This window comes from Podarcis erhardii (assembly GCF_964252035.2).
Source record: "Podarcis erhardii genome assembly, chromosome: 17".
NCBI classification, from domain to species: domain Eukaryota; kingdom Metazoa; phylum Chordata; class Lepidosauria; order Squamata; family Lacertidae; genus Podarcis; species Podarcis erhardii.
In genome coordinates, this window is record NC_138515.1 from 4,799,374 (window position 1) to 4,911,338 (window position 111,965).

The 111,965-nt window shown below is 47.0% G+C and overlaps 1 protein-coding gene across 2 annotated transcripts; it reads right to left on the reverse strand.

Moving 5' to 3' along the window:
- Positions 1-6,919: 6,919 nt before the first annotated feature.
- Positions 6,920-78,422, reverse strand: KCND1 (potassium voltage-gated channel subfamily D member 1). Of its 2 annotated transcripts, none has more exons than XM_081845141.1 (7): positions 78,337-78,422; positions 74,551-76,351; positions 21,563-21,725; positions 21,354-21,437; positions 19,518-19,613; positions 17,984-18,231; positions 6,920-8,668 (listed from the first exon to the last, which is right to left on the reverse strand). In XM_081845141.1, the coding sequence occupies exons 2-7, from the start codon at positions 75,663-75,665 to the stop codon at positions 8,452-8,454; spliced, it is 1,923 nt and encodes a 640-aa protein (XP_081701267.1). In that variant the 5' UTR covers positions 75,666-76,351; positions 78,337-78,422; the 3' UTR covers positions 6,920-8,451. The 2 variants fall into 2 exon arrangements, with proteins under 2 accessions (XP_081701267.1, XP_081701266.1); XM_081845140.1 differs by lacking the exon at positions 78,337-78,422 and adding an exon at positions 77,417-77,628.
- Positions 78,423-111,965: the final 33,543 nt, after the last annotated feature.

Consider the following 111,965-nt stretch of genomic DNA (forward strand, 5'->3'; position numbering starts at 1 on the left):
GGCCTCGTCCCTAATTTCTCCTCAGAGGCTTTCCGGCCTTTCGCGGTCTCCGGAAAGAGGCGGCGGCGGCGGCGGCTACTACTACTACTACGGCCCGTCTGCGGGCCCGGCCTAGTGTCAACATCAACACAGCCGGCCTCTGACCCCGGCGAGCTCGACTTCCGTTTCCACGCCCCCTGGCAACAGGTGAGGCGGGCCCTGGGCAGGCCGTAGCAACCGCGGCTAGCCGCGCTCTCGTTGGCCGGGGGTGACGGATGTTCGTCACTGAGTGGCTGGCGCCGCTGCCGGTCGGGTTGATGTCCCGCCTCTTTCCACTTGCCCTCCTCCCCGTCCCTTTTTTGCGAGAGCGAAGGAGGGAGGCGGGAGTATAGTTCCCCTTGTCAGCATAGCTTGTTCCGATAGGCTAGAGAAAGTAGTTGCCGTTTCTTCATTCGCCGGCGGGCACAGACCTGAACCGTGATTGGCTGAAAGTGGCCGGTTACCTCCTATTGGCTTGGAGCATTCCCAGGGTCGGAAATTGATAGATTGGACACGAGTTCCTACAGCTGGTTGGCATATAGAATCTTATAAAGCTGATTGGTTGATTGGTCCCTAATGTGCCTTATCCCATACAGTTAGGCAGGAATCTGCGTGCTCCAGGAAAGACTTATTTATTATAGCGATTAGATTTTTCTATATAAATTATTAAATTACTGCAATACAATTGTTAATATATCTGGCCTCTTTGGGCTCTAAAAAGCCTTACTTATTGAGGCTGCGACCCCTTTGGGATCAGGAATTAATATACCTGTGGTCTTAGGGGGAATCTTCTGCAACATTTTCTGAGCTCATGCATAGGACTAGAAAACCCAATAAACAAGGTAGCACCAGGTAGCACCATTTGTGATGTTGCTTGTGGCCGGCGGCATTAAAGGGAGATTGACAATTTCGTGGAGAAAAGGGCTACAGCTCATGACAGCAAAATGGAACACCCACATTTAAGAAGCAGTGTCTCTGTACAACAGTTGCAGGGGGGGGCAGTGGTAGGGGAAAGCGACAGTATTTGCTTTGTGCCCTTCTTGTGTGCTTCTGGAAGGCATCTGGCCAGATGTTTTTTGCAATAGTAGTTGGAGGTTTGACCTTCTGATATAGCAAGGCGCTGTTTGTGTGTGTCTGTCACACTCACACACACACTCTTTCATTGATAACTAAAGGGCTGGGAGCCTTTTATTGGACAACCGGATGCAAACCTACAGACTTTTTGTGTCGTTTATTGAAAACAATCATAACTTTTCCATACTTTTATTTTAGCCCTCTATTCTAGCTCCGGATACCCCTGTTGCAAATTCCTTGGCGTGATGTGGCAGGCGGCCTTGACATACTTATTTAATTGGGTTTAATTTAATTATATTTCTAAGATTCCATGTCAACCAGGTTTACAGAAAACAACTAATTTGTGATGGGACTCAGAGCTCACTTCTTGAACACTGAGATATTGATACTTGGAATTCATAACCATCATTCTTCTTCATGTGCAGATTGCTTGTCAGAGAGAGTGCTCCTTTCTTTAAAAAAAATCAAAATCAAATGCTAATGTTCCCAAATTCTACACTCATTAATATCAGTCTACAAATTTTACACAGATACTTTTCTTCATATGAGTGTAATCCCCAACACAGATGATTTATTAATTGTCTTGGGCCCCATCTAAGCCTTGCCGTCATAGTTTTAATAAATAGGAATTATGGTCCACTAGTTTCCCCCCTCCAACTTGGTTAGAAAAATATTCATGTAATATTTCTTATAATAACATGAAAATGATTTTTAACAAACATGGAACTGGTAGGCCCCCAAAATTGCTACATCCATCTCCAAATCCTCATACGCCTCCAAATCTTAGAATAAGAATAGAGCACATGACTTTTGTTTGAGCTCTCATCCAATTTTCTTTATTGGCACAAAACTACAGTAGCATCCACCTTCTTCAAGCATCTCTTGTCTCCAGCACCTTCTCCCTCATTGCACCTCAGTGATGAACCCTCCAAGACCCCCAAACACCCCAGACTTTCTCCTCCTGCATTCGCACATTTTTAAGATAAATCTCTCTTCAGGTCAGTTTTATTCTCCCCATTTGTACACAAACAGGAACCTGAGTTGAAGTGACTTGACCAAGGTCACACACAGCACATTTACAGATAATAGAAGTCTTCATTTCCAGCCCTGACAACTCTGTCCATGGTAAGGGATCAAGTTCAGCCTAATTTCTACCACTAACAGAACTGAGTGGTAAAGCATTTATTGGACTGCAGCACTTTACACTGCAGATGACTTTGTTTCGTTTGCATATTTGAATGCTTCCTTATAACAACAAAATCTGGCTTCATGCAGAAAATTAGCATGTCAGGGTCAAAGAATGGTAGGGTTGGAAGGACCCCTGAGGGTCACCGAAACCCCTACAATGCAGGAATCTCAACTAAAGCATCTATGAGAGATGGCCACCCACCCTCTAGTGGAAAACCTCCAGTGAAGGAGAGATCACCGCCTTCCAAGGGAACCCATTCCACTGTCAAACAGCTTGTACAATCAGAAAGTTCTTCCTGATGTTTAGTTGGAATCTCCTTTCTTTTAACTTGAAGACAATGGTCTGGTTCTACCCTCTGGAGCAGAGGAAAACAAATTTGCTCCATATTCCATGTAACAGTATTTGAAAATGGCTATCACATCTCCTTTCAGTGTCCTCTTTTCCAGGCTAAACATACCAACTCCCTCAACGGTTCCTCATAAGGCTTGGTTTCCAGACGCTTGATCATCTTGCTTGCCCTCCTCTGACATGTTCCAGCTGGTCAACATCCTTCTTAAATTGTGGTGCCCAGAATTGGACACAGAGGTATTCCAGGTGTGGGTCTGACCAAGGCAGAATAGAATGGTACTATTACTTCCCTTGATCCAGAGACTATACTTCTGTTGATGCAGCCTAGAATAGCATGAGCTTTTTCTGATGCTGCATCAAAGGGTTCTGTCTAGTCTTCTCCCTCCCTAGACATTTTACTTCTTTAGATATAGGGAGGGCTTTTTTTTCATGGAGGAGCCTTCAGACACCATCCACTGTGCAGCATGAAGTTATACAGCTGGGATAATGCTTTACCACCTGGTTCTGCTGCAGTATTACCAGACATGCTAGAATTCTCATACAGACACGACACTCGAGGGCCTCCACTGGAGGGGATTTATTCTTTGCTCCCTTGTACATGACCATATGGAGTTGCTCAGTGCAGCACCAGCAGAAGAAAAGCAGTTCCTAGTATGGCCATCAAATCTCGAACAACAGCCAGTGATGGGTTCTAACCAGCTCCTTCCATTTCTCTCAAGCAGCACCCTTAAGATCAGAGCGGAGGGAAATGACATCCTTCCCATTTTGTTTAGTGGCTTGCAGGAGCTGCCTTTTTGATGGGAAAATCTGGATCCCTCCCACTCCTTTCTGCAAGAAGGTAGAGGAGGTGAAGGATTGCTCTTATGTTTAAGTCTCTAACTGCAGGAGGGGTAAAAGTGGAGTCTATGCTTGGAGTTTCTCCATCACCCTCTCCCCTTCACGAGAGGGTTTTCTTTACAAAAAAACAAAAAAACACACACAAAATGTTGAGGTTTTGAAATAAAGAAACACTATTTTGCTGGGCCTGTGTTAGTGAACAAATTGACATGTTGAGAAAGTCTACAGTGTGCGCAGAGCCATTAGTGATGCAACTGTTGCAATTGTAAATAATTTGTTTATTTAGCCTTATGCCCACCTCATAAGTCATGTCATGTTTCCTTTGCCACAGCAAAACTGTTGAAAGAAGGCAGCGGACTCAGTGGGGAATCAGCTTTGGTCAAGTCCACAAATATTAGTTATGGTTAACTGTTGGCAAAATATGGGCCTGAAAGGGCAGCCCAGGGGCAGGGGGCTCTCCTGCCTGATCCCTTGGAGAAGGATCTGGCTTGCCACAGGTGAGTAGGGGTTTACAAGCCAAAAAACAGGGGAAGTGTACTTTGTGTACATGTCTTTGAGCCATTCACAAAAGTGGTTCACCCCTTAATGAACTCTTGAGTGGATCCACTGGCCCGGCAAACTTTGGCAATCTGCTTGTGTGAATTGGCTTCTTGAGTCTGGAAAGGAACAAACGGCATTTCCCCAAGTGTAAATAAGTGACTACAACAGGTATGTATCTCTGTTTGTGGGACAGAGGTAAAGAGAGGGTAGAGTTGGGGACCCATCGGTCTACAGTAGCAGATCTGGTCTCAAATTTCAGCAGCACCCTGTGTGATGCCAAAATTCAGCAACCCCCCTGCCTCTTGTGCTCCTCTCCCAGATTATAGTTGCAGCATCCCCAGCGGCACCCCCAAGGCTCCATGCCCAGTGTGGCCGAACTGGTTGCTCTCCCTTAAATCCACCTGGGGTCTCTCCCAGTCCTGGCTGCAGATGCCATGGGGATTGAATTGGACCTTCTGCACCCAAAGCAAATACTCTACCACTGGCTCCCCATTGGCTTGTGCTCACAGGGGTTACAGATACTCTGTGAACAGGAACTGCTGGCAATAAATCCTAGATACACACCCACCCACACACCCCTTGTTTCTCAGGGAATATGTGGAAGATTGCAGTTACTTCTGTAACAAGCAGTCCTCTCAGAAGACCTGTTTATTGAGCAAGTGTCCAGATTAGACAGCTGTTTAATGAGCATCCATCCTGATTTGTCTGCTGAGAGGTTAGATGCCATTGCATCCAATCAAGTGTCTTTTGGAGAAGTAGGTTTGCTGTGCAGGATCTCCCATTCAACTCTCACTGCGCAGCCCAAATTTGCCAGCGTATGTTTGAATCCTGTTGGAAGTGGGCAGGGTGGATAATGCATCTTGTGATTCTGCTCCTAGTCACCAAAGTAGCCACTGCAGTGTTCCACATGTGACCCGCTTCAGAGGTTAGCAGTGCTCACGCAAGTATGACAGTAGCATGGAGTTAGCCAGCTGCAACAAAGCCTGCATTGCCTCTGAATGGCACTCAGAATACCCTGGGCAGCTTGCCTTGTGGTAGAACTCCATTTCATTACAACATCTCACACCTCCAGATGTTTGGACAACAACTCCCATCAGCCCCTGACTACAACTCCCACTGGCTGGGGCTGATGGGAGTCACAGTCCAGAACATCTGGAAGGCACGAGATTGGCAATGGTTGGTATGGCACAGTGCTGCCCATCCTACACTGGGAAACTTGGAAGCAAGAGAAGGCAAATGGACCTTCTTTTGGTGGGGGCATTGAATCTAGCAATGATTCAAGCCTCCACAAGGAGGCCTACACTTAGAGGAGCTTAGCCATGGGCATGGACACATGGACAGATACACACCTCCCCCCCCAAAACCTAGGGTTGCCACTTGCCCCCTGAAAGATGGTCTGAACCCTGAACAGGTTTTTTGGGGGGCAGGGTGAGGGAGGAAACATCAGGTGAAAGTTTCCCCCACATAAATATGTGGTGCAGCTGAAATGTCACCTATTTCTGCCTGTGAAAACTACAGAGCATTGGTCACGGATGCAACAACTCTACCTGTGCTAGAACCCAGAAAGTCTGGAGACCTAATCTAGTCCACTGAGTAATTTAGGCGTGTGACTGGGATGGAAGAACAACAGCTCCAAAGACACACCCCCACACACCCCCACACACACCGCTCTTGACTTGGGTTACCCTAAATGGAAGACGGCTGTTTGCCCTTTGCATATGTCAAACCCTGGGAATATTGCTATCTGTTTCAAGAGGTTGGAGTATTCTTGTTTGGTATTGAGAAAGTTAAACATTGGGAATTTGGGACATTGTCCTCTGTGCTATACCCAGCAGGGAAAATGGAGCAGCATTTATGTTCAAGAGAAATGAAATAGTTATGCTCTGCTCCAAATCTGTCCATGCTGTCTCTCTCAAGCACCCCAGTCTAAGCAGGGGGGGACAGGAACTGTAAACTACAGATTGATCATCCAATAATTATCTCATCTCACACTGTGGGGGGTCAAGAGTGACCCCTGCGGTGTTTTGGGACACATTCAATGTGGTTCCAGGTGTAAAAGAGTGACAAACAGCCAGAACAAATGCATCCTCATGTCTTTGCTTAAAAGGAAAGTGGCTGGAGTAGAGATTTCATTCACAGTTACATAACGGAAGCCAGCCTGATTCTATGCAAATTTGCTTGGAAAAAAGTTCCACTTTGTTCAGTGTATCTTGACCCCACCTAAGTGTGCATAGTAGTAATTTAACCTCTGTTAGGGTATAAGGATCCCTCCCCCACTTTTTTGCAGTAGAGAAATAGACACTGGAATGTTTGATTCAGCTCAAGGAACCTTCTTCTCACTTCCTCTCTACACTTCTGTGCCTTTGCGGCAGTCCTTAAATCCACTTATGAGACATTTCCACCTCTTCTCGTGTCATTCATTCATCGCTCCCACTAGCAGACACTATGATTCTGTTCAAAGTGCATTTGAGTTAATTGATCTGCATTAAAGTGCCCTGAAATAACTGTTATTTCTTTAACCATCCAACAGGGGGAGATGTTGATTTACAGGTACTTAATAATTGCTGCAAGGAAAACTCTGGTTAGAAAATGAATGTGGGGTCCGGGGCGAGAGACAGCCCAAGTACGCTCCATGTTTCACGTGGTCCTATAGAAGGATGCTAACTTCAACACATCCACTTGGATCCCCCTACTTTGCTAGAGCTGGAGACTAACCAGAGGAATTTTGTTCCCCAGGCATCCTCACGCTCCATTCTTCCTCGTTCATTTGCTGCTGCTTCCCCCGACAAGGCCTCCTCTCTGAACTTAACTCACAGGTGACTCCTGGCTACCTAAGGCCATGCTGACTCCCCACCGGTAGCCAGGAGAGAGAAAGCCAAGACGCTGAGCAAAATAAAGAGTGGCCAGCAGATCGAAACAAAAATTGCTGATCCTGTTGAGAGAGCAACCTTTGCTGGATGCTGAGAGCCAGCCAGCTTGATGCATGCGACGGGACTTGTGGCTCGCTCGATACCTAGAACGGTATCCGCCATCCCACCCAAGTTCCTTTTCTTTGCTTTTCTGCCAGGTTCGGTTACTTCTCCGGTGAGCACACAGAACAGTGCGAGGTTTTCAGGATCAAGAGCCAAGTCTCTCTTTCTCTCGCTTGATCATAACCTAAAAAATGTCCGGAGGAGGAGGACCACAGACCACAGCCCTGCTCTGCAGGTCTGCTTCAGTTCTTCACAGCGTATCTTCCGTCCGGGTAGGCGGGTGGGGTAGGAATGGGGGACACGGCTGCACATGCCATGTGGTGCTCTGTAGCTGTGGGCTTTGGATCCCACTCTTCGGAGGTATAATACACATGCACAGTCTCGATGCTACGCAGTGGGGTGCAGGGCTGTGTGGGGTGTCGGGAGAATGATACATGAGATTCCCATGAGGTGTCGTGTTTTGGTGCAATAGACATTTTTCTTTTCTTTTTTTAAAGTGCAGTTTCCAAGTTACAGAACAGGTATCGGGAGGAGGGCAGAGAGAGAAAAAAGGCAGAGAGATAGACAGGGAGACAGGGGCTTCTAAGGCTCCGTCCGTCCCAGAAATGGCTCAGCCAGGAGAGGCAGAAGATTGGTGGGGGGGGGGAGCGGGAACTGGTTGGAAGCTTAGCCGGTTCTATTTCCATCCCTTTCCCCCAAAGGTTTCCTCATCTTTAGCTGGAACAAACTCCAGAATCCCTTGCTCTAACCACTAGGTAATACCCCACTCTGATCATGCTTAGGACCAGAATCAAAGAGCCTCGATCCTCAGAGCTCGCCTTTCCATCTGCAGATGGGCATCAATGGCACACCTCCTGCTCTTGACCTCCCTCACCCAACAATCTTGCAGTCCCACTATTAAGACCCCTGCCCCCCACAGCCAAAGGTAGGACCCAGAAGCCCCCGCTCCCTCTTCCTGCTGCTTTAATGCCCCCAAACCCCCTCTCAGAGTCAAACCAGGGATTTTGACTCAGCCTGATCCCAACCTAAGGAGTAATAGGTTTGGTATAGTGTGAAAAAAGTCTTCCAGATATGTTCCCGCTGTTGGGATATGTTCCCTATTACCACTGAGGTCCACCTGTCGGAACCCAGTTCCCCCCGCATCGCTCCACCCCTTTGCGGTTGCATAGCATCGGGGACCCACCTCCCCTCCTATATGGCTTTGATTGTAGAGGGGGAGCTGGGCGGGCATCGGAACCCCCCCCCCAATGCGCCAGCTCCCCCTGTTGGTGGCCAACGATATTGCCTCTGAGGAAGGGACTGCGCGACACACGCCCCCTGCTGCCCTCCTCCAGCTTGCAGTTCGACGGGCGGGATGGGAGGCACGGGCAGAGGACCCCGTCCCCGGCTCGTAAGCAGGACCCAGGCAGCCAGCAGCCACTCTGGGCAGAGGAAGGAGTCGGGACAAGCACCCCGCCCTGCCCCAGTCTCCCCTTACAAGGAGGAGATCTTGACCGTCTCGTGCAGTATGTAGGGGGTGGACAGGCTGGAGTTGCGCAGGGGTCCGCCAGGGCCTCCAGGAGAGGGGGGCTGGCTCTCATCCGGCGTGTTGGCAGGAGGGGTGGGGATGCAGATGATGGCTGCTGTGAAGTCTGTGGTGTCACAGTTCAGCTTCAAGTTGTCGTGGGTCTTGGCGTTCAGGTTGGAGCGGCTGGAAGAAGGGGAGAAAGAAAGATTAGGAAGGGGCTTTGGGGGGGGTCTGTAGTTACCTGCACCTTCCCCAGGCTCCGTTCTGGCACATAGTCTGGAACAACAGGAGGTGGTTAACTTAAGAGTGCTTCTGATGATTCACAGCAGCAGGAGTGGGCAATGTTGCTGGTCTGCATCGCCCCATCAGCCCTGACCTTTGACCTTACCAGCCAGGGCTGATAGGAAATGCAATCCTACAGCATCTGGAGGGAACATGCAATTTTGCTGGGAGATCTGAAGCCCAGCTTTTATTTTAAAAGGAATCGTCCCATCCATTTCCTATGACAATTTCCACCGGGGCAGTTTCATCCATTTCCACTAAATACATTGAGCACATATTTGCTGATCTGCGAATACATATTTTGCATGCAAAAGTCAAGCTGTTCTTGGGCCAGCGTTTTCATAACCCATCATTGTTCTTGGAAACGATGCCTTGGAGAACAGGGTTTAGAGTAGGGGCCGGCAACTGCAGTCCCCAGCCAAGTTCAGCCCTAGAGTGTGGTTATAACCATTAGTACTACTACTACTATTACGACGACGACAATGACAACTAATACTAATTAAATGTATATACCACTCTTTATCTGAAGATCACAGGGCAGTTTACAGCAAAATATTTAAATAAACATAAGCAAACAAACAATCGAAGTTGCAAACAACAGAGCCAGAGGGGAATGAAATGCAAAGATATAACAAAATAAAAAAATTCCTTCCTGTAGCACCTTAGAGACCTACTAAGTTTTTTATTGGTATGAGCTTTTGTGTGCATGCACTCCTCTTCAGATACACAAAAGCTCATACTAATAACAAACTTAGTTGGTTTCTAAGGTGCTACTGGAAGGATTTTTTTTATTTTGTTTTGACTACAACAGACCAACACGGCTACCTACCTGTAAAGCAATAACAGATAGCAACAGTTTGGTTCCAGCTAGAAAGTATGCAAGGGATTACAACAGCGGCGAAGGGTGATAAAAAGCAATCAGTTTGGCAATGCTGAGTTAGCAGATAGCTGTGCTGGAAAAAAAAAAACTCTTTGTCTCTATTCACCCAAATGAGCATGTGCAGAGTGCTGGTCCATCATCAGTGATCATCCCGATATAGCCAGATGCCACACATCTGAGGTTAGGGGGAACAGTTTCAAAGATCAAAGAATGCAGCTCGCAGGTGGTTTTGAGCCCAAGCGGGGAGGGTGGGGGATACCAGTTGCTCCTTCACATGACCAGTGTCTGGCTGGAGTATAGGAGGCAGCAACCAAAGTTGATTCCCTCCACTTTGCCACTCATGAAGCCAGGCACTGACCACTGTTTGTGTGGCACTGCAGCTCTTCCGCCAGCAGGTGGCAGCAGATTCCACACTTCGGGGAAAAGGCCTCTAAACCATGCCACAGAAAAAGCAATACAGTTCTGCTCAGCAGTACAGTACTGGAGACTTGTAGCTGAAAAGCTGCTTAATCTCCCCTTTTCAACACTGGAACAGACTCCCTGGATGCTCCTTCCTTGCGGGTTTTTCAGCAGAGGCTGGTTGGTCACCTATCATGGATGCTTTAGTTAAGATTCCTGCATTTCAGGGGGTTGGACTAGATGATCGCCAGGGTCCCCATTGCTTCCTGGGTCTCAGACTCATTCCCTTTGCCTGCCTGCATCTCTTGCACAGCTACTAGATACTAAGTGGCTTTCCCCGCTCTTATCCTCTCCCTCTTTTCCTTGACTCTCTATCTCGTCTAACCATCTTTCTTCCAGTTTGCCAGTCCCCCTTCACCCAGCCATCCTGTCCTCTGTGCAGCCTTGCTCTGGTTCCTACCCCTCTCTCCTCAGCCTCCTCTTTCAGCCATGCACAGAGTCCTTCCACAGATTCCACACGAGGTGTTTGTCCGTCAGCCACTGAGTGCTCACTTCCTTTCCAGCAGCAGCAGTAGCTCAGCTGGTTACTCAGAGGGAGCAGAGGAGGTTTTTAACAGTCAAAGGTTGTCCATTGCAAATCACAAAGCTCCTCAGACTTAATCTACCCCAGTTCTGCAGCTTGCTCTGTCACCCATAGGTTCTCGCAACCAGGAAACATTTTCAGAGATCCAAGCCTTTGCTGCAACCAGTCCTTATCCTTTCCCGACGGGGCGCTGATAAGCAGTCAGTCATTTTCCCTCTTCATGACATCTCTCTTAGATATTTGAAGCCACTTTCATGAGTTTCCCCTTAATCTTCTTTTCCCTGAGCTATTCATGTCCAGCTCCTTTGGCAGTTCCTCATTCATCATTCATTCAAAACCCTACGCCGTCTCACTTCTCCTCTGAATCATTCTTGAAAGTGTGGGCACAAATTTAAACTTGCACGATAGCGGTGCCAGTGGCCCCTGCCCCGTATCGCCACAATCCTGCTTTTGTCAATCCAAAATCTGAAAAAGAAAAAAGCCTTTGCCTTCTGTCCACTCCAATGCAATAGCACCACATTGCTGACTCATTTAGATCGCAATCCAGTATAACCTTAGATCTGTGGTCCTTGAAATAGGAGGTGGGATTCCCCAAGGAGGTGAAAGCAGTGTTGTGATGAGGTCCTGCCCACCTCGTTCTTATCAGCAGACCGTATGTATGGAGTGGCACTCAGGCAGTGAATTTGGGGTGCCTCCAGACTGTTTTCGAGTGGGATTCAATCACATAATCAGCAAATTCAAGTTGCACCATTACACTTGATAGGGACTCTTACACGACAAGTCTGCTTTCCCAGAAGATCAGATGCTTTGTGATAAGGAAGAAGAAAGGAGAGAATGCACTGGAAAGTGTAGGACATGGGTAGGCAACCTAAGGCCCAGGGGCTGGATCCGGCCCAATCGCCTTCTCAATCCAGCCCGCAGACGGTCCGGGAATCAGTGTGCTTTTACATGAGTAGAACATGTCCTTTTATTTAAAATGCATCTCTGGGTTATTTGTGGGGCCTGCCTGGTGTTTTCACATGAGCAGAATGTGTCTTTTTATTTGAAATGCATCTCTGGGTTATTTGTGGGGCCTGCCTGGTGTTTTCACATTAGTAGAATGTGTGCTTTTATGTGAAATGCATCTTTGAGTTATTTGTGGGGCATAGGAATTAGTTCATTATTTTTGTTCAAAATATAGTCCGGCCCCCCACAAGGTCTGAGGGATAGTGGACCAGCCCTCTGCTGAAAAAGTTTACTGACCCCTGGTGTAACCAGTGGTACCTCTCGTTAAGAACTTAATTTGTTCCAGAGGTCCGTTCTTAACCTGAAACTGTTCTTAACCTGAGGTACCACTTTAGCTAATGGGGCTTCCGCCGTCTAATTTCTGTTCTCATCCTGAGGTAAAGTTCTTAACCCGAGGTACTACTTTCAGGTTAGTGGAGTCTGTAACCTGAAGTGTTTGTAACCCGAGGTACCACTGTACTTGCTTTGATATACTCAAATAAACAGGTCATCTGGAAGCGCCCTATACATGATGCTAGCAGTGTGATCCTATACATCTACTCAGAAATACCGTATTTTTTGCTCTATAAAACTCACTTTTTCCCTCCTAAAAAGTCAGGGGAAATGTGTGTGTGTCTTATGGAGTGAGTGCAGACTGCGCAGCTATCCCAGAAGCCAGAACAGCAAGAGGGATTGCTGCTTTCACTGCGCAGCGATCCCTCTTGCTGTTCTGGCTTCTGAGATTCAGAATATTTTTTTTCTTGTTTTCCTCCTCCAAAAACTAGGTGCGTTTTGTGGTCTGGTGCATCTTATAGAGCGAAAAATACGGTAAGTTCCCTTGTTAAATGGTTTCAGTCCTGGATACCCAGTGGGGCTTACTTCCCAGTAAACATGCCCAGAATTAGGCTGTGCAGATGCAAGCACCCAAACTATATATAAGGGTTCATAGAATCATAGAACTGTAAGGTTGTAAGGAACCTAAAGGGTCATCCAGTCAAACTCCCTGAAATGCAGGAATCACAGCTCAAGACTCCTTGACAGGTCTCTATGGGGAAACTTCCAGAGAAGGAGAGTCTGCCACCTTTGGGAGTCTGTTCCATTGTTGAGCAGCTCTTGCTGTCAAAAAGTTCTTCCTGATATTTGGTCAATCTCCTTTCTTGTAACTTGAATCCATTGGTTTGGATCCTAGCCTCCAGAGCAAAAAAAACCCACAAGCATGTTCTCTCTTCCTTGTGACAGTCCTGCAGATATTTGAAGATGCCTATCTCCTCTCAGGGACGCGGGTGGCGCTATGGTCTAAACCACTGAGCCTAGGGCTTGCTGATCAGAAGATCGGCGGTTCAAATCCCAGCGACAGGGTGAGCTCCTGTTGTTCGGTCCCAGTTCTTGCCCACCTAGCAGTTCAAAAGCACGTCAAAGTGCAAGTAGATAAATAGGTACTGCTCTGGTGGGAAGGTAAAGGGCATTTTCCGTGCGCTGCTCTGGTTCGCCAGAAGCAGCTTAGTCATGCTGGCCACATGACCCAGAAAAACTGTCTGCAGACAAACGCCAGCTCCCTCGGCCTATAGAGCGAGATGAGCACCACAACCCCAGAGTCGTCCGCAACTGGACCTAACAATCAGGGGGTACCTTTACCTTTACTTCCTCTCAGTCTCCTCTTTTCCTAGCTAAACATACCCAACTCTCTCAACTGTTCCTCATAAGGCTTGGTTTCTAAAACCCTTGATCATCTTGGTCACCCTCCTCTTTACATGCTTCTGTTTCTGGGCTTCCTTCATCCCTAATCACTGAAGGGAGTCCAATCAGTGCCGTAGCGTGGGGGGTGCAGGGGGGGCCGGCCGCACCGGGCGCAACATCTAGGGGGGGCGCGCTCGCCGCCTTCGGAGTCGCCGAAGAGCCTCGGGCGCAGGCTGTAGCAGAGCCCCATGGCAGCAGCCCAGGCAGCAGCAAGAAGAAGCTGGCAGCAGCGGCAGGTTAGGGGCGCAAATTACTTGCCTTGCCCTGGGTTAGGGGGCGCAAATTACTTGCCTTTCCCCGGGTGCTGACAACCCACGCTACGCCGCTGAGTCCAATAACATTTGGAGGCCTGCAGGCTCCCCCATCCCTGCTGAAGGGGAAGGGGGGAAAACCTCCTAGTTTACTAGGGAATCTGTCGGGATAGTCCTTCCAGGACTCCTCCATTTAGCAGAGAAAACCCACAAGTAGAGGATATGGTTCTCCAATGGTTTTCCTACCGTTGCTGGAGATGGCATGAGGAAGTCATATTTACCAACATTTCAGAGATGAAAGATGAAACACTTCTTCTTATGTAACACAACATCCCTTTGCTCGCACACCTGAGTCTTGCAGCACTACTATTACGTATTGCTGATGACTTTTCCTGGGCCACCGTATGTTATTTTCATTTACTCTGAAATCACCAGTCCTGTTGCTGCAGAGCTGCTGCAGGTTTTGTTAGTAAATTGGCCATAAAATTTCCATCAAAAGAAGAAGAAGAAGAAGAAAGCCTAGGAATACTCTCACCGCACAGTTGAGCTGGTTATAATTTCAGTGCCGTCGCCCTGTAAGTGCCACTAGTTCAGTTCTGCAGTTAAACAAATGCTGCAAGATCTTATTAGCTAGATAAGCAATTACCGAACTGCTTGCATATATTGTTTTCAAGCAATTTGTGGAGGGAGTGTGACAAAAGAAACATCCCCTCCAGAAACACAGCAGATATTTCATAAGAGGCTACATGTACCTTATGTTAGATGAAATGGACCAGGATATGTTTCTACTCCACCCCTTTTTAAACTTTAAAAAGAAGCCTTGCTGCTGCACAGGGCAATAACAAAGCTCTAGAACAAAGGAGGGACACGGGTGGTGCTGTGGGTTAAAGCACAGAGCCTAGGACTTGCCGATCAGAAGGTCGGCGGTTCGAATCCCCGTGACGGGGTGAGCTCCCATTGCTCGGTCCCTGCTCCTGCCAACCTAGCAGTTTGAAAGTACGTCAAAGTGCAAGTAGATGAATAGGTACTGCTCTGGCGGGAAGGTAAACGGCGTTTCTGTGCACTGCTCTGGTTTGCCAGAAGCGGCTTAGTCATGATGGCCACATGGCCCGGAAGCTGTACGCCGGCTCCCTCGGCCAATAAAGCGAGATGAGCGCCGCAACCCCAGAGCTGGTGTCACGACTGGACCTAATGGTCAGGGGTCCCTTTACCCTTTACAGAACAAAGGAACATCCCATGTTGTCTTCAACTGAGCCACACCATTGGTCCATCTAGCCCAGTATTGTCTACAACTGACTGGCAGCAGGTCTCTGGGGTTGAGGCAGGAGTCATTTCCAGCCCTGCCTGGAAATATCAGGGATTGAACCTTGGACCTTTGGAATGCAAAATGCATGTTGTTATCCTGAGCTATGGCCCTTTGCCTCTGCAGCCTCGGCCTCATGCGCATTCACAGCCACATTCCCAGGGACAATTTGCCTAAGGAAATGCAGTCAGTAGGCTGTGGAGTGCCTTGCCACTGCTAGGGCTGGCAATCAGCCTTCTTTTTTTAACTTATAAAACAGGGGGAAACAAACCTTTGAGCATCTCGTCTAAGGAAAGCCAACTGTCCCCCCCAATGTAAAAGAAACTTGAACCTCCCTTACCATCACTTTCGTGGGGGCACAAAATCTTGCAAAAACGGGGAGGGTGGTGGAAAGAGAATTTCAGCCTAGTGTTAGTTAGGACTTGCTGCTGGGTCCCATCACACAGATGATGGGGTTTTAAAGAAGAAATTAAGAGGGGCCCCAAACGCTGAGGCAACGAAGGCTCGGGAATCTGTTGGAAGCTGCAAAGGCAGGGCTTTTAGGGGACAGGGAATGCCAGAGCAGAGCAGGCCCAGTGCTCTCTCTCTCTGTGGAGGGGAATTATGAGGCAGGCTTCCCACAAAAGGAAATAAGAGTTGTAAGGTTGAGATCTTTGCCCTGAAAGCCACAAAAGCCAGTCAGTGAGTCGTGGGCATGAGGACCACCTGAAGTCACAGGACAGGTAACAAACACAATTTTTTTGTATTGCCACTTAGTCTGCTATGTGTTTTCAGCTGCTGCCTCATATTCTTGTTATTATTATGGGTTCACTGTATATTTCAGTGTTTTATGTTGTTCGCCGCCCTGGCGCCTACTGGATTCCTCCTGGGGCTGGCTACTGGGTGCTGTGGGTGGCAAGAGGATGGTAGGACAGTTGCATTGCTTCCTTCGCAGTTAATGGACCAACAAACATTATATCGACAGCTCCCTGGTCTCTGCCAGCCTCACTAGCAGCCTGGTCCTGGACGCAGCTAGTGCAGATGCTGTGGGAAATCCGCTCCACTTCCCTGTGGGGAGGAGTTGTGGTGGACCGCATGGCCACCCCTCCCCTCCAGGGGCGGGGGACTTAGTCCCCCATTGCCCGGGGGATCCAGGCCACGTCAGAGCCTGGCCAGCCAATCCGCTGGCCAGGGGTGTGTGGCCAGGACCATTTAAACAGAAGCGCACCCAGGAGGGCTTCCTCTTTGGCTCACTTCCTCAATCACCCTCCCTTCCTAATTTGCAGGTTTTAGGCAATAGCTTTGCTATGGACCTCGGTTGGTCACCGTTGAGGGGCCTGGTAGGAATTTTTCCACTTGGCAAATTGGCACTGGCCACTTGGTTTTCACCTACCTCATAACAATTGTCACAACTTTGTTAGAGTTGCGGTTAGGCATTGTTTGACCTTGTGTGGGGGAGGTGAGGTGTGGCCATCACCTGCCCCTCCAAGCTGAAGGGTACAGTGGTACCTCGCAAGACGAAAAACGCGCTAGACGAAAGAGTTTTCCATTTTTTGAGTCGTTCCGCAAGACGAATTTCCCTATGGGCTTGCTTCGCAAGACGAAATGTCTTGTGAGTTCTTGCGAGTTTGTTTCCTTTTTCTTAAAGCCGCTAAGCCGCTAATAGCTGTTAAGCCGCTAAGCCGTTAATAGCCGCTAAGCCGCTAATAGCCACCAAGCTGCTAATAGCAGTGCTTCGCAAGACGAAAAAACCGCAAGACGAAGAGACTCGCGGAACGGATTAATTTCATCTTGTGAGGCACCACTGTATTCTGTTATAGGCATCAGGGGTGTCGATCTTGTCCAAAGCCCGGGTCGGGGGCTAGGGCCACGACACGACCCCGACGTGAACACCAGGGGGAGCTCAAGTTGGTACGCATCGACAGGGCTCCCCCTTCCGGTGGTTTACCCTTACTGGACTTCCTGAGCATCGGGCAGGAGTCAGGTATAGTCGGGTCCATTCAATGCCTAAGCCAATGCCGCTCACATTCTGTAATCAATAAAGTTGTGGCCAAAATTTGCCCAGTAACATTAACCTAATATCTGTGTCCTTGTGTGTGTTATTTCCCAACGAGGGGGTGGCTTCGGGGTCTCGACACGCAACTGGTGGCTTCAAACTATGCAGGCTCATCAAGACAGCACCCTCTGTTCGTGCCAGTGAGAGCTCATGGCATGCTGTGTGGGGAAATAGGAATTGCATCTTCATCTCTTCCTCTTCCAGATTCCCTGGGTATGCTGACCTATCAGGCAGGGTGACCCACTAAAAAATAGCCAGCATTTGACAGATGGACCAGAGTCAGAGTTTTGCCCCCTCCACCCACCCCTGAACCAGTGGTCTCTCTGTTTCTGTTTTCATGCATTAATATTCTCCTGTTCCCAATCCTCAAGCCCAGGAGGACACTTCACTTGAACTGATGCAGCTCCCTCCTCTGAGGTCAGTGACCTGTTTGATGTAGGAAGTGAGGAATTGGTTCCTGACCAGCAAAACTTAAAAGTTTGTGTACTACTATGACATTTAATGGGGCAGGGGAAACCCTTCTGGACCCATATGCAAAAAGAAAAATAAGTGTCTTAAATTTATCCAACTGGCAATGTTCCTTGATCCAGCAATATTTCTAGGATATCTTAACTTACCTTTGCTAAAGACCAGATTGCAGTAGATATACAGCCTCGTTTTATGTGACTCCTTAATCTCCTATAAAATATCCCCCTGCAGCTAAACTACAGGGCCAAAGCTCAATCTCGCACGTGGGAAAGGAACTACTCAAATGTAACATAGAGCTTATTCACACTTATTGTCGTGCTGCTTCCCCCACACACCCCGTGAAAACTGCTCTTTAGTGCTCAATCAGAACAAATGGCAATTTGGGTTTTCTCCAGAGAGACAATTGCTCCAATTGAGCACTAAAGAGTGGATTTGCCCTGGGAAATGAGAGGTGCAAGGGGGAAACCGCCCAAACCCATGATATCTAGGCACAGCACAAGCAGAAGTGTGGATGAGCTCAGAGCCGATCTCTCGTTCCCACGGCGAGGTGTGACGGCATGCAAACATTACCCTTACCTCTGGGGGGCAGCACTTTTCTGGCTGTTTAGCGTATCGAGCTCCTGAGCGCTGGTGCGGCTCACTGACATGGTGGAGTTGGTTAGGCGGGTGGTGCGGCGCTTGGTCCGGCGGGGGCAGCACGAGGTGCTTAGGCCCCCTTTGCTGCCTTGCTGGGAGGAGAGGGAGGTGCTGCGGCTGGTTCGGTAGCCCAGGGGTTCCGTCAGGCAAAACTCGCTGTAGGAGTGCTCATCCGTAAACTCGTGACTCTGGGGAGGGGGGGAAGGGAGAGAGAAAACAATGTCAGGAGGTTGGTGTGGGGGCATTCACTCTTACAGCTGGGCCCCACAACATGTATGTTCCTGCTTGCGTCACTACATAGATAAGGGCGCCGTCGCGACTGTGCCTATTCTGTGGGTCTGCTACGTGGTATTATGCAAACAAGGAACTTCGAGTCAGAGGCAGAATTCATCGTCCCAAGAGTCTCAGCTGATTTTCTTATGGCTGCAGAGATGCACTTGAAGCCATGTAGGGAAATCCACTGTCTGAAGGGTGTTCGGTTAACTAGGATCGGGGTGTAATCCTTGTTCCGAGGAGAAAAGATGACTCAGAACAGCCATTCGTATAACTTATTCGGATTGCAGAATCTGGTTGGTTTTTGAATCGGTACAGAATTCGTGTGTAGAATGTTGGAGTTGTAAAGGATACTCAATAAGATGATCATTTTTAAAAAAAACAATAACAACCCCCCAAAAACCTTGACAGAGATGGAGAACTTGTGGTTCCCCAGACATGATTGAACCACAACTCCTGTCATCCATAACCCATCCATAACCCAGAATGCGGCAGCTAGACTGGTGACTGGGAGCAGCCGCTGAGACCATATAACACTGGTCTTGAAAGACCTACACTGGCTCCCAGTACGTTTCCGAGCACAATTCAAAGTGTTGGTGCTGACCTCTAAAGCCCTAAACGACCCAGTATACCTGAAGGAGCGTCTCCACCCCCATCGTTCTGCCCGGACACTGAGGTCCAGCGCCGAGGGCCTTCTGGTGGTTACCTCACTGCAAGAAGCCAAGTTACAGGGAACCAGGGAGAGGGCCTTCTCGGTAGTGGCACCCGTCCTGTGGAACGCCCTCCCACTAGATGTCAAAGAGAAAAATAACTACCAAACTTTTAGAAGACATCTGAAGGCAGCCCTGTTTAGGGAAGCTTTTAATGCTTAATAGGTTATTGTATTTTAGTGTTTTGTCAGAAGCCGCCCAGAGTGGCTGGGGAAACCCAGCCAGATGGGCGGGGTATAAATAATAAATTATTATTATTATTATTATTACTAAGGCATGCTGGACTGCGGGGGAGGGGGAGGTTGAGGGGGGTTGGAGTCCAACAACATTTGGAGGGTCACTGGTTCCTTTGCGTCAGATCTAGGCAATCCTGGATCGAAATCAGATTCCATTGGCCGTCCAAAAAGCTCCTCACAGTGACTAAGTCTAGCTTCTTCCACTTGTGTTGTCCAAACCCCTTTCCTTCCTTTGCACCCTCTCCTGCTACTCACGGTAGTTTTCTCCAGGCAGTGCAACAAATGATGGTGTTGCATTTCAAAGGCTGATCGGTTACGCACAGCCAAGACATGAGCATCAGGGTCTCTGTCCTGTAGAGGGAAAGAGAGGAGCACCAATTAATTGAAGCAGACTGTCTGAAGGCACACAAGGCCACCGCCACCTTGCTGAAGTGAAGCAGGTCTGGCTCAATGCCTGGATGGGTGTTTGCCCAGGAACATAAAGGCAGGAATATATAGGTATGCAAATAAATAGGATAAATACATACATACACATTTGATTTCAACAATTGGCAGCACTGGGTGCTATCCAACAAAGTAAAACACTGAGTAAAACATAGCGCATAGTTAAGCGATGAAATTCGCTCCTGCAAGAGGCAGGGAGGTTCCACCAGCCTTGCTGACTTTAAAAGAATTAGACAGATTCATGAAGGAGAGGGCTATCAGTGACTACTAGCCGTGTTGACTATATTCCGCCTCCAATGTCAGAGGAAGGATGCTTCCGAATACGACATCCTGGGTATCGTAAATGAGGGGGGCGCTGGCGTACTCAGGTCCTACTGGTGTGCTTCCCATTGGCATCTGATTCCCCACTGTGATGGTGGACCAGGTGGGCCTTGGGCATGATCCAGGAGGGCTCTGCTTAGAGCAGACCTATTGAAATCAAAGTCAAGTCCATACATTTCAATGGATCTGTTCTGAGGAAAGCTATGGCTTGAATACCAACATACATGTGGTGGTGGAGGAGTTTGGATTTGATATCCTGTTTTATCACTACCCTAAGGAGTCTCAAGTGGGACGCGGGTGGCGCTGTGAGTTAAACCACAGAACCTAGGGCTTGCCAATCAGATGGTTGGCAGTTTGAATTCCTGCAAGGGGGTGAGCTCCTGTTGCTCGGTCCCTGCTCCTGCCAACCAAGCAGTTCAAAAGCATGTCAAAGTGCAAGTAGATAAATAGGTACCGCTCCGGCGGGAAGGTAAACGGCGTTTCCGTGCGCTGCTGCTCTGGTTTGCCAGAAGTAGCTTAGTCATGCTGGCCACATGACCCGGAAGCTGTATGCCGGCTCCCTCAGCCAATAAAGCGAGGTGAGTGCCGCAACCCCAGAGTCGTCCACGACTGGACCTAATAGTCAGGGGTCCCTTTACCTTCAAGGAGTCTCAAAGCGGCTAACAATCTCCTTTCCCTTCCTCCCCCACAACGAACACTCTGTGAGGTGAGTGAGGCTGAGAGACTTCAAAGAAGTGTGACTTCAAAGAAGAGAGCATGTGGAGGAGCGGGGAATCGAACCCGGTTCACCAAATTACAAGTCCACTGCTCTTAACCACTACACCACACTGGCTCTCATAGGTGACAAGTGCCTATGCATCGGGGCACACTTTGGGTATAGGCGCATGTGCATACATGCCCACATTAGAGCCAATCAGCACATTCAGAAAAATCACTTGGGACGCAAGTACTTCGGGCTATAGCTGGGTGATGCAAGTTTGACTGTTTTCGCATTTAAAAGAAATTCCCCTGTGCAGAGAAAACTAGGGCATCATGGCTAGGACTCGGCTAGGACTTGTAGGCAGAGCCTGTGGCCAACCAATTCTAGCTCTGCCCCCCCCCATCTCCCTGCTGAGCTCTATAAGGGCAACTAAGACTGAGGAGGAGCCCAATGCAGTCTTGATGTAAGCAAGAAAGCAGGTAGAGGTTGGCTGAGGGCAGACTTCCGGTTGGTGGGCCAATGCCTAATGGAGCCACCTCTGTTTGTACATCCCACTTTTCCATTCCAAGAAAAGCCCAAAGCAGCCGAGAAAACCAGTGTTGAGCGTTCAACTGCGTGGTCCATACCTCGAGGCCCCCGTTCTGCTTGTACTGAAGGAAAGCGTTGGTGGTGCCGCTCTTGGCGAGGCGGATCCGGGCCAGGCGAACCTTCTGCAAGGGGGAGAGATGGAGGACTGTGTATGGAATGAGAGGCAGGTGTGGCCCTCCCCTCCCTCCCTCCCCCCCTCCTCCCATTGCCCTTCTGCCTTCTCTCTTCCGCCTGGCCGCACAGCTACCTGTTGAGCTCGCCGCTTATCTGCCCGCTGGTTCTGGTGGTAGATGCGGCTGAAGTTGGAAACGATGACAGGTACAGGGAGGGCGATGACCAGCACCCCACTCAGAGAGCAGATGGAACCAAAGATCTTCCCTGCAATGGTGCTCGGGACCATATCACCGTAGCTGGAAGGGAGATGGTCGTTAGTGAAGTTCTTGGGGTCTTGCCTGACCTTGCTCCGTCACACATGCGCATGGCTAACCCCCTTTCCTCCTGCAGCGCATGGAGCTGCACACCTTCCTAGGACGATACTGTGTGTGGGTTGTGGAGGGATTGGCTGGCAACTCAGAGGGAAAAGGAAGGAGGTTAGAGTTAGCTTTTTCCTGTTTGCTGGCTGTTGATTATCTTGGGGCATATTCTTGATGCTGCTTTTAGCAAGTTATACAACGATTAGGCTGTGATAATGGAGAGAGGCAACGTTTGTGTGTGTGTGTAATTCTGGTAGGGATGCCAAGTTTCTCAACCCCCCAACACACACACACTGAGCTGCCTCCTATATGTTTAGCAGCAGTTTGAAATCCAGCAAAGTAGAGCTGATTTGCAAACAGAAATCCACCACTCCTTCAGAGTTCGCACATCACTGAATTTTGCAATGCAGTTCTTCAATCACATAACATGAATACTGTATATTCGGGAGAAGAGCACATAAAATATACATGTACCGATGCAAATAACATTAAAAATGCATTACATCTGGAGAAATTTCTCACCAAAATATGTCTATAAGACAAAAATGCATGCAAAAATGTGAATATTGGAGAAAAGGCACACAAAAATGCTGGTGGGTTTTCATGAGGATTATTATTATTCTTTTATTTTACATAAAACAAATTTCACAAAGATGAAGAAATTTGTAGAACTGAGCTTAAAGCCTGGGAAACTGAGAAACTGAAACTGAAACTGACACATTTGTCCCTCCATTGTAGCACCCCTCCCACATGGTCCTTATTTTACGTCTTGCATAAAGGTTGCATAAGCATGGGATTTTACTGAGCATAGCACTGAGCTCCTTCTTCCTCAAACAAGCTTGAAACCATGTGAGCGATGCCTGGTTAAATCGCAGAAACTTGAAGAGGACTAGGCAGGGTTTCCCGTACTTGGGAGAGCGCTGCATTGCTCTGCATCTCTCTCAAAGGCGAGTGAGAACAGCATAAATTATGCAAAGCATGCATTTGCAAATTGCATTTGTAGAATTTATTCAGGTCACAGAATCTGGTATTTCAGGTCACAAAATTGGTATTGCTTTAGCACCGAATTTTAAATTTGTTATAAACCGCAAAGAGTACACAGCCAGCCACAGACCTTGCATTAGGGTACAAGGTCTGAACAAGATGACCTACAAGCCTTTTCTAGCCTTTCCCACCAGCCACTCTAGCTGAACTTTAAACAGAAGCTTGTTGTGCAAACATTAATAGGTGACAATGTGGTCATGCTCATCTGTGTGCTGTGAAACTTCCTCATTTCTGCACATTGCACTGTGTTACAAGGCCCAAGAGCAGACCAGGAGAAGATTCTTGTCAGTTGGCAACACTAGTTTGCTGAAGGGCATATGAATTGAGAACGCTTATCTCAGCATCTCCATCTATGCAGGAAAGGAAAGTGAGTTCCTTGTCCACCCGCCCACCTTTGGGTAACTACAATCTCAAATAAGAATAGGGTCTCAACCTATAAAGCATGCCTGCCTGAATCAGTCAGCAGTCTAATTCAATTCCTAAGAGAAATTTGGAGGAAAAGTTCTCTGAAGAAGATCAAAATCAGATAACTGCATAGGCTCATAAGAACAAAATTCACACAGGCAGTAAAATGATTAGGACCAGGCTGCGTTCAAAATGCAAGTTTGTAAGGTTTCAAGTTAAATTTTATCGATTTCCAGCCTGAGAAGGAACTCTATGCAACTCAAAAGGTCACATACTGCATTGTGAACATTGCTTGGTCCTGATAAAGATATTATTTTTACTAATTCTATGAGTTCCCTCACCCAACTCCCCCTGCAAAACAAAGGAAGAGTCAAAGCCTGAGCATAGCACTTGAAAATAGCAATTAATTTTTATTTGAAGATTGCCCAACTCATTTTGAAAATGTTCATTTTCAAGGGCAAAAGGCCTGCATTTGTCCTAGTCTGGTACATCAGCCCAAAGAGAGTTTACTCCCTGCTGTGCTGGGATAAGACTCTTGGTCCCTGGGAAAGATAAGTTTTGAAACACGTCAAACAAATTTCAAAGCATAAGAATAATAATTGCTGTTTTGCAAGCACCAGGCAAAGGTTTTGCCTCTCCCTGTGCCCCTACCTCCCCCAGCCTGTGAATGACCCCAAACAGGAGTATGCAATGGGTGACCAAATACTGTTGGACTCCAACTCCCATCAGCCCCTGCCAGTATGGCCCATGGCCAGTGATCATGGGAATTGTAGTCCATCAACATGTGAGTGGCCAAAGGCTCCTCACCCCCTGTCCTAAAATATACCCATCACCTACCTGAACATTGCAGAGAGAGACCTCTAAATGTTCTTCCCTTGGAAGATGGCAAGCTCCCCTCCCTTGGAGGTTTCTAAGGTAGGTGGAATGGCCATCTGTCATGCATGCTTTAATTGAGATTCCTGCATTACTGGGGGCTAGACTAGATGGCCTTTGGGGTCCCTTCCAACTCTACAATTCTATGATTCTTTGGGTGCATGGCTTCACAAGAGGGAGGGCTACAGCCACAGATTCCCTGGGCATAGTAAGCTTGTGCCCACAGTGGCTGATTCTCCTTCCCTTGGACAACTTCCAGAAGATTGTCACCCCTCCAGTATACAGCTTGGAGCAACGCTCCACGAACCAAGTAGTTGAGTTATGGGCCAGGGATCTACAGCTCTGTCAGAAAACAGCAGGTTCTGAGAATTACAGCCTTAATAAGTCCTCGGTTTTCTCTGATGGACGGGCCCTTGGGAGATCATTAATGGGAGCAATACTGGGCAAGGGAGTAGGGGAAGCAGGTAATTGAATATTAAGACGCAGCAGGCTTCTGGGATGAATGAATGAATGCTAGAGAGCTCATCCAATCCAGTCTTGTTCTCCAAGTTTTTTCAGGAATTTGTACAAATGCACACACACATTCCTTCCGGTGGGGAGGAGGCAGGGTATGGGTTGTTTTCACCCCTGAATTTCTTTTTTACAGCCTGGATTTAATTACCTTTTCTTACAAAGTGCTCTGTACTTAAGTACAAAGTACAAAATATACACACATTACACGGAGCATAATGTGTCTCCATAATAAATACTGACTTGATAGATCAGATCAGTGGTGCATCGATCTCGCCCAGTATTCTGTTTGCAGCCAGCCATGTGCCTCTTTATTCTCAGCACTGGTACTTCACAGATAGACTACCACTGAATACGGAGGTTCCATTTTGCTATGTATCACAGCTAATGTCCACTGAAAAGTGTACACAAGCGTATCTGGACTCTTCTATTCGTGCCTTGCCGCATCAAAGTGCTCCCAACTGGTGACCCAGTCTTTTTCTGACTCCCATTAGGGAGTATTCCCCCCCCCCCATAATATTCTTTATTGGTTTTCATTTGCACACTCCACATACACATATTGTATTACATTTCACATTTACACCTGCTCCCCAGAGATGACTTCCCTCCTTCCCTTTTCTGGCCTTTTATATCACTTCTAACTTTTTCGCATTGTCTTTATCCATTTTGTGTATTATTGTTCTCCTTTTGTATTTGTCCATAGTGTCTATAGTCAAATAAATCCTCCTGTATATACAGTTCTTATTGTCTGTCTATATTCATTTACAACTACGGTACCATTGGTTACATTGATCACATTGTACATTTTACTTTTTGTTATTTTCTTTATCCAGAAATTTTCTTTCTATTTCATATTAGGAGGTTTATTTCAATTCAACTGGTTTCACTCTTTCACCTTATCCTTCCTATGTATGACATAAATTTTTCCCATTCTTTTTGAAATGTTTCATTGTCCTGTTGTCGAATTTCCCCTGTTAATCTAGCTATTTCTTCATATTTCATTACCATTAGGGAGTATTTTCAAACAGAAAGTGCTACCTGAGACACAAATCTGCCCTTCAGGCTTGCTGCGGTGCTTGTACCTGGTATACTCTAGTGCCGGTGTATGAGTGCAAAATAAGTTTAAGCAGCATTTAATTGACAGTCCCTGGCCACAGCAAGTCTCAGCTGACTCTCTGCATGGTTCCTTATCATATTGTCCTTGAACAAACAGGCACCGTATTATCATAGGGAAGGGCGGTTTCTAGGGCCCCATTTGCACAACACATTTAAAGCACTATCACAACACTTTAACAGTCATGGCTCCCCCCTCAAAGAATCCTGGGAACTGTAGTTTGTTAAGGGTGCTGAGAGTTGCAGGAGGCCTCACAGAGTTGCAGCTCCCAGAGTTTCCTGGGAAGAGGGATTGATCATTAAAGCACTCTGGAAGTTGAAGAAGAAGAAGAAGAGTTTGGATTTGATATCCCGCTTTATCACTACCCAAAGGAGTCTCAAAGCGGCTCACATTCTCCTTTCCCTTCCACTCCTACAACAAACACTCTGTGAGTTGAGTGGGGCTGAGAGACTTCAGAGAAGTGTGACTAGCCCAAGGTCACCCAGCAGCTGCAGGTGGAGGAGCGGGGAAGCAAACCCGGTTCACCAGATTACAAGTCCACCACTCTTAACCACTACACCACACTGGCTCTCCAGTTGTAGCCCAGGGGTGGGCAACCTAAGGCCCAGGGGCCCAATCGCTTTCTCTATCCTGCCTGCGGACAATCCGGAAATCAGCATGTTTTTATATGAGTAGAATGTGTCCTTTTATTTAAAATGCATCTCTGGGTTATTTGTGGGGCATAGGAATTTGTTCTCCCCCCCTTCAAAATATAGTCCGCCCCCCCACGTGGTCTGAGGGACAGTGGACCGGCCCCCGGCTGAAAAAGGTTGCTGACCCCTGTTGTAGCGCCTGAATAGGGGTCTCCTAACAAGTCTCACTACCCTTAACAAGCAACAATACCCAAGATTCTTTGACGGGGTAGCCATGACTATTAAAGGGGAATAATAGGGTGGTATTCAACTAAATATTTGCACAACTACTGCAAGGATTAGCACAAGGCCAATAGGTTTCCCCCCTTTTCCTTTGCCAGGCATGTGCCCTATGCTATCCCCAAATCTGCTCTGGAAGGATGGGGGGACAAACAGATCAGACTTAGGGGGTGCTTTGGGGAAAGAGAGGGGGATAATGCTTCATTGCAGAAAGAGAAAATACTTCACCAAGGGAATGTTCTCCTCAGCACCACATGGAGTACAGGACTTTAAATGTATGGTGCTGTTAACAGAGAAATCTGAGGGCTCCCTTGGACAAAAAAACAAGGACCAGTCAGGAATACCAGAGCAAAACAGCAGCCAGTAGGCTTGGTCTTTATTGAAGACTGTCGCGACAGGACTCCCACCTGCCACCAGGTGGAACAAGATGGAAGCCACGAACAAAACAGCCCCCAAACTTTTATTAGCTGCTAATCCCCATGTTACACCCCCCAAACTACATCACTAATACATCATGGTTACATTATGAAAGGGGAAGTCTGGTGGTAGTAATCTGAGCATCTTGGACGCTGCCCCATGGTTCTCCTTGCCCTCCACCAAACACCCATCAAGTGTAACAAAATAGATATTTATATTTCCCTGTTTCCCAGCCAAGTTAATCACACCCTTTTGTCTTCATCTGGGTTTGTTATTTCTGGAATGGCTACCTGTCTGGCACTCAGGTATCAGGATGCCAGGAATTATCACTCAGGCAGAGGGGCTGCTCAGTAGCTCAGTTCACATCTCTATATGAATTTCTGAAGTTTTCCCAGTGAGCCAGTACACAGATACATCTATCAGTGAATTTTTACATTTGGTATTGTGCAGCAAAGGCCCTTTGAATAGATAGGAAGAAACTGTGATGAAGTGTTTTGTGGGGACAAATCACAAAAGTCACAAAAGTGGTTGTGCTGATTTTGGTAATGGGCTGCATGTGCATGATATCTGCTGGAGGGGCAACCCCCCCAACCTATACATAAATTCATGCAACAGTGCAGAAATGGCCAGGAACTGAGGTCAGTGGCAGCCACGATAGTACCCAATCATTTCATTGAGTAATGTTGCCCCAAGACCTGCATTCTCCCTTCATCTTGATAGGAAAGAAAAGATATTCTGCACACGTTCAGAATGCCTGTTGTCTCTGTTTATAAAATATTTATCCCACCCTTCTTCCCAAAGGAGCCCAGGATCAAACATCAAAGCAATAAAACAATACAATTAAAAATAAATTAGATAATGTATTTAAAACACTTTAAAGCAATTAAGAACATCTGATTCTTTTTTTTTAAAAAAACAACCGTTAAGAATATCTGAAACCATTTTGAAACAACCACATACCCTCACAAACAATAATTCCAAGGTTACTGCAAACAGTATATTCATCCAACGCCCAGGTGAACAGGAATGTTTAAAAATTCTTCATGCACGTTAATAACGAGGGAAACAGATGCACCTCACCAGGGAAAGTATTTTACAAACAAGGGGCTGCAACCAAGAAGGCCCTGTCACGAACTGATGCCAACCGGGCAGCTCTTAGCAGCAGCAGCAGCAGCACCAGCACCAACAGGGCCTCACCTGCCAATTGCAGGGCCCAAAATGGTGGTGATTACTTGGCATGCTCTAGGTCAGGGGTCAGCAAACTTACCACGCCTTGGGCCAGTGTCTCCAGTGCTGATTGTGCAGTGGGCCTGAGGGCAGGGGAGTGCCAATATGTGTGTGCACACACTATTTCCAGCACACTTCTGGGCCGGAGGAGCACCGGAACTGGTTTGTGCGCATGTGCACGAGCCTCCTCTGACCTGGATGTGCACCGGAAATAATGCTTGCGCATGATCATGCTTGCACATGCACACAAGCTATTTCCAGTGCTCCTCCAACCCGGAAGTGGGCAGCAGCGCAGCGCCAGTAAGAGCAGGTGGTGGGGGTCGCTGCAGGCCGGATAAACGAGTCCCGCGAGCCAGGGGACCCCTGCTCTAGGTTTAAGCCTTGAAAACAAATTCAAGAGTAACACCCCTGAAAGTTCTGGCTCACAATAAGCCTTGTGCTGATCAGAGAACACCAAACCCGGCACCCTTTGTGGTTTTTATACTCTCTCCCCACAAGAGAGTGCAGCTCCTGGCAGCTGCCCCTGGTCATCTATGACGCAGACCTAAATCGTGCCTTTTTATGCCTTTTTGTGCACTGGAAAACAATTAGAGGCTTTTCTGTTCTTTGCCTCCTTGCCTCATTGCTAAACAAGGACTGTTTCTTTCATCCTTCTCCCATGAGTGCTGCTTTCTAAATCCTTTAACATCTCCGTGGCTTTCCTCTGATCTTTGGTTCATTTACATCTTTCTTTCAATTGGGCTCACACCACGGCACAAGATGCTAACCTGAAATCTAGCATGTGCTCAGCTGATACAGACCTGGTTCTCCCCAGCGTATACAGATGGGGAAACATTGTGGAGATGCGTTGAGGTAAAGAGCTGTGCAGCTGCTCCAACCACTACACCAACTCCTCTGACCGCGCAGCTCCTATCCTTGCTGCTTTGACTGGGAGCTTTAGGCAAAGGATATTCAGAAAAAGATGGGTCTTAAGGAAGGAATCTAAAAGCTGAGATAGGGGGACTTGTGGAAATGGTCGTGTTCTTCAGGTGCCAGTATAAGTCTATTGCGTGGCAAGTTCCCGACCCCCCCAGGTATAAATAATGACACATGAGACAATTATTAAGGTTAATGGGCTAAAAAAGGCCACAACTTTATTGGTTACAGGTGATGAGCGGTATTGGCTTAGGCATTGGACCTAACCGACTATATCTGACACCAGCCCGTTTGCTGGAAGTCCGCGAAGGGTTAACCACCAGTAGGGGGAGTCCTGCTAGGAGCTCCCCGGGGTCACCGATAGGGGGCATGCCTTAGGCCCTAACCTCCCTAGGCTTCAGAAAGGGCCACACACCCCAGAATCCTTTAACGGACTACCCTTCAATATGCAGGGCAGGTGATGGCGCTACCTCCCCTCTTTCCATCTACAGAACTATTCCAATGCCTAACCGCCAATATCCAGAAAGTTGTGGCGATTTGCTACGAGGTAGGCGAAAACCAAGTAGCTGGAGCCAATTTGCCAAGTGGAAAAATTCCTACCAGGCCCTTCAATGGCGACCAACCAAAGTACATAGCAAGGTCAAAGAAAGAAAGCCTTAAAAGGCAGGAGGGTGGGAAAACCGGAGCAGCTGGCGAGTGTCCAAAGAGGGAGATCCCTGGCTGCATCCTGCCTTTATGGGTCAGGCTACACCCCTGAACCAACCTGATTGGCTGGTTAGGGGCGTGACGCAGCCGGGAATCACCCAATTGCGCAGGGCTGGCCTCCCACCCCCCTGCGCACGTGGGAGGGTCGTGAACTCTACCTCCTCCTCAAGGCGGAAGTGGCTTTTCTTGAGGGTGACATGGACTCCCACAAATAAAAGGGGTGCTGCTTGGTTCAGGCAGCTACTTAAGTCTCTCTTTCTCCATTATGTGGAGATAGGATTAGTAGGATATTCCTCTGAATACTTTGACAACAGAATAGTTGTTGGGCTCCAACTCCCATCAGCTCAAGCCAGCTTGGCCAATGGACAAGGATGATGGGAGCTGTAGTCCATCAATATCTGGAGGGCCACAGGTTCCCCACTCTGCCGCAGTAGTTCCAGTATAGAAGAGTGTGAGCCTTTGCGACAAGGACCTATGGCCTCAATGCAGCTAGAGTTTGATATGTCTGAGGTCTAGTTCTGACACATGATGGAAAGCCACTTCAGACTGTAACTGGTGGCAGCTGCCCCTAAGGTTCTTCCTCTGTTTCTTCTTCAGTTCTGAGGGCTGACATGAGTGGACATTTCACTGTTCAAAGGCAAGAGGAACCTTCACACGGAAAAGTGGTATGTCACGGAGAAGACTGTCAGGTGGCCGAGGAAACAAGACCCACAGCAGGTTGCCAGGAACGGATAAGACAAAGAAAGTCCTTACCATCTGCTTTATATTCAATATTTACAGAGAGAGGCTTGGAACGCAGCCTCTTCGAATAATGGTGTTGTCCCGAATGACTCTCCACTGCCTTTTTTCTCCCGCTTCCTCATTCACCATCATCTCCTCTACGGGTGGCACTGAGGGCCCTTTGTTTCTGAGCCCTTTGCTGTACTACTTTCAAGGCTCGCTAGGCTCAGGGTGGTGGTGGTCTGGAATGCTTTCTAAAAACACTGTGTCCATCAGCTGTTGCCCTCCTGGTGGTTCCTTTTCTTCCCCTCCCACGATTTCCCAGCTTTCCCCTTCATCTGCCTCTGAGCTGTGACCTGCCTCAAACCCCTGTTGTAAATCTTAACTGTCTTCTTCTACTCTGGAAGGGTCAGGTTGGGGAGGTGGTCTCCACCATTCCTCCAGTGTGGTGTAGTGGTTAAGAGCGGTAGTCTTGCAATCTGGGGAACCGGGTTCGCTTCCCCGCTCCTCCACATGCAGCTGCTGGGTGACCCTGGGCCAGTCACACTTCTCTGAAGTCTCTCAGCCCCACTCACCTCACAGAGTGTTTGTTGTGGGGTAGGAAGGGAAAGGAGAATGTTAGCCGCTTTGAGACTCCTTCGGGTAGTGATAAAGCAGGATATCAAATCCAAACTCCTCCTCTTCTTCTTCTTCTTATCTGCCCAGTCCCTAACAAAAACTTAGCTAGAAACTTTCTCCCTGACTTCAAGTTTTCTGGTACTGGCATTGTGTGTGCATAGCGGCATTTGACTACATGAGAGCAGGGGCATAACGCCATCTGCCAGCACCTGGGGCGGGTGCATACAGACACACATGGAGGGGCAGAGCATGCTTGCTCAGCCCTCGCCCCCGACAAGCAGCTGCTTGTGCGCTAGGTGGGGGTGCACAGGGTGAAAAGCACCCTCCATGCTCTCCAGTCGCCGTTGCCAGGGCAACAGCCCCCCGGCACCCCCCATGCTACATCACCGCATGAGAGCCAGCCTTTGGTCTGAAGCATCACAGACCAGACACAGGTTGCCTACCTCATCTGCTGTTTACAAGACCTCCACCTATGTCCCACTGAAGCCAGTCAGACAAGCCAGCCATCATTTGTTCCTGTTGCTATCAATTAGTTATGATTATGGTTACGTGGGTTGTGGCCCATCTATGTCGTTTATAATTATGTCATGCTGCTGTTTATTTGTTTAGGAATTTTTACACCACCCTTACAATGCACATAGATGACACAAAGCAGCTTGCAGTAATTAATACTTGTTCCGATCCCTCTCGTGCTAAGGCAGATTACCAATCAAAATACTTAATTACATTTAATTACTTCAGATGCATGCTTATATCTCCTTTGAATCCATGAGGTCCTACAACCAAGTCATTAGCTCCCTAATTTGGCTAATACAGTGGTACCTCTGGTTACGTACTTAATTCGTTCTGGAGGTCCGTTCTTAACCTGAAACTGTTCTTAACCTGAAGCACCACTTTAGCTAATGGGGCCTCCTGCTGCCGCTGCGCCGCCGGAGCACGATTTCTGTTCTCATCCTGAAGCAAAGTTCTTAACCTGAGGTACTATTTCTGCCAACCTGAGGTAATATTGCAAATTGCTAGGTTGCCATTTTAAATACAGTGGTACCTCAGGTTAAGAAGTTAATTTGTTCTGGAGGGCGATCTTAACCTGAAACTGTTCTTAACCTGAGGTACCACTTTGGCTAATGGGGCCTCCTTCTGCTGTCGCGCGATTTCTGTTCTCATCCTGAAGCAAAGTTCTTAACCTGAGGTACTATTTCTGGGTTAGCAGAGTCTGTAACCTGAAGCGTATGTAACCTGAAGCGTATGTAACCCGAGGTACCACTGTATGTATTTATTTATTACATTTATTCATCACTTTTCACATACAGAAGTATGTCCCAAAGCAACTTTCAGGACAAAAGACACTAAAACTCAGTGTAAAACAATAATAAAACACAGAAACTACCCCCCCCCCACACACACAACCAAGAATATTTCTGCAAAGACAGATCCTACCCACCCCACTAACAGATGAGCAGTAGAAAGGCACAACTCATGACACTTCTAATTAACAATTCAAGGCCTAGGTAAACAGAATTTTTTGGCCTGGTGTCTAATAGCAAACAATGATGGCACCAGGCATACATCTCTAGGGACAGCATTCCACAAAAGTGGGGCCACCACTGAGAAGCCCGTTCCTGTTTTGCCACCCTCTCCACTTCTCTAGCAGGATGCACATGGAGAAGGGCTCTCATGAGGAACACAGTGTCTGGCTAGGTTCATATGAAAAGTTGCAGCTCTTAAGGTGCTGCAGCCCTGAGCTGCATGAACAATATTGGTCAAAACCAAAAGCACTTCAAATGGAACCTGGAAACTAACTGGTAGCTGGTGCAGTTGCGCCAGAATTGGTGTTATATGTTCAGATTGCCTTGCCCCAGTCAGCAATCCGGCCTCCAAATTCTGCACCACCTGCAGTTCCCACAGAGTCTTCAAAGGCAGCCCCACATATGTCTCGCTGCAGCAATCTAACCTAGAGGTTAACAAAGCATAGACCACAATAACAGCAGGGACAAAATCCCTGGGTCAGACACACCTACCTCACAGGGTTCCTGTGAGGATAAAATGTGTGTCAGAATTGTGTGCTGCCCTTGGAGGAAAGGCAGGACGTAAATGACATAAATACATAAATAAAATAACAATGGAGAAATATGCCTGTTAACACCTGCAAAATACATTTCTCTCACCACACAATGTTTCCATACTTAGTAACATTCGCGGTTTTTATCAATTCATTCATCCTAAGAACATAAGAAGTACCCGGCTGGTTCAGACCAAAAACCTACCTAGCACAGCATCTTGTTCCCACAAGGGAAGTGGGTGGCGCTGTGGTCTAAACCACTGAGCTCCTTACATTTGCTGATCGGAAGGCTGGTGGTTCGAATCCCCGTGATGGGGTGAGCTCCCGTTGCTCTGCCCCAGCTTCTGCCAACCTAGCAGTTCAAAAGCACGCTAGTGCAAGTAGATAAATAGGTACCACTGCGATGGGAAGGTATAGGCGTTTCCGTGCGCTCTGGCTTCCATCATGGTGTCCCGTTGTGCGGGAGCGGTTTAGTCATGCTGGCCACATGACCCAGAAGGTTGTCTGTGAACAAATGCTGGCTCCCTCGGCCTGAAAGCAAGATGAGCACTGCACCCCATAGAGGGGTCCAGGGGTCCTTTATCTCTAACTTACCCTGTTCCCACAGTGGCCAAGCAGATGTCTGTGGGAAGTGTATTATTATTATTATTATTATTATTATTATTATTATTATTATTATTAAAGTACAGCATGGGAGCAGCAGCATTCTAACCATTTGTAACTCCCAGCAACTGTCATTCAGACATATGCAGCCTCCGACAGTGGAGATAGAATATAACCATCACAGCTATTAGTCCCTGATAGCTGGCAACTTTAAAAGAGGATTAGGAATAAGGCTATCACACCACACAATCATATTCATAGCTCGCCCTTCTGCCAAGCGGTTAGCATGCATAGTTCTTCCTCTCAATTTTATCCTCACAATAACTCTGTCAAGGAGGTTGGGCTGACAGATAATGACAGAACTCAAGTCTCTCAGTGAAACTGATGTCTGAGGGGGAATTTGCACCCAGGTCTCTTCGTCAAAGTCTGTAGTTTAACCACAACACCACAGTAGCTGTCTGGGTTTGAGAGTTCGGCCTTCTACCAAGCAGTGCAGATCCCTCATTCCCACTGTCAATTCCGTTTTCAACACGTCTCATTCTTTTTCAGCACGTCTTTTGGCTTTGCTTTCCACACAGCACTTTATATTAATCTCGCCCTGAATTTCATCTTCTTGATGACAAGGCTGACTCGTCAATCCACCCAAACTCATTCTGGATTCTAATCCTGACCTCCAAAATGTAATGCAGTGCAATCAGTGCCAGCTTTGCTATGGCTGGGCGTTTGATAAGGCTCTTCTGTGCTCCTTCCTCCGAGTCCTGCATGAAAGTACTGAACCGTTCCACTTCCACACCACAATGAACCTCTGTGCAGGAGCTGGCAACCTCATTTGGTTACTGCCCTACTAATATTTACTCTCCAGTATGCTAAAGGTTCCCACCTCCTATTCGCAGGGAGTTGTGGTTGTTGTTTTAATAAATAATAATAATAATAATAATAATAATGATTTTTTTTTATACCCCGCCCATCTGGCTGGGTTTCCCCAGCCACTCTGGGCGGCTTCCAACTGAATATTAAAAACAATACAGCGTCAGACATTAAAAACTTCCCTAAACAGGGCTGCCTTCAGTTGTCTTTTAATAGTAAAATAGTTGTTTATTGCCTTGACATCTGCTGGGAGGACGTTCCATAGGGCAGGCGCCACTACCAAGAAGGCCCTCTGCCTGGTTCCCTGTAACCTCACTTCTTGCAACAAGGGAACTTTTACACAAAAGAAGATTAAAAATAAATAAATAAAATCTTCTGCCCACGGTCTGAAGTGGCACAATCCCTTTGTCATGGCCCCTGACTGCAGGGGTCGCAATATCTTGAAGAACACTCAAAGGAAAGGGGTGCACAGGTTGCTCCACCTGAGGAGGAACCTTTGGTATCTGCCCTCTCTGCTGAAGGATGTGGCCTGACCATCGTTTCTCAAACTCAGAAGATGAATTGCCAACAGCACCTTCACCTTCCCCGACTTTGCAGAAGGTAAACATATACAAAATGAGGCAAAGGACCTCTGAAAAAACACAGCCAGATCCTCCAGGGGGAACCGGGCCAGGCCACCTATAGTAGATGCCTTGTTGTGATGGCCTGGGAATCCGAATCTGAGGCTGAACTGGAGGAATCCCAGCCTGCACAGGAGTCCCCACCTCCAGGGCCGGCTGAACTGGGGCAGGGCCTTGATTCTGAAGCACCTGCACCTGTGCCAGATCCTCAGGAGCAGGAACCAGGTGAATCCACTCTGGCTCCAGAGGTGGTTGAGGACTCAGTGCCTACAGGTGAGTCTCCCCCTGGGCCCAGTAACCCTTCAGCCTCTCCTGAATTGCAGAGGCTCAGGGCAGAGAGGCGAAGGGAACTGGTTTCTCCCAGGAGGAGTGCTCGCCTTAAGGCCAGGAGAGGCAGGTCTCCTGGGGGCCAGGACCGCCCCTGGCCTCAGAGAAGATAAAGGCCATTCAGCCCGGTCCCAGGTTGCGGGAGCAATGTCGTTGATGAGCTGTTTCGGCCAGCATCCAGTCCTGTTTCCCCCAGAGTTCCTGTCCTTGCTCGGCTTCCCTCTGTGGACCCTGCTTCACCCAAGGAGGACTGTCTGCCGACCCTCAACTCAGGTCCTGGACCTCGTCCCACGGTAACCTCCTCCCCCCTGGACCAGCACACTTGTCCTATGCCTCCAGCTCACCATGAAGATGATATCCCTCTGTAACTGCAGCAAAAGGGGAGAGGTCAGAGCAGCAAGGACTGCTGGGAGCTGTCCTCCTTCTTCTTTTTCTTTGGCGATCACTCGTAGCCGAGTAAGATGGTCTTCCACAAACACGGTTTTAACAGTGAGTCCGTAAGTGACTGTGGAGGCCAGTTCTAGATCCACACATCCTTCCACAGTGGGGACATTGGTTTCCGGGCGGGAGTTGATCACGGTGTGGGTTTGCCAAGCGTGCCTTCCTCTTAGCACATTTCTCCCTTGCATCCTGAGTTTGAGTGTCTTCAAAGTCCATGACGCCTTTGGTAAAGGCTGTTCTCCAACTGGAGCGCTCGCAGGCCAATGTTTCCCAGTTGTCAGTGTGTATACTACATTTTTTTAGATTTGCCTTGAGACAGTCTGTAAACCTCTTGTTGACCACCAGCATTACGCTGTCCATGGTTCTGATGTCTGCTTAAAAAGACTTGACCTGACTCTGTCTGACTACATAACTTTTAGAAGACATCTGAAGACAGCCCTGTACTGGAAAGTTTTTAATGTCTGATGTTTTATTATGTTTTTTATATGCTGCAAGCAGCCCAGAGTGGCTGGGGAAACCTAGCCAGATGTGTGGGACATATTACTATTACTACTACTACTAGGCCCACCCTAGTAGTACTATAAAGAACCATAAAGTACCCTAGCCAGACCATAAAGAAGGCTGATCGCCGAAGAATGGATGCTTTTGAATCATGGTGTTGGAGGAGACTCTTGAGAGTCCCATGGACTGCAAGAAGATCAAACCTATCCATTCTGAAGGAAATTAGCCCTGAGTGCTCACTGGAAGGACATATCCTGAAGTAGAGGCTCCAGTACTTTGGCCACCTCATGAGAAGAGAAGGCTCCCTGGAAAAGACCCTGATGTTGGGAAAGATGGAGGGCACAAGGAGAGGGGGCGGCAGAGGACGAGATGGTTGGACAGTGTTCTCGAAGCTACCAGCATGAGTTTGACCAAGCTGCGGGAGGCAGTGGAAGACAGGAGTGCCTGGTGTGCTCTGGTCCATGGGGTCACGAAGAGTCGGACACGACTAAACGACTAAACAACAACTAGGCCCACCTAGAAGAGACTCAACTTGACCACATCCACTTCCACCATGAGTCTCAAGCCCCAACAGAACAGGATAGTTTTCCCCCACCGTGACATGCTGCCAGGTGATTCCCACCGTATCCCTGCTGCACGTGTAGTTCCTGTCTCTGGCACACATTGCAGGGCGGCAGAGAGGATTTCACACTAAGCTCAGCAACCCATCCCCAACCCTACCATTAGGGTAGATGGAGGTGGCTTCTGTAGAATAAATTGAGAGGGGAATGCCAAGTTGTCCTCTGCCTCAGGCAGCAACACGTCTTGGGCCAGGACCATGTTTAGCAGGAAGGCCAGCCTCAGGTTTTAGAGAAAAACAGAGCCCTGGATATTTGGGGCGTGGGGCATGGAGGACACTGGCTTGACATGAAATGAAGCTGTGACACTTAAGAATAACAGATATCTGAATATAAAAGGATGTCTGGCAGCTTTAAAGATAAGACAGCTTGTTGTTATCATCCAGTGATGCTGAACGCTTGTGGAACAGGCTTGTATTAGACCTCAACTATGATTTCAAGAATTGGTGTCTGAATTTGCTTGCTCTCCTTTTCCCTTTCCTCTCCATTCAGTTTCTTTCTGCATCATCTTAGGAACTGCCTCTGTACAGCACTAAGACAATTTTAGGTGCTTCATCAGTAACAATAAGTAGACACACACAGGCTTAGGGTTGCCAATGCTTATTCTGGTTGGTTTTCACCCAAATTAGTTCTCATTTCACACATATACCCAGAATGCCAGGGCAGAGAACAAGGCCATTCATGGTGCGCTGGTGAGCTTCTGGAGAATTTCTTTTTGTCTATTTATGGCCTACTGGTTGTGCGGGTTTCTCATAAAAAATAGTGGACAAGGGGAACCTCAGTCTGATCCAGCAAGGTACTTCTTATGCTCTTAAGTAAGAAGGGAAGGCCATTTTCAACCCACTTAATATAGATTCAATTAAGTCTTAATTGTTAAAATATCCTGCAAATGCATTCATGCATTCAAGAGTGCACTGGTGGATCACTGGGATCCCACAGCTTCCCTATCTTCTAATATGTGATCTGCTTTTTAAAAGTGCTCTGTGATTGCTTTTTGTGGTTTGTTTCATTTGTTTTGTTCTTAGGTTGCAATTTTATCTCATTTAAGGTTGTACATTTCTCTTATTTTGCACTGTGTTGATTTTGTGCACCTTTTGTAGAAAGGTGGGGTATAAAAGCTGCTGTAAACTAAAGTCAAAGAATGAAATAATGAAGTCAACACATCCCTGCAGCTTCATTTGTATGAAACTGCTCTTTATCCATTTTTTTTTTGGCAGCATTCAAAACAACAACACATGTGGGGGCAGCTCTCATGGGCAAATTATTTCACCCTGTCCCATCAGTCCTGAGTGCTTTGTGTTGTGGTGGTAAAACACTGACTAGAGGCCTTGCCCCATGGAAATCACCACTACACATTGGACCACAGAGGTGACAATAGCAGCATCTTGGTTAATTTCAAATTGCCTTGTTTTCCTTACTTTTTTGTTCCTGTTTTCACTGCAAATGCCTGCACATAAATGAGCAATGCAAATTATGCAAGTCATTGCAGCAGCAGCAGCAAAACACATTATCTAACTAATGTGCTTTGCATTTCAGAGATACGTTATGGATTCATATAACTGCAGTCATATTTCATGTCCAAAATGTTTCTCAATTAAAGCATTTGTATTCCATTCTTTTAATTAATCATAGATTGTATTTAGCCGCTGAGGAAGCTCTGATTCCAGGTTCCACCTAGTTCCTTCCCAGCCCCATTCCATGAGACACCCTGCAATGGTCTTCCCAAAGAATGGAAGACCAAATGGAGAGCCCTGATGGATCTGACCTAAGGCTTATCTAGTCTGGCATCCTGTGTCCTACAGAAGTTAACCAGATACCCTTGGCAAGCCCACAACGGGACATGAGAGCAAAGATCCTGCGGCCTCTGATCCTGGAAGAAGCATAGACCTATCATGACTCAATTAAAACATCCATGACAGATGGCCATCCAATCTCTGCTTAAAATCCTTCCCAAAAAAGAAAGTATACAATCTCCCGAGGGAGACCGTCCCATTGCTGAACAGCTCTTATAGTCTGAAAGTTCTTCCTGATGTTTACTCAGAATCTCATTTCTTGTACGTTGAAGCCATTGGTGTGATGGCCTGGGATTCGGATTCAGATGCTTAACCTGAGGAATCCCAGCCTGCACAGGATCTCCCGCCTCCAGAACCAGCTGAGCCGGGGCTGGGGCTTGAGCCTGAAGGGTCCTCACCTGTGCTGGATCCTCAGGTGCAGGCACCAGCTGAGTCTGCTCTGGCTCCTGAGGGGATGGAGGACCCATTGCCTGCAGGTGCTCCACTCTCAGCCCCGTCAGAGGAAGCTGAGGTTGCCTCTGGGTCTGGTAACCCTCCAGCCTCTCCTGAGCTGCAGAGGCTCAGGGCAGAGAGGCGGAGGGAAATAAGTTCCCGCAGGAGGAGTGCTCGCCTCCAGGCCAGGAGAGACGAGTCACCTGTGGGTCAGGGCCACCCTATGCCTCGGGTCAGATAAAAGCCAGCCAGCCCCAGTCCCAAGTTGCAGGAGCAACATTGTTGGTAGCCAGTTCCTGCCGGAGCTCCTGACCTCACCGGACTCCCTGCCCTGCGCCCAGCTTCAGCTTTGATGGACTGCCTCCATATTGAACCTTTGACCTCGGACTGGACTCAGAGCTCACCTCTCGGTAAACCCATGGGATCAGCACAATTGGTTTGGATCCCAGCCTCCAGAACAGGAGATAACAAGCTTGCTCCATCCTCCGTCTCAGCCCTTAAGATATTTGAAGATGGTTATCTTATCTCCTCTCAATCTCCTCTTTTTCAGGCTACCACAACACAACCAATTCCCTCAACTATTCCTCATAAGGCTTGGTTTCCAGACAGTTTATTATCTTGGTCACCTTCCTCTGTACACGTTCCAGCTTGTCAATATCCTTTAATTGTGGTGCCCAGAACGGGACACAGTATTCCAGCTGGGGTCTGAACAAGGCAGAACGGAGCAGCGCTATTATTTCTCTTGATCCAGACATTATTTTGTTGGACTTCAACTCCCATCATGCCTAAAAACCAACCATGCTGGCTGAGGCTGGTGAGAGTTGGAATCCAACAACATTTGGAGGGTCACAGGCTCCCAACCCTTGAAATAAGAGAAATCTGGGACTCAAAGAGGAATGTGGGAATGCGGGGGCCTGCCTTATACCAAATCAGTCCATCGGTATTGCCTACACTGACTGGCAACAGCAGCATGTTTGCTGTGAACTAAGCCCCACTTTATTCAGATAGGTTTACCTCCAAGGAAGTGTGCAGAGAACTGCAGTTTAAACACACACACACACACACACACACACACACACACACACACACGTAAATTTGCTTATTTTGCAAAACAGAAATCACAGAATCTGGTTTTAGTTGACAAAGGAGCTGGCTTTAACACAATCAGTATATTCCATTTATTCTTCTTCTACACAGCCCTGCCTGTAGCTCACCCAGATGGCAGAATCGGAAGCCGGGTACGCTGAGCCATCCAGACAGTCATGTTTGATGATCGAAGCAGTCCCTTGAAATCTATTAATCGCTAATGCTCAAAGCACTTTTACAGCTATGAGTCAGGCACTATATCAATTCTGAACACTAGTGCCGATATTATTTTAGGTCAAAAAGGATTAGACAGGGGCGAACCATGGATGGCCCTTGGCCAGGAATTGTCACAGAATCTAACCATCAGGATATTGGGGAGGGGGGCTTGCACAGGCAGGGGAAGAGCACAGCCCCTGGAAATCTGTCAATTCATCTGCAGTCCTGGGACCAAGAAAATATGATTGCCAGAAGGCAAGCAAGTATTCCTGACTAACAGGAGAAGGAGGAGTCTGTAAAACTAAAGAGGGCAGAAGGGGTCTCAAACCCACCTATGCCTATATTTCAAACCATATCATGGTGATTATTCCTTGCTGACTTTGTGTTTAAATTCAATTATTGATTCTGCATAATATGTTATTTTTGTTGCAAACAGTTAAGAGGTCCTATGTACCAAAGGTATGCAAGCCTTTTCCTTCAGAAAAGGATGACTTTGGTTGACCAAACTGCTACGGTTCTTAGGTTCATCATTTCAATGCGGTCACAATAAATGCTGTTAAAAAATACACAAGCTTTTTCCTTTTTTGCATCTCCTCATCTTTTTAGAATAACTGAGAGAGAGATTTTAAACCCTGGCAAGAATGTTGACCCCTATACCCCCATCAACTCCCTATGACTGGTTTCCAATCAGAAGGGTAGGCAATGAGAAGAATTACTGACGAAAGAAGAATGGCGGACAAAATTAATGGACTATGCAGAGTTAGATAAATTAACAGGAAGGATTCAAAACTTGCGGGACCAAAGATTCTTAGAAGACTGGAGTAAATATATGAACTATTTGAAAAGTGACTGTAATGAACAGATTACGCTAGTAGGACTGATTAATCCTTATTGCGTAATCCTTATTGCAAGAAAGACTATGAGGAGAATTATTAGTTAATGATAATTAAGAGTAATAGAGAAATTAAGAAATGCAGAATAAGTGATAAAAAATGGAAAATCATCAGAGGTTGTTGGCGGAAGTCTAAAATGTTGTATAAGATAAGAAGTTATGTTAAATGACTGTTGGAAATGATATGTTAAAAAATCAATAAAAATGTATATAAAAAAACAACAACAGAAGGGTAAGCAATGGCCCATGCAAGGGGGAGATTCAGTAATCCCAGGGCTCCAGACAGAAAGGAAGGCAAGATCAGCACCCTGGAGAGAGGCGAAAGGCTAGGTTTCAGAACCATGGTTGGTGATTCTGCAGCTGAGGCAAAACATACAAGTTGCCTCATAGTGTCCTGGAGCAACTGGCAGATCTATATAGCCTGGGCTAGGTACTCATAGAATCATAGAGTTGGAAGAGACCACAAGGGCCATCGAGTCCAACCCCCTGCCAAGCAGGAAACACCATCAGAGCACTCCTGACATATGGCTGTCAAGCCTCTGCTTAAAGGCCTCCAAAGAAGGAGACTCCACCACACTCCTTGGCAGCAAATTCCACTGTCGAACAGCTCTTACTGTCAGGAAGTTCTTCCTAATGTTTAGGTGGAATCTTCTTTCTTGTAGTTTGGAACCATTGCTCCGTGTCCGCTTCTCTGGAGCAGCAGAAAACAACCTTTCTCCCTCCTCTATGTGACATCCTTTTATATATTTGAACATGGCTATCATATCACCCCTTAACCTCCTCTTCTCCAGGCTAAACATGCCCAGCTCCCTCAGCCGTTCCTCATAAGGCATTGTTTCCAGGCCTTTGACCATTTTGGTTGCCCTCCTCTGGACACGTTCCAGTTTGTCAGTACTCATTGACTAGAAGCCCCACACCCTGAATACTGCATCTGACCAGTTAAAGAACTGGTGCCTTCGCTTGCACGAGTTGGCTTCTTCTATGCCCTGGTGATGTATGGAAGTGAGAGGTGGACCATAAAGAAGGCTGGTCGCCAAAGAATTGATGCTTTTGAATTATGGTGCTGGAGGAGACTCTTGAGAGTCCCATGGACTGCAAGGAGATCAAACCTATCCATTCTGAAGGAAATCAGCCCTGAGGGCTCACTGGAAGGACAGATCCTGAAGCTGAGGCTCCAGTAGTTTGGCTACCTCACGAGAAGAGAAGACTCCCTGGAAAAGACCCTGATGTTGGGAAAGATGGAGGGCACAAGGAGAAGGGGACGACAAAGGACGAGATGGTTGGACAGTGTTGTCGAAGCTACCAGCATGAGTTTGACCAAGCTGCGGGAGGCAGTGGAAGACAGGAGTGCCTGGCGTGCTCTGGTCCATGGGGTCACGAAGAGTCGGACACGACTAAATGACTAAACAACAACAACAACAACGCCCTGGGGTATCAAGCTGTAGGGATACCACCTTGGCAAAGTCCTGAAAGACCTGCTCCCTGTCTTGCAGGCCCTTTCCCACCTGGAAAGGTGGCATGCAGATAAAATGATGGACTGATCCTCGGAGGAGTCTGGTGGCCGGAGTGTTTCCTTGGGGTTGGGGGGGGGGAGAAGCCATCTCCATTGCCTGTAGATCTGCATTGGACAGACCAGGGAGTGGCTCTAACTCCTCCTTAGGGCTGCCATTGCTGGAGGACTTTGCCTCCAAGGTTTCCTGGTCTGGGGCCATCACACCCTGCTGCCAAATCTGAAGTGGCCCCCTTGGCAGATGTACAATAGTGAACGAGATCATCAACAGAGCAGTGGAGCAGAAGCATTATAAACAAAAAGGCAAGACAGTTTTGGCTAAGTACAAGGACTTACTACAGGCTGACCTGGCTCAGGAGGAAACTAACCTGAGGCTGTCTAGCAAATCAGAACTTCTAGTATTTTTTCTCACTGTCCCTCCTTATAAAAGGCTTGTCCATGCACTGACGGGCACAGCCACCCCCTTGATGGCTTTCCCACCTGCTCTGTTAACAGAACTGTCTGACTGCAGAAACAAAAATGCACCAGCAATATTGCTAGGTATTGTAAGAGATGACAGGGGTTCCCTGGCGTAGCATCCAATCTGGGAGAGCCAAGCCAGGATCCTAAACTGTCCAGCACCTGCATTGTAGCCTCCGCAGCACTATTGCCAATGAATGCAGCTGCTGAGAGCGACAAAATGTCTCGGGATCAGGGACAGCTCTCCCATTAGCCAGAGTGAGGCACCTGCCTCAGGCAAGAGATTTTGAGTCACGAAAAGGCAGCAAATTGCTCAGTTTTTAATTTGTAGCTGCCAGGGAAAGACACTTGTGAGATTTTCTGCCTCGGGCGCCCAGATAACTTGACTGGCCTTGGGGTCCTTCTATATCTGCAACTCAGGTGCTCAGAAGAGACACAGTATAAGTGGGGCCTGAAATGGAGCCCCTTTATCTTTTCCTCAGATGTTTCAGTTCTTATTGTTAAAATAAACCCTGTGGCTTTCCCAGCTTTGACCACCTGCTTGCATTCTGCTGTCCTGTGCTGGCATTCCTGACTGTCTGCCTCTCCACCCACCCACGGTTCCCATTCATATTCATTTCTATATTCTGCTGCTGAACTCTGTCGACTGCGATCTTATCTATCCATCCCAGCTGAACTTTCACAAATAAACCTACAGGCTGATCCTTGGACATTGCTGAAGATCTCCACCACCCTTAAGATCGATGGTGTCCTTATTTTTTCACTCGCTTCTTTTCAATAGCACATATTCCTCCTCTTTCTTCAATTCCTTGTCTATATTTTTGCCTACCCCTCCTCAAGGCCTCTGTTTTTGTCCCTTCAACTATCCTACACCTGGTATCCCTACCTGCTTCTGACCTTAGCCTCCCTGAAGGCCTTTGCCTCAGTTTCCTGTCCTGAGCATAGGGCAACTCCATTCCATAGGCTCTCCCCCCGAAAGATCTTTATTGAAACTTAACATATATACATAATAACCAAAATTCCCAATGATTCCCTCACATAAAATATAATATCTAAATTACAGCAGCTGCATAATTATACACTTAATTATAAAACCCACACCTACCCTCTACCTCCCTCCACAGCAATTCAACTTCTTTATATTTCTTTCTACTTTCCCCCCTTGCATTCTATAATAAATTATTTTTGTTAAATTCTGATTTTTCCTTCTTTCTTTATGGGTTTTGTTATTGCTTACATTTTTTATTCTAAGCCTATTAGCATGTCATTTTTAGAACAATATTTTGACATATAATCTTCGAAATACTTCCACTCCATTCTTAACTTTTGATTTGATTGATAACTTATAATTCAAGTTAATTTTGCCAATTCTAATTACTTAATTTACAAATCCACTCTTCCTTTGTTGGTGTGTCCTGAGATTTCCACTTTGTGGCAATCACTACCCTGGCAGCTGTTCTTGCATATATCCATTCCACAGGCTCTTTGTGATTTTCCCCCACCCATTTTACCTGCCAGCTCCATATATATATACACCTGTACTGCCTACACACACACACACACACACACACACACACACTGCCAACATTCTGTTATCCCTTTCTCAGTTTTCCTGCTCATGGACCCCATAACTCTGCATCTAGAAGTTCCAAACAACCTTTCCTGTTCAGCTGCCTGCATGCTCACATCTCCGCTGAGGGGTGCTGGGGTAGCAACTGCCAGGCTATCTCTACTATGCCAAGCTCTTAGGATTCCTTTGGCTTATGGCTTGGGGAGTGGGGCCAGCAGACAGGATTCGAAGTAAGGCTTGAAGTGGGTACGGGAGAACACAGAAACTGGGAACAACATGACAGGTAAGCAAAGACAGCTGTAATGTTGGCACTGCCAGTACCCCACAACTGCCTTTATCTTGTTAGCAAGAATTCCTTGGCTTCCCCTTTGACATGCTCTTTGATTCCATGCCCCTAATTCCATAGTGGGGTCCCACAGCAGGACCCCGTTCCTGCCAGGCTGTGAGCAAATCCTGGAGGGAACTAACAGGGAATGGGAGCCAGGCAGCTGTTGCAGAAGTAGGCACAAGACTAACAGATATCTGCAGGCAGGCTCTGCAGGATATATAGGAGGGCTCCTGTTGGTGGGGGTGGCCAGCTCCCATCAGCCCCCACTGGCAAGGGCAATGGTCAAGGTTGATGGGAATTGTAGTCTAGCACTCCTGGGCTAGAACAACCAGGACATTTCAGAGTTGTGCTCTGCTGCCAGCCATGCAAGGCTGCATATCAAAGAACTCCCAGGGTGACACTGCCCACCCAGAGACTCCATGTACCTCTCCTATCCCGGAAGGGCAATGAAATCTTTCCCTAGGCTCTAGGCAGTCAGATTGCTCTTATTCCCTTGCCTCGGGGACTTGCGTTACACAGGAAGCTGGCTTTTACTAGGGACTCATCTACACAGCTGCAAATAAATCATTTTAAATGTAAAGTGCAGTATACAAATGTGACACTAGATGGCAACAGTGAGCTATGCAAAATTTAATGTATTTTTTCAAAACTTTTTTTATTATAAAAAAGCATTTTCACAGTGTTTTTTATATGTGTGTAGATTCCACTTAGGTCAGACCATGGATCCCTCTAGCCCTGGGGTGGCCAATATGGTGTCACCCAGATGTTCCTGGCCAACAGCTCCAATTATTCCAGATCATAGGTAGGTGAGCTAGGCTTGATGGTGGTTGAAATCCAATGACATCTGGAAAGAGCCACATTTGCTATCCCGCCTAGCCCAATATTGTCCACATTGACTGCAGCAAATCTCCAGAGACTCAGGCAAAAGGCTCTCTCATCCTCTACTCTCTGACGCTCTTACTTGGGGATAATAATAATAATAATAATAATAATAATAATAAATTTTATTTATATCCCGCCCTCCCCAGCTGAAGCCGGGCTCAGAGCAGCTAACAACAGTAAAATGGTAAAACATTCTAAAATCATTTCATTATAAAATTAATTCCAATCAGATTAATGGCAACCATTGGGTTAGAGTTCTGTGAGGATTGCCAAAGGAGGGAGTCAGGCTGTGCCCTGGCCAAAGGCCTGGTGGAACAGCTCTGTCTTGCAGGCCCTGCGGAAAGATGTCAAGTCCCGCAGGGCCCTAGTCTCTTGTGACAGAGCCTTCCACCACATCCACCAGATACCAGGGACTGATCCTGAGAGCTTCATCAGGCAGAGCAATGTGCTCTGTCACTGAGCTATGGCTCACTCCCAATGCTTTCTGCTCCCCGTCCTGCAAGTTCCCCCTGAGGCTGCATTGCAACACAGTTAAGGGTCCCTGAACCAAGAGTGTTCAGAGCTCAACATGAAGCAATGAAACAGCCATGCTTGCCTGCTAGTTGCCCAGCTCCTGGCCCTTGGCTAAGAAGAGAAAATTTTAACAGCTCAGCCCTAGATTGGAGTCATGCACTCTTGCCCTGGGCAATTTTCTCTGCTGAGAGCCTCCTACCCTGCCTCACTAGCTCTCGATAACTTCCAGCAAAGGAGGTTCCACAAACATCAGGGTCTTTTGATGAACCACTCTTATTGTTAATCCTAATATTGTTTCCTCTTAGGTCTACCTTTTTGTAATTAAGACCCTATCCACACTTTACATTTAAAGCAGTATCATTCCACTTTGCTCAAAGAATCCTGGGAAGTTTAAGGGTGCTGAGAGTTGTTTGAGACCACAGAGCCTAGGACTTGCTGATCAGAAGGTCAGAGGTTTGAATCCCAACAACTGGGAAGTTGCTCAGTCCCAGCTCCTGCCAACCTAGCAGTTCGAAATCACGCCAAAGTGCAAGTAGATAAATAGGTACCGCTCTGGCAGGAAGGTAAATGGCGTTTCTGTGAGCTGCTCTGGTTCGCCAGAAGCGGCTTAGTCATGCTGGCCACACGACCCAGAAGCTGTATGCCGGCTCCCTCGGCCGATAAAGCGGGATGAGCGCTGAAACCCCAGAGTTGGTCACAACCGGACCTAATGGTCAGGGATCCCTTTACCTTTACCTATTAAAAGTAATAGTGAAATTAATGAAATGCAGATTAAGTGATAAAGATTGAAAAATCTTCAGATGTGGTTGATGGAAGTCCAAAACACTGAATAAGATGAGAAAATATGTTGTATGGGGGTTGTTGTTTTTTTGGAAATTTCATGTAAAAATTAATAAAAATATATTTTTTTAAAAAAGAGACTCCTGCTGTGTACACATTTATAGCACAGGACTTCCCTCAAAGAATCATGGGAACCGTGGTTTGCTAAAGGTGCTGGGATTTGCAGCTCTGTGAGAGCTAAACTACAGTTCCCATGATTCTTTGGGGGAAAAGATGTGTGCTCGTTGTATGGTCTGCATGCAGTCTCTTCCTCCGCTGACAAGACTGTTTTTCTCCTAGCCGAACCTATTCTCAGGCTTCAAGTCTGGCTAGGAGAAAAGAAGGTGGGAGAGAAGGGCTTTTGAAGGAGTGGGTTGGGGGGAAAGCCCACCACCCCCACGACTCTACTGTGTAACAGCTTGGCACAGTCCATGCTTGAAAGGCCAGGTCTGCTTCTGGCACGTCAAGTTCTGTCCTCCGTAACAGGACACTGACCTGAAAGAGGATTGATCTGACCGAGGTTGGCAGTCCTTTTTGTTCTCTGATGAGCCGGCACCTTCTCTTGGGACGGGGACTGGTGCTAGAAGATTGCAGAAAGCTAAATAGCTTATATAGCAACATCATTAATCTAACTAAAGTGATCTGCTATTATGTAATAAAATACGCTCAGAGATGACATTACTAATTTAATGGGAGCAGGGATAAATCAAATGGCTCGTAAGGAGAAAAAGAGACCCAGCAAAGCCATCACGGCAAAAGAGGAACCCTGCAAGGATAAGCCTGGCTTTCATTAAAAATACCCAAGGCCGATTCAAGACATAGGCATTTCTCTGGAGGAGCCAGGCAGCAGGGGAGAGCGAGGAGGGAAGGGGCTGGTTTGCCCCTGGAAGCAGGAGGGCTGTCATCGTTACAAGCACGTGATCTCCACACTACAAAAAAAACCCTCTTCCCTTGCTTATTTCTGCATATTTAAACTGTTGTGAAAAGCACAAGAGCATTCTAGGCTGCTCCCCCCTCCCCTTCCAGGCAGTTGGCAAACCTATACTCAATCACTTTTGGATGGAACACTTGGGAAATAGATGCCATGGAACATAATATTGATTCTGTTACTTGGCATTCATATTGTGCTTTAGGTGTATGGCGTACCTCATCTCAGTAGTCTGCACAATGGTCCTGTAAGGCAGGCCAGTAATATTATGATTATTTTTATATATAAATTTTTATTAATTTTCAGCATACCATTTTCAACAGTAATTAAACATATTTTAACATCTTATGCAATTTTTTGACTTCCATCAATCTCCTCTGAGAATTTTCCAATCTAATCTCTAAATACACATTTCCCACTTCTTCAATCACATTTAATTCATAACTAATATCCCTATTCTTTCTCTAATTTGCAATGTTTCATACATTTTTCCTTACACAGCTTCTTGTAGTCCTACTAATGTAATTTGTTGGTTACAGTTGCTCTTTAAATAATTCGTATATTTCTTCCAATCTTCTGTGAATCTCTGGTCCCGCAGGTTTCGAATCCTTCCTGTCATTTTGTCCAATTCTGCACAGTCCATTAAGGCCAGTAATGTTATTAATGCTCAAATTTCAGGTGGCAGGCTATGTTGAGAGAGGGTAGCTAACCCTAAGACCACCTAGCAAATTCATGGCTGATGTCAGAGATGAACTGGGAACTTCCCAGTCTGCCCTCTTAGCTACTATGCGACACTGTCTTTCTTAAACATCCCATGTCTAAAATTCTAGAAGAGTTCCCAGATTGGATGCATGAAACCTTAAAATCAATAAGTCAATAATAAATGCACAGCGTGTACATTTTAATATAATTCTGGGATGGTCTAGGCTGGGATTTGTTTGCAAACTCTGCCTTTGCCACAAATTCATTCCCTGAGCAGTTAAAAACATAGGGAGGGCTTGTGCTGGATCAAACCAAAGGTGTCTGAAATTCTGTCCCAAAGTGGTCAAACAGACGCCTATGGGAAGTCCCTGACCATTAGGTCCAGTCATGGCCGACTCTGGGGTTGTGGCGCTCATCTCGCTTTATTGGCCGAGGGAGCTGGCATACAGCTTCCGGGCCATGTGGCCAGCATGACTAAGCCACTTCTGGCGAACCAGAGCAGCGCACGGAAATGCTGTTTAACTTCCCGCCAGAGTGGTACCTATTTATCTACTTGCACTTTGAGGTGCTTTCGAACTGCTAGGTTGGCAGGAGCAGGGACCGAGCAACGGGAGCTCACCCCGTTGTGGGGATTTGAACCGCCGACCTTCTGATAGGCAAGCCCTAGGCTCTGTGGCTTAGACCACAGCGCCACCCACGTCCCACGTCCACCACTTAGAGATATTTTTAATATATTAGGTAGTTTAGAAATTAAATGATCGATAATCAATTCAAGTTGATAGCAGTCACTATATCTTGCGGCAGCGAGTTCCATCGTTTTAATGTGCCATGTGAAGAAGTAAGCCCTTTGTCTTGTTTGTCCTGAATTCAGCTTCGTTGGATGAGAGAGGCCTACTTTCCCCACATCCTAATTTCACATCCTTCACTCCCAACTCAAACCAGATATGTTGTAACTCTCCCTAAAGGGGAGTTATTCTAGCACCTTGGTTGTTTTGGTTACCTTTTTCTGCATTCCACCCCCCCCACCCCCCAGTTATTAAACCGCCTATTTTCTGTGAAGCCTTTGGCTTAATCACTTAATCCTACACTCAAAGCAAAACATGGGCTAAGTACATGTAACTACATTTCCTCACATTCATCCCTTGTTAACCCTTGCACTGCCTTTTCTTTTGTTCCCCTTTGCGGTCTCCCATAACTGGTGAAATTTGTACTGTAGTCTCCTCAGGGCAGAGACCTAGCCTCTGTTTGTTTGTTTGTTTGTAAAGTGAAGGAGACAGCAGAAAGGAGCAAAAGAAAATGGGGAAAGATTAATGAGGAAGGACTGTGAAACAATGAGTGAAGGCGAGGCACATATGAAGTTACTATGCAAATGAATAAAACAGAGTCATTATTTAACAATTGCAGAATCCAAAAGATGGAGTCCAGTCCTCATCCCAACTGTCTGCCAAACCAGATGTGAGGAACCTTTGGTCCTCCAGATGTGGCTAAACTACAACTCCCATCACCTATCGCAAGCACTGTGAATAGTTAGGCATGGTGGGTGTTTGTGATAAGGTCATCTCCCTGTCACTTTCCTCATTGCAAAAAGCCCCGTCCTTTGGAGAAGGATGCTTGTGTTGCCAGACCTCCCAATCAACTATAATTCTGCAAACGGAATTTACCGATATGTGGTTGAATTCCCAGAATCCTGGGAATGGTAGTTTGTTAAGGGTGCTGAGTGTTGTAAGCAGACTCCCCCCTTTCTATCAAGAGCAGTACAGTGGTTTAACAGTTAATCCATCTTCCCAGGGAACTGTACCTCTGTGAGGGGAACTGGGGTCTCCTAACAACTCCCTTACGAAACTACAGTTCCCCTTGATACTTTGTAGGGAAACCACGGCTGTTTAAAGTGATATGATTCTGCTTCACGTGTATAGTGAAGATGGGCCCTAGGTGACAGCCCTTCAAATATTTGAAGTGCTAATGTACCCTGTTCTTTCAATCTTTCCTCACAGAATTTGTTTCCTAACCCCTAGCCATCTCTGGCGCTCTCCTCTGAATACATTCTAATTTGTCTATAGCCTTCTGAAAATGCTGTGTGCTGCTCAGGGCACCGGAATCCAGATGAGCAGTGACTTGTGCATAATAAAGTGGAACTATTACTTCCCACGATTTGGAAACTGTGGTTCTATTAATGTAACTTACAACCTCATTAGACTTTAATGTCCAAGAAGGAGACGGCAGGAAGGGGTGGCCGGGGGCGGGGGGGGCGGGCGGGGAGAGACAGAGACCTATTTCCTGAACTTAAAGGTTGACCCACCACCCTAAACATCACAATATATCCTTTCCTAAACATATTCATATCTCTTGAAGCTGCGAGATTCTTTCTTCTAGGCAGACCAATCTCTCCAACAATTAAAAACAACAACAACCTTTCTATTGCATTAAAAGCTAAATCTGCAAGTGCTCAATATACGCGGTGAGCATCCTTGCTCTCTTCGCTAATTTGTTTACACAATTATGAGAGGCTTTTCACAGAAGGTGCAGTGAGTTGCGAGAGTGAAGAAAAGAGTCTTGAGAAAACGAAGGGCCCTTGAATCACTTTCATCGGGAATCATGAGTAATGTGGCCTTAAAGGGCTTTTTTCCAGCCGGAACTCACTGGAACCGAGTCCTGGCACCTCTCAGTTGGGCGCCATTGCCATTACAGTGGTACCTCGGGTTAAGTACTTAATTTGTTCTGGAGGTTCGTTCTTAACCTGAAACTGTTCTTAACCTGAAGCACCACTTTAGCTAATGGGGCCTCCTGCTGCCGTTGTGCCGCCGGAGCCCGATTTCTGTTCTCATCCTGAAGCAAAGTTCTTAACCTGAGGTACTATTTCTGGGTTAGCGGAGTCTGTAACCTGAACTGTCTGTAACCTGAAGCGTATGTTACCCAAGATACCACTGTACTGTATAAGAGAACAAGAGTCCAGCACCTCTTTTTCTAGGAAAATAGCACTGTGGCCTTTGATGCTGTGGCACCACGGACAGAGCAGAGGCCTTGCTTAGGCCTAGCAGAGCCTTAGAGCTCACCCACACTCCCGCTTGTCCATCTAGTCCATGAGTAGGCAACCTAAGGACCAGGGGCCAGATCCGGCCCAATCGCCTTCTCAATCCGGCCCACGGACGGTCCGGGAATCAGCGTGTTTTTTACATGAGTAGAATGTGTCCTTTTATTTAAAATGCATCTCTGGGTTATTTGTGGGGCATAGGAATTTGTTCATTTCCCCCCCAAAATATAGTCCGGCCCCCAACAAGGTCTGAGGGACAGTGGACCGGCCCCCTGCTGAAAAAGTTTGCTGACCCCTGATCTAATCCAGCGTCCAGTTCTCACAAGAGCCAGCCAGTTGCAACAACAGGCAGGGAATTGCAGGGTAATTGTCCTCTCAGGCTTCTGAACTCATACCCTGTGTGTTTGCCATCTACCCCAACTGCACTTATGTCTCCCACTCTATGACTCTGGAGCTGGGCAGTAAAAGGTCTTGGGTCAACCTTAAGCCCTTATTACCAAGCAGTGTCCAGACCCAACCTCCAGAGTGACAGGCTTCCTCTTTCCCCACTCCAGTTTTTCGCTTCTGCCCACCCAGATGGGAAAAAAAAAATCAAAGCAAAGGCAAATTGGCAATTAGAGACTAATTACCTAACTTGCTCTATTTCACCTCTACAGGCGCCAAGGCGAAGAGAGTTTGCAAAGGGTAGGAAATGGGAGTGACAATAGGGCTGTAAAATAAACACCAAGGATCCCTCCTCTCCGCATTGGAGAAGGATATATTTTGCTGGCACAGATTATAAATACGGATGGCATGAAATATTCATATAATCCCCAGGTACCAGCTCACAGCATTTCCGCTCCAATGGAAAGAGGATGCAGTAACCTTGTGTTGCAGATTGCCACAGTACGGAGGGGTGAGAAGCAGCGGGCAGGGGCTGCCGATTCTGCACCGATGGGATCCGCTGGCTCCATGCAGGGAGGGGATTTCAAAGCATGCAAGCTGGTAGGCCCCGGGTTAAGTCAGAGAGCCAGGAAAGTCTGCAGCCGCCACAACCCACCCATTGCATTTTTAGTGGCAGCATCTGCCACTAGGAGCCAAGATTTGGGGTGTGGGATGCGGTGTGTGTGTTTGTGTGTCTGGAGATGATTTGGTTTGTCAGGGAGTGTTTCCCTTGTGGCGGATGCACCAGTTCACATGTTTCGGAAAGAGTCAGCTTCCCTGCATCTTTGCTGAAGGAGAAGGATGAGTCAGAAACATGCCGGCTGCCCAGGACGCAGCGGTGGTGTGGGGCAAGCACTCTTCTTACATCCTGCCTTGGCAAGTAGGGAGGGCTGCAGACCTTTAAACCCGCAGATCAATCCACTAAGATCCCGAGTTGATTAACCAGCTAAAGCCAGTTTGAACAGTTTGCGCAGTGCCGAGAGCTATTTTGGCACCGTTGTGTTAGTGTAACATAGGAAGTGTACAGGGCGCAGTTCGACAAGGGTGACTGGAGAGTGCAAAATGTGGTAGCAAGGGCAGAACACAGCTTCCTGAGAACTGGAGCTCTGACTTAGCCGGGGGGGGGGCAGGGGGAAACCAAGTTTGAATGGTCCAGCAGAGGCAGCTGAAATATCAAAACCCAGAGGTATGGCCAAGTAAGTGTTCCAGTGTGTAGTGGGTAAGTGTTCCAGTGTGTAGTGGGTAGGATGACTTGCAAAGCTCCTTGTTCCTCCCCATGACTAGCAAATCTGGAGTCAGTTATACAGAATAATAGAAATTATGCAGATAGGCTCAATGTGTACAGTGGTACCTCAGGTTAAGTACTTAATTCATTCCGGAGGTCTGTTCTTAACCTGAAGCACCACTTTAGCTAATGGGGCTTCCTGCTGCCGCCACACCGCCGGAGCCTGATTTCTGTTCTCATCCTGAAGCAAAGTTCTTAACCTGAGGTAATATTTCTGGGTTAGCGGAGTCTGTAACCTGAAGCGTATGTAACCTGAAGCGTATGTAACCCGAGGTACCACTGTACAGGCTTAATGTGCTCATCTCAAAGGCACTACAAGACTCTTTGTTGGTTTTGCTGCAACAGGCTAACACAACTGTTGTCGTCCCCCCCCGACTCCTGTCTCCTTTTCCGCACCCTTAAGGGCACAGTTGTTCTTCATCATAAGCCCTCTGACATTTCTTCAGGTCCCTTCTCCTCTGCCCATTTTCCCAGTCTTTCTTCTCCATCATCTATGCTCCCCTCAAGTTCTTCTTTCTCTGGTCTCTTCTGACCCCTGCCTTGCTCCTCAACTACCTGCTCCCTGCCCCATAATGAACATGCCATGCCATCACACCAGTTCAGCCAATCAGCTTTGGAAGCTTCACTTTAATCACCATGCAATATTGAATTGATATGGGGTGGGGTGCTATCAGGGGCTCCCAATAATTTTATTGATTGATTGATATATTTGTATCACACCTTTCCTTGAAGGAGCTCAAGATGGTGTATACACATCTTTTCCCCACTCCCATTTTATCACACAGGAAACCTGGGAGTTAGATTAGGCTGTGGATGTTTCTGTTCCTTATTCCAGCACATCCCTTAGAATGGAAGAGCAGCGGCCTAGCGTGGGTTGTCAGCACCCGGGGCAAGGCAAGTAATTTGCGCCCCCTAACCTGGGGCATGGCAAGTAATTTGCGCCCCCTAACCCGGGGCAAGGCAAGTAATTTGCGCCCCCTAACCCGGGGCAAGGCAAGTAATTTGCGCCCCCTAACCTGGGGCATGGCAAGTAATTTGCGCCCCCTAACCCGGGGCAAGGCAAGTAATTTGCGCCCCCTAACCCAGGGCAAGGCAAGTAATTTGCGCCCCTAACACCTAACCTGCCGCCGCTGCCAGCTTCTTCTTGCTGCTGCCTGGGCTGGGGTATTTATGGTAAGATAGCCACGGCGGTGGCGGGTCCATGTCAGGTGATCTGAGGTGAGTTGCTGCTGGCGCTGCCGCCCAAACGACGCCGCTTGCCCGGAGGAGGAGGAGGGCAGAGAGGCGAGGAAAATGCAACATGGCCCAGCAGCTGCAGCAGCGGCAGCGGTGGCGGGGCTGTGAGGAGGGGCTGCCTGGCGCGCCCTCCGCGGCCCTGACGTGCGGGGACCGCGGCGAGCGCTGAGAGCCGCTGCCTGCCGGACCCCTTCAGCCCAGACGCGCGCACAGCTCGTCGGTTCCGCGAGACATGGAGCTCTGCTACAGCCTGCACCCGAGGCTCTTCGGCGACTCTGGAGGCGGCGAGCGCCCCCCCCAGATGTTGCACCCAGTGCGGCCGGCCCCCCCCTGCACCCCCCACGCTATGCCACTGTGGAAGAGGATCAGGAGAGAAAGAGAAAGGGGACAGGAAAAAGTTGCAGCCCTATCCACACTTAATCTGGGCATGTCTACTCAGAGAAGTCCCCTAGAATGGAATGGAGTTTACTCTTTATGTCATTTCCAGTAGCAGGCTACCATACTGCCTGCTTGGCTCTTTCATGGCATTTGGCTAGATCTTGATGTCCTTCGAGTGCAACTTGAAAAAAACTATTGTGGGGGCCCAGGTAAGCCCCACCCTGCATAATTGATCACATGATGTGGTGCACACACACCATTTGAATGGCAGTGCCCATCAATTTTGGGGGGCAAAGCCCCCTCAGCCCCAAGGAGTTGGCTCCTATGATGTCCTTGGTTGATAAGGTCTAAGAATCTCCAGTTCACTCTGTGGTCCATGAACAGCAAAGAGTCTTCTAGTCATCTCTGAAGTTCTGTTAAGAGATTCAGGCCATCCTGAGTGTAGGCATGGCTTCTTGAAGGTCTTGATCTCCTTGAGTAGCATTTGGGTTGTGACTGGGTTTATTTTCAGATGCTAGTAGAGAACCATGCACAGCCCAGACATAAATCTTTACATCCTCTTCTAATTCCTACTTTCATCGCTGAGCTTCATGGCAAGGTATTTGCTATGGCCAACTTTTTCCCCAGAAACATGCCAAGTCACTGGGTTGAATCTCAATTCTTATTATTCTTATTAATTGAATTTATATACCGCCCTATACCCAGGGGCCTCAGGACGGTTCACAGATGTTGGCATTGCCATGGCGCTTGATCAAAATCTTTTCCTTTTATCAAGGTCACCAAAGATGTCAGGAGTCTGAGGGACACTCCAGGGTCCTTTGTTATTGTGCATTCATGATTATTTGTGATCATGATGGTATTGGGGGTGGTTATCTGGAAACCAACATTCAGTACTGTTTGCACCTGCGAAAGGTCTGGGGTGAACATGCTGTTTCATTTCCAGTCACTGTGTGTCCTGTAGTTTCCTGCTGAAATCCTGCAACTGAAATTCTGTAATCCCTAAAAGAAGGTAGGTTAAACAGGTATCTGTAAAAGATTTCACCTGCCCTAACGCTAGCAAGGCACTGTTTGTTAAATATTTGTGAAGAGCATTTTTCTGCTTTGGTAAAAGTTCTGGATCAGAATGCAAGTGGCGTCTGTTCTAAAATGTGGATTTATTCCACTGACTCCCTAGCTGCTTGCATCAGTGCTGAACATGGTAGGCTTCCTAGCATCATAAAACTGTAAGATTGGAACATTAGCTCTTATATTCTTTATATTTGTAAAGGCTGATCATTTCCCCCAAATGTTGTGGATTTCAGTAGTAGATTCTGTAGTAGGTTTCAGTAGTGTCTCTGTTGAGATGCCTTACAAATAGCGACATCGATAATGGCTCACTCTTCTCAGAAGGCATCTCAGTTCTGTAATGTTAATTGGTGCTTTCAGTTCTCTGATGAGCATAGCTTTGTTCCGTGTAATGCAATTATCTTTCCCAAGAATTCGGTTTCACTTTGATGCAAAATACACTTGTTTGTTTGTTTAGGTGAAGCCCAGATTAAAAAATCAAATTGAAGGTAATGCGTGAATTTGTCATGATCTTCCACTGACATGCCATGCATTAAGGCTAAGTTGGGTTAGAATTAAAAATGTGTGGAACTGGCGGAAATGACTGGCAGAATCCGAGACCAGGGAGAAAAGTCGGTGGAAGAAGACTGGAAGAAATTTAAAGATTATCTACAGAAATATTGTAAAATTAAGGAATGTTAGAAAGATGTTGGAATGAAGTTACATGGCTTTAGCAGAAATGTTATAAAGAATTAAGTATAATAGATTGCAATTGGATTAAAGGAAAAATAATGTTAGAATTTGTTAAGTTAAATGATAGGACAGAAGTTTGAGGAAGATGGAAAGGATTTGCTGAAACAAATAATTGAAGTGGAATACAAAAAAAGGGAGGTGTGAGGAGGTCGCTGAAACAAGTAAAAGGAAGTTAATAACATTGAAAGTATTGGTTGTGTTTCTTTTTTTTCATTGTTTTTGTTTTAATTTTGTTATGTATATGTAATATTTTTGTTTTTGTATTGTACTGTATGGTTTTGTTATGTTTAATTCGTTTTCTTTTTTCTTTCTGTAACTTTCAAAACTTTAATAAATATTATTTTTTAAAAAATAGAATTAAAAATGTGAAATGCTTCTAATTGTTGTAGGAAAATTATGTTCATTGCTTTAATCCAATGTAAATATATAAAAATGTAGTCAAAAGAGATAAAACCGCAAAGCCGATACAATAACAAATTGACTTCTCTTTTCAGGTCAAAACCTAATAAAAGTCCTCATGAAGCCAATAAATAACAGTGACATTTGTCAAGGACCAGGAGTCAACATGGATAAAATTGCAAGATGATATAGTAACAATTTGACTTGTCTACTTAGGTCAAAGCCTGATCAAAATCCTTATATGTCCAAAGATGGCAACAAAATTTGTCAAAGTCCATATGTATTTCAACCCAATTGATCTTCTTCAGCAGTCAGAATAAAATTATTATCTGCAACTGGGTCACAGAGTTCATCCACTAGGTTAGTCTGTCTTGTGAAATGGCCAGCAATATAACTCACAACCCTAAGATTATTATGCATAAGTGGTCTTTTGGGCATCTCCCAAAACTTAATTATCTGACTATGCGTCCTGAGTCCTAGTGTCTTCAAAGCCCGTGACACCTTTGGTAAAGGCTGTTCTCCAACTGGAGTGCTCTTAGGCCAGTGTTTCCCAGTTGTCAGTGTTTATACTACATTTTTAAAGATTTGCCTTGAGACAGTCTTTAAACCTCTTTTGTTGACCACCAGCATTACGCTTTCCATTTTTAAGTTCGGAATAGAGTACAGTGGTACCTCTGGTTAAGTACTTAATTCGTTCCAGAGGTCTGTTCTTAACCTGAAACTGTTCTTAACCTGAAGCACCACTTTAGCTAATGGGGCCTCCTGCTGCCGCTGCGCCGCCAGAGCATGATTTCTGTTCTTATCCTGAAGCAAAGTTCTTAACCTGAAGCACTATTTCTGGGTTAGCGGAGTCTGTAACCTGAAGCGTATGTAACCTGAAGCGTATGTAACCCGAGGTACCACTGTAGTTGCTTTGGAAGACGATCATCAGGCATCCGCACAACACGACCAGTCCAACGAAATTGATGTTGAAGATTCATTGCTTCAACACTGGTGATCTTTGCTTCTTCCATTACACTGATATTAGTTCGCCTGTCTTCCCAAGTGATGTGTAAAATTTTTCGGAGACACCGTTGATGGAATCTTTTGAGGAATTGGAGATGGCGTTTATAAGTGGTCCATGTTTCACAAACATATAGTAAGGTTGGTAGTACAATAGCTTTGTAAACAAGCATTTTGGTTTCCCTGCGAATGTCCCGGTCCTCAAACACTCTGCACTTCAATTGGGAGAAGGCTGCACTCACAGAGCTCAGGCGATGCTGGATTTCGGCATAAGTGTTGGCCCTTGTGGAAAGATACCTGCCTAGGTAGGAGAAGTGATCAACATTTTCCAACATTACACCACTGAGTTGGATTTGTGGTGCTGCAGAGGAGTTATCTTGTACTTATTGGTGCAGCACTTTGGTTTTTTGGATGTTGAGTGATAGGCCAAGCTTTTCGTAAGCTTCTGCAAAGGTATTTAGGATGGTTTGGAGGTCATCCTCTGAACGTGCGAACACTACGTTATCATCAGCATACTGAAACTCTATGATGGAAGTTACAGTAACCTTACTCTTTGCTTTCAGCCTGCTCAGACTGAAGAGCTTTCCATCTGTTCGATATATGATTTCTACTCCGGTGAGGAGTTTGCCTTCAACGAAGTGTAGGATCATGGCAATGAAAATAATGAATAGAGTTGGGGCAATAACACAACCCTGTTTAACACCAGATCCCACTGTGAATGGTTCACTTTGAGAGCATTGTTATCTGCGATTGTTGCTGTCATATTATCATGGAGGAGCCAAATGATGTTTACAAATTTATCTGAGCAGCCAATTTTCAGAAGGACAGTCCACAGGGCATTATGATTTAGTGTCGAAAGCCTTCGGTCACTAAACGCCATATACAGGGGTTGGTTTTGCTCTCTGCATTTTTATTGAAGCTGTCGAGCAGTGAAAATCATCTCCACTGTCCACCTAGAAGGCCAAAAACCATTTTGGGATTCAGGAAGGGTCACCTCAGATATTGTTAAGAGACAGTTTGCTAAGATCCTTACAATAATTTTGTGGACCACAGCTAATAGAGAGATCCCTTGATAGTTTCCACAATCAGTTCTGTCACCTTTTTTAAAGAGATTGATAATTTTGGCATCTCTAAAGTCTGCTGGGATCTTTTCTCTTTCCCAGATTTTTCGATGAGCTTGTGAAGTTGTTGTGTAAGTTCAATTCCGCCCACTTTGAAGATTTCGGCAGGTGGGATGGTTCCACCATCCTCTATACGTCACCTCTGAAATAACTGTGATATCAGCTGCTGAACATGTTTTGAAATTAATGGCTGTCCCACAAATAGGCTTGTTCCCCAGCTATGGAGGCTGTGAAAACTTGGCTGTGATCACTTCTTGCACCATCTGGGGAGTGGGCTACTTTTTCTAGGCCTCCTTTTGTCGTGCTTTTGCAGAGATCTGAGGAGGAAGTGACTTTTTACCCTTTCCAAAATGGCTTCTTTAAGTCCTTGCCTCCTCCAAGTCACTCTCCAGTTGTCTTTGCTCCCTGATCAGGATTTCAATGAACTCAGATTGCCTTGCCCATCTCAATGGCTTTGTGAAAGGTTAAGACCTCTATTAGCTTGCAATTCTTTGCCTAGAATTCCAAGCGCCAATTTATCTCTCAGGCACTCACCAGGTTTATCTGCAAACCCATGGGTCTCAGCTTGTTCACACAAGGCAAATGGATCGGTTTCAGAAACCAAAAATTTTTCTTGGGGATGAAATGGGCATCACATTGGACCAGAACACTCTGATTGTTGAACTTTTGTGGCCCTCTTTGGTAAAGATTGGTGCTGCTCACTTTTTTCCCTTGTAGCATAAAGGGGCAAACTTATTTACAACACTTCTCCCTCCTTGTAGAACTTGTGGCTTGCCAAAATCAGCAAATCCTTTTTCTAGCCAAGCCACACTGCAGGATTATTTAAGCTGGTAGCTTCTGATGCAATGCCATTTTCTTCACTGACAGCACACCATGGAAGGTAAAGACCAGGAACTGGAGCTGGCCTACCCTTCTGCAAGCAGCAGCAGTAGCAGCAGAGGATAAGGACATCATATAAAACCATCTCTGCTAGATCAGGCCAAAAGTCCATCTAGTCATAGAATCATAGAATTGTAAAGTTGGAAGGGACACAAGGGGCATCTAGCTTAGCTAAAGCATCTATGAGAGATGGCCAACCAACCTTTGCTTCAAAACCTCCAAGGAAGGGAAGCTCACAGCCTCCTGAGGGAGACTGTTCCACCATCAAACAGCTCGTACAGTCAGAAAGTTCTTCCTGATGCTTAGATGGAATCTCCTTTCTTGTAACTAGTCCAACCCCCTGGAATGCAGGAATCTCAACTAGATCATACTTGACAGATGGCCACCCAACCTCTGCTTGAAAGAAGAGTCCTGCACCTCCCAAGGGAGTCTATTCTACTGTTCAACAGCTCTTACTGCCCAAAAGTTCTTCTTGGTAGTTAGTAGGAATCTACATTCTTGTAACTTGAATCTATTGGTTCCACCCTCCAGAGCAGGAGAAAACATCACCTCCTGGCAAATAGAAGGGGAAGAAATGGAGGCAGTGAGAGATTTTACTTTCTTGGGCTCCATGATCACTGCAGATGGTGACAGCAGCCATGAAATTAAAAGACGCCTGCTTCTTGGGAGAAAAGCGATGACAAACCTAGACAGCATCTTAAAAAGTAGAGACGTCACCTTGCCAACAAAGGTCCATATAGTTAAAGCTATGGTTTTCCCACTAGTGATGTATGGAAGTGAGAGATGGACCATAAAGAAGGCTGATCGCCGAAGAATTGATGCTTGTGAATTATGGTGCTGGAGGAGACTCTTGAGAGTCCCATGGACTGCAAGGAGATCAAATGTATCCATTCTGAAGGAAATCAGCCCTGAGTGCTCACTGGAAGGACAGATCGTGAAGCCGAGGCTCCAAGACTTTGTCCTCCTCATGAGAAGAGAAGACTCCCTGGAAAAGACCCTGATGTTGGGAAAGATGGAGGGCACAAGGAGAAGGGGACGGCAGAGGACGAGATGGTTGGACAGTGTTCTCGAAGCTACCAGCATGAGTTTGACCAAACTGCGGGAGGCAGTGGAAGACAGGAGTGCCTGGTGTGCTCTGGTCCATGGGGTCATGAAGAGTCAGACATGACTAAACGACTAAACAACAACAACAACTTTCTTGTAACTTGAATCCATTGGTTCCACCCTCCAGAGCAGGAGAAAACAAACTTGCTCCATCTTCTATGTGGCAGGCCTTGAGATATTGGAAGGTTGCTATCATATCTCCTCTCAATCTCCTCTTTTCCAGGTTAAACATACCCAGCTCCTGCAATCTTTCCTCATAAGGCTTGGTTTCCAGACCCTTGATCATCTTGGTTGGCCTCCTCTGCATACCTTCCAGCTTGTCATTACCCTTCTTATATTGTGGTACCCAGAACTGGACACAGTATTCCAGGTGAGGTCTGACCAAGGCAGAATACAGTGCGACTATTACTTCCCTTGATCTAGTCACTATACTTCTGTTGTTGCAGCCTAGAACAGCATTAGCTTTTTTTTGCTGCTGTATCACACTGTTGACTCATGCTAAGCTTGTGGTCCACCAAGACCCCTAGATTCGTTTCACATGTACTTCTAGTAAGCCAGGTGTCGCCCGTCTTACATTTCTGCATCTGGTTCTTCCTCCCTAAGTGCAGAACCTTACATTTATCCCTATTGAAATTCATTTTGTTAGCTTGGGCCCAGTTCTCCAATCTGTGAAGGTCATTTTGAATCCTGATTCTGTTTTCTGCGGCATTAGCTACCCCTCCCAGTTTGGTGTCATCTGCAGATTTGATTAACATCGCGTCAATTCCTTAATCCAAGTCATTTATAAAGACATTGAACAACAAGGCGCCCAGGACCTTGTGGCACCCCACTTGTCACTTTTCCCCAGGATGATGAGTAACCATCAATGAATATTTTTTGGGTTCGGGAAGTCAACCAGCTACAAATCCACCTAACAGTTACCTCGTTCAACCCACAATTCACCAGCTCCCTTGCAAGAGTATCATGGGGGTCTTTGTCAAAAGCCTTCCTGAAATCAAGATATAGCATCCTGATCTCACAATGGCCAACCAGATCCCTACAGGAAGCCTGCAAGCACAACTTGAGTCCTCATTTGCAGTCCCCAGCAGCCATTACTCAGAGGTATTCTGCCTCCAACTATGGAGACAGAACAGAGACATCATGGTTCTTAGCCATCGATAGCCCTCTCCTCCTTGAATTTCTCCAGTCTTCTCTTAAAGCCAGTCAAGTTGGTGACCAACACTATTTCTTGTGGGAGTGAATTCTGTAGTTTTGCTGTGCACCACGCAAAGAAGGACTTCATTTTGCCCATCTGAAATCTCTCAACATCCAGAATACTTTTGTTCGGCAAAGTGGTAGCAGAGAGATGGGGACGCACCCATTGTTGGAATTCTTATGTTCCCAGACACCATTCGCTACACTGAGTCCATATAGACTAGCCTTTCCTCAATCTGTGGGTCACCAGATGTTGTTGAACTACAACTCCCATCAGCCCTAGCTAGCAAAGCCAGAGCTCAGGGATGATGGGAGTTGTAGTCCAACAACATCTGGGGACTCACAGATTAAGAACGGCTGATAAAGACAATGGGTAGGCAAACTAAGGCCCGGGGGCCAGATCGGGCCCAATCGCCTTCTAAATCTGGCCCACAGACTGTCCGTGTGTTTTTACATGAGTGGAATGTGCGTTTTTATTTAAAATGCATCTCTGGGTTATTTGTGGGGCATAGGAATTCGTTCATTCCCCCCCCAAAAAAATACAGTATAGTCTGGCCCCCCACAAGGTCTGAGGGACAGTGGACCGGCCCCCTGCTGAAAAAGTTTGCTGATCCCTGATATAGACTCTGCTTAACCCAAGCCCCTGCCCATAGTGCAGTGATAAAATACATGTATGACAGCAAGGGGCACCAGAAAAGTCCCAGTATTTGCAGTTCCGGTGTCAACGCCAAGAAATATTTCTGCCCGAGGAGCCCCAAGAGAGCTGGGTTGAGACCTGAGAGTACTGGATCATGATGAACTACCGGTTTGGCTCACTGTAGGGTGGCAACTTATGCAAAACTGGAGAGTCCTGCCTTGATCCTTGGTGCCTCCACAACCTGGCAGCTAGCACAGCATTCACAAGATGACAGGGTTAATGATTCAGCAAATCCCATCAGCCTCAGGGTAGCCAAAGGGCAGGGTAAAGGGAACTGAACTCTTTCTACTAGGTCTGCTGCTGCTACCTTCCCCTCACTCCCAAACCACAAACCCCATTGATTTCTGCTCGGAGAGTAAGAATTCCCTCCTTCATCCGTGCCCATGCCTCTTCACAATTAGACAACAGCACTCTCTTGACCTTAATATGTGTCTTCATACATCAAAAAGCACATATTCCCAATAGCAGCGCATCACTTAGCATTGCTATTAAATTCACTGCTATCCACACGCCTCCAAAGATGGTGTACGAAACATAACAAAAACAGCTGAAAATGTACGAAATAGTTAAATAATAAAAAAATAGCAGAAGTCAAGCTTATAATACAATACGAAATGGACCCCATGGCAGAGATCCATTATGAAATCCTATTGGATTAATTTCTAAACAGGGCTCAGATCTGCCCCAGAGTCAGAGCTGCATGTGCCATGATTCTGCTTGAATTCAGAAAAGCCACAAAATGTGGCTCTAGGCACATAGTTCAGCTTCCTGAATCTCAGAAGCCAAACAGGTGCCTGGATAAAATGCTTTAGTGCTTCACATTGCTCCAAGTTTCCCATGACTAGCTGGAGCAGAATATATTATATGGAAACAAATAAATTTTTTTTAATTTTTTTTGCAAATGTACTTAGTGTGAATAATTTTAATGTTTGTTTTGAATAAATTTTATTAGGGTTTACAGATAAAAAGACAAAACTTAATATCAAATATATATATTTTTTTGTTGAAACTAAAACTTTGATCTAAATACAATAAACACATAAATAGAAGGGGTGGGGAGAAAGGAATAAAGAAAGAGAAAGAGAGAAATGAAGAAAAAGAAAAGAGGTTAAAAGAGAGAGAAAAATAAAATTCAGAAGGTAAGGGACTTCCAGTTCTTCATCTGTCGCTATTATATATATATGTTGCTTATATATATATATACATACATATATAAATTTATATGTGTATATATATATAATTTGTATGTGTGTATACACACACACGTGCGCGCGCGCACACACACACACACACACACAAATTCACTTCATTCACTCCAATATAACACCCACAAAGCCACTTTCTATAAACAAACATTATCTTCAATCTTCAAATCCAAATTTCATTATTTCTTTTTCTTTTCCACGCAAAAGGTCTATGAAACATTTCCAATCTTTAACCAATGTTAACCATGACTTTCCTCTGATTAAAGATGTCAGTTTTGCCATCTCAGCGAAGTCTTCTGTTGTTGGCAACAATGGGTCCTTCCATCTTTGTGCATATCAAAGTCTCACAGCCGTAATCATGTATTGTAACAAAGTTCCATAGTCCTTTTCTAACTGTATATCCATAAGTCCCAGCAGGAAGAGTAGCGTGAATAATTTTACACAGAACACAGATTCCTGCTTTCTCTGGTGCACAATTTGGATTATCCTGCTACAGAATATTTATTTCTTTAGTGTGGCTTACACACAGCCTGAAAAACAGTAAGATCTTCAGATCTGGAAGCCTTCCACAATAGATAAGATCAGTGGCGTAGCATGGGGGGTGCAGGGGGGGCCGGCCGCACCGGGCACAACATCTGGGGAGGGCGCGCTCGCCACCTCCGGAGTCGCCGAAGAGCCTCGGGCGCAGGCTGTAGCAGAGCCCCATGTCTCGCGGAACCGACGAGCTGTGCGTGCGTCCGGGCTGAATGCGTCCGGCAGGCAGTGGCTCTCAGCGCTCGCGGCGGTCCCCTCCTTCTCCGGGCAAGCGGCGTCGCTTGGGCAGCAGCGCCAGCGGCAACTCGTCTCAGATCACCTGACATGGACCCGCCGCCGCGGCTACCTTACTGTAAATACCCCAGCCCAGGCAGCAGCAAGAAGAAGATGGCAGCGGCGGCAGGTTAGGGGCGCAAATTACTTGCCTTGCCCCGGGTGCTGACAACCCACGCTACGCCGCTGGATAAGATTGGCTGTAGTTTGGGGTACTGAAGGGAATGTACCCTGCACCTCGGCCAGAATGTTCCCTGCCTCATTTTTCGTTTGTGTCCTAGCAGTGGAAAGAGATTCTGGGGTTGATGAACCCCATTTCAAACTGCATTCTATCCTTAGAAGAGATTTCACCAAAGCCAAACCTGGACATTTTGAAGAATGGATTTGGTGTTTAGAAGCAAGTCTTATCCTGATAGTCAGCTCTGTCTCAGGCCCGCTGACTTTTTCTTTCTTTCTTTCTTTCTTTCTTTCTTTCTTTCTTTCTTTCTTTCTTTCCACATGGGCTTTTGTGGCATTTTGGTATGTGTTGCATTTTATAGTTTTAATGCATTCTCAGGCCTACGTTCCACTCAAATGCTGGGAAACGCACTTCTACCGGCGGGCAGTTGCCAACTTTTGATTTGAAAATTGCTGCCTCCCTAACCAGAGCCAGTGCTGGCTAAGGCCTGGCAGAATGGAGCTGTGCAAGAATCTGCAAGGTTGAGGTGGAACCCAGGACAAAACCCAGGACTTCTGGCCACAGTAGCGAAGTTCTGCCTTCACTTGCCAGAGGCAGTATGCCTTTGAATGCCAGTCACTGTTGCACTTGGGTCCTGTCCGCCGGCTTCCTATGGACATCTGGTGGGCCACTGTGAGAGCAAGATGCTGTATGGGCCTTTTGTGGGCTGTGAAACACAAGAGAAGTCAAGTACAACATTCCTAGAGAGAACATGTTTACACATGGGGAAGAATGTTTGTCCAGCCAGCAGGTAAATTTCTGTTTCCTTCTGGGCTGGGACAGACTTCCTCTGCATGTGACTAGAGGTGGGCGTGGCCTCACCTGTGCGGGTAACGACAAAAGCACAGAGCAGGGCAGCCATCTCTCTCTCCTTTGACTACATGCATCAAAGAAGCAACATCTGCTTAGCCAAAGATGCCCTCCAGCCAAGAGAGGACAAAGGGACTGTCTCCTTATGAGATAGTTTCTAGGTATATGTTACTTTTCCAAACTAAGTCTGCCTTCTGGGATCCTATTGTGAACAGAATGATGTGTGAGTAAACCTTTTTATACTTTTATAGAAGACTGTGTCATGTCTTATCTTTTATGAGGGAATAAGGAGAAAATACCAGAACAGTTATTATAGAGGCTTTAGCGAGCCTGAGCAAACGCATCCACTGCAAGTTTAAAAGGGGGAATGTTACTCTGCTAAATTGTGAACTTGCTAACACAAGTTGGAAAGGCTATTATCAGACAATATATCCTCTCCTGCATCCCTGAACATTCCCACACCTTTGACCAGATCCAGAAGGCCTATTATTATGTTCTTATTTTCTTAAAAACTAGGCTTGTTATGGGCGGGAAAAGTCTCCTAGCTTCTAAAGGCCACTGCTACCCCCTCCCCAAACCTGGTTACCTGTCTGAACACAGATTCGATCAATAGAGTTCTTCCTGGACTCCATCTCTGCCCCCCCCACCTGCCCCATCCCATAGCCTCCCTGCCGCCAGCCATTTGCACCCCACTTCGGTCTTCTCCTTGCCCCCCATGCTCTTGCAGCCGACACCCTGCTCTCCGGCAGAAACCTTTTTTCACATTGCAAGTGTTTGATCAGAATTCCAGTTTCAGTGGCAGCCAGTTCTCTCCTCTCTTCCCAGCTGACCATAAATAATTCAATTCCTACGGACGCTCCTTCACTGCCTGGAAATTTATTTATTTCATTCTCCTCCCTTTGGTTACACATTAAGTGACTTAGCCCATAAAAAGAAATTACTCAGCAACAACAATAAAAGCTTGAAATTGCTGACCTGGCTGCATCGGGGTTGGGGGAAGCCCAGGGCTGGAATCACCCCCAGCACAAGAGGCCAAGCGGGCAGTTCCCCTTGAAATCCTCCAGTGAAAATGAAGAATCAAAGGGGTAGGGTTCCCCCCCTAGAGTACAGCAGTTGAGGCTGAGGTGCAGCTGTATCTGGAGTGGTGTGGAGGTGCAGGAAGAGACATTTGCATATTCCCGAATGCCTTTCCTAGAGCTTATGCTCAGGATGCCTGTTTGCACAGGACTGCTGCACCAGAGCTGCATTTAATTCATTCTGCCATGCATGGAGAGCTTTTGCTAAGTCCTTGGAACCAGTTAGCTGGGTGGGTGTGAGGACGAGAAAACTGAGTGAATGCTGGTCTACTAGGTGGTAGAGAAGCCTAAAGCAGGGGGAGGGAAGCTTTGGTCCTCCAGTTGCTGAACTACATCTCCCATCAGCTACTGGGGCTAATAGTCTAGGCTGATGGGAGTTGTAGTCCACCAACATCTGGAGGGCGAAAGGCTCCCTGAGAAGCAACATAGGAAGGGGGGCAAAGGACACAGTGAAGGGGAAGTAGAGGAGGCGGGAAATGGAGAAGGCGCCAATGAAAGGAGGGTGCCTTTAAAGCAGGATGAGGAACCAGTTGCCATTGGACTGCAACTCCCATCATCCCTGACTATTGGCCGTGCTGGCTGGGGCTGATGAGAGCTGGAGTCCGACAATATGTGGGTGAGCCACAGGTTCCAAAACTCTAGGACTTATCATCTTAGGGACAAGAGAGGCCCTATGCTGTTGGCAGGATGGTGCAGAGGCAGCAAAGATGCTGTATGGTTAAGGAATGCTGTCCAGGAGTCAGTAAAGTGAAGGCAGGGTACTGAAAAGCAGAGATCTGTCTGTAGAAGCTACCTGTAATGGAGGCAGAAGGCATGGAGAAAGTAAAGACTTGGGCAGGTCTGGGGAATCCTGGACCCTCCAGATGGTGCTGAACTACAATTCCCACAATTCCTGCCTATTGGCTATGCTTGCTAGGGCTGATGGGGGTTGTAGATCAGTAACATCTGGAGGTTCCCCGCACGAAGGGCCTAGGGATTTAAAAAATAAAAATAAAAAGGCTCTCTGCTACTGGTGTGAAGGAATTGGACAGCCTGTGTCTGTTGCAAACTTAGGAGACAAAGAGTTGCCTCTTTAGATCCTGAGAGGAGTTCTGTCCATTTAAGAGGCAAGTAGAAAGGAAGACTTCTGCTCTGTGTGGCTTCTCCCTACAACAGCACTGTGACTTGATAACTAGTTAGACAGCGAGGCCAAGAGATAGCGGGTAAGTTTTACGCATTGATTTGAAAGAACCAGCCAACTGCAGCAAACATGCGTGCTTTGTTTTTTCTGTTACATTTATACCCCACTTTTCCTTCAAGGAGCTCAAGTTGGCATGCATGGTTCTCCCCATCTCCATTTTATACTCACAACAACCCTGTGAGGTAGGTTAGGCTGAGAAATGGTGATTGGCCCAAGGTTACCTAGTAAACTTCACAGCTGAGTCAAGATTTGAATCTCGTCTCCCAGGTACCAGTCCAACCCTCTGACCACTACTCCACACTGCTGTGCATGCACACACACACACACACACACAATTTGTATTAAAATATGAGGTAATTCACTGTTACAGATGGAGGGAGTTCAGTTGTATTACAGATGGAGGCAATGAAATTGGACTTGCCCAAGACTTTTCTACCAGTCATGGCTTCCTCCAAAGCATCCTGTCAGCTGCCATTTGTTCAGGGTGCTGACCTCAAAGGCCCATAACAAATAACAGCTCCCGGGATTCTCCGTGACTCAGGTGATACCAGAGTGCTTTGAACGTACAACTCCATGACTGCGTTGGCTTTTGACTCCAGATCTTTGGGTTTTTGTGAGGTACAACAACTAGTGCCCTAGGCCATGCCAGCCCTACTGCAAGGCACTCCACAGGAGGTAGAACTGAGATGCGGCTGGTCGCTGTGAGGGGCTTCCTGTGAAGCAAAGGGTACAGGAAGGGCAGGGCAGGTGGTGGCCTCACGGATGAGGAATCGGGAATTGCCACTGTTAGGCCAAAGGAGCTGCAGGACCCACGGTGGTTGTCGTGGTGATAGTGAGCCCGTGTTAATATTCTGACCGCTTAAGGTAAAGGTAAAGGGACCCCTGACCATTAGGTCCAGTCGTGGACAACTCTGGGGTTGCGCGCTCATCTCGCTTTATTGGCCGAGGGAGCCAGAGTACAGCTTCCAGGTTATGTGGCCAGCATGACTAAGCTGCTTCTGGAGAACCAGAGCAGCGCATGGAAACGCCGTTTACCTTCCCGCCAGAGCGGTACCTATTTATCTACTTGCACTTTGATGTGCTTTCGAACTGCTAGGTTGGCAGGAGCAGGGACCGAGCAATGGGAGCTCACCCCGTCGTGGGGATTCGAATTGCCGACCTTCTGATCAGCAAGTCCTAGGCTCTGTGGTTTAACCACAGCGCCAAGGTATCAGACTGCTAAAGGCCAGTCTGCACTCACCCAGCATAAAGGGGAAGCGATGGAGGAGCGCAAGATGGAGAAGAGCCAGCAAAGATTGCAATGAGACACAAAAGAGACTTTATTCAGAGCGGAGGGGGGTGGGTTGTGGAAGAGGATGCCCAGGACATCTGCCTTTGTGGCTCAGTTCCAGTGCGGGGTGTTGGGGGGGGGGGGTTGGAAGTGGCCAGGGCACCTTTTTCCACCCTCTTTTTTGTGGAAAAGGGACATCAGCAGAAGCAGAAGCCGCCGTTCGTTAATGCGCTTCAGGGTGTATTGCACAGGCAGCTCATCAATGCTGGGAACTGGGGTGGTGGTTTGCAGACAGCGGGTGCCTCGCTGGCACACACACAGGCGAGTTATTAAAACTTAATTGAGCGGATGGGAACAAGGCAGCTAATTAAAGCTTCCCAATAATGGGAACTGCTGGGTTTCAGGAGAGGAGAGAAGGGGCAGGAACCAGGGCTCCCAAGGTTCGATATACCTCAGCTCTGAGGGCTGGGAGAGGATGAGGAAGGGCTCGGGAATTGTGGCTTGGATTTATTGAGGATTGTAGTTCTCAGCAGAGGCCTAGTGGGGGCTGGGGAAGGGGGGGAGCCAAGAGTTCTTGCTAGCTCAGCTGCTGACACTGGGGAAATGTTATAGCAACCAGTGGATTCTCATTAAGTTTGGACAGGGCAATGTGTGAAAGAAAGATGATTCCTTTTTCCATCCTAACCGGTTACCACCTGTTTATCGCCTGCTCCTCTGCCGTGAGCTCCCATCAATCCTGACCCAGAGCCCCAGCCTTTAATCTGGATTTCCAAACCAAGCCTCAGTTTGTCCCAGCTCTGCAGGAACTGGTTTCCCTTCACTGGCTTGAAATGTGCAGAAAATACCACTGCAGAGAAATGCTGGTTCATTGGGGAAGGGAGCATACTCCAGAGTGTCTCTGAACAAGCGTGCTCCTTCTGCCCTATAGCCCTATAGCCTTATTACTGGCTGTCCTATTACCTCACTGAACCGCAGCCTCCCCTTTGGGGTGCAGAAGATCGGAAGTCACATCCAATGGCTTCCTCAGCTCATCCATCATCCAGACTCTCTCAGCCTCAAGCAGAGCAGCAGTTCCAATTGGTAGGATAATAAATAGCCCCCTCCCACCCGTCCAGCGATCTGGGAAATTGCTCATTCATTCATTCATTTATTCATTCATTCCCTGATCGGAAGCAGGCCAGAAAACATTCACAGAGGCCAGCTGGTACCCCGCAAATTCCTTATCTTGTCGCTTCCCTCCCTGCGACGACGAATTCTATGCCATAACCTAGCCTGGTCCTTGCATCTGTTTGGAACAGCAGAGCTTATCCCTGGCACATGCGAAAAGTATCTCCGAGCATGTGCAAAGTGCCTGGAAAAGCAGGGGTTGCATCTAGATGTGGGGGGTGGCAGCAAGGCCGGAGGAGGCTGCGGCTTGCACCTAGTGGGATGGGTAGCAGGATCTGCCCCTGTGTGGCGTGTCTGGTATGGCAGTTGATGGACAGGGAAGTGGGATCTAGCCGCCAGCAAGAGCTCAGGCCAGGCAGTACCATCTGCTGCATTATAACTTTATAGCACTTTTGGTAAAGCAGCGGCACCCCACTTTATTTTTTCATATGGCATGGGCACTGAGAGAAACTGCATTTTACTCCTTTGCCTGGAAACTCTGAGAAAGAGGTCAGAACCCATGACACAACACTCGCAGACCCAGGAACCCTAGATGGGCAAGCACTATGTCTCAGCTGCCAGCACCTGTCTATCAGTTCAGATCCCATTCCTCTCTGATTTGTAGACAGGACCCTGCTCCCCTCCAAATGTGGTGGGCTTCAGCTCCCACCACCCCCAGTTGGCACGTCCAGTGGTCAGGGATAGTTTAGCATCACCTGGAGGTTTCCCCAGTTCTGCCTTATGGATTCCTTTTTCTCACAGTCAAGATCCACCTCTACTCCTTCCTTCAAGCAGCACTGAGATGCTCCCAAGGCAGTCGTGCATAGTGGTTAGAGTGTCACCATCAAGCTCACTCTGAGCCAGGGGCACTTCCTTCAGCAAAAACCTACCTCACAGGGTTGTTGTAAAGATAAAATGGGGGAGCGGGTAACCCCTGTGCTCCCCTCTCTTGGAGTTTCTCAAAGGAAGGGTGAAAAGTGAAACAAATTGCCAGGCCTCCTGCAGTCTCAGTGCACTGTTATAATCTCTCCCAGATGGAAGCTGATGGGTTTTAAATCTCACCAACTTTGATTCAACACTGAACCCCTGACACCTCCCAATAACAATAAAATATCCTCGTTCAGTTGGGAATCCACTTGCAGGCCATGCAGAAATAGACGGCGCCAGTGATGGATGCTTCATTAATATATGGGGTACAAGAAAGGCCTTTGTTAATCACCCTGGGTTGCAGAGCCTCCAAAAACACTGTCTGCAAAACTAGCACACAAAACATTCCAAATAATTCCCCCCACAGAAACACACATTGCATTCATCCCTTGCTGCTTCCTCCTGTCCTTCTGTTGCCCCTTCGGGCTCTCTAAACTCTTTGGGGCAGGGACTTGTCTTTTACTGAAGGTACACTGATGGCATGATATTAATAGTCCTCATACTATCTTATGGTAGCCTCGGGGAGGAGGGTAATGCAGCCCCAACAGAGCCCTGAAATAAACTGGAAAGTGAAACATTATGTAGAAATCTGATGAGACACCAGATTTTCTACTCTTGTTCTGATGTCATGGAAGATATCCAGCAGAGTCCAGACAAAAAGTGAGGCAGTCAATTGGCCCAGGAAAGCAAATCCCTGGAGGCGGCCAACATTCTGAAATGCCAGAATTCCAATACTGTACCAGTTTCTGAGGATCAGACATGCACCACACACACAACTACAAACACCCAAATCAGTATTTGATTTTTCCGCAGGAAGGGAACCATGCTAAAATGAATATATCCAAATTCAGGATTCCAGCGTGAAATCTGAACAGGGAATACCAGGGCTACAAAACAGCACAAAATGCTTGTAGTCCAAGCATGCCAGAAAACCATAGGGGAAAGGGAGGGTATGAGCATTGCACTGAAGGAAATGTTATTTTGGGAGGGGCATGATAAAGTTCTCACCCATAGTAGACGCAAAAGTGCTTCTCTTTCCTTGGAAAACGCTCCCTAGTCCCTGCGTTCCCAGCCCTTTCCCGCAATCTGACTCTTCTTCCCACCCATATTTCTCTTCGCTGCTTCTGCTTCCTTGGCCCCAGCAGACCACCCAACCCCTTGCTGGTTCCCTTCTGGGCACCTCCCCATCTTGCACAACACTTTTTGAAGGGCTCCTTGCAAGACAGTGCCACACAGCTACCTGGACCATTCAGGTGTGAGGGGCCATGTTCTTTTCCCCACTTGGGGACTGTCAGAAATCTGGACCGGTTTTCTGGTGTTTGGGTGGCTGAGAGAAAGCTAGGCAGACCCAGTTCACAAAATGCTTGACTTTAATGTCAAAACATTAAAGGAAAGAGAGGTGGCCCACTCCCAGCTGAACAGAACCCTGTTTTCCCAGCATAGCTCTGTGTATGGCCTCCATGCTTATCCACCTCCTAAGCACTTGGAACTTATTTCCAACTTGGAACAAGGGAGATGCCGTCTATGCTGGTACCACCAGAGCAGGGCAGAGGTCCAGGGCTCCACTCAGCAGAATGAGCAGGAGGGCCTCTGAATGCAGCAAGGCTGGTTTACCACACATCGAGGTAAGGTAAGTAATGCACATCGCCATCTCAAGAGGGGCTTTTCCATAAGGCCAAGAGTCTAAAGTAACTTTAGTGCACCAATGGATTCACTTGTCTCATTGAGCTTACATACCTCTAAGGGAAAGCCCTCAAATCCCATTGTCTGGGACCAGTCTGGGTCAGAGGTGCTTTTGAACAAAGCAAGGGTGCTAGTGGGTGGCACAGCCATCAAGAGGTCCACGTGGGGATTCTGGAAATGAGGTTTCCACGAGGGCAGAGGAAGAATGTAGTGTTGGTGGGGGACTGAGGCCAAACCTTTGGGGATTATGTCAAGGATGTGCGCAACTCACCCAAGTGTGGTCATGGTGACGATGGTGTACCAGAAGGCAGCAGGGATGCTGGTGAAGTTGGTGGACGCAGTGCCCTTCTCAGCATAGAACATAACGGTGGCAAAGATTATGATGGCCATGGTGAGCGAAAAGAGCAGGAAGCCCAGCTCAGAGGCACAGCTTTTGAGGGTGTATCCCAGGATCCTCAGCCCTTGCGAGTGGCGTGAGAACTTGAAGATACGGAAGACGCGGAACACCCTCAGCGTCACGAAGGCCCCGCTGACATTCTCGTTTTCTGGCATCACCAGCCCAATGTAATAGGGCATGATGGCAACCACGTCAATGATGCTCATCACGCTCTTCATGAACTTGAATCGGCTTGGGGCGGCAAAGAGGCGCATGAGATACTCAAAGGTGAAGATGAGGACGCAAGCTGTGTCCATGCAGAAGAAAGCCTTGGGGAAGCGATCTCCACAAGGCAAGTTCTTCTTCCTCCCAGGAGAGGGCCGGCATGGGATGGTCTCCACCACATTGGCAATGACCGACACGGCAATGAAGAACCCAGTCACATAATAGAAGACCAAAGCCATGGTGCTGGTGTGGGGGTTCTCGAACGCTCTCCAGAGCCGCTGGCGGAAGGTGCTGTCCGGTGGCAGGCCAGTGTCATTGGTCATCTCTGCTTCTTCATCCTCAGCGAGGCGCTCGGCATTCTCCTTCTTGCGGTCGCGATATTCCTCCAGGCAGCAGTCACCGATGAGCTCTGGGATGATGCCGTAGAATGACAACTCTTCATCAAAGGCCTGTATGCACTCCTGGCGGGGGTAATGGAGTCTGCCAGTGCGGTAGAAGTTGAGGATATGGCGGAACATCTCTGGGTCGCGGTCAAAGAAGTACTCCTTGCTGTCTTCATCAAAGAAGAATTCCTTCTCTGAGCTGCCCAGCAGGGTATCCGGATAACGGTCCAAGGTGTTCTTCCAAGTCTGGAAGCGTTTCCCGCTGACATTGACTACCAAGATCTCATCGCTGCGGCGTTTCTTGTCAGCAGGAGGCTTGGGCATGGGCTTCTTGGCCAGTGGGAGCCAGCCCACAGCTGCTGCCCGGGCAAAGGGCAGCCATGTTGCCACCCCTGCAGCCATGTTGTACACAGTTAGTAGATAACAGAACCTTTGCTAAAATGTCTCACCATCCAAACTCAACTGTGCTCTAAGTATCGTCCCAGGAAAAGCTTTTGATAAAGAGGCGTTCTCTGAAAGCCTTCTTGAAAAGGTTTCTTTGCTCAGTTATCACCAAGAATCAGTGGAGCAGAGGGCCCCAGCAGAGGCATAGTCATCCAGTCTAGTTCTTGTCTCAGACATCAAAATCCAGGTCTACCCAAGAACGAAGGCTGTTATTCTCCCCAGCACAGTAATAGCCAAGGTCTTTTCAATGGATGTTAGCAAGCCCCATGGACCTAGACGCCTCCCACTCAAACAGCATCCAGGGTTTTTTCCAGGCAAGATGCCTCCTTACTGTCAGTGCTGATAACTTTAGGAGTTGTGGGCAGAGGTCAAAGGAAGGCAATGCAGGTAAGTGTGATCATTCTGCCCACGGTCTCTCTGATGTTCAGCCCATGTGGCTCTGTGCATTGTGAACAACAGCGGAAACTCCCCTCTGAAAATCTGCAATGTACGAGTGCTGTATTCCTCTGCTGCTGCTGCTCCACTAATTCTTTCTTCCTGGCAGGAGAGAGAATGTATAGGAAGAGAGAAAGTATTCCTGGTGTGGGAGCAGAGTCAGAGAAGGGGTCTCAGTTGATATGGTCAAAGGGGTAGATCACACAGTGCTGTGATAATGGAAAAAAGAGAGACAGGGAAGAGAGAAAGAAGTAAAACTATGCGAGAGAAATAATAGTGTGCAAGGCTGCAATTTTTGGACTGAATGCGGCAGTTCTGAAGTTATAAACTAGCCAAGTTTCAAAAGCTGAAAACAAGAAAGGTTTTGTGTAAAATATCCATCAGGGGATATTAGGGGATGAGCAACATGAGACCCAGAACCCCTCCTCTGTTTGGGGGCAAGAAATGGGGATCCACAGACAGGGCAGGATGATGGGGTCCAGGATTCCTGTGATGGGATCTAAGAGCAGGGTGGTTACTTGAGATCAGCTACTTCTAAGTAATCTCCCTCCAGTTCTAAGCTGATTTGAGTTGGAGGTTGAGTGGCTGGAGCCAGGGCTAGTTTCATATTGGGAAAGGAGTTTGAAGGGACATTTAAGGAAGAGAGTATGAGAGCAGTTAATAATACTGTGTCAAGGAAGAGAGCAAAGGTTTTGTCAAGAAGGAGTTTGGCAGAGCAGGAATTTGGCAACACAACAAAGAGTTTGGCAACGCAAGCTGCAAGGGTGCCTGGAGCGTGAGCAGGGGCTCTCCCTGTGAGCAAGCAGGCAGCCCCAGAGAAAGAGGGTGGAGAGGAAGGGGTTCAGGGTCCGAACAAACTTTCCCATTAACCCTTTGTCTCCTGAAATCTCCGACCCTCAAACCCTTTTCTCTACAATTTGGGTTGGCGAGGGCGGCAGTGAATCTACATCGCTTTGTAGACAGGAGTAAACAACGTGAAATTTAAAAAAAAGAACACCCCCCCCTTCCCCAAGATTTGGGGAGCGTGGGATGGAATTTAAGGAAGGGGCAGGCAAATCTCTAGCACAGGGCGTGGAGGGGGGAGGGAGGTGGGGAGAAATGGGGAGGAGGCAATCAAGGGATGGGAAAGGGCAAATCTGTGGCGGGAAAGGGCCACATTCGGGGGAAAGAGGTGTCCCCGTGGGGAGGTGGGTGGAGAACCCATGGGGCAAGGAGGGCAGAGGGGCACATCCGTGGGGCGACGTGCCGCGGGTCGCTGATTTCCATCCTCTTACCCCCTGGGTGCTGGCTCTGTCCCGGTAGCAGGCAGCGGCGGAGCGTCCGCAAACCCCGGTGCGGGGCCAGGGGTGTCCGGCTGTGGGGTGCCGGGCTGCCCCCCGTGCGTGGGCGAGAGGGCTCCCGTTGCCCCCGACGGCGCCGATCCTCATCGCTCCCCTTGGCTCGCCCGTCTGACTGTGCCGCGCTGCCTCCCTCCCTCCCGGCGCCGCGTGTGTGTGTGCGTGTGAGTGAGGGTGTGCGCGTGTGTGTGTGCGAGCTGCATTCGGCAGGGAGGGGGCACGAGCGAGCGGTTGGCAGCGGCGAGTGGCTGCATCGCAGGCGGCGGAGGCGCGCACCCCAGGCAGCGAGCGCACCGACCGACTGGGGACCAGCAGCAGACGGAGGCGAAGGAGGGGACGGGAGACGCAGCCTGGGAAGGGGGCTGGGGGGGGGGGCGGCGGCGGGAGGATGGCTGGACAGGAGGAGAGGAAATGGGTGCACCGGCGGACAGGCAGGTCGAAGTAGGCAGACAGGCTGAAGTTCAACTGGAGAACGCAGAGAGGAAGGCGAGGAAAGGGGGCTGGGCGGGAGAGAAACGCAACGGGCAGGAGGATGCAGAAAGGATGGAGATGGAGAGATCTCAGCAGGATCACGAAGACATTCAAGGCTGCAGCCTGGTAGTCGCTGGGCGAGCTAAGGAACAGCTCGGAGAAACGGAGTGGCGGGAGCAGCGGAGAGGACGCGAGAAACCTCGGCCAGGAGGGTCGAGAGAGACTCGGGTGGGTGAATCCGAGCAAGAAAAAGCAGATCCACAGCCAGAGCTGGAAACGTGCAGAAAGAGGAGATGGAGATGCGGAAGACGAATGGAGAAAAAGGGGCGCGGGGAGGGCGGAGGAAAGAAGGAGAGCGCAAAAAAAAGAACCGCAGGAGAACTAACTTGGGGTCTTGGAGACTCGAGGGGCGAAGGAGAGGAGGCGGCCTCTCCAAGGCGCGAGGCAGCGACGGAGGGACCCAGGCGGCACCCTTCTCCCAGTGGCGTAGCGTGGGGGGTGCAGGGGGGGCGGCCGCACCGGGCGCAACATCTGGGGGTTAGGGTTAGGGGGCGCAAATCCACGGGTTAGGGGGCGCAAATTACTTGCCTTGCCCCGGGTGCTGACAACCCACGCTACGCCACTGCCTTCTCCTCCGCCTCTGCGCCCCTCGCCTCGCCAGACAACGTCCCGCTCTCCCCTCGGCGCGCCCCGGCAGCCGGGATTTCCCCGTGCGCAGCCGAGGCGACTTTTGATCGCACTCCCGCCGCGCGTCGCCTTTAGGAGCCTCGGCAGGAATTTCAAATTTGGTGCCACTCAGGATTGGGGCGGGGGGGGAGGAGGAGGGAGGGGGTGTCATCCGCACGCCATGGGGAGGGGGTCAGCTCCTCGTAAGGAGCAGCGGCCAGCCGCCCCTTGGGCCACCCCCCCACCCAGCCCCACCTGCCGGCCCCTCCTGCGTCCTTTTCTGCACGGCTTCTCGCTTTAGGAGCAGCCTCCCGGGATCGTCCCGGGAGCGCCTCCTGTGGAAGCCGTGGGTACCGCTGCCCTGCGGTACAGAGCCCAGCTCCCTTCTCCTGCAGAGCGGCGGCGTCCCATCCTAATAGAAAAGGCCGCCCGTGGAACGATCTATTATTATTATTATTATTATTATTATTATTATTGTTATTGTTATTGTTATTGTTATTGTTATTGTTATCATTTATACCCCGTCCTCCCCAGCCAAGACCGGGCTCAGGGCAGCTACAACCGGATATAAAACAATTGATCAAAGTACAACTTAAAAAACAGGATTAAAATACAACATTAAAACATTTAAAATGCAAAAACTTTTGGGGGATAAAAACGTCAAGTCTTCACTAAGGCTGGTCCTACATGGGCCAGAAAAAAGCCAGGGAAGTCCTCCAATAGGAGTTCCATCACAGAAGGAGAAAGGAAAAAATAGAGGGGGAGGGGATCAAATTGGCTCCAAGCCAAAGGCCAGGCAGAACAACTCTGTCTTACAGGTCCTGCGGAAAGAAATCAGATCCTGCAGGGCCCTGTTCTCATGGGACAGAGCATTCCACCAGGCCGGAGCCAGTGTTGAGAAGGCCCTGGCCCTGGTTGAGGCTAATCTGACTTCTTTAGGGCCTGGGACCACTAGATTCAGCCGGGGAAAGTGGTAACTCACTGGTGCCCACTGAAACCCCCCCAGTAGGTGGAGCAGAGCCAAGGAGAGGCAGAGCCCTCTACCCTCCTCCCTTCCGAGTTGCCCCGTGGCTGTATCCCCAAGAAAAATCTGCAGCAGTTGTAATGCCTGCCCACAACTCTAGGGAGTAGGTGGCTGGCAGGCGGTGCCACCCTCTGGATCAGGCCGCCCTGAGTGCCTCCCCAGGACAGTAACACTTCTTGAGGTGGGCGGTGGGGGTTCTGTGTTCCTTATCACCGCCCCAAAATCCCCTCCCTGCTCATTGAAAAATAACATGCTAGGGAGAAAGGCTAGCCAGGGGTCAGCAAACTTTTCCAACAGGGGGCTGGTCCACTGTCCCTCAGACCTAGTGGGGGGCCAGACTTTATTTTTTTTGGGGGGGGGAATGAATGAATTCCTTTGCCCCATAAATAATCCAGAGGTGCATTTTAAATACAGTGGTACCTCGGGTTAAGAAGTTAATTCGTTCTGGAGGTCCGATCTTAACCTGAAAGTGTTCTTAACCTGAGGTGCCCCTTTGGCTAATGGGGCCTCCTGCTGCTGTCGCGCGATTTCTGTTCTCATCCTGAAGCAAAGTTCTTAACCTGAGGTACTATTTCTGGGTTAGCAGAGTCTCTAACCTGAAGCATCTGTAACCTGAAGTGTCTGTAATCCGAGGTACCACTGTAGAAGGACACATTCTACTCATGTAAAAACACGCTGATTCCCGGACTGTCTGTAGGCTGGATTGAGAAGGCGATTGGGCCGGATCCGGCCCCCGGGCCTTAGGTTGCCTACCCATGGGCTAGGCAGAACTTCACCCTCTGGGATTCTAGGTTTCGTTTTTGTTTTTTACGTGCAGTGAGTTTTTATTGCCATGTGTAAGCATCCAGAACATGCAACTTATTCTCTGCCGTCTGAACTGGTACAATTGCGGGGAGAGCCTGGAAGTGTTGTCCTTTGCTTCTGCTTAGCGGCCTGAGGTCATGCCTTTTCTCAACTGGAATTAATAAACAACCTGAATTAACAATAACTAATGCTGAGAGGAATGATGTTCTCTTGTTTATTTGCCCACTGGTTTGGTGGCTATTGTGGTGTGTGGGTGATTTTTAAGTTTTGCTATATTATTGGCTTTATGTTTTTAATTGATGTGCATTTCTCTGACTGAGTGCCTTCTGGCAGAAACAGCTACTCACAAAAAACAATCAGTCGATAATATATCACCATTTATGTACACCAACAACAAGGTGGGGTGGGGAGTGAGACAAGTCCCTTCCCTGAGAAGGTTACAGATGAACTAATTAGTGGGGGCCCCCAACTCTAAATCACTAGCAACAATTCCCACACCCATAGCCCAACCATGGTAGTGGGGTTACCATATTTTTCCTGGTAAGGTGCTTGTTCCTTCGATGGGGGCAAAGCAGAAAATACATACTTTCAGAACATAATAAGAGCCCTACTGGATCAAGCCAAAGGTCCACATGAACCGATGTCCTTTTTTCCAAAGTGGCCTACCAAATGCTTCTGGTAAGCTCACAAGCAGGACATAAGTGGAAGAACACGCTCCCCATCTGTGAGTCCCACTAACTGGTTTTCAGAGGCATGCAGCAGAGGAAGAACATAGACATAATGGGTAGTTGCCGTTGACTGGCAACCCAGTCAGATGGGCGGCATGCAAATATAATAATAATAGTAATAATAATAATAATAGCAGCCGCCATGAATTTGTCTAATCCTCTGGAAAATCAGCCATGTTGGTGCCCATCACTACGTATTGTGGGAGGGAGTTCCATAGTTTAACTATGTGCTATGTGAAGTAGTAGGGACACGGGTGGCGTTGTGGGTTAAACCACAGAGCCTAGGACTTGCCGATCGGATGGTCGGCAGTACGAATTCCCGCAACGGGGTGAACTTCCATTGCTCGGTCCCTGCTCCTGCCAACCTAGCAGTTCGAAAGCATATCAAAGTGCAAGTAGATAAATAGGTACCGCTCCGGCGGGAAGGTAAACGGCGTTTCTGTGTGCTGCTCTGGTTCGCCAGAAGTGGATTAGTCCTGCTGGCCACATGACCTGGAAGCTGTACACCAGCTCCCTTGGCCAGTAAAGCGAGATGAGTGCCGCAACCCCAGAGTCGGTCATGACTGGACCTAATGGTCAGGGGTCCCTTTACCTTTATGTGAAGAAGTACAGTGGTACCTCGGGTTACATATGCTTCAGGTTACATACGCTTCAGGTTGCAGACTCCGCTAACCCAAAATAGTACCTCGGGTTAAGAACTTTGCTTCAGGATGAGAACAGAAATCGCGCGGCAGCGGCAGTGGGCGGCCCCATTAGCTAAAGTGGTACCTCAGGTTAAGAACAGTTTCAGGTTAAGAATAGACCTCCAGAACAAATTAAGTTCTTAACCCGAGGTACCACTGTACTTCCTTTTGCCTGCCCTGAACCTTCCTACGTTCGGCTTCACTGGTTTCCTCCGTCACCCCAGTTGTGTCATTGCCAGGGAAAGCTCCCTGGTTCCTGTGGACTGAGTCATTCCACTTCATTCTTTACCTGAGAGAACCCTTTCTGGACCATGCCAGTGAGGGCATATATATCCAAAGGCAAAGACAATGGCTCGTTTGGTTTCCTTCAGCAGAGAGCTAAAATGTGAATTGGCTGGAGGAAGACAAGGAGAAGGTAGATGCTGGATGATGCTGGACAGATCAGCAGAAATATAGGATGGAGGCAAGGACAAAGAATCACATTGCCAACCTCAGAAGCTAGGTGGAGGTCCGATTTTAAAAGCAAAGGTATTGGGAGAGGGGGTGTGAAAGAGGGAAGGATTTTGTCAGCAGAATTTGATGCACAGATGGGTATACTTAAGAGACAGCGCTCCATCAATATTTTATTTAGTTATTACACAAATCACCCCCAAACCAGAGTTCTTTGAGCAGCAAACAAGCTAAACAACTTGAAAATAAAAGTCAGATAAATCACCAAATATAGTAACAACATATGAATCATATGTCAAAAGCATGCTAAATATTATTTTAAGTTTTTTTAGAGGTTAGGTCAGAATTGTGATAGGATTTGAACGGGGAACTTCAATCATTGTAAGTCATTTCCAGAAGAGTAGCTGTATTAGTCTTTTGTAGGAAAAACAACTAGCAGTCTTGTGGCACTTTTAAGACTAACAAATTGATTACAGCAAAATCTTGGGTGAACTACAGTCCACTGTGTCCATGTTCTGCCTCCACAGTTGAAGGAAGGAAGTCTCTGAATACCAGTTAGTGGGAATCACAATTCAAGAGAGGGCACTGGCTTGTTGCCTTCCTGCAGGTGTCTTGTTGGCCACTGTGAGAAGAGTTAGATGGGTCACTAGCCTGAATCAGTAAGTGTTGGTCACTTCACCCCCAAAAAGGGTATTTTAGAGCTGGGAAAAGTTCACAAAAGTTCACAAAAATGCAAGGGCAACCAAAATGATCAAGGGGGCAGAGCAACCCACCTATGAGGAAAGGTTACAACACTTGAGGGGAGGGTTAGTTTAGCGAAAAGGTGAATTAGAGGGGGTATGAAAGAGATCTATAAAATTATACAAAGTGTGGAGAAACTGCATAGTGAAAAGCTTTCCTCCATCTCTCATGATATTATCAGAATTTGGGGGCATCCAGTGAAGCTGAATGTTGGAGACAAAAAGTACTTATTTCCACAGCACATAGTTAAACTAAGGAACTTGCTACCACAATATATAGTGGATTTAAAAGAGGATTAGGCAAATTCATGAAGGATAAGGTTTTCAGTAGCTGGCAGCCATGATGCTTGTGTTCCATCTGGGCTGCTGGAGGCAGTATGTCTCTGGGTACCGCTTGGTGGGAACTGCTGTTGCTGTGCTCAGGGTCTGCTTGTGGACTTCCTATGAGCATCAGTTTGAAAACAGAGGCTGGGCTAGCTGGGGTCTGGGCTGGATCCAACAGGGCTCTTCTTATGTTCATCAGATGCATGGAATGTTATCCTGAGTCGAAGGCAAAACATTTTGCTGCCCGAGGTGAAAGATGTGGAATGTAATCCATTGGGAGCAGTCAAGTACAACATTACCTGTTTTGCTAGAGCAGTTATGCAGGGGACATTGGTCCAGCCAGTCGAAACTTCCTGTTCCTCCTGGCCTGGAGCATCCTTCCTTGCATGGGACTAGTGGGTGGGCGTGACCTTTCCAGACCTGGGAAAAGGCCAAGGAAGGCTGCCAGTCTCTCTCTTTTCCATCTTCTTTTCGTCCTGTGAACTTCCTGGAATGAACTGCTGGCTGCCAGCCACGCAGTCCCCCAGGTCATTTCCTTTATGGGATAAACCTGTTAGTATATATAAATTTGGGACGCGGGTGGAGCTGTGGGTTAAACCACAGAGCCTAGGACTTGCCGATCAGAAGGTTGGTGGTTCAAATCCCTGCGATGGGGTGAGCTCCCGTTGCTCAGTCCCTGCTCCTGCCAACCTAGCAGTTTGTTTTTTTTTTTTAAATATTTTTATTAGTTTTACAGAATAAAAAAGAACAAAGAATAAAATACAAAAGTTTCATAAATCATATTTCTTTTACAGAATCCTTTGGACTTCCCCACATCTTCCCGAATCTGCATTATTTATAATACCAACTTCAGCATTTTGTTATCTTATTTCATCACTTATTGTATCTTTCATTTTGTCATATTACCCATTTCAATATATTTATAACCCAATATTCATGATACAAAGTCTTCAGCTATTTATTATCTTATTTCATTACTTATTGTATCTTTCAGTTCATTATTGTATCTTTCAATTCATTACTTATTGTATCTTTCAATTTCATGTTACCAAAGTCAAAGTTATTGTAACCATGATCTTATATATTGTAATTAAAACATAATGCAATAAAGATTTTTCTTAATTTCACCTCTCTTTTCTTGTGCCTTATTTTTCATTTCACCTAATTACCATTGCTGGGGCTAATATTTCCTAAAAAGTGCATTTTCTTAACATTCATACAGCTTATAATATTTTTGTAAATAGTCCTTAAATTTTTTCCAGTCCTCTTCCATTTTTTCTTCTCCCAAGTCTCGGATTCTGCCAGTCATTTCCGCCAGTTCCATATAGTCCATCAACTGCGTCTGCCATTCCTCCAGTGTGGGTAAATCTTGTGTCTTCCAACACTTTGCGATGAGAATTCTTGCTGCTGTTGTGGCATACATAAAAAAAGTTCTATCCTTCTTTAGCACATTCTGGTCTACAATGCCCAGAAGGAAGGCCTCCGGTTTCTTAGGCAAGGTATATCTAAATACCTTTTTTAACTCATTATAGATCATTTCCCAAAAGGCCTTCACTTTCGGACATGTCCACCAGAGATGAAAGAACGTCCCTTCCGCCTCTTTACACTTCCAGCATTTATTATCAGACAGGTGATATATCTTAGCAAGCTTGACTGGGGTCATGTACCACCGGTATATCATTTTCATAATATTTTCTTTCAGGGCACTACATGCCGTGAATTTCAATCCGGTGGTCCATAGCCTTTCCCAGTCCTCAAACATAATGTTATGTCCAATATCCTGTGCCCACTTTATCATGGCGGATTTGACTGTCTCATCCTGTGTATTCCATTTAAGCAGCAAGTTATACATTCTTGAAAGTAATTTGTCTTTAGGTTCTAACAATTCTGTCTCTAATTTCGATTTTTCCACCTGAAACCCAACCTTTTTATCTGTTTTGAAAATTTCCCGAATTTGAGCATAATGCAACCAGTCTCGCACCTTGCTTTTTACATTTTCAAAACTCTGCAGCTTCCAATTGTCACCATCTTTTTCAATTAATTCCCAATATTTTGGCCAGTAGGCCTCCATGTTAAGTCTCTTACGTGCCTTGGCCTCTGCCGGTGAAAGCCACCTTGGTGTTTTGCTCTCCAATAAGTCTTTATATTTTGTCCAGACCATAAAAATTGCTCTTCTAACAATATGATTTTTGAACATTTTATGAACTTTAACCTTGTCGTACCACAAATACGCATGCCACCCAAAAGCGTTATCAAACCCTTCCAGATCTAGGACATCAGTGTTCTCTAACAAAAACCAATCTTTCATCCAGCAGAAGGCTGTAGATTCGTAATATAACCTCAAGTCTGGCAGGGCAAATCCCCCCCTTTCTTTCGCATCTGTTAGTATTTTAAACTTAATTCGGGGCTTTTTGCCCTGCCAAACGAACTTAGAGATATCCTTCTGCCACTTTCCAAAACATACCACTTTGTCCACAATCTGCAGGGTCTGAAACAAAAATAACATTTTCGGCAAAACATTCATCTTTATAGCTGCTATTCGGCCTAACAAGGAAAGTTTTAGTCTTGTCCAAGTTTCCAAATCCCTTTTGATTTCTGACCAGCATTTCTCATAGTTGTCCTTAAACAAATTCAAGTTTTTAGAAGTCAAGTACACCCCTAGGTATTTTACCTTTTTAACCACATTTAATCCTGTCTCTTTCAAAAACTCATCTGCTTCTGTAGACGTTAGGTTCTTTGCTAAGACCTTAGTCTTTTGCTTGTTCAACTTAAATCCCGCCACCCGACCATAATCAGAAATTAAGTCCAAAACTCTTTTTGTGCTAGAAACTGGCTCCTGTAATGTTAATACCAAATCATCTGCAAATGCTTTCAGTTTATATTGTTTCACTCCAACCTCAATGCCCCGAACTGACCGGTCCCTTCTAATCATATTCAAAAGCACCTCCAGGACCGAGATAAACAATAATGGGGATAGAGGGCACCCTTGTCGTGTCCCTTTTTCAATATTGAATTCCTCCGTCACCACATTGTTTACTATCAATTTAGCTTTTTGATCTGAATATATTGCTTCTATACCATTTTCAAACCCCCGTCCCACTCCCATCCCTTCCAAATTTTTCTTCATGAACATCCAAGAAATATTGTCAAAGGCTTTCTCCGCATCAATAAAAATTAATTTGTAAGAGTTCCAAAATGTCAATAATGTTTCTCGTATTGTCAAACAAATGCCTACCCGGGAGAAAGCCTGCTTGATCTTTGTGAATCACTTCGTTCAGTACTTTTTAAAATCTATTTGCCAAAATATCTGCAAAAATTTTGTAATCCACATTTAGGAGTGAGATGGGACGGTAGTTCTTAAGTTGAGTCTTTTCAGTTTCTGTTTTAGGAATCAATGTGATGAAAGCTTCTTTCCACGTTTCTGGTGCCTTCTTACCCTCCATGATCTGGTTACATACCTCCATCAAGGGTTGTATCAAATAGTCCTTCAAAACCTTATAATATTTGGAGGTAAGTCCATCAGGGCCTGGAGATTTGCCTAATTGGAGGTTCTGTATGGCACTCTCGATTTCCTGCTGTGAAACTTTAACATTCAGGGTTGTTCTCATTTCCTGGGAAATTTTTTGTAATCCGTTAGTTTTGATAAATTGATCTATCTCAGATTCTTTCTGCGGCCCTTGTGCATACAGATCTTTGAAATATCTCTGGAAACATTTCCTAATTTCTTCAGGCTTCTGAACCATTCTTCCTTCAATCTCTAGATTTGTAACTGTATTTAGTTTTTGTCTTTTTTTCAACTGCCATGCTAGCAGTTTCCCACACTTGTTTGCTGACTCGAAAGATCTTTGTCTCATTTGTTTAATTTTCCACTCCACTTCTTGGTTTATCAGTTTCATGTATTGGGCCTGGAAAAATTTCACTTCTCTCAGCACTTCCTTAGACTTGGGCCTGGATCTTAATTTCCTTTCACCCTCACTTATTCTCTCCAGTATCTTCTGCTTCTTTTCATTCCAGAGTCTTTTCTTTACAGTGTTTTGTTGTATTAGAAACCCTCTCATCACCGCTTTACTTGCGTCCCAGATTGTTCTTTTTTCCACCGTAGTGTTTAAGTTTATCTCAAAGTAATCTTTTAAAGTTTTTTGGGCCTTCTTCACAATTTCCTGATCTCTGAATAAAGTGTCATTCATTTTCCATCGGAAGGATCCGGTCATGTTTAGTCTCAATTCCATTTTCAAAGCATTATGGTCGGAGCAAGTTTTTGGGCAGATTTCCACTTTTCTAGTTTTAGGTGCCAGTCCTTTAGTTATCCATATTTGGTCGATTCGTGTCCATGACTGATGAGCTTCAGAAAAGAAAGTTCCTTCTTTTCCTAGGGGGTTCTTGACTCTCCATATATCAATCAAATCCATATTGTCTGTCATTTCAAAAAAAGTTTTAGGTAGTCTGCCTTCTTTTGTTATATTTACACCCTGCGACTTATCCATATTTACAGAGACAACCCCATTCATATCTCCCAACATAATGATGTTGTTATAGTCTAGATAGTCCAGTAAAGTCTCATGCAGCTTCTTAAAAAATTCCGATTTTCCATCATTTGGTGCATAGATTCCTAATATCAAAAATTTTTCTCCATGTGTATAGATTTCAATGGCCAAAATTCTGCCTTGTTCATCTTTAAATAGAAATTTCGGTGACAGGCCCTCCTTTGCATAGATCACTACTCCTCTTTTCTTAACTCTGTCCGAAGAAATAAATTCTTGGCCTAACCTTTTATTAATTAGCACTTTCCGATGAAGCCTTGTCACATGTGTTTCTTGCAGGCAAATAATGTCCAATTGTTCTTTCTTCAATATATGAAATACTTTCCTTCTTTTTTCTGGAGAATTTCCGCCATTTATATTCCAACTAAGAAGTTGCAGAGACATCCTGAATCAATTTATAGGCCTTACAATGGGGTGTCTAGGTCCCCCGTTCCCGGCGGTGGCAGTGATGGTCCAGCTCCAGGCTGTTTGGTTTCTGGTGGTGGGGGTGGCCAAGACGCAACATCAGCAGCAGCTGCGCGGCTTCGCCTCCCGCAGAAAGAGCGATGAACTCACAGCGCCGCTCCCCCTTTCACGCTCCGGAGCCCCTTACGGGGTCCCTTCCACACTTCTGGGGGAGTTCCTGGTGCCCGCCGAGTCCCACGGCCACGGGCTCCCTCTGCCCGTGGTTTTTCCTAACGGGTCGTCGCTATGCCGCAGCGAACGACCCTTTCCTGCGGAGCCCCTCTTCAGACAGTGAAGAGGACCGCCATCGCCGTTTCGCGCCGCCTCCGGAAGTCCCCAACCTAGCAGTTTGAAAGCACGTCCAAGTGCAAGTAGATAAATAGGTACCGCTCTGGTGGGAAGGTAAATGGCGTTTCCGTGTGCTGCTCTGGTTCGCCAGAAGTGGCTTAGTCATGCTGGCCACATAACCCGGAAGCTGTACGCCGGCTCCCTCGGCCAATAAAGCGAGATGAGTGCCGCAACCCCAGAGTCGGTCACAACTGCACCTAATGGTCAGGGGTCCCTTTACCTTTATATATAAATTTGTAACTTTAAGCCTAAAGCCTGCCTTCAGGGTTCACACTGCACTTTGCCTGATCGTGAGTAAACTTTCTTTTTCTTGCATATGAATAAGACTGTGGTGTCTTTATTCTTTTAGGTGAGAATTTTACCAGAAAAATATTAGAACACATTTCAATCTGGACAAGCTAGATTGAACTGCGTATTGTTGTAAGAAACTCACACGAGTTTGCAACTAGTTTTGTGCTGTGTAAAGGGGAATGTAAACTCTGCAAAATAAAGGAACTTGCTAGCACAAGTTAGGAAGGATATTAATAAACTATATATCCTCTCCTGCCACCCTGAAGTTTCCCACAAGAGACAAGACAGTGCCTTCTCCTAAGGAACATACAGAAGCCAAATGGACTGGCAGTGGAACCTTGATCCAATATGGGTAGAAGGGCAGGGCCTTCTGCGGCACTCGAAAGCAGCCGGCTAGCATAGCGGATGCAGGTTCAGGCCACAGGGCACCCACAGCTCTGGCAACTCCCTGCACCTCAACATCTGCTGCCTGAGGCAGCTGCCTCACTCTGCCTCATCATAGGGCCGGCCTATACCTATACAGTCATACCTTGGAAGTCAAACAGAGTCCATTCTGAAAGTTTGTTCGACTTCCAAAACATTTGAAAACCAAAGCGCGGCTTCTGATTGAAGCTTCCTGCGGCCAATTGGAAGCCGCATGCCCCGTCGGACGTTTGGCTTCCAAAAATAGTTTGCAAACCGGAACACTCACTTCTGGGTTTGCTGTGTTCGGGAGCCAAAACATTTGAGAACTAAGCTGTTAGAAAACCAAGATATGACTATACATCATAGGCGTGTGTGTATGTGTGGACAAGTGAGATAAGAGAGAAATGAAATGAAGAAAAGTACAGGCAATAACTTGCCTCAGCTGGGCCTAGAAGTTCTGGCTGCACCTACTGCTGGGCTCCTAAGATCTCCAAGGCCCCACCAGTCAGCACTGCATTTGGCCCATGCGAGATATGGCCATAACTATGGCACACATGCCACAATATAATAGGTGGCACATAAGTAATCCATTGGTGATTTTTGCAAACAGAAGCTAAATGAAAAAAGAAGACCCCTGTGCATGTGCAGCAGAAGAAAGGTACGACAAAGATTCAAGCTCACCTTTCCTATGATTCATGTGAGAAAGTCTTGGTTTCTCCCAAAAGGCCGGAGGCTAAATGGCCAACAGAATGTATTAAACTCTGGGAGGTTGGTCGCTTATATATAGTGTATTTTAAGGGAGCATTCCAAAATACAGTATGCCCCAGATCCCCACTACTCTGAGGGCCAGTTTATTATACCACTGGCAGCATTAAGTAGTAAATTTTTTCTTGGATTGCTGCACCACTTTGTGCTGCGGCCGGGCTTGGCATGGCTGGTGGGGGAACCTCTTTGCACAGAGAGCCCTTTTCCCACGAGCTGCAAGTTTTTCTTGGAGCAGACAGGGGACTTCTTCCATCTTCTGTGAGGACATGCGGTCCCTCTCCCCGCCACTACCTCGCTTGACCAGGGCCAGATTTAGATTTGATGAGGCCCTAAGCTACTGCAGGTAATGGGGCCCTTTATATGTCCAGCTGTCCTTTGTCAACAAATTGTTGCTGTTTTTTATGTTGAATATATGCTATACAGTCATACCTCATGTTACGTTTGCTTCATGTTATGTTCTTTCAGGTTACATCCCGTGGTGACCCGCAAGTACCGGAAAGGGTTATTTCTGGGTTTCGCCGCTCACGCATGCGCAGCAGTGCAAAATGACGCCATGCGCATGTGCAGAGGCGGCGAATCGCAACCCGCATGTGCACAGACACGCTGCTGCGGGTTGTGCTCTTTTCACGTTGCGAACCGGTCTCCAGAACGGATCCTGTTCGCAACCAGAGGTACCACTTCAGGATAAGAACAGAAATCATGCTCTGGCAGCGCTGCAGCAGTAGGAGGCCCCATTAGCTAAAGTGGTGCTTCAGGTTAAGAACAGTTTCAGGTTAAGAACGGACATCTGGAACGAATTAAGTACTTAACCCGAGGTACCACTGTATTGTAATTTATGGACCTAATAGGTATCTAAAGCCATTTGCACATAACAAAATATGTATTTTATCAAAGTAATTGTTGAACTGAAAGACAATTAAGAAGTATATTAATAGTGAAATACAATTAAGAAGTAGTATATTGGGAGGGGGCAAGAGAGTGGGGCCCAAAGCTACAGCTTGTTTAGCTTATAAGTAAATCCCGCACTGCGCGTGACGCAGCTTAAAGTGCTATGTGTAAGCCAGAAAAAGCTTTCTTCTTGGTCCGCCCAAGGAACGGGGTGATGCCCAAAGTCCACCTGGCCACCTTCTTCTGACCCTGCAGATCCTCCAGCCCCTGCGTACCTGCCATGGGCTGGGGCCTGGGTACTTTTGCAGACCCCCTCCTCCCGCTCCCCCCCAGAGGAGGGGGCGATGGGGGTGGCACAGGGCGGGCACCTGTGGGTGCGAGTCAGTGTGCGCGCTGCTGTCCGAGCAGCCTCTCCGGGCGCCGCCTTCCGCCTTCCCCTGGCCAGGCTAGCCAGTCGTGGGGCCGGAGCCGACGCTGCGTCTCCACCCCACAGCTTTCCCTCCTTGAAACGGGGTGCCGAGGGAGGAGTCCGGCTCCTTCTATGTGGCCTGGGGGGACCCCTTGGAGACCCGCTTGGCGCAAGATGGGGTCCCTTCCCACTTGGCCGCCGGGATCTGTTAAGGGGCGCAGCGCTTCGGTAAGGCTGAGTCCCATTGCGCTTTACAATGAAATGCTGTATTGCTAGCATACACGTGAGCTTTTATTATTCATATCCGGGGGCTGCCATGCTTCCGGAATTTTCCGGACGCACAGCGGATTCAGGGAAATCGCCTGTGTGTCCGGGGAAGGCCGGGTGCTTGGCATCTCATGTCAGAAGGGTAGATTTGGGCGGATTTCCTTAAAAATAGCTCAACAACTTCGGCAAAATAGAAGGAAAAAACTCAACGTTTGTCTCCAGATTTTCACTTTCTCATATGTGTGTGTGTGTGTGTGTGAATGAAATGTTCAATTTCAAGATTGCTTTTTAAAATATGTATGATATGCATTTAGTAGTAGTAGTAGTATACAGTGAACGCTTGGGTTGCGAACGTGATCCGTGCGGGAGGCCTGTTCGCAACCCTCAGTGTTCGCAACCCGCTGCGTCGCGTCTGCACACACACAGGTTGCGATCCGGCGCTTCTGCGCATGCGCGAGCACCAAAACCTGGAAGTAACCTGTTCCGGTGCTTCCGGGTTCAGCGCGGTGCACAGCCCGAAAACACACAACCCAAAGCATCTGTAACCCGAGGTATGACTGTATTGTACTTATACCCTGCCTTCCTCCCTGACAGGGACTCATGGCAGCTTATAAATAATAATAAGAACAGCTAAAAACAATTAAACATTGATAGAATTAAAAGTGTGTGTGTGTATGTGTATCTATATAGATATATAGATATAGATATAATTACAAATAATTTACAATAAAAATAGCACCGCACCAGCTCTTTCATTAAAAGCTGTCAGTTCCCAAAAGTCTTCAGCTGCTGGCAGAAGGACAGCAAGGAGGGAGCCAGTCCACCTTCTTGAGTTAGGGAGTTCCAAAGTGTGTCTGTGTCCACCTCTCTGCCCTGCCCTACAAATGGTACAGCCAATATCTGGAATTTGTGTGTCAGGCTTGATTCTCACGTTGGGCCTTGTTTCAGTTCCCACGTGCTGGTGGTCGGGGACATGCTCTGCAGTCGCAGAAGGTGCAAGGTTCGATTCCTGCTTTATCTCCAGCTGAAAGGATTGGGTAGCTAGTGATTGGAAAGACTTCCCAAGTGAGACTTTAGAGAGCTGCTGCCAGTCAGAGTGGACAACACTAAACTAGATGGACAAACCAGTGATCTGACTCAGTAGCAAGCAGCTTCCTCTATGCTGTGTGATGCAGGTAAAGTGTAGCAGCCCCAACCTGCTGCCCTCCATCATCTGTAGCTTGTGTCCTCGCTGGGGCTGATGGGATCTGTGGTCTGAAATAGCTGGAGAGCAGTAGCTTAGAGAAGACTGGTGTATGCCTGGCTCCTGTTGCCTTTAGATAGCTGCATGACAAGCAGAATTCAACAGGTAAAGCTGCTCACTAAGGAAAACATTTCCTGTTGGTTTCTGCCTGTTATGCTGCAGCAAAGTTGCTTTCTCAGCAAAGCCTGAGAACATGCCTCCTTGTAACACAGGCAGAAGGCCAGGGCTGCTTCGTTGAACCAACCTTCCTTGTAAAGTTGCCTCCTTTTGATCAGCCCACAATTCGCCCCCAAGAAACCTCAAATCATCGGGAGCACTGCCACTTTATGCTTTTCAAGACTCTTAGTAGCTACATGGCAGGCGTAAATTCAGCAGGTGAGGCTTCTCCTGGCATGGAGAGCAAGGCTTCAGGGGGACAGGCCTCAGCTGCATGATTTCATTTATGCATTTTAGGCTGAGCTGGTAAAAAAAATCTTCCACTTTGTCCCTTCTGGTAATTACTGCTTGTTGTTGCCCTTTCACCTAACCTGGAAGGCTGGATCACTCGAATTCTGTCTACTAAACAAAGACACTGCTGTCTAAATTTCAACATCTACCTATAAAGCATGAGATTTCCCCTGCACCCAACCCCAGCCACTCTCAAATCCTGCAGCACTGCCATCTTTTGCATCAGATAAATGCTAGAGGGGCTGCCTTTCTTTCTCAGAAGCTGCTGTGCAATTTGACACATGTGAATTGAGCTGGTGAAATTTTCCTGGCTCAGACGTTAACTCATAGTGGAGAAAGTTTCCCGTGCTTAATTTTTGCATGATGGGTTGATGTTTAAAGGCACAGATGGCAACTCCCAACCCTCCCCAAAAATGCATAACTGCTGAATCATTCTTGTGCAACTTTAAGATCACAGTGTAGCACTGAACAACCTAGGCAGGTGGGATAAAAAGCTGTTATTGATGCTTCAAGACTACAAAATCCATCATGCAGCAGGACCGTGAGCATCATAACACAAGCCTAACAATGCAATGGATGGTGCTAATTGAACAATTGAAAAAGCAGGAAACGAATGGAGATGCATATTGAATTTTGATTTGGTCAATTGATTTGCCATTAAAAAATCAGTACCTGAGATGGGGAAACAGAACTGGCAATATTATCCTCTTCCCCCACCCCTGCTGTAAATTTTGCACAGGGTGGTGCTTTTGGTAGCTCCCCAATCCAGATCATGTTCACACCTATCTGATCTAAAGGCGTAGGTCTTGATACAAGAGGAATGGCCAATATCCGGATTGGGACACCTACGTAGCAGTAGAGGCCCCATGCAGCATGTGTGAAATTTGCAGGAGGGAGATCCCTGGAAACCCCCTCCTCTTCAACTCAGCATTTCCTGCTGGAATCAAGTGATTCACCAGTTTCCACTTGAGCTGGGAATCTCCTCACTGGCCAATGTAATGGACAACATCACTGGGTGCTCCAATAATCCCCTCCATTGGAGTTTTCCTTCCCCCACCTCCTCTGAATTGGACGCTCCAGCATGAATCAACCTCTGAATCAGCAATGAGGGAACAACCAGCACTTAGCAGCGATCAATACAGGCTCTGGCTAAGAGCTGTTCATTACATTGGCCAAAAGCCAACCTCTCCCTCCCTGTTCTAAGGCTGGCATGCGAGCAATGGCACCCCTTCCTCCGCCCCATAAAAGCCCCCTGGCTCTCAGATGTTGGCAGAGCCAAGAAAAGTGGCTTCGCTAGGACCAGAGAAGAGATAGTTCAGAATGCAGGATAACCACTCCATTCTATATGTATGATTCTATACGTATTACTAAGTTGAGATTCCTGCATTGCAGGGGGTTGGACTAGATGATCCTCAGGGTCCCTTCCGACTCTACCATTCTGATTCTATGAAGACATGTTAAAATACCAAACCCAACCAGGAACACTAGGCCTGGGGCTCATCCATACTGCCATTTAAGGTGGATCGTAAGCTTCCTATACCTCCATTAACTCTCTGTTGGCCCCATACTCCCCCCCACCTCAATTTGGATTTTGGAGTATTTGGGAAAGTGTGGGAATGCCAATCCTTGGGGGGGAGAATGTCATATGGAAAGGGGAGAAGTAATGGAGGTAGAGGAAGTCTGCAATCCACATTAAGCAACAGTAATGGATAAGAGGTGCTGGAAGAGACTCTTGAGAGTCCCATGGACTGCAAGAAGATCAAACCTCTCCATTCTGAAGGAAATCAGCCCTGAGTGCTCACTGGAAGGACAGATCCTGGAGCTGAGGCTCCAAGACTGTGGCCACCTCATGAGAAGAGAAGACTCCCTGGAGAAGACACTGATGTTGGGAAAGATGGAGGGCACAAGGAGAAGAAGAAGAGTTTGGATTTGATATCCTGCCTTTCACTCCCTTTAAGGGGTCTCAAAGCGGCTCACATTCTCCTTTCCCTTCCTCCCCCACAACAAACACTCTGTGAGGTGAGTGGGACTGAGAGACTTCAGAGAAGTGTGACTGGCCCAAGGTCACCCAGCAGCTGCATGTGGAGGAGCGGAGAAGCGAACCCGGTTCACCAGATTACAAGTCCGCCGCTCTTAACCACTACACCACACTGGCTCTCTAACTTGTTCAGAATAATGGTGTTGCCACAGCAAGACCTACTTCACAGGTTGGCTGTGAGGATAAAATGGGGAGGGAAAGAACCATGTGTGGCACCCTAGGCTCCTGGGATATAGATATTGTAAGTAAATAATAAATAGGAAATAAGCAGGGACCAACCAGAGGGCACTTGCAGAAAAGCAGAGCCTCGCACTTGTGAAATCCTGGATTGATCATCTTCATGTTGGTGAGGGGCTCAACAGCGCAACTGCAAAGTGGTGTCTGGTCCTGCAGTTACAACTTCCTCATCATGCTTGGGGACAAATTCCTCTAAATCAGTGGTTCCCAATGACCTAAGTGCTGTGGACCTCCTGTTTTTCAAAAGATAAGCCATGGATCCCTTAATTCAAAAAATAAAATAAAAAATTGATAGTTTTTGCCAATGCTATTTTTCTAGAAAAGTAGGTGCTGGAACTCACCACCACGAACACCTCTCTCATTCTCTTATTGACAATGGTGCCCACCTGAGAGGTGCCGGAACAGAGTTCCGGTGAGTTCCAGCTGAAAAAGCTTGGGGTTTCGCTATGTGAATGGTGCCACAGACCACCACCAATTGGGAACCACTGCTCTAAATACTAATTACAGACCAATAGCACCAGCAAGGTTCCAAAAGGCAGGTCTGGGGAGAATACATATTTTTCTTTCTTTGCAATTACTTTTATTGATAGAGCCTGGGAAAGGATGTGTATTGTGGGACACATGGACCACCAAAGGGGAGCAAGGAGCAAGGGAGCAACCAGCAAAATATTATGGGAAGTGCAGCTTGTCATGCTGTTATGCTGTTAAAATTCCCTCTTAAAGGCACAGGAACCCTCTCCCCCTTTGCATGTGATCACCACCACAGAATCTCTTTCTATTCCACCAATAAGTCAACCTTCCATTCATGTAGGGTTGCCAACTGATCAGAAAACAAATAGGCTTGGTCTGCTCTTATGCCTTCAGCAGCAGCCCGGTGCGCAAAAAACAAGGAGCAAAGTCTTTCATAGTAGAGTTGAGGAACTGCCAGACTGTCACTATTTTTGGGTGGGATTCAGTCACATACCAGCAAATTGAGGCTGAGCAATTAAAGCTGACTTGGAGCTCTTGTGCAACCAACACACTTCCGCAAAAGATCAGTCTTTTGTGATAAGGACAGGGATGGGGGAACACACCAGAGAATGTGGGATAATGCTGGCTTTGACGCAAGAGCTGTCTAACATCTCCGCAAACAAATCAGAGTGAATACAGCTCATTAAAGAGTTGTCATCTAATCTCCAGCTAGTTGTGGGGTGGGGCAGTGAGCAATAATGCTTGATATTTATTTTATTTTATTTATTGAGCTTTATACCCCACCCTTCCTCCTGAAGGAGCCCAAAGCTGGTCCCAGGTGGCTTAGGACTTTTAAAAGCCGCAGGCAGCACCTTGAATTGAGCCCAGAAACAAATTGGTAGCCAGAATGACCGTCAGTGGTGCAGACCCCAGATGAAAGCCTGGCCACAGCATTCTGAACCAATTGAACTTCCTGGACTTCCTTCAGAGACACCTCAACATAGATTGTATTTCAGTAATCCACTGTGAACCTGGGCATGAGTGACCAAGGCCAGGTCTGACTTTTGTCTAGGAAGTGTAGCTGGAGAACCCGGTGGAGTTAGCAAAGGGCAGTTACTGGTTCCACTGTCACCAGTAAGCAGAAATGGGTTCAAGAACACCCCCTACAATCCATGCCTGTTGCTTTAGGGTGAATGAAACTCCATCTAATACATGGGTAGGCAAACTAAGGCCCGGGGGCCGAATCTGGCCCAACTGCCTTCTAAATCCAGCCTGTGGTCCAGGAATCATGAGTAGAATGTGTGCTTTTATTTAAAATGCACCTCTGTGTTATTTGTGGGGCATAGGAATTCGTTCATTTTTTTCCCTTCAAAATATAGTCCAGCCCCCCACAAGGTCTAAGGGACAGTGGACCGGGCCCCTGATGAAAAAGTTTGCTGACCCCTGGATTCTAACATAACCAAAATACCTCTTCCCAGATCTTCAGTACTTCCACAATAGTGACTCTGTTGTGTCTGGATTACATTTCAGTTTGTTCAGTGCCCTCTCCTCCAAAACTGTGATGAGACACAAGTTTAGAACTTTCATTGCCTCCCCAGAATCAGGCAATGGAAACGAAACACAAAATTGGGTATCGCCAGCATACCCACTTGAATCCCAGCCCACATCTGTGAACGACTTCTCTCAGTGGTTTTGCCTAGATCAGGAGTGAGGGACCTGTGGCCTTCAAGATGTCGCTGGACTACAACTCCTATCATTCCTGACTACTGGCCATGCCGGCTGAGGATGATGGGAGTTGTAGTTCAAAACATATGGAGGGCATCAGGTTGAGGAAGGCTGATTGAGATGTTCAGAAACATGAGGGGGCATGGCAACTGTGGGGAACTTTTGGTCCTCCAGTTGTTGCTGACCTGCAACTCCAATCAGTCCCTGCAAGCATGGCCAATAGTTGGGAGTTGTAGCTCAGTAACATCTTGAAGGCCAAAGGTTCCCCATCGCTGAGCTACAGGGTGAGGCAGTAGTTCATCGTACCAAGAAGGAGCAAAGCCACTGCAAAAGTGTGCCACTTCTCTTAGAAAGCCTATCTAGGCAGGGCAGCCCAGAATGATAATGTGGTCAATACTATCAAAAGCTGTATTGAAGTCTAGGAGAATCAACAGGTTTGTACTCAACCCTGTTTTCCCTCATATCTCTCAGCACAGGTAATTCATGAAGGGGCAAGTTTCAGTCCCAGAGCTATGCTAAAAACTAGACCGGAAGGGAGCAAAATAACTAGTTTCAAATATAAAAACCTGGAATCAACTGGTCACCACACATTCTAGGACTGTCGCCCGTGAAAGGTAGAGTGATTTCATTGTAATGGAGAGATTCAGGAACAGGAGAGTTTTTGCTACAGTCTCCGTAGGTGAGATCATGGCTCCCTTGATACCCTCCTTGACCTGGTCACACGCTGTTCTGACATTTATTAAGCAACCATGAGCACAGATCTTAAGCGCACGCAGCAGGGGGCCACATCATTCCGCAACCTTATCTTGCGCAAACTGAAAAGTATCCATCACAAATGGACTGTCACTATATGAAGTCTCTGTGACTCTTGGAATGGAAACCGTCATGACTAAATAATAATAATAATAATAATAATAATAATAATAATAATAATAAATAGTAATAATAATAATTTGTTATTTGTACCCCGCCCATCTGGCTGGGTTTCCCCAGCCACTCTGGGTGGCTTCCAACAAAGATTAAAAATACATTAAAATATCACACATTAAAAACTTCCCTGAACAGGTCTGCGTTCAGATGTCTTCTAAATGTTAGGTAGTTGTTTATCTCTTTGACATCTGGTGGGAGGGCGTTCCACAGGGCGGGTGCCACTACCGAGAAGGCCCTCTGCCTGGTTCCCTGTGGCTTTTTCTTCTTGCAATGAGGGAACCACCCGAAGGCTCTTGGCACTGGACCTCAGCATCTGGGCAGAACGATGTGGGTGGAGACGCTCCTTCAGGTATACTGGGCCGTTTAGGGCTTTAAAGGTCAACACCGACACTTTGAATTGTGCTTGGAAACGTAATGAACCCTAAGAGGAGGCATCCCCCATTGGTTATGGGTCCCTCACAATCCGTCTCCCCATCCTATGCACAGCACACATCCCAACACCATTTCAAAGTGGGTCTGAGTTGGAGCAAGTGCCCCCCACCAGCGTTCACTGTGCCCCACTCTCTTCTGAAGAGGCAGGATCCTTCCATAGACACGGGCACACCTGAGGCCCCTGGCGCCCACGTCAGCTCTCAATTAGCTCGGCGCCTGTGACAGCCACCGCTCTTTAATCTGGAGCCTTCAAAGCCAGCTCAGCGACAGGCGGGTGACGGTGACCCCGATATGTCAGCGCTTGGGAGAGATGCGCCCCAGAAAAACAACCGGTTTCAGAAGAAGGAGGCTCACTCAACCCCCCCCCCACTCCCCAGAACCCCCCTCCCCTTTCTAGAGGGGGGGATGTGGAAGCATGGATGCGAAAAGAGGGAAGGGCTGTCTTCGCTCCATGATGCATGGAACACACTCTGTCGCTTGTGGAAGGTTTCAGGTTGGGTTTTGTGGCACCTTCCCCTAACAGGGTCCCCAACTGCAAGACAGGGAAAGGCTCTAGTGAGGGTAACGGCTGCAGTTATCCATACTCCAGAGGAGTCCCTGGAGAGCTGCCATATCAGACCACATAGGGGAGGCGTAGATTTCAGAGGGAGGGCAAGATTCTCAGCAAAGATGAGAAGATATATTCAAGATGACACTGCACAAAAAAGGTGCGGCGTCATCACCTTTTTGGGTTTTTAATACTGTCACAAAATAACTGTAGCAAGGACTTTTTGTGGCACCTTAAAGACTAAGGGCAGTCTTCCTCAACTCCGTACTCTTCAGATATTTGTGTTGGCTGCGATGAAGGGAGTTCTGCTCCCCAACACATCTGGCGGCCACCTGGCTGGGTGGGGCTGGCTAAGAAGCGCAAACAGGGAACGTACAAATTTATTGTGGTTGAAGCATTTGTGGGCCACAGTCTGCGTCACAAGCTGCAGGAAGCTCCATCCTGAATTGGCAAACATAAGCACATACATGGGAGTTTTTTTGTGTATGTAGAGAGAGGAGTGAAGTGGGAGGGGAAATAAATGAAACAAGGACAGAGTGGCAATTACCTAAGGTGAAATTGTTGCAGTGACCGATTATCTAGGCAGAATGGTGACAGGGCTAATCTTCTGGAAACTACTGCAAAGTTATCAACACACATCAACAACCTCTCTCCCCTCTATATTTTAAAGCAAAGGGAGTTGTGTCCTTTAATATGAATTGTGCATATGCTCATTGACACTGGTCATAATAATTACTAGATGCATAGGCCCAGCATGAACTGGTCCATAATCCATGTGCCCTTGAGGTATATAACACATTGTGCTACAACAACCTCCCCTCCTCCAACACAAAGCATTGCGATCGCTCTCAGAACTCTTCCTCAATGGCATTGCAGAATCTTTCTGCATTCCAGCGCTGAGAAGAAGGGTTTCAACTTCCCCCATTTTCAAACTACCCCAATCCATTGCAACCTACTGTTGATTTTCAAAGTGAGTGCTTCCAGAGCTCTGTGCCATTGTAGAAGCTCTTCCTGCATTCCCAGATAATAATAATAATAAATTTTATTTATATCCCGCCCTCCCCAGCTGAAGCCGGGCTCAGAGCGGCTAACATCAAATGTATAACACATTAACATAAAATCGGACAATCAGTTAAAATACATCCTCAAATCAGATCAGGATCAGAATAAAATCCAATCAGATAGGGGGAATTATAGTCTATACATGCTCAGAGGCACTCTTAATTGTTGGTTCACACTTCCATTGCCAAGTGGCAATGATTCAGAAAAATCAATGTTTCAAGAAAGGCAAGCGGCACCTGCTGAAATTCCTAACCTCATTTTGCAGCCTCAGTCAAGCCTAATTCGAAGGAAACACTAGCTCTAGAAAGCCCACCCTTAAAACGTTAGGGGAAACTGAGCACTTAAATGCTGGGAAGCCAAGTAACATGACCAAAAGTTAGCTTATTTCCCTGCAAGGGATACATGCAAGGTGAGGGGTTGTATTCTGGCTCCCGTTCATAGGAGCCGACTCCTAGGGGCTGAAGTCCCTTTGCCTCCCCAATAAAATATTAGAGGGAGCTGGGACCCCCCAAAGTTGATGGACATTGCTGTGTGTGCACTGCATCTTGTGATCAATTATGTGTATGGGGTGTTACCTGCCCCCCCCCAATATTTTATTCAAGTTGGCACCCTTGCCCCCATTTGTGTGCATTGATTAGCAGCTTGATCGCCAAACACTGAGTGGTGCAGTGGTACCTTGGTTCTCAAAGTTAATAAGTCCCGAAGTCTGTTCCAAAACCAAAGCGTTCCAAAACCAAGGCACACTTTCCCATAAAAAGTAATGCAAAATGGATTAATCCGTTCCAGACTTTTAAAAACAACCCCTAAAACAGCAATTTAACATGAACTTTACTACCTAATGAGACCATTGATCCATAAAATGAAAGCAATAATCAATGTACTGTACTATAAAATAAATAAGACAGTATTGTAGATGATAAAAAAAATTTCTTACCTGCACTGATGATAGTCATTGTTTGGATGGGAGGCTTTTATCCATTTCTGCAGTCACACCATCAGTCATTCAGTAGCTGAACTGGGTTCCACACAGTCACAAAAACAAATTAACCAAAAAAGTCTCAAAAACAAAAATGCAAAATAAATAGAAAAACAAAAGCACCAAACTTAAAAGAGAATTTGGGGAGCTCACAGATAACCATAACAGAAAAACGAACAAGCATCATTTTCAAGTTGCTGATAAAAGCAAAGAAACAGGCCAGAATTTCTCCTCTCTGATCAGCTGGGAAGCAATATTTTTCACGTGAGGCTGGGGAACCTGTGTTCCTCCATGTTTCACTGGACTCCAGCTCCCTTTAGATCCAGCCAGCATTTCCACTGGTCAAGGACAGTGGAGTTTGGAGTTTAGCAACATCTGGAGGGTGACAGTTCACTGTTTTGGGACCCTAACTGGAAGGATCTAGGTCTTCCTTGAATCCAGCTTTGGGGCTCTTAGGAATACAGTTTTGCAAGGGAGGATGTAACAGACTGCTTTTCCTGCAAATTCAATTTCGTGTCCCACACTGGCTCCTTCCCATCCCTGAATCTCCATCTACCTGTCATCCCCACATTGAATCAGACTAACGGCTCCATTTATAGATTTTGAAAGAAAGCTTACAATCTTTATCCTTGTCATCAACAATGATAGTTCCAATTTTACAATTGCAGACTTTTGCTTTTAGCAGTTGCGTAACGACGGAAACTTCACCTGTGGATTTCTGCCTATTTTGCAACTCCTAAAGGCACAGAGACAATTCCACATGGTCACTGTTTTCAGGTGAGTTTCAATCCCATACTGGCTCATTGCAGCTGAATGAGAGATCTTGCGCAACAAACACATTTCCCCAAAGGTCAGGTTTTTTGCAGTAAGGAAAGTGATAGGAAAATGCACTGGAAAGTGTGGGATTACAATTGCTTTAACACAACGTTCCGTCTAACCAACGTAATTTAATACTCATTCCATAGCCAGTGTTGTCTCATTTCCCTGCAAACAAATCAAGAAGAAAGCTCAATAAACAGTCCACCTGGAAACACCAAGAGAATCTATCCACAGATATGGTGGCAACTTTAGGCATCTAGTGCTACAGGTTCCATGCTAAGATTGTCAACTGACTGGCAAGGATGGGATAAATGTGGCCTTCCAGGCAGTGTTGGACTCCAACTCCCAGCAAGCTTGGCCCATGGTTGGGAATGATGGGAGTTGGAGTCCAGCAATATTTGGAGAGCATTCCATTGTGAAAAACACAGACAAACATTTAGCATGTACAGTGGTACCTCGGGTTAAGTACTTAATTCGTTCCAGAGGTCTGTTCTTAACCTGAAACTGTTCTTAACCTGAAGCACCACTTTAGCTAATGGGGCCTCCTGCAGCCGCCACACCGCCGGAGCACAATTTCTGTTCTCATCCTGAAGCAAAGTTCTTAACCTGAAGCACTATTTCTGGGTTAGCGGAGTCTGTAACCTGAAGCGTCTGTAACCTGAAGCGTATGTAACCCGAGGTACCACTGTATATAGCACAGAAGAGAAGCCAGCTGATTTCTCATCCAGATCACCCCAGATAAAATCTTCAGTTAATTTGCACCTAACCCCCAGCTCAGCTTCTCTTCAATTCAGGCACTGCCAATTTATTTCCAACAGATCCTATACCCACACAAGATCAATTCAATTGTCTTTCCACTAACCCCAGGCATTATCTGCCAAATCACCCCTAGATAAAATCAAATTGATTTACTCACATTCATATCCTACTCAGTAACCCAGATCAGGCCTCCCCACCCAGAATCATTACTTACTCAAGAAGAAGAAGAAGAAGAAGAAGAAGAAGAGGAGGAGGAGGAGGAGGAGGAGTAGTTTGGACTTGATATCCTGCTTTATCACTACCCTAAGGAGTCTCAAAGCAGCTCACAATCTCCTTTCCCTTCCTCCCCCACAACAAACACTCTGTGAGGTGAGTGGGGCTGAGAGACTTCAAAGAAGTGTGACTAGCCCAAGGTCACCCAGCAGCTGCATGTGGAGAAGTGGGGAAGTGAACCGAGTTCACCAGATTACGAGTCCACTGCTCTTAACCACTACACCACACTGGCTCTCAAGACACCTAGAAAGGTATTTGGGGACTGTGCTCCTTGGCCCATCCCTATAAGCAACACCTCTCTGCTTGACTTGCTTCTGTGGCTTTAGCAGCAGCTGAAGCTTTCCAGAATAGGGACATAAACTGTAGCTACTGCTAATTGGAAACTGATGCTAAGGCACAACTATGGAGAAGTTGGCAGGCCTCCCACAGAGCAAGTATCAATACTTGCCATCATGCCTGTCGCTGAGAATCCTTTCTCCAATTATCTATTCCTTTCCACCAAACTAAATTAAGGATTATTAATATTATGGCCATTAAAAATATATATTATGGTCATTGATCTATTCTACCCGAGTGCTTTGAAAACTGATCAATGGCAAGCCCTCTCTACTGACAAGGCAGGAAGGGAACAGAACAGGCACAGAGGTGTTGCTACTGCTGCCTAATTTAAGTTGCTAGATAGTCCTGCCTTGTATTAGATGGGGACAGCCAAAAAAAACCACCCCAAGCTCTTTTATTTCTCTGAAAATTGGAATTCTTACAATTTTATCAAGAAACGTTTTTCTCCTGGCCAAGAAAGAAGATTCATTGGGGTGAATTTTGCATACTGCCTAATCCTAGCCGAAAGTGTTTCCCAATCAGGAATCTGGATCTATTATTGTATAGAAAATTTAAAATGCAAGTGAAGGACAGAGATGGGGAATCAAGAAAAAATCCTGCAAATTCCCTGCAGGGTACGTGTGTCAGGCTAATCATAAATGACTCTCCTTAATTTGCTTACAGAAACCAAAGCTTACATTATGTTTGGGCAGCTGCATACACATCACACATTTAAAGGTCACACCCCTTGGCAAAGAATCATGGGAAATACAGTTTACTTCTCACGGTGCTACAATTTCCTAACTACTCTTAAGAAACTACAGTTCCCAGGGTTCTTGGTGTAGTTTTAGTTAGTTTACTGGGCAGTCAGGTTGCAAAGGGACAATATTTTCTCCGTGCCCTGCATCAACTGCACCACAATGGCAACTAGGTATAATAAGGCCAGGGCTTAATGCAAGCAAGGACTCGGCTCCAGAACCTCTTTTCCTGATAGAATTGGAGATGGATGTGTAAAATGCTGGAAGGCAAAAAAGGCTCTCAGGAGAGTTATGAAGGTCTCTCTCCCCCGCCCCCACTTTTCTTCTTTTCTTTTAACAGCACACCTGCTCCTGTGCTTTTAAAAGCAGCCTGACAACCTCACTTTAAAGAAATTAATCATTGTCCCAAACTCTCCGGATGCTTCAGCAAAGGCTGGCTCAAGATGCTTAGATGCCCTCGGCAGAAAACCTAAATATGCATAATACATACAGAATAACGAAGGATTGCCAACTTTTGAACTGGCCCTTTAACAACCGTGTAATTTGCAGCCATCGGAAAGTAATAACATCTCTCCCCATCTGCACTACTAGCCTTGGAAACCTTAATATAGGCTGCTAATTCCTGCAAATTGAGTTGCTCTTAGGGGTGCAAGAGCAGGTATGCAGGCTTTTTCTGGCTAGTTGGCAGTCCTGAACTAGGAGCACATTCCATCGGGAAGTTCTTATTGAAATGGAGGGGGCTCAGAAGAGTTCTAGCGCATACAGCGCTTTCCCTTCTGGACTTGCGTTCCAGCGGGAGGTGGGCATTATAGAACCCTGGAGTACAGTCGCCAACTGACAGGGAAAATTCACTGGCACAGGGGGCTCCTCCAACAGCAGCTTGATCCACAGATGCAAGCCAGATGATGTTTTTCACAGCATGAGGAGGTGTTAGCACCTGCTAATTCCAGCCAATGAAGCTGCTGTTTGATGCATAGGTACAGAGGCATGTTGAAAAATTGACTCTACTTGACTGTGGTGCAACAGTAGGCAAAGTGTTGAGTTTGGCCAGAAAAATATGGGTTCAAATCTCTGCTCAGCTAGGAAGCTCTGTGCATGACCTTGGGCCAGCTGCTATCTCTCAGACTAAGCTACCTTATAAGGCTGTTGAGAGGGGAAAAACTGTGCTTGCATAGCTCATGCTCACTTCTGTGAGGTCTGCACATGATGCACTGGACTCCATAGGCCTGGGCCTTCTATGAATCAGCAGCTGGGAGCAGCTCTTCTCACTTTCCTCATGGTCATGGCAGTTCCTGGGCCATGGCACTTTCACTGGTCCAGGCCAAAGTCTCCCTCCAATGGCCAGATTCGCTTTTTAAAGTCACTTTCACCCCACCTTTCCTGACAGGTTGATCGACGACCTGGCACAATCGCTACAGAGGCAATCTATGGCTCCAGGAAGGGCAGGAACTGTGACTGTTTCTGCAGATACTCAGCATATTTAAAGGTAAAGGTAAAGGGACCCCTGACCATTAGGTCCACTACACATGTTATCTCACTACACATGCAATAGTGTTAGTTATGTCAGTTCATGCACTCAGTTGCCAGTCACCAAAGTCTGATTCCCACATGTGTGTGCACATCATTAAAGGTAAAGGTAAAGGGACCCCTGACCATTAGGTCCAATCATGACCGATTCTGGGGTTGCGCGCTCATCTCGCTTTATTGGCCGAAGGAGCCAGTGTACAGCTTCCAGGTCATGTGGCCAGCATGACTAAGCCGCTTCTGGCGAACCAGAGCAATGCACGGAAACGCCGTTTACCTTCCCGCCAGAGCGGTACCTATTTATCTACTTGCACTTTGACATGCTTTCGAATTGCTAGGTTGGCAGGAGCAGGGACCGAGCAACGGGAGCTCACCCCGTCGCGGAGATTCGAACCGCCGACCTTCTGATCGGCAAGTCCTAGGCTCTGTGGTTTAACCCACAGCGCCACCCGCGTCCCTCCACTCAGCATATTTAGGAGCAGGGAAATCACAAGAGTAGCAGTCACAACCCAACCAACACACACACTGATTGTAGCCTTACTGCTTTGTCTCTTCAATTCTTTTCTGCTGTGCAGTTCTGCTTTAGAGTGGCCCTGGAGGACATTGCGATGTCTCCACTCGCAATGGCTCTGCAAATGGAGTTGGAACCTCTCAGGAAGTCTTACTCACTGCAGCTCACTGTCCTCTTTTCCTCGGATCTCTTGTTATCCAATTCCCCCCTGGATTCCTGGTTGGTTGTGATGTAACATACACAGCAATCTCTCTCTCTCCCCTCATCCGGTCCTGCCCATCCCTCTGTCCTAGGGCTTGCCACTTTTAGGGACACCAGCCTTGCACACTCATAAAGGAACAAAAACTTCACTGGCTGAATTTCAGTATCAAGCAAAAAGACCCTGACAAAAGGGAAAGGTGGCAAGACACCTGAAGTTGGTAGATAGGCTTGCCAGCTCCCCGTTTTTAAAGCAAGCCCCTATTCCGGTGTCTTTTACCAGCAGCATGGAAAAGTCTCCCTGCTGCTATCTGCAAACAAAGCCATTGTTAAAGGCAAACACGCAGAAGAGGTGGTTGCTGTTTTTCTTGGTGAAGTAGCAAGCCTCTTTGCTAAATGGGAACAGGGGGCTTAGTGCTAAACAGCAGCATCTCTGTATCCTTGCCCCCCTCCCCAATTGGTCCACGGATGCGCCATAATTACAACATCCAGGCTTAATGTTGCAAAAGGTTGGCCGTCCCATTTCATCTATTTATAAAGTAAATATAGTATTTATACAACTATCTATTTATAGTGACATCTTAATCACGCACAAGCTTTTTAATTGCAATGTGTTTATTGTTGGGCTTAAAACAACAACACCCAAATGTACACAGGGGGGCATTCATATATACAGTTCTGTGCTCTATTTTTTCAGCATTACCATTTTTTATTTTTTAGTTAATTGCTTAGAGGTCTCCTACTAAGTGGGCACTGTATACTTTTTGTTAACTAAAATTAATGTGACTCTTTCTGAATGTGTGTGTTAGGTCTTAGTGAGCTGGGTTTGCTGCCTCTTACCAAGAAAACGCCAGGTATAGCTTTGAATCTCCAGGTGTGTCTCTGTTGCCTTCCTTCACATCTGAGCTGCCTGCCCTCCTCACCTGCAGCACCTGTCCCCAACTTAAGAGATGGCAAGGAACTGTGGTGAGCGTCGCATGAACAAGTGGTAGTTACTCTGCATTCCTTATTGTAGAGCACAAGAACCAGTTGCGCATCTACACAGTTAACACCACTCACGTTACAGGCTGCATCATCACTCAGAGGGGCTGTAGTGACAAGAACCCAGATTCTAAAAGTAGCTTTGTGTATTAAACATGTGCCAAATTATGCAAAAATAATAATCCTGGCTGTTTATGTAACACTTTCAGCATTCAAACCACTTGACAAACGTTATCAGAGTAACATTTTGCATTGTTTAGAGAGAAGAAGAAGAAGAGTTTGGATTTGATATCCTGCTTTATCACTACCCGAAGGAGTCTCAAAGCGGATAACATTCTCCTTTCCCTTCGTCCCCCACAACAAACACTGAGTGAGGCTGAGACTTCAGAGAAGTGTGACTAGCCCAAGGTCACCCAGCAGCTGCATGTGGAGGAGCAGGGAAGCGAACCCGGTTCACCAGATTACGAGTCTACCGTCTTAACCACTACACCACCATTGTGGTGTCGTGCTTAGAGTATCAGGCTAGGGCAGGTGTCAGCAACCTAAGGCCCATGGGCCACAATCGGCCCACGGGGGTCGTTTAACCAGCCCATGAGCTGCTCCCGAACCGAGCCATCTGTTCAGTGAGTCCCTGCGCGCCACGCTAAACCAGCGCAGTGCGGGGACTCGATTCAGCGGCACCGAAAATCTCACCTGTGCATGCGCAGATGCCGGAAATCGCGTCTGCACAGATGTAGACACTGAAAATCGCAGGCACGCACACTCATGCACATGCGCAATCCGGCCTGCAGTGGGATCTCCGCTGGAGTGAACCAGCCCAGGCGAGGTAAACCTTGCCAAGCCCTGGGCTAGGGCCTCAGGAACCCGGGTTCAAATCCCCACTCAGCCATGAGGCTCCCAGACTGACTTTGGGGGCTATTCACTGCCCCTCAGCCTAACCAACCTCATAGGGTTGTTGTGGGGATTAAATGGGGGGGGACCATGTATGTCACCTTGAGCTCCTTGGAGAGAGGAATAGAAATGCAATAGATATATAAATACACCCTGTGAGGCAGATCAGTTGCTGTTATCATCAGGATGTAAGCAGTCCACCTAAGACCAAGAAGCTATGGAGTGGAAAAACTTTCTGGAGTATTTCGAAAATAATTGTAAACAGGTGAAAATGCTAGCAGCATTAAGGTCAATTGGGTTGCAGCCAATTTCCTTTTCCTAACAGGAGGAAAGAGGGAGCCATTTGGAATGGTTTGTTACTTGGTATAATGGGAATACTGGGTTTTTATTATAGGTAGGTGCATGTAAAGTAAAGGTAAAGGGACTCCCGACCATTAGGTCCAGTTGTGACTGACTCTGGGGTTGCGGAGTTCATCTCGCTTCATTGGCCGAGGGAGCAGGCGTACAGCTTCCGGGTCATGTGGCCAGCATGACTAAGCTGCTTCTGGTGAAACCAGAGAAGTGGACAAAAACACCATCTACCTTCCCACCGGAGCAGTACCTATTTAGCTACTTTCACTTTGACGTGCTTTCAAACTACTAGGTTGGCAGGAGCTGGGACTGAGCAAAGGGAGCTCACTCCGTCACGGGGATTCGAACTGCCAACCTTCTGATCGGCAAGCCCTAGGCTCTGTGGTTTAACCCACTGCGCCACCCGCGTCCCTAGGTATATCCTACCACAAATATAGGGAATCAGTATGGGGGGGGGGGAATTGATGGAGTGGTAGGAAACTATCCTGATGGATACAATTTGCATCTCCTCCTCGACTGGCAACACCTGCATGTTGGAATGTTGCTAAGTCCCTGATGCACGGATAAATATTTCATTGTTATTGTTTCACCAGATCAAAGGCCCAGTTTTATTTAGATTCTCGGAGGCGTCTTAAGCAGTAGAAGAAAGGGAGGGGCGGGGGAGGAACAAGAGGAATCCAGGCACTTTGGTTTCAGCATCTCAAAGAAAGACTTTGCGGGTGAAGAGAGCCTGAAACGGAGCTGCCCTCGAAGGCATCGCTTGAATCCGGGTACCAATCGAGTTGCTGCGCAGCTGGGAAATCCTATTGCTGACACCTGCACAATGAGAGATGGTCTCTCTTCTCATCCACTTTCTTCCCCTCACAAACAAAGCAGGATCCTGGCCCTCGTGGTTGCAGAGAAACACTTGGAAGTTTTGTGAGTGAGCTCAAAAGCAGGGGTCCAGCATTGCTCCGTGCCTTCTTCCCGAGATGGTTACTTTCTAGAGCCAGGCATTCATTTCTCATTTGACAAGGGAGGGCAGTGCTCAAGGCTGCACTGCTCAAGAAGTCTTGAGATGAGGTTATGGAAATAATTTTGCACCTGATGGGAGGCGATCTGGGCTCTGGAAACAATATTTGACACCTTCTCTGAAAGAAGCTGAGAGACACCTGCTTGCCTTATTTTAGTTACCAGAGCCTCCCTCCATTCTCCTCACAGCATTTTTCAAAGAGGGAGGGGAGGCAGGTTATTTGTACACCTGACTCTTAGAAGCAAAATTAACTATTTTTATGGGACAGAATAGTTGAGCTGCAGAAGCTTCCATCAGGTTGTCTTGCTGGGGTGGAAGGTTCAAAGCTCGCCTTTTCTTTCGCCAGGGTCAAGCAAGAGTCTGTGTTTTTATGGAACTGCTCTGACAGATGACCAGCAGAGTACACACACAAACTTTGGAGGCAATAAAAGTCTGTTGCAATCCCTGACGTCTCAGTGGAAGACCCACATAAAAACATTATTTTGGTTTTGTCTAGGAAAGGCTGAGCTTGCTGATCATTCCCACTCTGTGAGGCGAAAGTCCTTTCCTCAATGGAAGCACTGGGGAGGGGGGCAAGCAGTTGCCAAGCTGTGGGCCTGGGAGGTCAGGTGTTCACTGGGGCCACAAACACAGACAAGAGCCCACTGCCCCACCATTCTCCCTTTGCAGAGAACTCTGGGGATAAGCATGAGTAAATCCTTGGCTTGCATTGCCTCTTCCAGACAAAGAGGAGTTGAGAGAGCACCCAAAATGTTGGTGGGTGTCAAAGGAACACGGTGTAATAGGAATTCTAAGGTTATATATATATATATATATATATATATATATATATATATATAAAATAAATGTTCATAAATGTACAAGGCAAACACATACATAAGTATATAAACCACGTGTTTGAACTAGTACAGGAGAACAATCCTGAAGCCATTTTGACCCTCCCAAATTGACCTCAAATATTTCTCTGCAAGGAGGAAGGAAATGGGAAAAGCTTTCCAATTGTCTTTGGACTGAAGGGGCTTCCACCTCTCTGTAAATACAGTCTGGCAAGTATCTGTTAAGCTGAGCACACTATCAATATGCGTAAGACAGGGGTGCCCAAACTTTTTTCAAAGAGGGCCAGATTTGATGAAGTGGACATGCCGACTATGCCTGGTGTAAGAGATTCAGGAACTAAGTATTTACCATCTCAAAGGAACGGCCAGGCTGCCCAGAAAAGGCAATCAGATAAGGCATTATCAGGTATCCTGGCAGTACAGGAGAGAAGCAACACACTCAAATTTCTTCTGGGCACTACCTCTTTCTGTGAAGTATGTACTGTATGATGTTTTGGGGGGTGGTCTTGAGCTACAGGGTAGGCAATTTCAAAAGTCTATAGAAGAGCTTGCACACCAATGTTCAGGGTTCCTCTCCTCCCTCCCTGCGTGGGGTGAGCGGGGGACCCTGTTGCAACAGTTTAATAAAGATCAGGCTTACTATCTGCTTTGCTTCTTAATATTCTCTGGTTGGCCTCTGTTATTTTCTCCTACCAACAGAAAACCTACATAAGGACTCTATACGGGCTCTTGGATACCCCATAAGGGATAAAGGAGCAGCTTTTTCTTATAACACCGGGATGGGGAAGAACCAGGGTCACTTTACTTTGGTGATGTGCCTTAAGTCCCCACAACACCCTTCTCAAGTCTACGAATGCCACCCACTTGCCTCTTTCCAGTAGTAAGGATCCACTGCAGGGCCAGCAACTGAAGATTTGCAG

Coding starts and splice junctions, on each gene's coding strand:
- KCND1 (XM_081845141.1), bottom strand. CDS start 75,665: ATGGCTGCAGGGGTGGCAACATGGCTGCCCTTTGCCCGGGCAGCAGCT. Junction 21,726..74,550: donor GTCACCATGACCACACTTGG/GTGAGTTGCGCA, acceptor TCTCCCTTCCAG/CTACGGTGATATGGTCCCGA. Junction 21,438..21,562: donor ATAAGCGGCGAGCTCAACAG/GTAGCTGTGCGG, acceptor TCCCCCTTGCAG/AAGGTTCGCCTGGCCCGGAT.